A 125,460-nucleotide genomic window follows, 5' to 3' on the forward strand; every position below is an offset into this window, starting at 1 on the left:
CTGTAAGATCGAATAGTTTATTGTTAATTAAAAATATTTAATTCAACCATTTGCCAACACATATCAATGAAATTCATAATTTTAAAATATCCATCAAAAAGTTCGTTCGTTTTACCAAAGAATATTGTGAAACTTATTGGACTAGAGGAGATTCTATTAGTCAATATCAAATATATAACAAGTAAATATTTTAAATCGTCAAATTCATATTCTGGTACCGAGCCATTTACATACAAATGCAAAAACCACCGCAGCATATGTATCTTGGTCCCATCACAAAAAAAATATAATGATCCCTGTTGGTATATTAGCCATTATTTCCATTCGAATGAATACCATTAAATTGAGATTAGTTTGATGGGTTAAAAATCGACGAAGAGAACGAACCATAAAGAGTGTGCGGAACGCAGACATCCTGATACTCTTGTTTTATTTACACTGCTCACCTCTCTTTAGCAAGACTACTGTAAAAATAATTGTCTTGTATGAATAATGGCCTTTGTTCATACGAGATTATAGCAGAGAACCGTCGGTGAACCAGCGGCGTACTATTGCTTCTAACATTTCTTTCAGGCATCACCAGTGGTTATATGTAATACATTGAAATTGTCATAATTATAGTTTAACAATAAGAACTGATTTACATAGATATTTATGGTGGATTTTTAAAAAATTAATTCTCTGTTATTAAATTTTCCAATTTTCCTGTTGGTATTTAGATTTCTCTGACAACATACATATTTCAGTAAACTGAACAGGACTGCTTACATTACTAAATAAAATCACATCATCAAGAACATTTTAACAATTAGTATTTGATTAACTTTACAATGTAAAATAAACATCATTATACATTTATAAACGAAATAAAATCAAAAAAACAGTAAATCTCATATACTTCAGATATAAATTTATTGTCGAGCCTGTAAATTAGCCTAGATTTACGACTTATCAAAGGGGCATTATGTGGTACCGTGATGGGTGGTCCAAAAATTAAGTGTCACGTTACCGTGTTATTTGGTATTATCCATTTTCGTTTTACACTAAATATATCAGTTTACAAGACACACTCTCAAATTGATGAATACAATTTATCTCCACGTTTGACAACTGTAAAAAGCACATTTGCAATTTTTTTTGGTTTGTGTGCAATATCCAATTACCACATCCTTTAAATCGACTTTCAAGATGTAATATTTTAAATTTTCTATATTCATTAATTATTAAATTGAATCAATATTAATTAATGATAGTTCAGTTTCTTCTTCTGTTAGGTACTTTCAATAAGAAGTTATAGTATCAACTGGACGGTTGAAAGTAGTTAGTCAATAAAGTGTAGTATCCTATAGTAGGATACTATTAATCCTACCTAATACATTTTATAAATCAGCCGCTAACAAAATAGAGTATTTCTATTTCAATAGACAGAACTGAATATACAATTGTTGTTATATGTTATATATTTGAACAATTATATAATGACGTTTTAATTAACTACTAAAACATACAATTAAAATTGTCTACTCTTTGCTGTCATCTCAGCAATTCATAGTAATAAATCTCGTGACGGCCGTACGTTATAAATTCAGATTTAAAGGTAAAAATAAACAAAAGCAACGCCATAAGAACAGGTGTACGGGTAACACAGGTAGCTGAATCTAATTTGGACTGGGTTCTACAACAATGTTTTCACTTTCTAAACAAATATTTTCTATTCAGATTACCGTGAAAGCATTTAAGACATTTAATAAAACAATTTCTCTAATAAAAACTGGTGATAAAATTTTAAATTGGAACGATTTTGATATGGGTTTTCCTAAAACTTCAGACATCTTTTCGGGAGATTATGATCGGATGGTGAAGATTATAATCTTTCTAAAAAATGTGGATTTATTTAATTTAAAATATTTTCAAGTTAATTGGTTTCAAATTGTAAACTTGCATTATTGTGGGAACTTGTAAATGTAGATTAGTTTTTAATCTTGATTAATCTGCAGGAAAAAGTAAAAAAAATATTCAACGGCTTATTGGTTATTGAGTCGATCTGATTTTGAAGTGCTTAAACCTACATTCAACAATGTACATAATAGGAAAAAGTACACCATAACAAGATTCTAGACACCAATCGGTCAGTTTATAAATGGTGCCGCTTTTGAACTGCGAACAGGTTTTTTGAAAACTGTTTTAATCTTAATAATTAATACACACTATAAACACAATAAAGTATTATCGCGTAGGAAAATGGTTAAATCAATAGGTACATTTCAGATACGTTGCAATATAATATGAGCATGTGTTTGAAATACCTGTAGTAATATTCTTTAGTATTGAGTTAATCATTACTCGAAGGAATGTTTGCGTCTTTGACATATCGTCAGACACGAATTATTATAGAAAATCATGAAATGGTATACATAATGAAACATTGAATTGCCATTTCAAATGAACAGCATACAATTTTCTTTTGAAATAACTGAATAATGTTTCTTAAGAGTAGAAAAATTGTTATCCCTTACACATCAATTATATTTCTGCAATTAAAATGTAAGAAAACATGTTTCAACACTGCACACATTGATCTACAGAATATAAATATTTATTTATTCTAAACAACGAAAATCGTATTAAATTAATCAATATCAAGTTTTCAATCTTTTTAAAGAAATAAAAATAAGGCATTCAGTAACTTAATTATTGTTTTACATGTGTATGTGGTTTTAAAAAAGTGAACACTTGTAATAAATTGTTGGAGCCACTGAATAAGAGATAAGTACAGTGTCATATTTTACAACAAGCAATTTATTATCTGCAAACCTATAATTTTGATCTTTATTATTAATCATAGCATATCATTTAAAGGCTTGTATAGGATAATAAATTATTTTATTAAGGTCACCTTTTTAACATAAATTATTACAAATAGGTAGGTGCATTTTAATTGCAGAATACTTTAATGCTTTTTATCCAGGTGGATATATTGCCTTTGTAAATTATTATTAAGTCGATGACATAAATAATTGTTTTATGTATTATCAAACCAGTTTTGAGGTAAATTAAACCTTATGTTTTGTTTCTCTGACAATGCAATGGTTCAAAATTTATGTACATTTTTCTTATTATAAATTTCTATTTTCCTTTAACTCCTTTATTTCTATAACTGATATTACAATAAGATTTACCATCATTAAAAATGACACAAAGAAAGGGTTGATAAAAAAATCAATTCAAAGAATTTTTTGTTATCGAATTGAAAAGAACATTTTATATGTGAAATTAGTTTTGGCATAGTTCGACATAGTGAATGCGTGCATTGTGTTATTCCGATGTGATTTCTTAATAGGTTTCGATACAGACAGTGTTAAGGCACTCCAGAAGAAAAGATGTTAATCTGATTTCTGTGCTACCACAAGAGCTACTGGTTGCCAAGTCACGGTACGTGTCATTTTTAATACATTTATTGAAAATTATAATTAGATTTTTAATAGTTGCCTTTATCTTTGTAATATTTTTGTACGGATGACTGGCAACTTAACATTTTTTATTTAGTGATTCTAGGCACATACTTAGAACTTTTTTTCAACAGATTTAATTGATTGGTCCCATTACCCTTACTATGTGAGCTAATGACTAATAATAAAAATCAAATCATTTGTACAAATTTGAAAATTGAAAATATCATTCTTTAGCAAATTCATATTAAAAACAGAAATGCCTGTATTGCAATTTATCTTAAATTTGATGAATTTTTATAGTTTAATTGATATCATATTTTAAGGTTTTCTGTCATTCTGTTATACTAACTGTTAAGTATGACATGTTTGAAAGAAGGAAGTCATGGCCAAAATATTTATCTTATTGCAGATTTATTTAAAACTTCTTTACAAGTTATTACTTATTATTATACAATCATTATGTATGAGTCACATGCATTACTTTATGCAAAATTCAAATTTATTTTATAGGTAATTGTAACGATTTTTATTAGTTTTCAACATTAATTTTGTGTAATAATAATGACCTAATACTTATGAAATATATAAATATAATATAAATATCATATTTATCATATTATACAGATATAGAAATTAGGATATAGATGAAACGGTCATTCATAAACGAATTTGCTTTTTTAAAAAATGCATATAATGCAATATTGGTTTTGATTATTTTTTTTATCTTATGGATAGGCGGTTTTAGAGTTTAGTTAGTAGGAAAAGTTACACGGTTTAGTGAATGTAATGTTGAATGTAATGGTGAATGAAATTTTTTATTGCAAAAACTATTTGTTATATTTTAAATTTGTTCAGTAGATTTTGTGGCATTTTATATAAGACTGTTTATTATAGTGTGAAGAAGAATTGGAGAAATTCTGGTAAGATTATTACTTTTTGTGGAAGTATATTTTATTTGTACAATAAATATTACGCTTTTAAATTATCATATTCAAATACTCCAATAAATATTATATTGGAATATATTGGTAAATCCCAGAGAAATGTTTTAATTGTGTGTTTTCTATATATTAAGACAGAAGTTTTATCAAGCATTTCTTAATGTATATAGTAAATGGTTTACCGAATTAAGCCCATCATCTAATCAAATAATTTAACTATTCGGCTGTATTTGGAAAACAAAGTTAAATTTTAAACAACTTACAAATTCAAATATTTCTTTGAAACTCCCTGCGTCACCTTTTCATGTTATGACAAACTAATCTCAAAAGTAATACAGGGAATTGTGAAGCTATAATGAGAACAAGAAATAGTTACCCTATTTACCGACATCAGTGGCCACCTGTCGGCGTAACATTTAACAAGTTAGTGACGCTTTCAGCGCCATATTGTGAAATACTGTAAACCCATGCAGCCTTTGTTTTTAGTTTACTAGTGTAGTGTTTTTTCAGACAAAACAATAACAAATGTCACAATAATCAGGGCAAGTGTTGTGGTTCCATGGAAAATGTTTTCATCTCTAAAAAAACAAAAACTGCCAAATAATACGCTGTATCCCATTGGTAATATTTTGGCAGGTAAGTTTGATGTTAAACATTAAACTGACGACAAATTAAATTGCACGATTTGATGTTTTAGCTGAAATTCAATCAGTTTTGATCAATTCAATTGGCAATTACAAATTGTACTTACGAAGGGTCAGAGTTTCAGCGACGGAAGTGATAACTGTTTGCAGAGGGGTAGAGCTGCATTGTTGGTAGAAGATTTTTTAAATGTGAGTATAATTCTGGTCAAATTAATGTGCCCCAATTATTGTGGGTTGTCAGTCACTAGTAAAAATTGTCATAAATTTTTGTCAAATACAATACTGATATTTTTACAGTTTGTTTTTGAATGTACTCTTCTCAAATAGATTAGGTATAAAGTATTGTTATTCAATTTGGAGGTCCCAAATTCTGACATTTAAATGTCTTAATTAAATGCTAAATATTTACATTTTAATTTTTTGACAAAATTGCAATATTATCAGATTCCAATTGGATTGCATTGAATACACTGTACTACAAGATAAGAGAAACTACTTTATAAATGTCAGCAATAAATTAAAATGATATTGAAACATCAAATGTTTTTAAAACTATTTTTAAAATTTTCAAAACAATTTCTATAGAAACGTTAATTTGGGATTGTAGTTGTCAATTTTGTTTTATAGTTACACTAGTTTTATGTATTGAAATAATATTAATAATTAAATTAAAATTTAGTTAGCAAAACTATTTATTTTAAAAATATGTTGTGTTTTTGATATATTTGGTCATATACATACATACATACATACATATATATATATATATATATATATATATATATATATATATATATATATATGTATGTATAAACTGTATGTATGGTTGCATATATTATAATAAATGTAAGTAATTGTAACATTCAATGTACTTTAATAGTAGTTTTGAATAATATGTTCTCTTTGTTATGATTAAACAAGTTTTATTAATAAACACAATTATATGTTAATTTCAATTTTGTATGTCATATAATCTTAATCAACTTAAAATTATTTCTATTTTATTTAAATATTCTTCATGATTATTGAATAATTTTTATTACTTCATAAAGTAAGCAAAGTTGATTTGCTTAAGTTATGCATTGAAATAAAATTTACATATTGTCTAACCATGTTTATTAAAATTAACTGTATAATATATATATCACAATAATAGTTACATAAATTAGACAGAACAGAGCAGATCTCTTATAAATTACAAACAAAATACAATACATAGATTGAAAATGTTGTCAAATTATAGCTTTAATAATTTTAAAAGTTTGTTTTTTTATTCTACCAATTAATATAATTGCTAGTATAGGATTATGACCATTAACTTGGTCAAATAATTTACCTATAATTTTACTAATATCACTAATTCTTTTATAAACAAACATACACAACTTTTGTAATTTTCATCTTAAAACTTTTAATTTGCGGCAAACATCACAATCCCGTAGTAATTTAATTTGAAAATCTGCCGTGCATCCGTCTAATTCCTGCATAAATTTAGTTTTCTTCGTCTATCGCATATCCTTTGACTCGCACGTCGATGGGCACGCACGTGCACTCTTTTTGATCGAACCTCGATCCCGTGGAGCACTGCAGTATCTCCCTACACACACAGGCGCACGACGTCGGGTCCCACAATTTGGTGGCGTTTTGTTTGTTACATTTCTTTTCTTCGTCCACGTTGGTGCAGGCACATCGGCATTCGTTCTCCCGATATTCCTGATATATGTTACAATCCTGAAAATCGCACATTTTACTCCCTTAACTTCTTACTGTAATAGTTACACTTACAGAGGGTTTTACTACACATTTACATTCGCATTCCGTGTGTTTGTCGATCTGAATCAATTTCTCGCTATTCTTCTTGAGTTTGCTGTTTACGTTCCTGAACGTCACTTTTGTCACCTAAAATACGTTAAGATAATTTCTTTAAATGATGGAAGCCACGTTGTATACCTTTAAGGTGATCGTCTCGATTTTTGTTGCCTGGCATGAGAGAAGTTTGTGTCGGCAGCAGCCTCCGCATCTTTCGATGCGGGTGCATGACGGAATGTAAAGCACTCCAGGTTCTGGGTTTTCTACGATCTTGATGGTTCTTACTTCTGGTATACAATTTGCGTTTCTGGCGGTTGCAACTGCGGCGTCTGAAATACGAAGTTAATTATTTGCGTATGGTGGTGGATGCGCAGGATACCATTAATTCAAACATTTAATTGTGGTACTTACGTCTTTCATGGGCGCCACCAAATCTATCTGTAACAAAAGATTCTGTTACCATAAGGTTTTAACTTACGTTGCAGATTTTTCAACATGGATTTTACTGAAGAGCAAATAAAGGATGCAAAAAAATTTGGACAGTTTTACTTTGACCTCGTTGAAAATCATAAAAACACTGTTAAGTATTATGTATCCAGTGATGTAACATTGGATTGGTTTGGACAAACTGTGAAAGGCGAAAAGAAAGTGAATCTCTTCCTCAAGTCGACATTATCGACAATAAAGCACTACTTCACTGATCCAGCACCAGTTGAAAAGATCGGTTTCCGAGAAACGCATGTGATAAAATTACATAGGTAAGAATTTTTGAAATAAGTATAAATGATAATAAAACTAAATGTGTATATATTTTCAGCGAACAAAAGAAAAAGTTGAACACATTGATGAGTCCACCAAGGACAACGTATTTCCTTAGAACTCCCACAAAACAAACGCAGCCATCCACAAGTTCAACACCAACAGGCGATAAAACAACCCCCAGGGTAAATTCAAATGAACACCTTCAAGTTTCGCCGGCAAAGAAATTCAAAGCGGCGCCTTCCGAGTGGTCTGATGCCGAAGAGACCATCGAGCCGGAAAGTGGAATATCGGTTAAATACATCACTTGCGATGGATCCGTCGAGTTTCATAAGCCTAGCAGTAAGAAACTGCAAGCAGAGACAAAGTGGAAGAGACCCTGCAAGCTCAGTGTGGGATATACATCTACAAACAAACAGGACTATACTATTCACTTAATTATTTACGAGGGTAATGTAAAGTGCAGACGAAACTTGATGAAAGACTTCAGTTCTGAGGATGAGGAAAATTAATCCGAAATTGTTGTTGCTCATTTTTGACCATTTTTAAAATCAGTGACACTTGTTTATGAAAGATCTGATTATTTGGTGATATAATTATTTTTATGTTTGAGACTTGATTTGGACAAGAAAAGGGAGTGATTAGTGGCAGTTTCGGCTTGTGTATTATAGACTTTGATTTATAATATTTAACACATTTTCTAGACTAGTGCAATTAGTTATAATTTCTCTTCAAGTTGAGAGTTTATTTGTTATGTACCTGTACAATACGTATTCACGTGGTACTTTAAGATTTTTATGAAAAATGTAATACATGATGATAGTATCTTTGTTGACAAAGGTAACTTGTTTTGTAATTAAGTGAGAAGTAACCTAATATGTGATTTACATTGTGCCACCTATCAAACATAGGGTCCAATTGTTTTATTATATTTGATATTGTTATGACAATAAAATCACTTTAAAGTAAAACTGCTTTTTTATTTATAATTTTTGTAAGGGCTAAATAAACGTAAATTATTATAAAGTTTTTCATAATGTTTGGAATAAAATGAAAAAGATATTAAAGAGAATATTTTAAATGCAAAAAGAGGCTTAAATAGGAGATATTTAGTAAAATAAAAGTTTTTAAGTCTCAAATAATACAAATTTGCTTAAAATGCAATATTTTTGAGTCACAAATTTATAACCAATTCTTATGGAGCTTTCTGTATAATAATGCTTAACTGTCTATTATAATAAATTATAAGAATTTTCCATGCCAATAAAATACTTACTAAAAATAGCAGGACTGTAACTTTCAGGATCCTCATCTTCATCTTCTACAAAGTTCAACAGCAAATCTGTTATATTGTACTGGTTTAGTTTTCGAATGTATTCCAAGGGTATCTGAAATAGAAAATAGGTTAAGTAGAATGAGTTCAAAATCGTATAATTATCGAATTAACGTCCCCCATCAGAGTTTTTTTAAGGTTTATTATTAATATAAACATGTAAAATGTAATGCACAATAATTTTTAAAATTCGTGAACGGTTTCATTCGATAATACTAATATTATTAGAGGTAGATCTGGCGAAGAAGACCCATTAATTTTATTATTAGAAATAATCAAACATTATGTAGTAAAATTGCGAACTTAAATCAATTATTATTGTTAAGTAATTTCCGTCAGATATTTGAAAAATTATAGTTTTATTTTACGCAGTAGCAACTTCAATGACGTTAATTAAAATGTTAAAAAATATAATATCATTAGAAGGGCAAATATTTACTAGTGTTTATATCGTCTAATACAACATTGTTGACCTAAACTTTTTATTACTTCAATTTGAATGTCATTTTAAATATTAAAAACAATTTAATTACATCATATTTAACTCATAATATATTTTAATTATAAAACGAGTATTTAAGTATTTAGGAAAATTCAAATAAAATTAAATTAGTTTCTATTTTCATATTTATACTGATTATGTTCTGTTTAAACTAATTGTAATTAGTTTTAACAAACAAGCGTTACATTTTGTTAAATTTTGAACGAAAATTTTCACTACGTTGGACAATTAAATTGCAAGTTTGGCTTATAATCACATATTTAAAAACACATTAACAATATTATCTTAACATGAAATGTTTACTATTGTGAATTTTCTTAGTGGTTCACCTTGACTTTGATAATTCAAAATTATGAAATTTAGCAACTAGAAACATAAAATAATATGCACATTTGTATATTTTATAATTCATGTACTATTGCGGTTACATATTAATAAAACACTTAGTAAGATATAAAGCAAATTACTTAAAATGTCGAGACAGATATAAGATGTATTTCCAAGATCCTCGCTTCTGATTTTTTGCAAGCAATTCTTAATCTGAACGGTTCCGTTTGACGCATCGACTTTCAAATATTTTTCAGAGAATTGTGTGATTCATACATTTTTAAAATTCGCAAAATCAATAACATCTATATCACTAATGACATTTCAATTACGATTATGGCAAAAAATGTTAGCATTAACCATTTATAACATCTATTGTTTCGTTAATTATCTGATTATTCGTATTGAAAAATTAGTCATTAAGTAATAAAAATATTTTAAGATATTTTTACCAGTTGTTGGTACATATGTACCAGTGTAAATTTAAGTGTATTCATAAATTAATTTATAATATTATGTATTTGGTATTTATTTGAATAATATATAACAAATTCCAATGAAATGGATTTTTTTAATTTGTGGGAATTTATATTGACAGGTTATTTTGCAAAACCAAGTAATTCTTTATAGAATTTTATAATTCTAAGGGAAATACCTACAACCTGTTTTAAATTATCGTTTTAAATATAATTTTTCAGAGAAAAGAGAAATCAATGATTTACCAGGAAATATATATAAATATATTTTTGTGATATTATTTCCAGATTTTTAAAACTAGTTTTTAATCAATATTCATAATAAAGATTTACCTATATTGAATACGTTGGGCCGCATAGATGACATGATTTCACACAAAATATTTTTACATACATAATTACAGTTATGTTAATAACATTCAACAACAGTATTGTTGTTATTTGTTTGAACAGTTAAATAAATAAATTTGAACGATATCAACTAAGTGTTTTTTTCACAAGATTTTGCAATGAAACGTCTACTTTATTAGTTCACATAATTCTTCATCAAAGTATGATGCTTCGACGTTATTTATCTATAACAACACCGTGTCGATCTAAAAATTTTCAAGGCTGAGATTGACCACAGACAACTCATATCTTGATGTGACTTTAAATCAAATCAAATGTGACCAAATTAATTTTATTGAATTCGAGGACACGTAAAATGAGTGAAATGAATATCAAACACATTTTACTTTAGAACATGTAATATGTAAATAAATCGAGAGCATTTCACAATATATTGGGAATTTTCAAAGAGTACATATGACCTTATATCTACACATGTTGTGTAATGGTTACTAAAACCACAAACCATTACAATTAAAGAACACAGTGGGTACTTTTACGGATTAAATATCACCTCAAATTAAAAAAAAATTGATTCAAGTGACTTTATTTTATCAACAACAGATATTTAAAGTGCTCTTATTAAATTTACTGTCTAAGTGTAATGAAGGGCAATTAAAGGGGTCAAATGAAAAACATAGGTCGAAATAATAATTCTACATATAAAAAAGCTATTTGGGATAACCCAGTGCGTTAAGTCATCCATCATTAATAAATTACCATCGTCGCAACATGATGTTCTTACTAAATGTACTCTGTGGCGATACCTTAAAACTATATTTACCTCGTTATCACAGTCACTACATTCAAAATCATCACTTCTTCTCTCAGAATGTTCTTCCTTTCTGTGGAACTCGGGGTCGTGTATAAAATCAGAAGTATACACCCCGGGATGTCGATGATGGTGATGTATGTTTAAATCACTTATTCTGGCATCGTCTGGATACGTTATTGGAATTTCCCGGCTCTTCTGTTTCGGTTTGTCATTTAGTGAGTAACACAATGTGAGGTCAAGAACCGCAGCCAAAAGAAGAAAATACACACAAGACATCGTTCACTGTTTTTACCTAACTGCGTATTGGAGAATGCTCTCCGACGAATGCCCACTACTGACTAGTTTGTGAGGTAAGGTGTGCGAGGCTTTTACTTTTTATTCGTTAGTAGTCTCGCTGGTATTGTATCACTGATAACGAGTTTGCATAGTTCGTAGGTAGGAGAGATGCATTTGTGTCACTGAAAATTTTGTGATCCTCTTTTCTTAGATATTTTGACAACTAATTGTAAATTTATTAAAATTTCTCTATAAATTGGACTTTACATTACTTTTTTTTTGATTTTCAGTATAACATAGTTTTAAGACTGAAAATCAAAAAAGCACTCTTTTCTTATTTACTCACCTCGTCTAAGTTTTATAGTATATTGGTAGTTTTAATGTGATTTTTGCATTGTATGGGAAGTATTATACATACCGAAAAGTATTTTTAAAATTTTATTAGCTTAAATGGCAGCGTATCATTTAATCAATTCGAATTGTTATATTTAAAACAATGACTCTTACAACAATAACGTTTTAAATTTATATACAGTGTTTTCAATTGAGTTTTCCCAGAAAAATGATTCTTGTAATTGTTAGGACATACAGTAGCAGTGCATCACTGAAGGTAAATAACTCATGGTTTTTAACTTGACATAATGTTGAGTAATTGTTATTATTGACCAGAGAACGCAACTTTAGAAAGTCCTTTCGTACTGATAAATTGTTGAAATGTACATCTAACCACAATTGATGTTTATTTCAATCAATTGTATTAGTCACTAGTGAGTAAGTTTTTTTATTAATATATCCTGTACTATTTATAAATCAAAATAAAAATTAATTAGTTTGTTATGTCATAGATAATATGTGATAGAAAATCATGGCCCTTTACTCACATCCTGTAATTGTAGATTTCGTACTTCCTTCTTGTGTTTTAGATTATTAATTTTTTAATAGTTTTCCCTATCAGTTAAATCAGCAACTTTGATTTGTACTTAATTAATTAATCTGAGATGCCCAGTACACTAAATAAATTATTTTTTGTCAAGTGTATTTTGAGGTTACTAAAACATCCTATATCTTTAATGTACATATGTAAGTACTTATTGTCTTCTTTTGTTATTGAATATGTCCAACCTGTTTAAATATGTATTAATATGTTAATTTTAAATTAAAATTTTTAATTGCGTGAACGAAACAAGAAAACAAAAGGGAATTGTATCAAACTGGACTTTATTTTATAAATTAAGGTAAGATCATCAGTTAATTGTATTGGCCTTTTAACTTTTATCTAAAATATATACATCAGAACAATTACAATCAATCAGAACTACAAATGTATAACTTAAACAAATTACTGTGGTGGTATACCATATGTGTACCACATGTGTAAGAAAAGGATGATATGTTAAATTCTTAGTAAAAAATGATCCAACTGAATACATAATTAGTCAGAAAATCAGTTTTTCCAATTTACTTATGCGATATAAAAAGGTTGATGCTAATATTTTTCACAACAAATGTTGAAACATACCGTTATATTTATTTATTGGCGATAAAAAGTGTCTAGACTCATGTGCTTCATCATAGACGACGCCTCGTAGTCAATTCACATAATTGCTTTGATTCGCCAGTTAACAAGATTTGGCATTTAATTAAAAGCTTAAAAGTTAAAATGTTTAAGTTTTTATTAAGCCACACATCTCTCATATGACATTGCATTTATTTTGGCACTTACATTGGTTGGTTTAATTTAGTAATGTTGATAAAAATAACGATAATTTTTTGTTGATGATCCAGAACATGTACAAGTTTCCTCATTTAAGTCAGTGCCGGTGGTGCACGAAATATCACATTTGCACATGCAATTTTCCTGATCTAAAACTTTTTTGCCTTTACACCTTATTTTACACACACATTCGTCATTTTGATTTGGTAATTTCCCTTCTTCGCATCGTTGTTCTGACCATTCACATTTTTCATGATCGTGGTAAACAATTTTTACGAAAGTGTCGCCACTTTTCCTAATCTGAAAAAAATTATCCTAATTATATAGTTTGGAAAGGATTAAGTACTCATTTTAGCAATTAATCCTTACTCAACATCTTCGTTAAGTTTATTTGGTGAAGTTCAAGATTAATTCACCTCTAATTTACCTTAATGGTTTTCTTTCTAATCTTTGTGGGTATACAAAGTTTGTTATCAATTTTGCCTTCAATGCATCTTTTAGCAGTTATAAAATTTGTCTGAAGATTTTCGTATTTCTTTACAAACATGTCTTTGTTTAAAAAAATATCTCTTCTTTTGGAAGGACATGGTGGGTTATCTGAAATAATTTCAAGTTTAATGAATTAACAATTGTTTTTAAATATTTCTATATTCCATGTTTCGGAAACAGTAACATTTGTTTCTTATGGAAAAAAATAATAATTACTTACTATAGCGAATCTGGCTACTAGCGTGGTATTCCTAGAAAATATTCAAAGATAAATGAAGTCCGATTTTTAATTTAATTTTAATCACTCTTCTAAGTGATAAATATGGATCACACTTTTATAAAGATTTTTTTTTTAATCTTAAATAAAATTAATTACCTGATAATCATCATTTGTCCTGTCACGATAATTATCATCAACATAATAGTATTTTTCTTTTTGTTTTGGACTGTTATATTCATAATCGAAATCATAAAAATTCCTTCCTAATGATATTTCAAAAATGCTAATAATGAGAATTAAATATATAAAGAACATGTTGACTGTTTAAATAACAAGCACCGACTATTTCGTATATTAAAGTGAGTTCACCTTTTATCTAATATTCTGATATCCTGATTGTGGTTGCACGCAGGAAATTATTGGAAAACATGAAAATATATTACAATATTTCCTTAAGTAATAAACTAAATGGAATACAAGTTTGCTCATTAATATCAAATATTTTCTTTGAATCATTTTTCATTATTAAATAGTCTGAAAATCTATATAGTTCCCCCAAGAAATCAAAAGAAAGAAGTCATCCTTGCGAATTAAGGCAAACTCAATATTTTTTAAATAATTCTAAAATTTAACTACCAGTAATAACCATACATTAGCGTTTGCCATCACAAAATCTCGTGCAATGTCAATGTTGTGATTGTCGAGTGCACTTCCCCATGACAATGCCCACCTAGAACAAAATACACACGCCTGCGCCCGATCACAGGCCGTTTGATCAATTCACGGAAGAACAGGTGAACCATGGGTGAGATTCCAAACAACGTAATTCGTGTTGTTTTGGTGTTGGCGATTCACGTGTGGATGTACTATCTGTCTGGTTTCGGACACGAGTGTTTAACCTGGCCAGGAAACGAACGTAATCGGGATGCGATGGATGATTTGGATGTTGGCATGGAGTTTGGGATCTAATGCTAATGAGGATGATGACAAATTCAAAGCCATCGATATACAAGAGCTCTCTTCCAGTATTTATGGAACAGGTATTTATTTGTGAATTAAAATTTCTATTTGCTATTTGTTTTTCATTGCTTTTATTTTATTACAAAAATAGTTTTTTCATTTCTCCACTAATATGTGTATCGTATATTGGAAAATGAAATAATTATGAACGCATTTCTTCTAACCTTGTTTATTTATTTATTCATTGTAATTTTTTGGGAAGGGAATTCAACCTTGCATTGTATCAACCCACCCATGTACTATAACTTGTAGTGGAATATTCAATACTTGCAAAGTACATAAAAAATAAACACTAGTATTAGTAAATTGAATAAAATATTTACCGAACCATAGTAATATTTAATTTATAATTGTCATACAAATTCTTTAAACAGATTTGCAAGAATGAAATCATTAATTTGTTTGCAATTTGTTAACTAATAACGTCAATAATGACGGCAAGAACTTTTAACATCTTGCTTAATTAATTTCCTTATCCTGTTTAATCATCAGTAGGAGTTTCCCCTCTATTTGAACGTATGTATAAAAAACTGTTACTAATTGTTATCGCTTACATTAATACGTACGCGTATTATTAACATTATTTTTTACATAAATCTGTAATTTTCATAAATTGTAAAATCATTTTATATCGTCAATGTGGTCAGCGGTGTGTTGACCGCTTGCCACAAATTTGGTTTTATACCAGTGGCTAATTAGTTAAATATCATTGTGAACCAGTATCATAATTAATGTGACTCATGTTAAGTATGAATAAAAAATATTTCTATATCAATTTAGCACCTTTCGTCGTTGCCTAGGAAGTGGGCTACAATCTATTAATTCTTTATTTTCGTAGCGATTCCTGTACCTTGCACGGAAGCACTAAAAGTTCATCTACCTGAAATGTTCAATTCTGAACAATCGTCAGAATACTATTTATAGATTTACCAGTTATACCCTTATGTATTTATAAATGATGAACTTGTTAACACTAAACTAATCAATTTAATTATTATTTTATTTAGAGTTGTACATTTTGGACAATGCCTATCGGGAGCAAAGTAATTACAAATTTGAAGATTTCTTTTGGACTGGATCAGGAGATGGATACGACACTAATGAGAACACGTTGTCGGTAGAAAATCCAACAACTATATATAAAACAAAAACCGTCTTCACGACAGTTATAGCAGAAAATATTCACAATGAGGTAATCGATTTACTCCAAATTTAGTATTAAACATTAAATTTTGGTTTGGTAATCACATCATTATCATTAATACAAGTTTATTGAATAGTTACAATAAAATAACTACAAAACGTGATATTTATAGAGTACAACCACACTTTCCACAAATTGTATTGTGGACTGTCCTACAACCAAAAGCATGGTAGATATTAAGCCCACGCCAACATATATTCCTGAACAAAATCAAGATGATGATTTTTTCGATGCTGACAGACAATTCTGGCTACTAACAGTATTAAAAAGTGATGGCAAAGATCCTGTGATAATAGATCTCAAAAATAGTTTAGCGAAATTATATAAAACAGCGTTTCAAAGGTTAGAAAAATTAACTAGTAAAAAACAAATGTAAAATAACATTTTTAGACAACAAGAAAAACATTTAGGCATCAACAATCGTATAAAACGTGAAACTAATAATAAACCCGTTAAAGTGTACATTCATAATGTGGATAAATCCAAATTGAATGGAGACGAGAAGATAACTGTATTATATCACGTGTCTGTAGATGGAAAACCAGTACCTGCAATAACAGCAGCCGATGATATGTCATTGGTCAGTGATGAAGAGGTCAAAAGACAATTGGGATTTCCATTCTTAGTTAAAGCAGAACGTAATGAGCCTTATTGTTATACATCCTTCCTGTTTCGTAAAATAATAATTTTTGTAGCGTATATTAAACAAGCAAGTGACCCTCAAGCTGTAACCAAAGCGAAAAACACTTGGTTAGTCATTGGGATTTCCATTATAGCACTCCTCGTCTTCTTATTGTTTCTGGCATTCTGTACTCTGGCCTTTGCAAAAAGGAAACGTCCCCCATCAAATGTTGGTACGGAAAATAGGCAGCATGTATTTGAAAGGGGTGTAGGTCATGACAATAAGGGATTTATACCCGATTGCCAAAGAAAACAGTCACCTACATACATCGATTTCAGAAAGCACAGGAGTAAATCAGGAAAAATCGAAAGCAGATCAGAGAGTTCGTTGAGTTCTTCCAGGTAATAATAAGCATTACTGAGTTTGTTTGTTGTATAAAAGTTCTTTAGTTCAAGTTTGAATATATCACCACTATTGGGAAAACAAACGCCCCCAAAGAAACCTCCGAGACCCAAAGCTGCCGTCAATAAAACAGTACCAATGAATATGAAACGTATTCCGCCGGAAGTGTTTGACTCCGATAGCAGTTGCAGCCGGAAAGATTCGCCGGATGAGGTCTTTCTCGGCAACTACGATCCGGGAGTAGTCAGTCCAAAGTCGTATCTTTCAATGCCTTCAGTTAAATCGTTTCCCCGGTATATTTTCATACTATTTTGTTTAATTCTAAAATTCTATAATTTATTATTTCAGATGTAATATTCCTGAACCATTGAACAAAGTACTTGAGCCGGTTAGTGTGTTACACCTAGACATGCCTGACGATGAAGAATTTCAACCTGAATTGTATAAACCGCATTTGATAAGACACGGTAGCCTTGGTACGAACGAAGATCCAGGAATTATAGGTCCTGTTGTATGGAATCTCCATCGACAAAGGTTACAACATGGTAAAGTTTAAAATGCTCTATAAAACTGTTTAAATAACAGCAAAATAATTTTAGGAGTTAGCGTAGATGAAGGGATTGACGAGATGAAAGTTGGAGGAAATGTCACTAAAATGAGAAAGCGATTTCATGAATTATTGGATGACACCTTTAGTTTATTTGGAAGTAGGAGAGAAAGTCCTGTTGACAATTTAAAACCAGCAACTATAGAAGTTAAAAGTCATTCAGCCGCAAATGCAAGGTATTGATAACTCGTATACATTGAACGAATGTATTTCATGGAAGAGAAAATTTGTTTTCTTTAAAACGTTTCAGACCAAGTGAAGAACTAATACCAGTTCCCCGGCAGAGACCAAAGACTACAGATTTAAGGAAAGTTGTGGAGACGCCAGGTAATAAAAGCCCAAAGGGGGCTTGGTCCAGTCAAGCTCCTTCACCATTGGTTAGGCCGTTGAGTGCTGGAATAATTAGTCATCCCAAAATTAATGTGGCGCAAGTTCTAGCAGAAGGAAAATTTAAGCAAAATGATCCAGCAGTTCCACTAATTGAAGCTATAAAAACTGAAATTGGGAAATGCTCCTTACCGGGAAGTACAGCAGATTTAAGAGAATAATTTATAAGCGTTAATAATATATTTACTTATTATATTCACATTTAAAACATAAAAACATTTTTCGTAAGATAAGTTAGTATGTATTCATATCTAATATTATATGAATTTTGGTACAAATTGCATATAATAGCAACATAAACTGAAAAAGATTGGTTTTTATTAAATTTATTTCACTTTTATGACTTAAAATAACAGTTGTTTCATAGATTTTTGAAGGTTGATTCTATAAATACTTGCAATAAAATTATTTGGTGATCAATGTTTTCAATTTATGAATAATTTCTCTTTCAATTATTACATGTTAGATTCCTCAACAATTATTAATATTAATTAGTATTAAAAATATAGTTAAAATATTTGTTAATGTATTTCTAAAGAAGTCTAATTTATTTGTTAAATGAAAGCATTAATGCAATTGTAACTTTTGCTGTTAAGTTTGTTATTCAATATGTAATTAATTTCATTAATTGATTTACTTAAAACATTATGACATACTTCATTTATTGTTATTTTATTATTACAATACACTACATTTAAAAAAATAAATGCAACTGTAACTTTTGCTGTTAAGTTTGTTATTCAATATGTAATTAATTTCATTAATTGATTTACTTAAAACATTATGTCATACTTCATTTATTGTTATTTTATTATTACAATACACTACATTTAAAAAAATAAAGGTAATTAATTGTAAATTTGTTTGTACATTTCTTTTTTTATTTATTTAAAATTCCGTAGTTTGTTTATAGAAACTTTACGTTATTCAGTTTATAAATGATTATAAAAAGAATTAGCGGAGCTACTAAAAACAAATATGGTAAACTAAAAATAATTCAGTAAATAAATTTTATGGTGAACATTTCTGGGACTTTTGTTCCTTTGAAGATCCTTTATCACGGCCTTCAAGATCTTCCTCTCCCTCTTCATCATCGTCATCGTCCTCTTCTTCTGTAAAGTCATCCTCGTCAACACAATCACCGGTATAATAGAGCACAGCCCTGGGTATAATGCGTTCTATAATATATTGACCGATTTCTATATCATTATTAAGTAAATTTTTCTGAATTTCATCCAAATCTTCTATTTTACTTGAATTTTCGGGTATCATTGGCGGGGAAAAGAAATTAAAAAACGAATCCTTTTGCACGACCTCGGTGATAACGCGAACTGGACCACGTCCCTTGTGCTTTTGTTTCTTTCGTACAGTCTTGGATGTTATGTCTTTGCCATCGATCCAATTAATTGTGCAGCCGATGCATTTATAGACTTCTATACCCTCAAAATCGAATGGATCATCATTATCCACTTCGCATTTCATTAGATACTCTTTGGAAAGAATTTCATTGGTGAAATAATCATTGGGACCGAAGTGAAATTCAAGAAGAAAGCTCTGAAAAGTATTGAACAAGTTATTAAGTATTAAAAAACTAAATTTTACCAACAATTGGATCGTTACTGGTGATAAGTTTAACGTCTTTTAAATGCTTTAAAATTGGTTCGTCGTATGGTTGAATCATTTCCCTTAATATTCTCACATTCTTGAAGATGATTAGCCAGAAATCAGGTATCCCCTGAACATCTTTAAGCTCATCCATTTTACTTTTATTCTTAGGATCTGGATCTGCTTCATCTTCATCTACAGAATGCCATTCAGATTCGTCATCAGTGGGCTCATAAACTCCCTGCACAATGGTAGCACGTTTCTCAAACATGGGGACTTGTAAATTGTGATACTTGTAGTCGAGTGCATGGATTTCTTTGAAGAACTCAACTTCCAGTTTAGTGAGATCGTATTGAATCTTTTTTAGGGCCTTAACGCGTTTGTTTACAACTTCCGGCAAATCGATGTCGTCCTCATCAACGTGACTCTCTTTGGTACTAATTTTGGATTCTTTAGCGTTTGACATTTTCAATCTGAACTACCCAAATGATCTGGAATGACAATTAGGATGATATTATATGTCAAAATATTTTTACGTGTACACAGATTATCTGTGAATTTCTGTGCTATCTTGCAATTACAAACTTGGCTGTTTTATTTTTAACAATTTATGTGTTAAATAATCATTTGATAATTCACAACTCTCAAAGATAGTAAAATAAAAATTTCCGCCTATGAATAAAGTTTCGAGAAAAATGTATTTCCAGCTACACTACATATTAATAGCTCATTATGTAGACATTTTATTAACTGGGTTCTGATTGAAGAATATATGTCATATAAGGTAATTTTAATTTTTCCCACTCCTCATATATGAGTAAGTTAAAAATTCTTGTATAATATAATATATATATTTATAAATATTAAATTACCGCGATTTCCTGCGGTAGAAATAGAGGAATTAAACTTGATTCATTCATAATAGAATGTTTACAATTATTTTCAAGAGCAATGAATTAATGAATTAAAAATAAATTAACATTTACGGTTAGTTAGGTTTAATATTGTAGTAGAATTTCTACTCTTAGAAATAATCAATTTGGTTAAGTATGTACTATTTTTTCAAAATTTTGAAATATGTATATTTATCACCACAACAATTTATATTTATTAATGAATTAATAATAAAATATAATACATTAATTTTGTAATAAATAAATATATCATTTGTAAAAACTATACTAAAAGTTAATTGTTGTGTAATTTGGAATAAGGTAAGGAAATATTGAATATAAATAGGCATGTATTATAATGAGAATATTTTTATATCAATTTGTATGTAAAACTTCTCTGAGTTACGCACTTCATAATCTACTTATATAAAAGGGATTGAAAATATCAGCTCATCCTTATTGGTAACTGATTTTTATTAATTGTGAACATTGATGAAAAAAATATTTTGACATAATATTTAAATAAAACTTTTGGGATTGTTTAAACATTACAAGTATACCTATGTAAACAAAAGAAAACAAAATCATATGATTCATGAAAAAATGTATTAAATAAATAAATAAATAAATACGAAAGAATGATTATGTACATATCATAATGTGTGATTTTTAGACTAGCATAAAATGTATATACATAAAAGAATGTTTATTACAGTCAAATTTCAAATTAATATTTTGGTTGAACGTGATGGTGATTCCACATCCTTCCCCTGTGTTTTGGATGACACTCACATGTGTTCTTATCTGATACCATATTTGTACTACATGTTATACATTTACAGGTGCAATCATCATTGTCTAAATATCTATTCTCTTCACAGTTTTTAATCTTGCATACACATTCGCCAGATTTATTTAGTTTTTTGGTTTCAGGACAGGACTTAGGGAAACATTTACATTCGAGGTGTTCTTCGACCTCTATTATTTCTTCTTTACCATTTCTTTTAACCTATAACAACGAAATTACAAGGTACGTTAATATTGTACAAAGAAATATATATTTCAGTACTGGTCAACAATCGAAAAACCTTACAGAATTAATAAATTATAAAATATAAAACTTACGGGTATTTGTTTTGTTTCATTTTTTGAAGGTTTACAAGCTTCATCAGGGCGGGAACAACATCCCCCACATTGTTTAATTATCATAAAAGGTGGATCAATATTGTCAGACTTAAATTTATGTAATTTAACCTTTGTCATAACAATGGTGCATTTTTGGTCTCTATAGATTTTATCTGCAAATAAAATCTTTGATAAAAATTTGTAATTTTATTATTAGATAATAATTATCTTTTTTTCAAAATACTTACAGTTATTGGAAATCGGTGGGGAGTTTTCGAATAACTGAAAAAGTAATTCTTTAATCAGTAAAAAGTTACGTATTTATAAAAATGTAATAATTCTTACTTGGTTAGGGCCATCAACATTCATATCTTTAGATAATTCCAGATTAGTTTTCGTGTAGTCTATTTTAGAATATTGATGATAATTATGGTGTTTACCAAAAACTAAATGCAACATAGTTACAAAAGTGACAATAAAACGTACACTGCACATGTTTGCTGAAGTGTATGAGTTGTTAAGTCGAAGAGTGAGTGTGAACTAATTAGAATATAAAACGCTCGTAGTATTTAACACATTCTTATCCATTGTGGTCAGTGAATACACAAAAGTTTACCAACATATATAGGTAAATTAATATACTATCTTTGTTTAATCAGCTATACACACATCATATACATGAGTAATTTAAAACGCTTGTACAAAATAATATTTATAGATATAAAATCACCTCTCTTTCCTGTTAAAATTGAATTGTGGTACTATACCACATCAACTTGAATTTAACCATTCATAATATAATATGATAGTATAATTTTTTATATTAAGATGCAACCTAAGGATAAAGTCGTTTTTGTCTTTTTTATATGCGGTTTTTTTTTCAATATTGTTATTTTTATATATTTTATTTCCAAAATAAAATATATTTATTTTATACACACATCATATACATGAGTAATTTAAAACGCTTGTACAAAATAATATTTATAGATATAAAATCACCTCTCTTTCCTGTTAAAATTGAATTGTGGTACTATACCACATCAACTTGAATTTAACCATTCATAATATAATATGATAGTATAATTTTTTATATTAAGATGCAACCTAAGGATAAAGTCGTTTTTGTCTTTTTTATATGCGGTTTTTTTTTCAATATTGTTATTTTTATATATTTTATTTCCAAAATAAAATATATTTTGGTATTTTTAAGTAATGTAAAAGGTTTAATGCTTTGATATATCATACCAGAATGGTTAAGGAAGCAATTGAGATTCATAAACACAAATAATTTTAATATAAAAGAAGAAATATTAAAACATGATCAAATACGGACAGATGGTCACTGTACAGAATAAAATTTCTCAAATATCAATTGTCTAAGTTGCCATTCTGTTATCAATTAAATTTCAAAGAGGCACGAACCAGATAAGACCTCTGAAGATGCTAGACATTCATGCTAGCGAAACCTCAGGAAATAATTATAAATATAGATACATTTTTGAATACTTTTATATAAAAATAGAATTATTACTCATCTGTTGTTAATTGGAATAATATATAAAGTAACCATTTATATGATAACTAATTGACGTATAAATCCAATTTGTAGTTCCCGTATAGTATTATATGACGTTGTTGGGCAAACCATAACATATTATACATTTATCAGAATTACCTATTTATGTATTGTATTTGTATCTATTTTAATCTGTCAGATTATATTTATTTTCAAATATCTGTCGAGTATAAGTATGGATGAGACCAAGGATATTAAAAAATCGAAATGCATCTTAGACGGGTCATCTGTTTGGAGTTGGTAGTATTAAAGGCTATTTTTCAGAAACAACTGGTCCATATAGTTTAAGAGGTATGGTACAAGACAGATTTATAGGCAAGACGATTGGCTGATTAAATTGGCAATTTTCATATAGTTACTAGGTTGCTTAATTCAATTATATAGAATTGTAAGCTGTGTTGCTACTGTTATGTATGGTAACAATGTTTATTCCTTATTATTCACATTCCATTGGTTGTCATTAATTTATTTATGTAAAATATGGTAAACCTGTTGTTTTTATATTAATAAATGTAATATTTATTTTTAAATTAATATTTTTTCTCCAATTAATATGTAAATTAAATTTTCAACATTTTCAAATGAATTGTAAAAGGTATTAACGCAACTTAACTTGGTTTTGATTCTGAAGTGTGTATTTTTCCTGTTTACTTGTTTTCCTGGATACAAAATAATAAGATTAATAAATATTTTACCTTATTTCGTATATAATGCATAAGTAATTCTAAAAGTTTTATATATACTCTTTATTTTTGACATGTTCTACATACAATATTTTACTGTAATTTGTTTATATTTCTGCAGAATCTTTTTATTTTGTATTTGGTTATGCTTAACAAATGTACTATTTATATAAAATACGTAAATTATAACAATTATTTTATTAACTGTGATTCTTTATTAAAGGAAAAAACTATTTCGATATATTAAATGTTGTGTAGATATCACAATAGTAACCATAACACTACAATTAATTACAATATGTAATGCAATCAAACTTCATATAAATTCATATTTCCTTAAACAAATAAAAATAATGAGTTTGTTAACGAATAAATTTAATTTAGTTACTAATAATTTATCAGTTATTTTATGATTATAATTAAAAAGTTTTATATTAAGAGTAGTTTTGAGTAGGCTGAAACTGGCAAATGAAAAAAAAAAAATCCTTAATGTTTATTGACTAATTCTTAACTTTAATATATTTTAACCCTGATTTAATCCAATTTATGAATCTTGATAAATCTTATTTGTACTTACATTGTTTTCTTGTATGATATAAGTTATGATACAATATTATAAATTATAATATATAATTATAATTTATAGTAGTAGTAATACTAACTATATTTACAAAATAAAAATATACATTGTGTATAATAAGTACAATTTATCTTTAACTTAATATATGTGGTTCCTTTTACATCAATTTATTAATAAGCAGATCTATCTGTTGATTATTATATTATCTTTTGTGTGTATTACTACATAAATAATAATTGGTTTATCACATATGCATTATCAGAAAATCATTTTATTATCAGGAAATTGTTAATATAGTGTATAACCAATTGTATTAGTCCACGTGGTGATATTTAAAAATCCCGCTTCTTAAACGTCAAATAGTGTTCGTCCTCGTACGTGTTTATGATGTTCATATATTGATATATCCAATCAGAATAAAACACAACTTCTTTAAAAGCTAGTGCCATTGCTGTGATGGTCATTTAAGTCGATTCTTCTTCATTCATTCGCATACAATAAAACCGTCATGTCAGTTGCAACTTTAACCGAGATAATTTCTCCAAATTTTACTGAAAATGTTGTTATTGTTATGCTCGAAAGATTTAGCGGTTTTAAAAACGTTCAGATTAAAAATGTTGACATTGGAAATTCCTCAAAAAAGGGTGATTCCTATTTAAGTACTTTGTGTCGCTTTAGTTTACAAGCAGATGGAATCACAAATGGGTAAGTTATCATTACAATTAAACCTTGATAATTCGAATCGTAATAATCTGAACGTCCGCTAATCTGAACGGCCTGAATTTCAGGGTGCTCGTTAATTCGCATGATCTGATTTTCAGCGTGATCGTAAATCCGAATTATTTTCGGTACTGTTCGGAATTTTATAGTTACACTCTGTATTTTTAATTTGTGTTATTATCATATGTTTATGTTTGAACATTGATAAAATTTCTTTATCGATTATAATTGATAGGCAACCCTGTTTTCAACGTCATAATATTATTGCCTATAGAAGAGCGACGCTCAGATATTTTATAAAATAATTTAAAGATTTATCAAATTATTTCATTGTAAAATTTTCTGTACTATAATTGTTCTTCAATGATTATTATAGAGGACTTCAACAATCTATTTTTTTACCTGTGATTGTTAAAGCAATACCTAAAAACGTTGCACGTAGGAAAACGTTTAGATCATCAGATTTTTTTGCAACTGAAATTTATTTTTATGAAAAGGTATAATCATGTCTCCATATTCTAGTCAGTAGTTAAATTAAATTTGTTTAAGGTATGGCCTTTAATGGAATCTTTCAAGACCAACAAAAAGGTTTTGGATTTAGATCTCGAAGTACCAAGGTAAAATATAAAAATTATCACTTACATTCATCATTATCATAAATATTTTACATTTAGGCTTTTATCGTCATTTTCTGATGGCGAGCACGATTTTATTGCTCTTGAAGATTTGAGTTACAAAGGGTATAAAACTGCTGAGAGGGAAGGATCTGTTAATTTTGACCAGACCAAATTGGGATTGATATTAATGGCAAAATTTCACGCATTATCAATTGCTTTAAGGGATCAGAAACCGGAGTTTGACAACGTTGCATCTGATATACAAGTTAGTTTGAATATGTTTTATTATGGTATTAAGTTTATAAGATAATACATTAGAAATTTTACTATTTATTCCACCTTTTGAGTCATTAATATATTTTATTTACAGTATCAATAACAAGATCGAAATGCTTGAAAATTCGTCCATCAGTTTCAATGCATCAAAGTGTTGGAATAAATAAATTTTTAAAGTATTAAAAAGGTGTATGAAGTTCATTCTAATATGAGCTGAAATTTTTTTGTCCAAGAAAGGGCTTTATACAACATAAAAAAGTCGCTTACAAAGTTTAATGTAATTTTAAGTCGATCAACAAGATAAAAAATGAGTTCCGTGTTGTTCCATGTGAAGGTTTTAGAAAAACTTTGATTTATTGAACTGTCGAATAAAACAGGAGTTTGATTTGTGATGTGTCAAAGATATGGAATTTGTAAAGAAGGTACCTTCAGATTAATTATAATTAAAAGGGCATATATTTAAATATCATACAAATAATAATTTTTATATATTAAAAAAAAATAAGAAATAATATGTACTTTTAGGAAAGTTACTTTTCCGAAAAGTTTAGGCCCTGGTACACTGGTTTTCTGGAAGAAAAATTAAAGAAAATTATAAGAAATGCTGTAACTACGGAACTTCCGGAATATTATTTAGAAAAGATTAACAAATTGTTTGAAACTGATTTATATGGGTAAATACCGCATTAAGAAAAAAATCTTTTAAAATATAAAATATATTGCCAATTTTTTAGTGTTGCCTGTAGTTATACGTCTGTAAGAAATAAATGTACTGCGGTTACCCAAGGTGACGCTTGGATCCCAAATTTCTTGTTCAAATACGATGATAAGGGTAACGCTATAAATGCAGTGATGATCGATTTTCAACTTGCGAGGTAAGTTTGTATTTTTAACTAAATTAATTTTGGATTAATTACTTGTTGTTCTAGATACACTACATTATCAAACGACGTGTCATTTTTCCTCTACGTTTGCATGTCCGAAGACATGTTAGAAACTCATTGGGATGAACTGATAGAAATATATTATAAGGAACTCTCTAAACGAATTGAAGAGCTGGGTTCTGAAAAAAATCTTATTACCTTTGATGAACTTAAAGAGGATTTAAGTAAGCATGCTATATTCGGTTTTATTATGGGTATGGAGGCAAAAACTATGAGTTTCTTGGAAGAAAATGAAGTTGCTGATTTGGATGAGATACAGGTCTGTCTAATTATAACATTGCCATTTAATTTATATCCGTTTCGCATTTAATTTTGCTTATGTAGTTCTCCATTCATATAATTATTATTTTAGGGAGAAGAAGCTGTTCCATTACATTCTATTTGGGATATTCCTCCTTTTAAGGATATTACCCGAAATAAAAGACTGGCCAAAATGGTTAAACATTTTATAGATAAAGGATATATAAATGATTACATAAACTAAAATATTATATAAAAATTAAATATATTTATTCTTTTAATACTTTTTGTTTTATTATATTTGGCTAAAATCACACACTTATTTCTAAGCATGTACTTCCAAGAAGAAAATGTAATAAAAGTAACTGATTGATGAAATTGACCTATCACGATCCCATGTTAAATTCGATTAAATTATGAGGGGGACCGGTAATAAAATTGTGTAACATATGTGGTATAAAATTTGAATTCCGGGCTTCTTTTCTGTTTTATATGCAATAAAAGTGGGATTCCTTCTCATCTGGTTGTCAAAAGAAAAGGCTATGTATCCCGTGTTGATATACAGCGTTTACATGTTTTGTATGGATGAAATAAATCTTTAATATTAAAAATCAAAAGTAAGGCTTGAATTGAATTATAGATTTTGTACAAAATATTTGTGGGTGATACTGATATAAGTAATTGTGTGAAGGAGAATAAATTGTTTTTTTGACAATCTGTATTTTATTTAATTTTATTTTTCAAATTAAAACACATTTTTTATATTATTCATATATTAAACTAAAATAATATATAAAATTTTAATCGAAATGTTCATTTATTCAATAATACATAATTTTTATTTTAAGAAACACAACTTTACTCAACTTGATCAACTAAAGTAACAAATATTTGTTCTGAACTATAACGACTGCAATTTTATATCGTATAAACTGTTTTCAAGAGTACAGAGAACGACACAATTGACATTAAGGACAAAACAAATCATTTAAACATAATTAACTGCGTCTGCAGGAAATTGACTTAGCTTGTTAATACATGATTTATCACTTTCAGTATTGTCACCTCTTAAACTCCCTACAAAATATGTGATGTAAGTTTGGGAAACAATTTAATTAAACAGCCATTTATCATGAGGTCGAAATCGTTTTTTCATTTTGACGGAGCTGGCAAATCTTTTATCTTTCTAAATAATTTGTGTTTTAATTAAGTTTTTTTTGCCTTTCTTTGTTAAACACTGGCGCAAACTTTTCCGGCCTTATGTTGTCAAGAACATAATTAAGTTGCCAAAGTGCATTGCAGTGATTTAATGTGGGTGAGGAATTTCCTGCAATGAAGTGTAAAAATAAGTCATGCCTTCGAAACAGATGAAATTACACAATATTTTCTACAGTTAAGCTCAAAGACTTATTTGATATTTTTTATACATTTACGATTTTATTGAATAAGTATGTGAATGAACGTATTCATGTAGACAAGTACTATATCTGAGCATCAGAGCAAATGTTAAATCGATACAAAAGTCTTCCCAGGAAATTGACAAGAGCTCTAAAGCCAAAGCTTTATTTTCTCTTAAGTGTTCCATAAATCTACTTGTATTGACAATTTAGAAATTATTGTATTTCAGAGTATATCCCCGGATATAGTATTTCGTAAGGAAACTTACAAGTCTAGTTTACTGAAAGCAGACAAAAACGACAAAATCGAATGAACACTTTCAGCGACTACTTGTACTGAAATCTTATATTAAAAGCCTTTCTGTGTCAAGAATATTCGCAGTGTTATATTTAAAAACATACTCGGGCGAAAAATCCTTGTCACGTGGTATATTTATTTTACCCGTATAAAATTTGTTGCCATCGTAATTATTATCTTACGTCCAGTTCAAACTTAAAAATGATCATTTGATATTTTGTTTACTATGTAAAAACGTAAATTCCGTGTTTATGAAATGTTATCGTTATTAATTAGTTAACTGTAAATAATTCAAGAATCAATTTTAATTTGTTGATTAAGGTGAATAGAGTGTAGTAAATGTTAAAAAGTTTTCACAAACATACAAAAATATGGATGATGATCAGTATCATTTTTTACGATAATAATTAATTGAACTTCCACGAGGACCCATACATTCATTGATTGGTCTTGGCATTGATTCAATGAGGTGGTCAATTTTTTTATGAGAAATCTTATATTCCATGCCCCCTATACTTGGTACTGAAAGTCCGCCAAAGTTTGTGGAGTGCACACGTGTGCAATCGGTGCTAAGTCAAATCTTACAGTAACAAATTTACATTGGAATCAATTTTGGTTCAATACATGAGCACGTATACCAAATTTTTTAAAATTTAATTTACATTTTTAAAGAAATGTGCCACATACAAATTAGTATGTATGACACAAGAACAAATTTTATAATTTTTTAAATCATCAACTCTAATTGCAAACAAAAATTATGGTAAAACTGAACAAATTTTTCGTAATTTAATCAAATTAAATAAATTTTTAATCGCCAAAACTTAATTTATTTTTCCTTGATTGTTTAACATTTATTAATTAACGAATTTCGTAATTCAGATTCGCCTGTGGCAATTTATTATGAAAAGATCCTGTTTCAAAAGTTGTATAATTACAGGAGTTGTACGCTGGCCCTTTTGTAACGGAAACATATTGAATTATTTACAATGAATGTTATTTAATTAACGGACTCGTCTTTGTAAAATTATTATCAATAGATCCTGTTGCAGAGGTTGTGTTTACGGTCGTTCAGACGTGCGCTGAAAGTCGACACTCGCTCTCGGGGGTGGAAAACACGCCGTGAAAACTATTTGGCGGGAGTTTGCTTTCGACGTGGCGGTCGGTTAGACGGTTTCATCCCGAACGCGCGTTCCTGAACACGTAAAACGCTCAGCGATATCTTCTGTCGAATCAAAAAAATTAACATATTTAATTTTGAGACGAAATTGTGAAGTTTGGAGGCTGCTCAAATCATGTAAGTTAACACAATTTTTTGGCAAGAGTCTGCTGAAAATATAATCAAAAATTACATTCACTTGTTATTTAACTAATTTTATTTACGTGTTAGCATAATTTACATATTATGTCCGCAATTATTTTTCTTCATCTTGTCGTGGGATCCTGTCAGTGAAATATACAACATATGCTCTTAGTTTACTTTCAATTTTTATTATAAATATTTCATAAAATAAAAAAATTACAAATATATAAAAATTACAAAAATAATTAATTTATAGAATTTTAATTAATTTTGTAATTTTAGTGTTAAGTATAACAAAAACATTTTTAACATAAATAATTAAAGGAAAATATTTTATTTAAATTATATATACTATAAATTCTTAAACAAATTTAGTATAAAAAATAAAGTAAAACTGAAACACAAAATATAGAGATACACATAATTTATAATATAAATAAATAATAAATTTATAACACATTTATTATTTATTTATGTTACTTAGAGTAAACATATTTATTTTAAATAAAGGAAATATATTAAATATTCATAATTTATTTTATTTATTTATTAACATATTTGACTAATGCACATTTTTAAAACATAAAATAAATAAAACCATTTCTTTCATATAAAATATTTAAAGTAATATTATATATAGACAAAGATACGATATTCTATTAATTAAAGATGTATAAGATCCTCTTTTTGTAATTAAATGAAGTAATAAACAAAAAATTTATCTGATAGACTATTATTATTATTATTATTATTATTATTATTATTATTATTATTATTATTAATATTTTATAAATAATATAAAAAATGTTCTGCTTAGAATTTTGAATTATACATAAAGAAAATTAACATAGGAAGGGAATAACAATGGAAACTTTTCTAAGTAATCAGGTTTTTAGACGTACCAATTTTTCCATATCTTTTTTCGCAGATGGAACAAGCAGTTGTTCATTTAAACGTCACTTATATGAGATTTACATAAAAATTATACTTGTATTTATCTTTAACAAACCAGTCTGTAAATTTCTTGAACGTTTTTAATGCGAAACTTTAATTTATGTCTATATATTCAGAAAATTTTAGTGAACTTCTTAAGTTGCCGATTTGTTCTTACCCATATTTGCCTTAGAATTGTCCCGATGTTACAATTCCCTCTAGTTTATTGATTTACTTGTTTTGTTGCACTGATATTTTTTAAACATATATTGATTTATTACAAATTATTGGTTTTGCATTTAGTTTAAAAAATGTGAGGTTTAGGGCACATTATAAAAATGAATAGGTAAATATAATATTAAATTAGTTTGTATAAAATATAAAGGATTTTATGGTGTAATATATTGGTAATTTCAATTTAATTCAAATATTAACATGATCTTGAAATATTAAAGAAAGATTGCCTCCTGAACTTTTTCTAAGCTGAAAATTCTAGTAATGAATAGCAAATAAATAGTTAAAAACAAAAAACTCCTTAACTTATTGCTCTAATTATGTCTAAATATTTCAATATATATATTTGATGTTTTAATGATAACTTAAAAACTAGGTCGACAATAAAATTATACTTTTGAATCTTTGATATTACTTATAATTTCATATTAATGATGACAGAACAGACTAAATACCAAGTAAGTCTGCTATTGTTAGCAGCCTGTATCTACCTAAACGTAGGTTGAGCAGACGTAGGGCCCACCTTCGTGATTATGTATGATCAAACTAAACATCCCTCGTCTGAGCCTTTCTTTTCGAAATAATTTTCACGACACATTCTAGTATAATATAGCCTAGCAGGTCCTAATCTGTAGACTGCTCGCAAACTATAATACTTGGCATAAGTGCCTCACAAGGTTAACTAATTTACATAAGAAACAGCAGCCCGCTTAAGGACTCACTTGGAAACTTCAATTCCTGTCCTGTAATCGAGACGAATCGTGAGCGAAAATTAATTAACAGCACGACATTGAAAATGTAACGTTAAGCTTTTATCATTTTCACTGTACACAACTTTCCCGTATTCTGTCAGGTGATTTTTCAAGGTGTTTGAACGGCTTAAAACTTCGACGCTTGTGTATAGGCTGGTATGAATTTTAAAGAGGCTCTTTTGTATGCAGTTTTTTAATAGTATAAAGCGTGGCAATTAATTCAGGTTTGGTCGAATAAATTATATAAGGAATAGCCGATTGTTTTTATTGTTATCAATTATTTTTATTAGTTTGATGGATTATAACAATAAACTTAAGTGCTATTAAATCATTATGAAATTAATATGTTGCAATTATCTTGATTGGGTTATTTTTAGTGCACATCTGTTTTTAACAGATGGTTTATTGATCATTAATCATGTATATTTACTAAAATCAAAGAATATCTTCCGAAATAAATTAATGGGCTGCTTTTGTCATAAAAATATGTTAGGGCATTCATTTATATTAGATATTTTATGGTCCTTCAAAAGCAAATTCACAAAAGTTAAATGATATTTATGAAACTTTATTCTCATATTTTTTGGACAATATAACATAACATTTTGGAATACTAATTTTATAAATTAAGATATTTAATGATCTTCAATATAAATTATAAATTGGGAGTAAATATTTTGATGTTCATGATAAATTTAATAAACCCCCATTTACTATTTGTTTGTTCATTAATCAAGCAAATTAGTAAAAATAGAACAGTCAAGAAGCAGATAATTTAAATTTCTACGTTTATGCTTGTCTAGAAATCAAAATAAAGGAAAACGCAAAATTTTTCTTTGTTTTTCCATGATACAGGAACGTCAACGGTTCTTGAAAATGAATGAATGATTCATATAAAAAAGAAATATCACAGACATCCAGACGTAGGTCCTGTTCTACACATAAATTGGAATTCTTTAAATTCTTTAAGAAAACATGCACGGTCCATCTTATATTAATTTGTTTTGTCCTGTATACGAATACACTACCTTGCATATAAATTGACTAAAATAAACTAAAATATTTTTTATATTATTAATTTTAATGGCACAAAAAGGAAATAAATCAAACTCACGATGGATACAAAAAAAAATAATTTAATTATTAGTGTAACATGGTAAAATTAATAAAAACAACTAATTAACAAGATGAACTTTCAATAATCTTCTTTAGATCGATCATTGTAGGCATATTCCTTGCCGTTTTCATTTCCTTGCTTATGTTTGTACTGAGAATAATCCTTTTGATAGGCCTCTTTGCCATTCCTACCTTTGTATCCCTCTGATGCCTCTTCTTCCGTTCCTTTATCCGAAAATCCTTCTTTTCCGTGATTTGTTTCTGAAAAACATAATCCCGCAGACATATTTATAACAGGACGATATTACTTGAAGGTGTTTTATTAAATATTAATAAGAATAAGCCGATAAATTTATATATTTATTTAAAAAAGCATATAAAAAAATGGTTCATAACTGTGTTTCAATTCCACTTGACTTTCTAAATATTTTAAATAATTTATACCGATCCGATATCGAATACCTATTAACCTTACATTACCGTCATTGATGCAAGGTTAAAATATTTTTATAATTTTAGATTCTAGTGTAATTTTCGTAAAAAATTTAAAGGTAAAGCATAATAAAATAGAGATAAAATCACCCATTTTCGAAGTATTTTAGAGACAGTTTTAAGTACTAAAAATAAAATATAAGTTTAACATTTTATCTGGTAGTGAAAAGACAATGACGAAGTAAATAAGTTACTTATTATCATATTACAAGACACAAAGAAAAGATAATAACAACTTACCTTTAAAGCCTGAATTCCGCAACCCTCCCTTCTTAAAGCTGCCCTCGTTACTGGCGTGTCCACCTTTGTAGCTTCCATATTTGTTGAAGTGTCCGCTCTTGTCAGCCTCGTCATAAAAACTGTGATCCTTTTTGTATTCATCTTTATGATAAACATTGTGGAAGCCCGTAGTTTTCGAGCCTTTCTTGTGGCCCTTGGCTTGTTTAAATGATTCCCCCCTGTTTCCTTTGCCCGACTCGTGTTTACTTCCAAACTTGCTTGCTACATCGTAATGGCCCGCTTTATTGCCGCCTTCTTGATTGTAATGTCCCTTAAAGCCTTCCTTTTCGTATCTGCCCTTTGTCCCTAACAAATCAATGGCTGGTGTTAAGTCTAATTTGATTAACCCTTTGATCATTACGAATGGCCACACAAAAAGATTGTTTTACAAAAATATGATCTTTTTGAGTTAATTAATAAATAAGTAATGTTTGGTCTACTTCATATACAACATTTGCCAAAAGCAAACAAATCTTCACGATACATTTGGAGTGCCCTTGGGAAGATGAATATAATGTGTAATTTCAATGTGCAATTTCAAGTTTGTATATAATATATGATATTTACATTACCTTTTTCGTATTCATCAAAGTTTTTATAACCGCTTTCGCTTTTCTCACCTTGGGCGGTGTTGTGGTCTGATTTATAACTCTTACCGTTTCCCACCTCATATTTGCTATTATCATCATCCAGGCCGTAATTACCAGTCAGAACTGGTACATTGCTGGAAGGTAAACAAAGTAAACCTTGAAACTTTTTTACATATTTGTAGAGGGATAATTAATACATCAAAATTTAGTATTTCAATTAATTAACATTGTTGACTAGAAAAAGAAGATAGAGGAATGTGGTTTCGATTTTATATTTATATGTCTTTAAATTATAATTTTTTTTCTGTCAACGATAATTTTATATTCTGAGAATATATCAACTCATTTTGCCAACATATATAAGAATTTATAAATAATTTTTTGAGTAATTGTTGAAGCTTTGGAGTAAAAGGGTAGTTTATTACATACATTTTAAAATGGTCTGGCCCAATTTCGTTAGTTTTTAATAAAACTGAGCTCGAACAAAATATAAATGGAAAAAATCGATTTATTCTCTAAATACGAAAAGCCAAGCCAGCGCAATTTTTTGTAAGCCGAATAAAATACATGTGTAATAAAGGAAATTAGGTTAATATTTTTTATTTTCTTTCGTGTATACTTTCTTAAATTTTAATATTAAACAGCATTGAATATAATACAAAATTATGTAGAGGTAAATTAATTTTTGAGAATCAAATATTTACATTTTTATCTCTTCATTTGCTACGACTTGAAATTAAAAAAAAAAAATATGTATAAACTTAAACAGAAACTGAACACAATTGCCTTCTCTTTTGCAACGTTATAAAGTCAACACATTATGTTGACATGGTTAATCTATTGTGTTATTACAAAAGCAACCGTCTTTTTAGGTTTTTTTCTTCAGTGAAACAAACTCTGTTGATTTTCCGGCCAATTTCGTTTAAGAGACCGCACTTCCGGCGAGAAAGTTTGCATAGACTGAAATGGAAAATTATTTAAATCGTTTAAAAGAGACGACACTCCTCCGTAGTGTGTTTGAATTGCCTAAAATTGTAAGCAATAAACGAAATAAGACTCTCCATGAAAAGAACGGAGAACTGTAATAAATTCGAGCAAAATTAAATTAATACTGCACACAGCAATTTTTCGTTTCTCTCTTCTTTGGTGTCTCTAATCACAGTTAATTAAAATCTAAAGAGGGCTTTTTCAAATAACATAAATGATTGATTCAAATTTTATTACAATGGCCATTTTATTGAAAATGTATTTTAATTGTTCTTAATAAATACAAGAGTTTAACTTACATTGTTTCAATTTATTGATAATAATATTTTAATTTTGGGTACAACAAATCAACAAAATAATAAATTTAATAATAATAAATAAACAATATAATATAAATCATTATTGTTATGTTTAACAAAGGACGTTGATTAAAAAAATACTTTTTTAATTTAATTACTTTCGGTCTCCTGTTCTGAAAAGATGTTTAAGCACACGTATATTAAACGTAGCTTTAACACAGGCAAGTAATTATAAGCATGGCAGGAAATTTTTTTAAAACTTTCATTTTACACAAAAGTTATTTTATGTTGTCGGCAAAAATTCACGATAAAGGAGTTGACACATACTGGCGTGGAACATGAAATTTACATAAACATACAGGAACTCTTTGTCAGATAATTAAAAAGGTTAATTTGGAATTTTAACGAGGGAAAACTGTTTTTTATTGTATTGTTTAAATTTTGTTTTGGCAAGTCTGCTTTTTGATGAACCTTTGATATTTTTCTCAAATTGGATTGTTATTCTATTATTTTACATCAAATCAAATATTATTAATTAATTATTTAATTTTCGGTACTCACTCAAAGTCTTGGTAACTACTATATTCAGGAAATGCGTAAGATTTATAACTGACAGGTTTTCCATAAGAATCCACCAATCCATAATCAGGTAAATTAGGATAATAATTTTTTAAATCCAGATAATGCGGCTCGTCATTTATTGAAAACTTGCCCAATGTCACTGGCGGATAACCAAACTGCGGTAGCTTTCCTATATCTGTGTCCTCCGATGAAAATGCCGTAAAGACTGACGGATTTCCGGAGTGCACTTGATAAGAATATCCACTTTCAGAACTTTCTTGATCATCTAATATGGATCGTTTCATGTAGTAGGTTTCCATAGAGGAGCACAAATTAATTATGCACCACAACAATGAACACTTTACCAGAAACATTTTGTTGTATCTGACCTGGGTTAAACTAGTGAAGTTTATATATAGTTGACAAAAGGATAAATGCAACAATATTGGGAAACATATTAAGGTATAAAGGCCAAAACATTAAGCAAGTCTTCATCTATGTCTTAACGTTATTTGTCATTAGAACTACGGTTGATTAGGCACCGGAAATTTAGCGGAAAACCGCAGAATTATTGTAATCAAATCATCAATCAAAAAACACTTCTGGGAGGTGTATCACATTTAATAGAATAATTTCCATTTCACCCCTTATTTTTCGTAATTAGTATGCAGGTAGGTCTAGACACTTCGAAAAATATTCCTAGAGAAATATCATTTAAATTCTGCACAAGTGTTAATTAGAATTGTTTGTGGGGCGATAAATTTTCTCAGAGAAAACGCAATTATACTTAAAGCGAAGGAAAATTGTGTCCGATCGTTAAAACCTTATGTCACAATCAGGAGTTACAAACACGAATGAATGTGTTTTTATTCTTTGCTAAACAATTTAAAATTTTTAACATCAACTACTAATGACCAGCCAAATATTTATTTGAAGATATAAATGTGGGTTTCTGGCCGGATACGCCCGGCATCTGTCATTCGGTTATGATTGAATATTTTGTAAATTATCTCTTTTGTTCAACTTTCGCCAGTAAAAACCAAATCCCGGTGAAACTGCAGATAAATACGTTATACGGTGTTAAACTGAACAAAATCCACTAGTGTGAACTGTCTAACATTTATCACTGCCACAAAAACGGGTGACAGAGATCTTGATGTTTCCCGGGACAAGTATATATTTCTCATAGATGACAGCTGTAATACAGAGACCTTACGAAGGCTAAAGCTCAAATAGACGTGACCGCTTAGGGTATTCAGCTTAAAGTTTTAATAACGAGTTATAGTTGTGAAAGTTACAAAGATTAAATAATGCTGTCTCGTGGCATATTTCTTGGGGTTTGAAATTAGTTCGCAGTTTCATCGTGTGGTGAAAATGTTAAACATTTATCAAATGGTTTAACTCACATTTCAATTATTTAACATATATTCGTCTACAGAAATAGAATCTCTTAGGATATACATAACGTTCGCATAAAGTTGTGGTAAGAAAAGAGATTATTCGTCTTGCATTTCCAAAATCATGTTTAATTGACAATATTATTGCATAAATTGATGGAGGAAAATGATTTTATTTTAAGTTTTTGTTTGAAACAGCTTAAATATTATTAGAGGATTTATAAAGGTGAAGGGTATTCATCAAAATGTCACCATACATATCTTATTTGCCTTCTGGATTTTCTTGTAAGTTTACTTGAAGACATATTATGTAAACAATGTAAAATGTGCTTATAAATTTAGGGTCTCCAATCATAGAACCTGCCTAATAAATCTTCTCTTTTAAACAGGATTCGTGAAACCCTATTATAGTTTTTTCAGTATCAAGAATGAAACGGAGCAGAATTTGAAACCCTTTAGGGAAATAGAACCGTATATTAATAATTGTGGAGGAATTTTCCTAATTTATACCTGTAAGTGCATGGAAATGTGGTAAGCAACTGTAGAAAATCGCTTGCATGATTTTACGAACGGCGTATTATGCCGTATTAGGGCCATAAATATTCACAACATTCAAAATAAACCGCAGGTGATCCCCTCTATTCGTTGAGGCTAAGCGCATAAACGTGAACGTGGAGAATCTTACTCCCGAACCCCAAATTGAATTCGGGCTTGTTTTGGGTAGGCGGTTGCCGGATTTCGTCAGGGCAACCGAGAAGTTTTGTAGTTTCTAAGGATCCGACAACTATTCCATTAAGACCAATCACCGCGACTTTGCGGTCACATTCACCGACAACCATTCATTCGATAATGCTACCTGGAAGACGCTTTTCAAAGTCGATTTTGCTTCCACCAAAGGACACAAAGGTATTTTAAGGCAATCCTTGGAAGCAGCACTATAAATATTTAAGTGTGGCATATTCCGTTTTATATGAATATGAGTATGAAAATATTTAGTTCTAAACTTATTTAGTTCTTTTATTTGACCTTGCCACATATTTTATTATTAGAAATTATTATTCTGGTATTTCCTTGAAGTTTTATGTAGACGTAAAATAGGACACTAACGTGAAAAACTTTTACACATTCATATAAAAATTTTATGGGAAATTTGATGAAATATTGCTCAATATTATGTATTCTTATTTATTTTCCGGCTTTCAAAATTCAAGTAAATTATTAATAAAGTTTGGACACATAAAATTTAACTATTTTTTATGTTTAATGACTTATTAAGTACTTTCATTTATCTGTTTTTTTTTTATTTATATCAGATGAAATTGGATCTATGTACTTAGCTAGAACGAGAACAGATGAAAATTTATTTCGGCAAAAGTAATTATCTTTCATTACTTTTTTCTCGTTTCATTTTAAATTAAAATTTATTAGAAACGTACGTAAATGAATTATTACTTTTAATATAAACTGAGATAGAGATGGAAGGAAAAATAAATATATATTTCCTTTTTGACTTCACATCGTTCAGAATTTTTAATGATCAAATAAAACGAATGTAACATACATGAAAGAACATTTAACTAGTGACTCAATATAATACCTTGGAGAATGAAAACTTTACAATTGTGTTAATCCATTTACGTACATGCCACACCGTTAACGTCATATTAAACCGGAAATAGTCGTGTTTTAGTTGCTTTAATATGATTTGCCTATGTGCAGCTTAAAGTTTAATTATGCTTTAATGCACTGCTTATACAGAGTTTAATTATCGCCTGTTTTAATTATATTTTAATACAATGATTTGAAATGTTGCGTTAAATAACATTATTCCTGTCCAACGTAGGTAATCTTATAAGACTGTAAATCCCAGAAAACGGTTTGGACGACCTCGAGGGGGAAAGCATGTTTATTAATCAGAGTTTGTGGTGAAATTACCAGTACCGCAGAAGAATTATGAAAAAGTCAGACATGGCTGTTGCCCATTAGTGCCAAGATCAGAGCCAGTACGGGTTCACTGTTATTTCTAACGAGACAATTTATTTTGTAATTTATCCGCGCCATGTAAATTCCAATTACATGCTGTATTTTGGTTTCGGTGAAAAAATGAGGAACTGCGACGGACAGTTCTGTTTTAATTTTTTACAACTTGTTGGTTAACGCAGGATTTGTAAAGAGAAGATTTTTTATCAAATTATATTTTTCCTCAATTTGTATAATATTTATAAGTATAGTATAAGTAAAAAAGGTAATTAACACTATAAATTACAATTAATTACAATTAAATATACTAGAATTATATTGATTTATTAATTTGTAATTAATAAAATTAAAGGCAAACGTTAATTTGTAGAAACCGTAAATTATTATTCTGAAGTGGCAATTTAATTTGTTTCGTTTTCCTATTGGTATTATTCTCAATGGAATCCTAATGACATGCTATTACTGCAAATGTATGTAAATTAAAGATAAATTAAGACTTGGAATAATTAATGGATTTAAATTTAATTAATTCGAACCGACCACTGATTTATTTATCACGAGGAAGGAAACTTCAAATATTGATAGACGAGTAAAACAAATATTTAACAAGTTAATTGAAAACATACACTATACATTTAAATTTTACTTACAATGTTATTATAAAATTACATTAATAAAAATTAAGTCTGTATTAATTGGTCTTATGAGGTTGACTTATTATCTCTAGATTGCTAAATCTAAATAAATAAGAATATTGGTCAATAAACACGAAAGTTTATTCTAATATAAAAACCACTATAGGCATTAACTAAACTATTAAAATTTTTAAAGTGTTTAAAATGATTTATTAACTTTCTTCTAGAACTAGATAAATTCATGTCCACCATTTAAGTAAAAAATCTAAACTTCTCAGCGGTTTCCAAAGATTGTGAACTATCCTTCTGAACAGACCATTCTTTTAGTTAAATTATAGTATGATATGGTATGGCTCTTTACATACACTTAAAAGTAGAGTTTTAAATTTTACATTTTTACAATGACATTAGTCTTAGACAACTTAACCTCTATTCTAGCTGGAAGACATACCTACAAAGCAAACTTGATATTACTAAATACTTTTTCATGATTCAATCTAAAGATCTACTCTTTCGAAAGTCTATCCATCTCTTCCGACAAAAGTATATTTTTTTCAATAATTAAAAATATTTTACCACTCGAATCCCCGTTATTGTTAATTTATGAATAAGGTTAAAATTAACTAACATCAAAATTCATTAAAGAAAGTAGTATTTTCGTTTCTGAAATGTCTAACCTTAAAAATGTTTTTAAAACATTTTTCCTACAAGCAACGGTGTTTTTGATAGTATAATGCGCTATTTAATAAAAAGAAGAAGGTTAATATTATATATTTTCAATGATTGCATTGGTGTCATAAAAACCGTTTGAAAAGCCCGAACTACAAGTATTGGTCTAATTAGTGAAGCGTCTCTTTACCGTTTAAGCTTATTAAGTTTTAAGGGACGTTCCGTGGGAAGACGCCTTTGACATAGGCTCGACCTCGCCCGTTAAACCATCATCGCAACTTATTAAAGTTTCCAATTCGTCGGGACCGTGTTTATATATAAATTCGTTGACTGGCTTGATAAATCAGTTAATGAAAGTTTTGCGAAAATTTAAATAGAGGTAGTTAAGTTTTTGAACCCTTGCTTTTATGTGACCTCGACAACTCGAAGATAGCAAAAAGTATTCTCGTACGCAAAAGACGGGATAAAGTTTGGCAAGGTAACGAAACATATTTTACCAAGTTATCACATGTAAACTAAATAATGCGATATTATTTTGTAAAATTGTTACATTTAGAATTTATGTCATCATTAACTCGAATAATGTATTCCTCTAACATTAAAGCCTTTTCCTCCACAAATTTTAAAAATTTTCGTCATCTATTACTAAAAATCAATATCCAATAAAGGATTTTACGGCGCGAAGTCTCAAGAGAGCTCGGTGTATTTTAACAGAGCTAGTCACTTTCGTTTTTGAACGGAAGACGTAAATTAGAACGAAACTGCTATATTGAACTAGCGACCATCGATTATGCCCTAAAGGGATATAGAGGAAAATACATTAGAAAAACGAAATAGGAATCCTGGCCTCAAAGGTTTCGTAAATATCGGTCTCGAAATGAGAATAGAAATCATTTCAAAGCTGTAATATAGGAAATCGTACTCAGAATTTACACTTCCATTTATTATTATTACAATTCAGATGATATCCAATTCACCAACATCGCATCGCCATGTTTTTAATTAACACTAGTGATGGATTTGTGTAATATTTTTAATAATTATTAAACATTTACAAGACTAAAATGTGATGTATAATTTTATTTCACGCTACTGAAGTAATTATGAATAATGAAATACACGTTTATTGTATGAATTTAAATAATCAAATTAATTAATTAATTTGTATTCATATTATGAACAATCGAATGATGCTCTCGAATAGATAATCCCTAATGAATGACTGCTTTTATTGAATTACTTTCAACTCTAAATTTATTTCAATGGCTTTATTCCATTTTATTTCAAAAGAATATTAAACGGATTGAAGAATTAATACAGTTTACAAGAACGAAAATTCATTAAATTAGAAAAAATAGTAAAAAATGAAAAACAAATTTATTAATTACATTTATTAAATTTTGTGTATGTTAAACAATTTGAACAACTTCATATAATTTAATCACACTTGCTTGAATTTGTAAACTGTATCCGAATGAAGAGAACTTGAATTAAATACATATCACATTAGCGAACGGTGGATACTAAAAGTTCGAACTCGAACTGCAACTGTTGCGGCAACTGCATTCAGTAAATGATGCCTTTTAACCATTATAACTTTTGTAACTGCACTCAAAATAACAATAGAAATCACAATATGAAAATGTACCTTGGATATCAATGTTGGAGTTTACTGAATATGATTCTTTGATAACCGCACTGCAAAGCCCACACGATTTTGAAACATTCACTTGTCAACGTCACGAAATATTTCGATTACATCTCAGTGGTTTATTGTAAATAAATTCGATCAATTGTAGACAACAAATACGTCGTACTTTGTAAGAACGTGCTCAGCCTCGAATGGTTTTGTTAAAATTTCAAATTCGGAGTCGCATTTTACGGTGTCTGAACGATAAATTTTATTGATTCCTTATGTACATACACGCAATTCAGTTTTGCCGCAATGTCAGTTTTGGAGTTTGTCATGAAATTTGGTTCGAATGACATGTGCGTAATTTGTAACGAATTGATGTGGTGCAAACTTGCGAATGTTTATTAATAATTTACGTGTTTTTTTTTTGAACGAGAACCTGAATTGAAAATTGTCCTTTTGGGACATTTTGGACTCATGTTTCATTTGTGTTTACATGCGACCATATTATCAAGAATCGTTGTATGTTAAAATTAAAATAATTAAATAACATTTCTAATGTCAAAGTTAATAAATGTTGTTTAATATTAACTGTTTGTTTAATTATTATATGATTAATATTTTACAAAAATAAAGAATAGATACATAATTATAAAAAATTAAATAATTTTATAATTTATTTCTTACAAAAACATTTTTTTATTTCCCTTGAATAATGATTATTTTATTTTATATTATTTTTTATTATTTTATTCGATATAAATTTATGATTATCAAGCAAATAAAGACAATGGAGTCGTCACATTCCATTTAATCAATTATTTTGATAATAATTAAATTCCTTTAAATAAATTTATTGTTTATCTTTCTTTATATCGAAACAAAAATTTAATTATTTCTAAATAATATATCGTGACATTAATTTAGAAACATCTCTTTAGTACATTATGATGGCATTGTTTAGATGTATTTATGTGACTAAATCATATTTAATCAAGCAGAATGCTGTAATGGAGAAATTCCTAGAATTTCCACTTGAATACGCCTTGGAAGTATAATGTCATGGACAGAATATAATTTCGTGGTTATTTATTGCTTATCTGGTTCCTGCCAAAACTATTATGACCAATTGTGCTTAATGTGCAATTCCCGTGAGCAATATGTTCTTATCAACCATACTTCTTGACATTTTTATGACTATAGGAAGAGTGACCGTATAAAACACTCATCATATCAAAAATAAGAATCACTTTATTATTAAAACTCTTCGAATCAGATTATGGTATATCGACGTGTTCTTTAAGCGAATCTCACACATCAAATATTGGTTGAAAATTTAAATTCAACCACAGAACCGACCCTGCAATTCGAGGCACGGGCGTTAAGAGGAATGAATTTTTTCACGGTTCATTTAAATGAATATCGAACGGGCCCCTTATTGATACCATTCTGTTGCTTTTATTTTCTAAATGGGACCATAGATCCTAATAAATCAACGACTGCGTATTTCCAATTTGTGGTGTGTAAATTTGAAATTACAATCCGATGCGTTCAGCACTTGTCGTCAATATTTAATAAAATATTCGCAGTGTGATTCTCTCTTTGTCTCTCCCCATACAATTAGGTACAGGAAACTAACAGGAAAAATTGTGTAATCAAAATTTTATTAGATTTATTCACAGAAATTGTTAAAAATTATAATTGCGGAGCTAAGAACTTTCTGTATTTCTTTTTCTATTTGATATCGATCGGACACCTTGAGGCATATTCTCGTCTTATTTATTTTGGGAATCTTGTTTTACTTTACAAGAGTCAACACCAAGTCATCGCCAAGAGGCAATCTGTATGCTATGATTACATCAGCATGTCTTCTCCCTGTCTTATTTAATTAAATAGTGACCCGGAGCATATCTTTTGGTGCTGCCAGAGAATCGAATTGAACAAAAAAATGCAAAAGAAAAATAAAAAGAATGTTGTCGCAGACAGATCTTATATCATTACATCAAGAACAAAATTGAGTGTTTTAATTATATATAGTTCTAATAAGAAACACTATCCATTCTATAAAAAATCATAAGAAAGAAGGCAAACTAATATATCCTGGAGGATGCAATAAATTTGTTCTCAGTAATACTTTCTCCGATAAAAAATAATTTCCAATATTTCTAGTGAACGTAAAAATGATTTATATGCTGATATTCTCTCAACTTTTGTCGACTAAGCTTGTGAGGCCCTCGAAAATCGTTCTTACGACGGTACACATTTTTTCATTTAATTTCTCGCTTAGTTATAATCAAATTTGATTTGTTGCATTAATTTTAAAGGATTCTGTAGTAGATGTGAAAAGGACTGGCAAAATTGTCATTTCGTACATTTTAATTAAGCAAGATAATAAGGATCTTTGGTTAATTGTACCAAAAAAATTACTTAAGGCTTATTGTTAAACGGATTATGCGGCAGAGAACCGGGATTATGTAGAAGTGCGTTTAATTTAAGAAATTCGGAGAAAGTTTCGTGCAATTTCGAAGTCAGGAAGATGGAAGTAATGCTAATTATCTCGATTTTGAATATTCATTATTTTTTGTGTGGTGTCCATTTATCAATGCTATGAATTTCATGAGGTTTTATTAAAACTTCAATTTTTAATGGGAAAACGTTTTAATTTCAATTAAACGCATATGAAAAATCTTATTTCTTAAACTGTCATGAATAATTCACAATAGAAAAATTATAGACCTTTATATTATTAAATAATTTCGGCACATCTGTTAATATTAAATATTTAATTAAAAATTAAAATCAATGTAAACATAAAGATACAATGTGTAAATTAGGCAGAATGTTTTTACAGTTATTGTTCACTGTAGAGGCACTATTGTCGTTAGGTCCCAAATTTACAGCTTAATTGTTTCAAGTTTGATTTTCACATACCCCCTAATTCGATTTAGTTTCCATTTACACACATATTGCTTTAATATGTCAGTCGCTAATAAAACATAATTAATATGTGTTGAAAATGTTGAATTTGCATATGTATCCGGAATAATTACACATTTATTAACCCTATTATCCTTATATTATGACAAATTCATACTGTATCCTTTTTCAAGATTAATTAGTTTTAGGATTAGTTCCCGTATAATCCACTGGCAATCTATACTAATTTTGATTCCTCCATGCACAATAATCTTGTAACCGTACCCTCTGAAATTACATTTGTGAAAGTATAATTTAATTATCTTACATTTTAAATATTAATTAATTTAACAAAAGATATTGGTTTTTCTACGTTACAAGTTAAAAATACAATCGGATAAATAAAGCTAAAATAAGGATTTGTTTGAAAGTTAAGACTTTGGTGAATTTATATCAGAAATCAATTTCGTTGTTTCATAAATATTTCCCCCCTTCGAAACAAACGATTCGCTTACGTTTAACGCGAATGTAAACACGAAGTTTTTGGAAAGTATTGATGAAGCTGTTATTATTTACTTTACTTTTCTTTGACGCACATTTTCTGTCAATTTATTTTAGGCTACAGCTACGCGTGGCAAAGAATTCGTCAAACATGTGAAATAATAATAACAAATAAATAATTAAGACAAATAAATTATATACAAAATCTAATATAGCACTTGATTTAATGACATTTTATTCGATTGGCAGAAAAATGGGAAATTGCAAAAAGTGTGAAGCAGCATTGAAACGTGATGTAGCGCTCAAATTGTTCTTTATCAATGACGATCATCGGATATAATAGAGACAGAGTGGAATTGAGGAAATCTCAATTATTTGTCTTTTGTGGTCTCAATCTTTATTTGTTTCGGAGCAATATTACATCCACCCAAGAAATGTGTTCTTTTTTTAATATTGGATATGAATTAAAACCACTTCAAAATATTTGCCTAATTTAGCAAAATGTTAAAGCGAAATTAAATTTACACAGATCATGTAAGAAACAACGCCTAAATCATTAATTAACTTGCACAATATTTGCTTAGCGAATGTTATACGCTAATTGAACGGAATTTAATCAAATGGAAATTGTGATTTGTGTCTTGTAAAAAGAAAAAAGTATTATATTTCTCATCTTTGTAATATTAAAACCTTATACAAAATTAAAAATCAGACTTGTTTAATTAAAATTACTTCGCCACTTTAATGTTTTGTCACTGTTGTTAATTTTTTTACGGCTTCAAATTAAAAGCACTCGCCACAGGAAAGAAAATTAATTTGGAATTCTTCAGACTTGGTGGTTATAAAAAACATTTCAACGTTGTGTAAATGTTATTAAAATTCAATTAAGCCTTGTAACAATGTAGATAACATTTTTACGTTTAAATTGAATAAAATGTAATTGTAAAAATTTTTTTATCAATGTTTCTTTTGTATTGGATTTAATGATATAGTGTTAATATTCTTTTATTTCGGATTACTATTTAATAAACCATTATTGTGTTCAGTATAAAGTACCAATTATTCACAGACATACATAGTCAATTCCACAACATTATCATCCCCAAAAGGCAAACTACTATTACACCCAATCAATTGTTTGTTGTTAAGGTAAATAACATGCCTATGAAATTAATAGGAAATACATAGTTCAATCGAAAAGCTCTGTATTTCTGGAATAAGCTTAGAATAAATTACTGTTCGAAATTGCATAACTACAAAATGAATATTTATGACATACATAATAAAATAGTAATTTATCTAATAAAATCCTTATCAAATTTTACTCGAGGCAACGAAGCATCGTATTGTTTTCCTTTAATTCAGATAAACAAACAGCCATATTATTCTCCCTTAAAACATTGCTTTCTTTTGTGACCCTGCCGACTCGGGGATTGTTTATCCAATAATAAATGGTATCATTTATTTAATTCGGGTACGGCATCACAATTCGCTTATCGAATAAATTGAATCTTCGTTCAGATACAATACTTTACCTCTGTCACCGTCGTCGAGTCGTATTTTAGATAAAGAACCGAAATGTATTTAGGGTTGGGATGCACGTGGATTTTGTCCAATCCATTTATCCTCCACATAATTGCAAATAACGTATTTCCTGATTAAGAATAAATTTTCACTATTCGCTCTTAGATAAATCCTTGAACTTATTTGTATTCCGAAGTTCATTGATGTAAAAAAATTCAATTTTGATCATGAACAACTTGTTGGACTTAAAAATTTCCCATATCGTAGTTAGTTAAGCGAAAACACTTTTGTTTAGATAACCCCGAACAGTATGGCCTATAAAAATATCGTAGGATATAATCGATTGCGTCAACAAAGGCTTTAGTCTTGTGTCTACATCTTACATCAGTAGGTTAGGAGATAACATTCCCGGCCTTGAATTTAACATTATAAATTATGTACCCTTTTACTATTCGTTCTCCTGGTAATGCTCATTTGTAATTCAGATCGCAGATGAATGATTGTCCGTATATTGAAAACGGAAAGAAGGTCTGGTAAAACACTTAAACTAGAACAGAGAATAAAAGTAAATTTCGGATTTATTACGACTGCACCAGCTAGTATTTGTGGAATCAATTACAGATATCTGTAATTTTTTTATCTTTTGTACCATCAATATAACGTGTAACCAACAGTTGGTACTGATATTTGATACATTTCAATTTAATTATGATTATTTTAAGTTAGGACTAATTAACAAAAATTGAGACAATTAGATGCGAACACTAAATCTAATTTTTGTACCTATATAAGGAAACCGACTTTCGTTTTTTTTGTGCTGAAAAAGGTGCGTTAATTTGCCCCAATTTCTTTCTACTAACAGCTTTTCCGTGTCAAAGCACTTGTGCTCTCATAAAGTGTTAATGCTGCAGACTAAGAAAATCCGTTAAAAACGCCTGGCCTCACACATACCCACTTCATTTCATTAAGTTGCCCCCGAAATCAGTCTGTAGATGAAAAAGGTGAAAATAAATTTAAATCTTATTCGCCTTTTTTACTTTTACTGTAATCGAAATTCTTAATTGACAAAATCTCAGATTAATCTGCACAATTTGATTTATTGTCTACAAGAGATTGAAAGATCACAAAAAAAATGTATAAAAACCTAATTATATATTGCCTCGATTTAACGACATTAAACGATGTTAAGTAATTCGTTCATTAACACGTGAATAGGAATTATGTATATTTTAAAGTTTACCTACTAAAATTTGAGGAACGCTCTTTATGGCCAATGTTATGTAAAATATCGTAAAATAAACTGGTATAACTGGTAGGTTAATTAATTAGAACATCGTTTCCAATACTTAACAAGCTGTTTATAATAAATTTACATGTATTAAATAATTATTCACTAGAGCAAATTTCATTTTCCAAAATGTTAGACGTACCACGAATGAAGTAGTTGATATTTAAACGTAGTCATTAATGTTACATTAAAAATTATATCGGAGTTTAATATTAATTTTTCAGAATTAAACTTAAAACTTTTACATTCAAATAGTAGTAAAGAATATAAGTAATTTTAATTTAATATTTTAATATTTAGTGTGCACACATTTAAAATTTATAAATGGATTTGGAAGCTCTTTGTGATTAAAGAATTGAAGGTGTACAGAATATGAATTTTTTCACTAATTCCATGCTATTGTAAAGCTTTGTTTTGCTGGCATGTAACTGTATAGAGTAATATAGTTTTTTTTCATTTCACATTAATAAAAGTCTATCATCAGTACAATTTTTGTGTCAACATATGACTGCAGTTTTCTGAACTACCATATTTCATAGTTACTGATGTTGGAGCTTTACTCTGCACTGTGTGATTGAATAAAATAAATCAGAAATAATTGTTTTCAGTTCGACATTAATATTATATATGTGCACCGGAAATCTGCACATTGTTTTGACAATGAACCGTCTGTTAGTAATGAGCGGAAACTCTGTCTGAAGATTAATAATTAAACCTAGAATAATTACCATATTCAATGGAATTGGCTGGTAGTGAATTTAATTAAATACTGGTCTACTGAAAATAATTCTATTATATTGTGTTAATTTCAGGAATTAATAATTCCGTGGTATGTTCATATCTATCTAATAAAAGTTTCATGAATATGTATAAACAGAATGATTTCGCAATTAGCATCATTTCGTTATTTGAAATGCTAAATTATTCAGAAATTTGGCACGGAATTCCTTAATTAAGCTGAACTTAACATAATTTTAATTTACAGCCTTAAATACGTTCCATTCAGAACAAAAGATTATAAAAAGGAGTAAAACAGATTTAGGTTCCAGCTTGATTTATCATTTCATACTAATAATTTATTCTGACTCTTTTGCTGTTTTAAAGTCAGAATTTTTGTAATTTTGGTAACCAATTTTTTTTATTTTAATTATTTTCATTTTTAAAGTTGTTTTAATGTTTTTTATTAATGTTAATAAAAATTCAGTAAGTATATTTTGTTTAATTAAATAAACAATCCTGCTCTATATATATATATATATATATATATATATATATATAGGTTTAAGTTTAATTGGAATGTTATAAAATAGTCAGTAATAATGTTCCCACACATACTATGTAAACAAGAATAAAAATTCGTACTCTATTATTTGTTTGTCATGTTTGTATTTGAAATTTTGTACATCGGATTTGTACGGACAGTAATAACAATCACATTTTAACTTTTGAACATGACGTAAAATAATTGGTTTAAAAAGACCAAATTTGTTTTAAATTGTAGCTGTTTGTATCTATATTCTGACATTGAGTTATTTATATTCACATAAACACGACAAGTTTTCATTAATTTATTAAAGTAGACATTTGTCTGTGTAGTAGATACATTTAATTCTGGGAACAAATTGTACTCACTTGAGTTTAATGGTCGTCCAACTTTACTGAAGGGATTTATGTCGTTGTATTTCAATAAATCTTACAAAATACTTTAATTATAATCTTAATAAACATACACACAATAAATATAAGTGTCCTTTACCTATTTATTTAACTATTTAAATTAAATTTTGTAATCTTCTTAATTATATCCTTATCTACTGAGTTAAACACACAAAACTGTATTAATATTAACTCAACTTATTTTGTTTAAAAACACACATTTGCATTTTTGAAAGTCATAGAAGAACTTCATTCCATGTATTCACACAAGTTACGTTCATACATAAAAGTGAAATATCACGTACTCGTTTAAGTTTAGATTTGTTTGTGTCTATCTTAATTTAATAAGTTTTGTGGAAGTCTTAAGTTCTTAAGTTAAATAATAAGTAAATTTATATCAAAAACTAATAAAAATCCAGCTGGCATATTTTGTTTAAATAAAAATCATTACATAAACAACCACGCAATGAACATGTTTAATACGACTTTTTATTTCAATTGAGGTTGAAGTTTAAATTGGAATATTGCAAAATTGCCGGCAATAATTTTCCTGACAAACTATGTAAACAAAAAATAAAAACTCATTCCAATATTGCTGCGTTATTTATTCGTCATGTTTGCTTATTGTAATAACAACCTTTTAACTTTTGAACGTAACGTAAAAAAATATTTTAAAAAGGCCAATTCAAAAATAAATTTATTAAATCATGTTCATTAAATAACATTTAAATGTGGTTAGTTGAATTTTTATTGAAAGAATAATTTTTCATTGACATTTGTCTATGTAATACATACATTTAATTCTTATAAATTGTACTCACTTAAATTTAATGGTCGTTCAACTGTCCTGAGGGAATTTACATCGTCGTACCTTGATAAATCTTTATAAAATATTTTAATTAGAATACTAATAAATATATGCATAAAAATTTATCGTAGCCTGTTTATTTAAGTGTTTTGATTAATTTTTATGTTTATATATTTTAATATTAATTTTATTATTAACTGAAACTGAATTAATTTCTTTTGAAAACGTATTTGCATATTTCATGAACAAAGAGCAAGTCGAATCTTTTTGTTCACTCATGAAAGAACATAAAACTCAAATGTCACGTACTGGTGTAATTTTACGGTTGTCTGTTTGTATCATATATTTTAGAAAATTTCTAGAAAGTTTTCTTTTCGTTTTACTACTAATTTATGAATCAATATAACCAATTTTATTACTGATTCTTAATATGATTAAGTACCATTAAGTCGCAAAAAATAACCAATAATTTTTATGGTAAAGGAAACTCCAGACTGGTGGTAAAAAAATTTTTATCAACTATTTTCATCATAATTTGATTACCTGATGTATTTCACTTTGTCTAGTTGCACGATACACAACTAGATTTTAATAAAGATAATGATTACAAAACTTGCGTGTCAAAAAGCTCAATCAAATTGTACTTATTGTTAGACTGAAATGAAAATGTATTGTTTGACATGAACCTATTGATTTGGTTGCATGTCAACATAACGTTTAGATTATTAATTCCGATATGACAATATCCAATAAAGTTATAAGTTGATAATTATGTCACAATTATGATTAGCTATTTAAAAAATATGTATATTCTCTCAAGATTTTATTTAATAATTTGAATCTTTTAGAAATCACAACAATTATTACAAAACATATATACATGATTTCATTTAGAACAAACTTAAAAGCTTAAAAACACATTGAATATATGTAATAATTTTCTTAATTTTTTAATTACTTAATTTTATATAAATTATGACTTTTGGTTAGAAGATTGTGTATATATTGGACTGGTTGCACGTTCACCATTTTTAACAACAGTTGTAAAAATGGTGGATGCGAGATAAAAAAAATTAATTAAAATATTCAAATGAATTAGTATAAGATATTTGAAAACATAAAAATAATTGCCTTTTGGATGTAGTTGTAATTATACTATTTGTTTGCGCATTCACGATGTTTAAACATTTATTAAACATCAAAATCTTATTTTTTATAGTATTTTAAAGGTTACTTTACTGATTAATTAAAAAAAATTAAATAGTACCTGCTAAAAATGGATCTAACAGTGGATAAAATAAATTACTTTTAATATAATCAACTTATACTTAGAATTTGTTTAATAGTAATTAGTTATTGGATTGGTGGCGCATTCGCTATTTTTAATAACAGTTGTAAAAATGGTGGATGTGAAACAAAAAACTTAATTAAAATATTCAAATGAATTAGGATAAGATATTTGAAAACATACAATTAAGTTGTTAAAAAAATTTAAATGGTACCTGCTAAAAATGGATCTAACAGTGGATAAAATAAATTACTTTTAATATAGTCAACTTATTCTTAGAATTTGTTTAATAGTAACTATACTAATACTAGTAGTACTTAAAATTATTTATGTACCTGAAAAAACATTAAACACATATTGCAGGGTGTTAATGGATAAACTGCGGTTATAATCAACTGTAATTGTGTTAACAGAATTTCTATAACAGCAACCTGCGTAACGACAAACTTCGAACGTCAGCTAAATTTCCTGGTGCAGATTACTAAGTAAATTATTGTAATTAAGCTTAGATAAGCGCTAACGTAAATGCTAATCACTTTACCACCAAATTATTATTCATTAACTTTATGGCAATATAAAAAATGCATTTGTTTAATCATGTTTTTGAATTATAGACACGCAAGATGCCAAAGAAAACGATTTGGATATTGCGTTTTTTATTTTTTTCCAAATAAATTATCATATATCAAAGTAATTATATCGAACTATATCTTATTTTATAAACGACATTTAAAATTATAATTAATTCTAATCTGAAAAATTTGATTTATTTGTGATTTTATGCCATAAGAAAATAATTTATATATATAAATATTTATTTTTTGTTTCAGAACCAATTATGTTTATTATTTTTAAAACTAATTATTATTTTTATTATATTAAAAATATATGTGGTAAATATTTGCAACTATGATTTTTGTAAAACTTCTAATATAATATAAAATGTGTTTACATACATTTATTTTATATCTATATATAACAGAACAAGTTGAAATTAGGTCATAAAATCATCAAAAATTTAATCCGTGATTGATAAATTTATATATCTACGAAACTGAAGAGCTGACATCACTGGATATAAATCTATTCCAGCTATTTCTTTTTACATAAGTACATATATATTTTACAGCTTGTCAAAAAGAAATTATATCAGAATTCGTTGCTGTTTTAGTCAATCAATGCTATCGTATTTCGACACATATGCTACGGATTCGGTGCTCTCGAATGGGATATGTTTTATGCTGATCGCGATTCAACAATCAGCATCAGATGTGGAATTAAGCTTTGTCACAGAAATCCACCCACACTGTTGGCCAGAATAACTACGCAGCTGAAATTTTCATAATAATGCAAAGAAAAATGTAAATAATGAGGGAATGGAATCGCTGAAAATGAACTATTAATTTTATAAAAAAAATGTAATTGCTGTAATATTTAATTTATAATTCTGGACATTTAATTAATGTTAATGTTGGCATTCATCATTTGTAAATATGATATGGTTGGGCGCATCCACCATTTATTTAACTACGACAGTGTGCGGACTCACCATATTTAACTTGAATGCGACAGTGCGCATTCACCATATATTTAACTGTATATTGAAACCATCATTGATCTAGAGATAAGATTTCATGAATTTTTAGTGTTATGTTATAGAAAGAAATATTCATGGTTATAATATCTAATAGTGTTATAGACACTCATTTACTCATTTTGGCACTGATACAATGAGGTTGTTAATTTTGACATGAGTTACCTCAATTCTTGTCACTTCTACTTGATCCTGAGGTCTGCCAAACTCTGTGGAGCTGAATGATATTCCACAGTTGTTGAAAGGTAATTTACATCGGAATGGTGGAATCAATTCAAAGTATCCCTCAAAATATCAGGTTGAATATTATGCTATTAGAAAAAAAGATTATGAAACCTCATTAATCCATTTTATATCCCAAGGCAGAAGATACCAAGGAAAGATACAGTTCTTGGTATCTTCATGAGTTTTATTTCCTATGTCAAACAATAAATTTAATATATTTTGAATATTATAACGTTTGTCTTTAAACAAAATTAAGCAATTTAGATTTTATAATGGCCACAGAAACAATTTCCTGTTTTTCGCTTTAACGGACAAGCGATATTAACTTGAATATTACCCCTGGAGCCATATTCCCAGCAGGTGCAAATTAAGCCAGTCCAATATCGACTGACTAGTTAATTTGCTAGCTAACACTGTTCGACGATAGTGTCTTTTGTTCGCATAACTGATCGAACACGCCGAAACTACTTGATCGGAATGTGAAGTTCGGCTAGGCAAAACAATGTCGACCCCGCCGAACACTTAAGTGACAGTTTCTGACAGTGCTTTAGGGCGCATATAATAGGCGTCTGCGATAAGCCGAAATGCAAACGGAATATCCGAAGATGGAAATTCGATTAAACACGTCAATACCATGATTGATAATCCAGTTTTTCTTTGTTCCAGACCGAACTTCTACGGAAATCTACTTCTGGAGTTTATTAACGGTATGAGTCTAGACCTATTAGTGAAATTATAATATATATTTTTTACACTTAAAGATGAGAAAAATTAATTATAACACTATTATGAGAAAACCACGAGTTAAATTGCTATCAGCTTCCTTCAAATTTCATAAAATATTGCATATATTGCAAAATATGTGAAACATACGACATTAAAAATCACATTTTTTAATAAAATTATACTTCCTGATCAACTCTTAATTGAATCACATTGTATGAACAAATATATTTAATACCCATATATAATTACAATTTTAAGTGTAATTTAAGTAACAAAGTTTCTTATTAAGTTAAATAACAAACTTTCTAACTAAATTATAGCTTTGTAAATCTTTAACGCAACTTACTATAATTTATCTTAACTTAATTAACTTAAAATGTAGTTCTTTAGATTTTAAAACTCCCCAAAATTTAAAATAGCTTATTTCAAAAAATAAATAAATTAGATGGTTTTTGTTGCTGTCAAACTATTTTAATTTATTATTAATTCTTTTCCTGAGTTAATTCGAATATTTTCAAAAGTTTCGAACCTTATTCATCACCTAATTGAGCATCAGTGTGTTACTCAGAAACAACGTTCCTTTCAAAGTGGTAACAAGACAGAAGCAACAACGAGCTTCGTTTTTGATACAGTCAGCAAAGAATACGTTCTTTGTCAGTGTAAATTAATCTGTTACAAACTTAATTGAATTGTGAAACTCATTAAACTCCATTGTGGCATGTATTCCTGATCATTAAGACTCGCTCTCTATATAAATATGTCAATAATTATCCTTTGAAAATGTTTTAATTGAAATTTTATTACTTTCAGAGGAATGTAAACTAATTACTAACTAATACTAAAAGCTTTTTGTGCAGTTTAATGAATAATTTGTGGTTAAAATTGTTATTGATTTAATATAGAAACCATTTCCTATTTATAATGTAATTTCATAAGAAAATTGTTTCGTATAATAAATCCATAAACTATATGAGCACAAAATCACTAACATATAAATGTATATTTATAATAATTATAATTTTTATTTTAATATCATCAATATATAATAGAAGCTGAAAATTCTACAATAATATATTAAGATATTGTCAATATTATAGTAACATAGTTATTTACAAATAACAAATCGTATTAGATTGTTAATAGTTTATTAATAAACAATAAATAGAAAAAGGAACGGTAAGTTTCAAGTTAAAAATATTAAATCAGTTAAACTTTGAAAAACAATATTAAAAATTATACGATATTAATATTTGTTAATAAGAAAAGCTTTTTCATACATCAACAGATACAAGAGTACAAATTTATATTTACTGATATTGGATGTTCAACTGTATTATCAAACAAATTTGCCTTATTAATAATTAATAATAAGTAAACGATTAAATATCAAATTTTGTGTCCTTAAATTTTTATACTATTTTTAACGCTTATGGTAAATGGTCAAAAGTTTTCCAGTTTTTGATATGTAAAATAAAAATAACAAAAATTAAATCTGCACACGAAATTTTGTAATTAAATTTTAAGAGAATTTTTTGTTTCATCCTATAATGATTTTAGCAAGAATTATTATTAAAACTAATAACTACTACCAATAGAATTACACATTGCACATTTTGTATATCAAATAATTTTGTTAGCTGAAAAAATATTTGATATTTATTTTAATGTTTTCAATTCGCAGTACAATAACTAAAAAAATATAAGTAATTGAATCTATTTTAATATGAATATCTGTTATGTTATGTAAGGAATGTTCTTTAAGGGTACACCTTTCCTGGGGTGGTTAGTCATTCCTTAAATGTCCGTCTACAATACCCTTCAGGGACTACTGTTTCACTAAAAACCATTTATTAAATACCAGACAAATATTTTCATAGGGTTTGTTAATATGAACTAAATGCATCTAGTGACTATAAATTTAGAATTTTACGAATGAATTAAATTCAAATAACCCATTAAACTTTCGTACAAGTTATATTTTGGATTTTCATAACAAAACCCCATTATCTAATTCACGCTTAACATTTAAATCTCGTCGTTTGTCGTTTAATAATCCCTTAAGTGAGGTCCAATTTCTAAAATGACTAAAGTTTAAGTGCGAAATTGGATCGGCCTTTGTAGGTTTCATTCGCAGTTGGCAAAAGACTATATAAAAATTAATGAAAGCCGGGGAATATCTTGATGGCTAGATTATGCTTCTCATAATCGTAAAGTACGTAATCTAATGCTAAATGGATCCGGCAGACCTTTTGTGTGTTCCATTGTGTTTCGCTTTTATGTACCGAGGAATCCTTTTATGGACAACCTGTAGATTAAATCTACTTCATTTAGCCTACTACCATCGATGAAAGCTGCGGTTATTAGACACTCTATCTACACGATTAAAAAATATATGTTTGTGTTTAGAACAAATATAAAAAAATTGTTTTTATTATTTACAAATACAAATATTTATTAATGTTTTAATTAATATTTTACTATATGAATATATAGCAACCACTTTGCCTTTTAATTCTTTGTGAAGTAGTTAATAAGGATTTATAGTTTTAAACTATATTAACGTTTAGTTCTGAAGAACATATTAAGAATTAAAATTTATAAATTTATAGTTAAACTTATGGATAATTATGAAAGAAATTATGCAATCCATTTTCTGTTGGAACTCCATTCTTGATTGTAATTAAGTCCCACATATTATACCAAGATATTATAAACTACCTAAAACTTCCAAAGTTTCTGAAGGTTTAAAAGAGACTTTATATAAAACAAATTAATGAGCTTTGTAATTTATAATTATTTAAAGTAATTTAAAGTAAGATGCATTAATTATTTTTTTACTTAAACATACTTTTAATTCGATGTAATTAATGTGTGCATAGAATAATGGATTTTTAGATTTTTAATTCAATTTTTAAAACAATTTAACTTTAATTTTTATTATTTATACTGTTTCTTATTATCTATTTATTTTATATAATTAATGGGTTTAAACCTATCTGACAGTATATTATAAATACCGAAAAGGTAATTTTCATTACTTTTAACATATATGTGTGTATTGATTCAAAATCTAAATAAATTTTTCTATTAATTTGTAATTGTAATATGAAATAATTTAGTCCGTGGCCAAATTATACCATCTAACTGAATATTTATGTTAAACAAACCCTTTTTCTATATTTTTAGCCATTTGGATTCGGAATGTGTTCAGATGTTCGTGTGAGTTTTTCTTATCATACAGCATGCATTTTAATGGAGGTAGGTAGGAGGATGGAATAAAGGAAAAAAGCAATTTTCGCTTCTTGTCGTTACACAAACGTCCAGCTATCCGCATACTAATAATAAGATTTAAATATTTTCACTTTTCCAAATTTACCCTCTTCTGAACCTACATTAACCTGACTGATGTTCTTAAATTGAAAACAACAAACCATTTCAACACTAACAAAAAATTTCAGGGTTGGTCAAAATTGGAAGACAAATTGGATGTTACGAGATTTTATTGATATTTGTTTGATATAATATTTTTTAAGATTTACCAAATGTACAATTTTTTATATTTATTGTTATTATTATTGGTAATCATTGATATCAACGAAAGGCATAAATATACATATTAGGTACATTTCCTTTAAATTTACATTAAATAGTTTTAACTAACGATTATTGATTTTAAACTATAAAAAATTATAATATTAAAGCAAATAAATGATTTATATGAATTACGAATCTATCACTAATGTCAGTGACACTCCATAGTAAACTTTTAAGTCATTATTTATTCTTTGAAAAACAACCTTAAGAAGACGGAAATAAGTACGAGGCGAAGCCATCAATCATGCCTTGGATATTTTAAAAACTTCTAATTTTTTGTTTATAAAAGGAGAAAACCAGTGAACTAAAAATTACAAAAATGTAGTCTAAAACTTTAATTTATTTGATTTTTACGTAAAGGTTTAAGGTTTAAAGAAAAGAAATTAAGAGAAGTTTTAACTTAATTGTATTTAGGGGAGATAACATTAATTATTAGTATTTATATCGATTTATCTGTTGTAATAAAATTTGTAATTATAAACAGATTTAAAAAGCATTTGATACGTTAATAATGTTGATAGAAGCTTTCCAATTAATCTAATGTGATTAATTCAATCAAATTAATGTAAATTTTGCCAATGTAATTACCACATCAATATGAAATGTTGTAATCAAATATGTATTTTTTTTTTCATTAATTTTGAAATACTAAATGGTCTCATTTCATCATATAATTATTCTTATGTTACAATATTATAAAAAAGTGACTTAAATAAATCTAAATCTTAAATTTAAAAAAAAAAAAACAAAAATTACTTTGTTTTCAAAAGTGGAAATTTTACGTTAAATGAAGCAATACATGAATAAAAACGTATACTAAACTAATTATTTTGATTCATATATGTATGTTAGTTTAAGCCAAACTATATCTTTTCATCATATTTATCCTAGACTATTTAAAAGTGTTTAATCATATTAAACTTTTCTTTTGAATGAACAAATTCTAAAGTTAAATTGATCATATATTATATATTTATTAGTTGACTCTTATTTAATACCAGTTAAAACTTAACATTAACTTTAGAAATTGATTTGTTCTGAAATATTTTTCTGAAACTTAATTCCTAATTCACGTTAATGATTATAACATTAAAATTTACCGTTGCCGGTTTATGGAACGCAAAATTTCCCATTTGTGGAAACTTACGCAATTATTATAAACCGGAAACAAGTCAAGCGAATTAACAAATTATGGTGTGCTTAATCGTTCCAGACTTCACAAAGATTTAGGATAGCCCACATCAAAGCGCAGCTATTCTAAATCTTACTTGGCTTCAGCAAGTCTATTTTTAGTTAAACAAGTTTCATTAGAATTTCCGATTCGTTCGACTTGTTCAATTGCCTTCATTGGACAAGTTGGCAATTTAAAAAATACTGTTTGGCTCCGAAATTTATTTGGACAACAAAAATTATTAGGTTACCACAATCGAAGTTTTCCGCGTCAACTGAAACGGGAAAGCAAATAATCTCGTGTCTCAAGCAAATTACTTCGATTTGAATTGAGCCAAACTATTGACTCGGACAATTTATTACATCCTGCTTCAAAAGACATGGGCTGCTGCTGTGTTTGGGAGAATGTTTGTTTGGGGGGAAAATCAATTTTATCTCATCGCTAAATTTAATTACACATTAAGGTTGATTACAAATAATTCTAGTTTAAGCTGAAACTGTGTCTCTTGTGTCCGGTAATCACATGACAGTACTATTTTTAAAATAGATCTGTGCAAAATTTCTTAAATAGTCTTTAGTACAAGGTTAAAATGAAAATAAATTTAAATAGTTGCAACTAGTAGCTGAATAAAATAAACATAACTTGGGAACATACATATAAAGATATGTGTTTATAACGTAAATAAAAATAATTAAGGATTAGATCCGAAAGAATTCTTAAAGACAAAAAAGTAATACATTTTTAAAAATATTTTTAATAATAAAATTTTACAGTAAATTTAAATATGATTTTATAAATATTTTACTTTATTAATTTCCTAAATTATATATGACAAGTAAAAAGGCTTGCTGAAAAGAGATCAATTCAAATACAAAATTAATAAGAAGAAATTCGATATTAATCTAATCTGAATGTGAAAAGGTCAATTGAAACTTGACAAAATGAATTTTAATTAAATAACTTTCAGTACAATTTTCTGTTGTAAAATATAGAATGCTGCGACTGGAAGAAAATTCAATTTCGGTAGTAAATTCACTTGAGGCTATTTTACAATTAAATTGAATAAACCCGCGGGGTTAAATATTGCATCAGATCGATAAGCATTCGATATTAAATAAAATTTCTTTCCTTTTTTCTTTCTAATTAAAACAAGCAATATCAAATAAAAAGAAACCGCAGTCAACTCATTAAACATTAAATAAATGTACTAATTAGAGTTTTAATTAGCGATGAATTTTGGTACTTTTTCTCAAAACTACCTTAATTGACGAATATGATAGTCTCTAATAATTGTTAGACAATTAGGGTAGTAATCAACTACGATAGTTAGAATTTATGACTTAATTGTTGATAAATTTGTGTTTATAACATCTTGATTACTGACGTGTAAACATATTTCTCTTAATTGTATCTAGATTTGAAAGGTAATTACAATAAAAGTTGTTAAAATTTTTAGTTTAATATATCCAAATTTAACTTTTAATACTTTTGAAATAAATTAGAATTTTTTTTCCTTTAACATTTGTTAGAAGTCGTCTTTGTCAAGTTTATGAGATCTGTCTCTTAGATATTGTTTATTTAGAAGATAACATAATAAACCATCAATTACTGTGCATCTGACAAAAGAAGCAATGGCTTTGTTGCCATTTCTGGTTAACGAGTTGCAGGCGGGTGTCCCTAATGACTTGGCCTTTTGTTTTCAACAATATATATTGTTATTGATGTTTGTTTAGACCACGAAAACTTTTATGAAAAAACTTACATCGTTTTTTTACACCCGACATCATTTATTTAGTTTAATGGGTAACATGATTAAAAAAGTTTAACGTTTTATGTCAAGAAGGTTTCCCTCTAGCTTTTGTGATAAGATATTACATATTGTTTTATGCTTTAACTAAGAACACTCCCTTAATATCAATTAGTTTTTACAGATACAAGCCACTTTAGATAAAAATGCTTTTCCTATCCCTCCATTTTCCTTTTCTGTGTTTTGTAACTCATCTATAATTAACTTCAAAAAATAAGATAAAAATATATCTGTTAGCATTTTTTAAATTCACCGGAGTAACAAAAATGTATATCCTTTTAATTTAAATATAATCCTAAGCTTTGTGCACATTTTACTCCGCACTGAATGTGAACTGAATTAATATGAAACTAAATGAAATTTATACTGATCAATGGTAAAATTTATTTTGTATTTGAAATATTATGCATGTTTAATATCCTTTTTAAAAGACAAATTAATCTGGATTGTATATACGACAGAGTTGAAAATATTTTTTCATCTTTCCAGTATTTTTTCTATGTTACTCATTCATTGAAATTACATAACATAAATCTCCCAAAATGTTTATACTGTATGAATAGTAGCACATTCGAATCTGGAATAACAGAAGCGGACGAATATGAAAACTAAATGGAGTTTATAACGGTCAATGGTAAAGTTTGTGTATAAGCTGATCGGGATATTTTTCGTAAAGCGCGGTGCTTGTGAATGATTAGGTCTTTATAAAAGCTGGTTTGAGCGTCGCTCTTTAGATTATCCCACTTAGAGTTTATTGCCGGCCAAAATGTGTTTTGATTGGGAGCTCTCTTATTTGCTGTTCGTTTTTATCCCAAGAAATTTAGACAGCATAAAAAGTATTTCGTGCAACACGAAAGTTAGTATAGTACAGTATAGTTGCTTAATTGCACTTAAAATGTGTCAAAAAGCTCATAATATCATATAAATCTTTGTTAAAACTTCTTACAATATATGTGTTGTAATATTTCTGTGCATGGAGAGCAGAAAATTTTAACCACTCTAATAATCCATTCAAATATATAATATATAACATTTTCTGCAATTTAAAATGAAAATAAACAGCAGCGAAATCATTAAAGAGTAAATAAATATATTAATTAAAGTTTTAATTAATGATGAATTTTGTGGTTGCTTGTATAAGTGCTATTTGTTTACTTCGTTGGTGGTTTCAAAATTACGTTAATTGGGACTCGAGCATATGGTAGACAGTAATAATTGTGATTTACACACATTTTATGGTAGTAATCAACCAGGATGGGTGAAACAGTTTATTACTTTATTTATGTTTAAAAATTAACTTCATAAGGTATAAACATTTTTCTTTTAATTATGTCAATTTAATACGTAAAATTTATCGTAATACATTATCAATGATTAGGTCTTTATAAAAGCTAGTTTAAGCCTTGCTCTGTAGAATATCCCACTTAAAGTTTATTGCTGAACAAAATGTATTTTGATTGGAAGTTTTTCTATTTTGCTGTTCTCCTTTACACCAAGAAAATTAGATGACATAAATAGTATACAGTATAACACGGGAACTGATATTACCTTAAACAAGATATTATGTTTATTTTCAATTAATCATTGAATTTATGCTACACAAAAAAAATATATTTTCCTTATTTATTACTTGAGCTTTTTGTAACATAAGTTTTTCTTTCACCAAAAACAATAAAAGCAAAAACTAAACTGTAATAAAAACAAAACAAAATATCTCAATATAAATTTACAACCTTTCGACCTTTTATTTGTTAATTATCTTCATATAAAATTTATTAAAAATTTCGTAATAAATAAATAAATAAGTGTTTTAAACAATAATTTGTTTAATCATCAACAACATTTACATCAATTTAAAAAAACAGTACTTACACAATAATAAGGACTATTAGGTAAAGCTTTAATTAACGATAAATTTTGAGCTTGCTAAGTCTTATTTGCTTATTTCCAAAACTGTCTTAATTGAGATTTTGGTATAGTAATTACCAAAGGTTCATGAAATATTTGAACATTATGTCTTAATTGTCATAAATTTATATTTATGTCAGCCTTCAATTCTTTTAATTTAATATAATTTGTACATAATTTTTAGAAAATTATGTTTGATATTTAGATTATTTCAAGAGTACTTTGTTTTTAAACGGAATATTTAATGAATATTTGTATATATTTTTGTTGGAAAAAGGTATTTATGATTGTTTCATTTATTACTTGACCTTTCAATGATATTTTATCAATCATCCCAACAACACAAACAACAAACGTAAAAATAATTAATCTTTAATAGAGACAATATGTCGATATTTACTATTCATTCAATATAAATTAATTACTTTATCAATAAGAAAAGTCTAACATACAAGTTGTTTCTTTTTTATTTGTTACTTAATTGCACTTGAAATGTATCGAAAAGCTCGGAGTAAATAAATCTTTGCTAAAACGAGCTACACTATACTAATGAATATAAATTTTATGTGCATAGAAAGCAGAGTGTTTTAACTTCTTTAATAATTCATAGAACAGGGGACGTAACGTAAGGATTCAAAGAATTAATGCCAGGCTGGAACTTGATTGTTTCTAGATGTACGAGAGAAAGTTCTATATAAGTTACAAGCTGGCAATTTCTTATGTATATTACATTTCTGTCTCTAATTAAAATGTGATGAAATTGATTTCAGGTACTGAGAGGACACAAAATCTCATTAAACACATAAATGGAGGAATGAATGTGTTTTGATTAAAGATGAGAAATTAACACACATTTAATTGAAGTTTTGATTATCTTTATTTAATTGTATCTTTTGAAACATAATGTGTAATATAATTTAATCTCTGAGTATGCAGTTTACTATATAACAAGAACCGAATCAATGGAAATTCTGCGTCCCTTGACAATCTGAAATTACCATACAAATAACATCGGAACCAGTATTATTTTACTCGTTATACGGTCAAATTGGAATTTTAACTTTCAGTAAGATTCGATCCTCGTCCGTCGAGTGCAATTCTTTCAGTTTCTCGAACGCCAGCCACATATTCTGGATCCAACGGCATCTAGCCCGGTTCAACTTAATATCAATTGGATTTCTTTGTCCCCGCCATTGTATTGTGAACTTCTGAGTAACAACAACAGTAAACAAAAAAGATCTTTTTTCAAAACGTGATCAACGGGTAAGTAGTTTTTAATTAAAAACCCAATTACCCTGAAAAACGCAAACGCTGCTAAAAACACCCCGAGGTGTATTCTACGTACTAATTGAAGCAAAAAACCTCCCTACAATAGACCGCGACTGGATTGAAAAGTGTGACATTGATCGAGACCCTTCACTGAAAACACCACCTTTATCTGTGTATCTCCGATTTCGTTTCAGACACAAGCCAACGTGCCCTCTAATTTATCGTTGTTCTTATTAATTTCGTTTTTCCTTCTTGTAATTTTAAATTGAAGATTATTTGAATATATTTATTTTATATCACTCCTAACCTATAATTTATGTGTATAATTTTAATTTAAAAATTATCATTAAAAAATTGAACACGTTTAACTAAAATTATATATTGGGGCGAAATAAATTTTAGAAATATTGATACTACTCAGTAATTGAATAATACAATAAGATTAAAAAAATAAGTTCAATAAAAAAATTGTGAATATCCTTTTATTTGTATCGAGATAAATTTGTTGTAGTTTTTATTACTATTATTATTATATAATATTATAATTGAATTTTTTAAATAAAATTAAATTTTTTCATAGATTTGAAATTTTCAGTAAATTAATGTATTTACTGAGTAACTTTAAAAATAATTTAAATATATTGCTCTTTTCTTGTATATAATTTTATATGTATAATTTTCATTTCAGCTTTTTAAACTCGACTATGTCGAAACAAAATTTCTAATTAAACAATGTTAGATTAGGCATAATAATAAACCATAATAAATTAATTGGTATATAGATTACTACTAAAAAACTATAATTCTAATTAGAATAGAATAATTAGAATAAAAATAAAATAAATTTATTTTAAAAATAAAAGTTAAATTTTTATAATAAAAAATGTTCATATTTATCTTTCATAATTTTAATAATTTACAAATTAAGTAAACATTTTTTAAATTTATCATTTTCGATAAAAATTGGAATTATATTATTTAATTATCATCTTTATAGACATCACAATCACGTAATTTATTTACAATAATATAGCTAATGCATATGTTATGTATCTACTCAAATGTTTTACACATGTAGTCCATTATACATTAACACAAAATTACTGCCCTACTTTGGGACAGATATTTTTAATGCAGGACAATATATTTTCACAAATCTGTTCAGCACATCTGCCTGTACTAAATGAACGAACATTATGATAAACAAGCAGAAACACATGTATGTAATAAACACCTCCAACACTTAAAAAATATATGCATAACACGTTAAATTCACAAACCCCACGTTTTCAATTTACCACGGGACAGGTATAATAATTCTTTGTTATGGCAGGCGTGCGATTTTTTTGTCACACAGGAAAAAAAAGCAAGTTGCATTATCTCGCACAGTTAGGGAATGGGATTTATATATTTTCACGCATATTTGCATCACGGCACATGGAATGAATGAATGACAAAGAAACGTACATCAGAGCGAATATGTTTGCCGGATATGAAGCGCCGACGATAGAATATCACATTAGTTTATCAAAAACTCAATTTATATCTAGAAATTGAATCCGCACACGGAGACAAAATGCTTTTGCCGCCCGCCATCGCGGTGTCGTCAATGAAGCTTTTGTGGAGAGAAATGTCACGGAAGCATGAAGTCCATTAAAGCCGAAAATGTTGATTAGTAAAAATATGTGTATCCGAATGAATATCGACACGTGGAAAGGATTTGGTTTGGACTATTTTTATTGGTGCTCTTTCTATAAAATAAATTTAATTAACTAATTAAAATTACTAATTTAAAAATAAAAGAAAAGTTTGATATTAATTACTTTTTTTAATAATTGAAGTATCTAATAGCTAATATATAACTCCTTCTTCTTCTTCCATAGAAGAAATAGGATAATATAAATTTTATTATGCACAGTAAGTACCGAACACCAAGGATGTGTGGGACTAAGCTATCCACATAAACATTGGCCCTTTGTTTTTAACAAATAATTCCCAGCTGACTAAAACTTAACATTAACATGCTGGGAACAGTATGTAGTGGCTTAAAGTTTGCACATTTACTTGATTTACTAGGAAGGTAATTTCAGGAAAACAATTTGTCAAGTAATTTGTTTCATCTCAAATTATATTTTACACGAAATAATTATTTTTACTCAGTTTCACAAATAATTGTGTTCTACAAGCTCAAGTCTATGAATTAGTCCTGTTTAAATTTGTTGTGTTCCTGAACTTTGAAAGTTTCTCAGAACATTTCGTTGCTAATGGATATTACTGGTATTTGTTATAACGTATTCATGTTACTACGTATGCATATGTAATTTGAATATTTATTAACTATTTTGTTTGTCAGTATTTTCTTTTGTACACTAGTTTGCAGATATGGAACTTTCCTAGTTAATTTTGTCATATGAAAAATAATGTCGAATTGTAAGTTAGATAAGGTTTGGCAAGTTACTTCGCTTTTGCCTTTGAAGTTCCTTGTAAATAATACAAATAGAATGTTCACTCACGTACTTAATCAAAAGTTCTTATTGTTTCTTAAAACTTTGTATTTACTTGGAAAACTAATAGATTACGGCATGTTTTTGTGAATTTATGGGGGTGAAATTAAAAAAGGAACAATATATTTTAAACATAATTGAATATTCTCTGATATTTTTACATTAATTATTTTTTATTACATTGTTTGTGACAAATGTGGCATTTCTGCTTGAATTGTAGTAATCGAAATTATTGAGTGTAAATATTATCATTTATTCGCATGATTTAATCATTTTATTTTTATTTCCAGATAAAATATTTGTATACGTGTAAATTAATAGGCTGTTCCATACGTATTAATTAAAAGTATTATGGTTTATTCTGTAGAATAAATTAATTGGTCGTATATTTCAACGATTAAAAATATTAATATTAGTAATATGTTAATATTTTTGATTTACAATATTTTAATATTTTTAATGTATTATATTATTATTTTTATTTATTAAATACACAATATGTACAAGATATGGCAACAATATACATTAGATACATTTTATTTTTATGATTTTCTTAACTAAGGGTTAGAAAATATAATCTGAAACAAACAAAAAAATTTAAGTTTATTTTCACATATATAATATACTTGTTAACAAAAAAAAACGGTCATTAGCCGACATATACTTACATGTGCTACTAATGACTGCTAATTGGCACCTTTTTGTAACAGGAATAGGATCTTTAACAAAGAGTAAGTTGACGAGAAGAAAAATATTGTATTACACAGAAAATCCTAATAATACAGAGTTCTGAATAATAAAATATATACTGCATGTAATACCTCGATATAATTGATTTCTTACAGAATAATAATTGATTAAAATATTAAACAACAATCTTAAAGCATAAATTGTCAGAAGCTAATAATGGGCCGGACCTCCTCTTTGATAATGACGCGTCGTAGCATCGATCTAATGAGATTATCGACATTTTCTTGTGGTATCTAATCCAAGGCGGACTGAATCTGAAATCTTATGCCATTAAGAGTCTGTGGAGGGCGCTGTAGATTTGTTAAGTGTCGCCCCATCTTATCCTAGACATTGTCGATTGGGGAAAGGTCTGAACATCTGGGTGATCATGGCAGTAAATTCACCTGGGAGACTTCTAGGAAGTTAATATAATGTACTCCTGGCAATATGTGGGTGGGCATTATCTTATTGAAAAGTTAATCTGAGATTTCTTCTTATATAGGGATGAAAATAAGACACCAAAACGTCATTTACACATCGCTTAAACGTGATATTGCCACTAAGGAAAGCTGAATATGACCTGCTACCATAAGTTATAGCACCCCATACCATTAAAGTGTTACGAATATCAAAAACCGACAATATATTTTCTGATTGACTTCAAATTTTAATATTTTTTTATTTATTCTTCTTATGAATGCGTTTTTAACGTTTTTTACAAATAGTATGTTTTAATTTCGTCTTGGATGAAGCTAGGAGTTCAATATTTTTCTAAAAAAGATATTTTGATTACATTTTTTGAAAATACTGAAAAAATGTCTTAAGCCAGTTAAATTTTCTATTTCTATTTAAATAGAGAGCTTAATTCCGCCACATATTTTACTTTCCGAAGTTAAGGGATCTAGGTTGCGTGCTACTTAAAGTTTACGATGTGGATAATATTCATAGACCGGGTTCATTATTAAAACAAGCAAGTAATTTAAGTTAAAATGACAATTTAGTGCCTTTTTGGTGTTCCGAAATAATTAAGGGAATGTTCAAACATGAACCGGCTGTGTAAACCACGAGGGAGGCGGCGAATGGCAGTGGGCCCATAATAACCCGTGGAAACTTCTCTCCTAAGACAACTAAAATAACTCACCCACCAAAAAGGAACTTCACAATAAAACTGGGATTTTTATACTTTTCTGTGCAATTTTTTGTCATTCACTTCGACAGAAATTGTTTCCATAATTGGATTTTATTTTCGCATCAAGATTTTTGACTTACTTTCTTCTTTGTTCCTTATTTTGCCGGCTAATGAAAAGTTTAGGATAAAAAACAAAAGATGTACATTAAGTATTAAAATTTTATTATATTACCCCATTTTAGTATTTATATTACGTTATTGTTTTGGGGAAAAGCGCTTGGATTAATGATGCAATTTTCGTTTCAGATTCCGTTATGTTGTAGTCCATAATGAAGGCCACACTCCTTTACCCTTATGATAACCTAACGCATCGGGGATGTTGCCGCTTATTAAATCCAAGACAGGCTGCTGTTACTGCTGCTGTATATACTTTAGTAAGTATATTTAATAAAATAAGTGTTAAAACTGATTTTTGCTTAGAAACCTTATTAAAATATGAAACAATGAACTTCAAAATTAATGGAAACTCATTAAAATATATGGAGTAAAGTCTCTACTTAGGTTCACTTTCAAAGTTAATTTCGAAACGGGATTAAATCCTATGAATGATCCGGGACTCCTAGTATTAAATTTTAAATAAAATTACGTCAATCTTCAAGGTTTAGTTCGTTCCAAATTTTTCTGGATAACATATTCCAACAATAATTTTTATTAATAATTTTTTTCATATTTGGATGGTCGAATCCCTTTTTCTCTAAATATTTATTAGAGATTTGTTTATAATCCTAGCATAAAAATATCTGAAAATATTTGTTAATTAAAAAAATCGTAATCTTATTTTGTACATACAAACCATCATTAAAGGTTTTAGGAGACGTGTCGGGATTTTTATATAATAGGTACATTTCAACCACTCGGAACAGTTTCGAAGAAAGTTGTTGATTCAGCGTTCGCTTCTTTCCGACCTGAAAGAGCAATTGGGAATGATATCATACAAGACGGCGGGGCACCATTTTTACGAAATTGATTCAATTTTACTTTCTGCTCTGACTTCGACAATCAGAAAAATATTTTTAAACTTCTCCGCATATAAAGGGGAAGTTTACGTTGCATTACAATGGTTTTCACTTAGGGTTTGAAAGCACATGGACAACTTTTTGAACAGCACCACAGTGTTATTCAGTCTTAGATAAATCTGTTGACTATTGGTCAGTTCATATATATAATATTATTACAAGTTACTATTTGTACTTTATAATAAAAAAACATTAGAAACAATTTTAACAAAACTGTTGCAGGTCATTTTCCCTTCTATTATTTCTAGTCAGTGTTTATATAAAAAGTGAGAAATATATAATACGTTAAAATAAAACATTTCTAAATTAAGTTTTTACACCCCTTTTGACCTAAAAGAAAAATATTATAGAGCTCGTTTGTGTATCTCCAGATAAAAAAACCCTTTAATTATTTTTTCCTTCTCTTCCACAGGTTTTTATCCACATAACTTACCGATGTTTTCATAGCAAACAAGTCTCCTGAGAGGCAGAAACCTAAAAATCTTTTTAGTAATGTTTCCCAAGACGATCGTGTCCGGTAACAGTTACTTTTCCTATCTACGAACGTCCACGGACAAGAAAATAATTCCCTACGAAATATATGTAAATTGCTGCATATTGTGAAAGTAAATCGAATATAGATAGGTTTACCGTAGGAATCCGCAAAGCAAACATTTAAATTCACACATTGCTTGGTGCCGCGGATAATAGAAGAAAACTGAATTTTACTCATGATAAGGCTCAGTGTTTATCGTATAAATACACTTCGCACTCATTTCACGTAATAAAATCTTGTATTTGTATTGTATTTCTCCGGGCAATAATAACACAAAATGCCGACAATGTAGCTAGATTGTATTAATATCTTCCACAACGTGATAAGCTTCGACTGTAGAACCGTTTTAGAGTTTTAAGATTGTATCTTCGTGCAGTGATCTTATTCCTTTTATAAAGTGTCATATTTTATACACAATATAGAGAAATTTGTGGTTTATTGAATCACATATCTGTTCAATAAATACGATTCTATGAATAGTAATGAGTCGTGTTCAATTCATTCATATGAAATTCTATTAAATATAATATGATTTAAAATAAATTAATACTTGCAAGATGTAAATTCGAACATGCAAAATAGTTTGATTTCCTTATGGTTACATCTAACATTACGGAAGTTTGTTTACAGTTAACCCTTTAAAATAATATAATATTCATTTCACATCAAAGAGACTGGGAAAGGTTTACATTTGAGGCATCAACGGTTGTGTGTCTTTCACCTTGTGTCAAATTATCAATTTATAACTGCTCAGTAGTTCAAAGTTGGTTAATAGTTTGTAATAGTTTGTTGTACTGAATGACAGAGATTCAATGGTCAGATTTCATTAATTTTTGGTGTTTAGTTTGGAGTAAATGTTTAAAAAGTTTACGATACTCATTGACACTCTTTCGTATTGATCTAATGAGATGCCAAATTTTTACTGGAGTCTTTAATTACCGTATTGGTCACGTTAACAAATGCACATTAAAATGTTGGTAGCACACCAAATTATCACTAGCAATGTGTTGGCATTATTATGTCAGGAAACTGGATTTTCATGGGTCCCAAAATATGGTAACAGTTTTACAATTTTATTTGTCTTCAACAAATATGTAATGAATACTAAATATCATATTAATTTAAAAGAATTCAAACTCAACAAATAACCGTCAAAATGTTTTTTTTGCCTTAATATAGACGAATGGATACATCAAGTTTTGTTATAATTGGAGCATATTATAGAATGTCTCAAAAATCCATAATTTGATAAATTGACTTAGAAAGAACTAATAAGCAAGATTGTTGGCTGTTTGATGTTATATTTAAGCCAATTATTATTTATTCACGGCTTGTAGCATCTAAATATCTAGAAATAATGTACTTTAAACATTTTTCCTAATTTGTTAAGTCAAATTCCTTTAAATCGTACAATTTTTATGTTTGAAGGGAATATTAAGTCTCTCTTGAGGAAAACATTACATTATCTACTTCATTTAATATTTAATATTTTAATTAAGTATTTAATATTTTATCTTTTTAGGCAACGTCAAATACATTTAACAATTGAAGCAGATTTTAATAACTTAACTATAATAAACATTGCCTTTCATGTCAAATACAATAACCAAAAGAAAAACACTTTCTTACCTTAACAATAAAAACTAAAAGTTTAAGCCTAATTAATACCAAAGAATATTGTTTTGTATGTGTAATAGTTTCTGCTCGAAGGACCAATGTTTTGTATGTGCTGGACTAGTAAAACTGCCAAGTTTGTGATTTTTCTGTTTATTTTGCTCGGAGCATCTGAACGTTGTGTGTTGCTCTCGAGCTGACTTAAAAGTAAGTAACTTAAAGCTAATTCACCCTAACTAACTACGGGGAGGGGGTTGCGCATTAGACGTTGCCAATGTTGACAAATGCTCTAACATGCCGCCCGCCTTGAAAATACAATTTTCAATAGACAAATAAATATAATTAATACATTGGAAATCAGAATAGGAGTCATAATAGAAAAGTCAATCACAAGGTAGCGCACACACTTTCGAAATTGCTCGTTTTAGCACACCGGTTGTGCTTTTTACACTCACTACACGCACTTCTCCATCTTCACCAGGATGTAACTCAAGAATGCGTCCCATACGCCACTGTAGAGGGGGCAGTTGATCGTCCTTAATGATGACTAGATGTCCTGGTTTGAGGATGTGTTGACCCGCTTGTTTCCATTTCAACCTGGCTTGGAGTTCGGACACGTACTCTTTTTGCCAACGTTGCCAAAAGTGGTGTTTCAGTTGATCCAGTCGCTGATAATTATTGAGTCGGTTGACAGGAATGTGGGAAAGGACAGGTTCAGGAATTGAAGTTAAACATTTGCCAATTAGAAAATGACCCGGCGTTAACGGAGATAAATCATCTGGATTTGTTGATAATGGACTTATTGGACGCGAGTTTAAAACTGCTTCAATCTGTGACATTACCGTATAAAACTCTTCAAACGTAAACTTATCATTGCCTAATATTCGCCTCAAGTGATGTTTAAAGCTTTTAACACCAGCTTCCCATATACCTCCAAAATTAGGTGATCGCGCAGGAATGAAATGCCACGTAATACCTTCTTTATTCAAAAATTGATTAATATTATCTACGTTAGTGTCAACAAACAGAAATGCTTCTTTCAATGCGGAGTCTGCACCAACAAAGGTGGTGGCATTGTCGGAATATATGTTGGAGGGCAAACCTCGTCTAGCGATGAACCTTTTTAACATTTGTAAAAATGCCTCTGTGCTCAAATTAGTTAATAATTCTAAATGGATAGCCTTTGAAGCCATGCAAACGAAGACACAGACATAAGCCTTTATGATTTTAGCACCTCTTGTTATTCTATCTTTCAACAAAAATGGTCCTGCGTAATCCAAACCAACGTTTGTGAAAGGATTGAACTGATTAACGCGGCATTCAGGCAGATTTCCCATCAAATATTCCATATTCGTTGGCTTAGCCTTAAAACATCGAATACATTTCCGAATTATTCCTCGACATACGGTGCGACCTGAGATTGGCCAATAATTATCCCGTACGGAATATAATAATTGTTGAGGTCCGCAATGTAACAGTCTGACATGCTCATTTCTGAGGACCAATTCTGTTAAAACATGACTCTTTGGTAAGATGACAGGATGTTTTTTGTTAAAATTATAATCACCGTTAACTAATCGACCACCCACACGTATTAAATTGTCGTTATCAATAAACGGATTTAAAGACAATAGTCTGCTTTTTTTATTAATTGGCCTTTTATTTACCAAATCATTATACTCAGTAACAAATGTTGTTTGTTGCATTACACGTAGCAAAACTACCATAGAATTTTTTAATTCGGTACAGCTCAGAGGGCCAGATAGTTTTTTTTCCTTACAATTTGAAATAAATCTTAACATGTATGCAACAACGCGCTTTAATTTTGTTATCGACGAATATCGTATGAAGATGGATTCGTCTGTAATGGTTGTTTGCAAACAAACAGTTTTTTGCTCTGGAATTATATTCGGTTCAGATTCCGTAAATTCTGGCCATTCTGACTTATCTTTAATGAGCCACTGTGGGCCATTTGACCAAAACGTGGAGGTTTTTAAAGCATCTGCATTCGTACCTCGTGATAATAAATCTGCAGGATTTGACTGAGACCTTACATGATTCCATTGTTCTTGTTTTGTAAGTGATTGAATCACACCCACGCGATTTGCAACAAAGGTTTTCCAACGCGATGGACAACCTCGTATCCAACAAAGAACAATCGTGGAATCTGACCAAAATAATTGTGCTTGAATGTTGAGTCTGATTGATCGTCGTACCTTGTCTGTTAATTTTGCGAGTAATGTTGCAGCGCATAATTCAAGCCTTGGCAATGATACCTGTTTAATTGGTGCAACCTTTGATTTGGAACAAAGCATTTGAACAAAGTACTGATTTTTAACCTTACATCGTAGGTAAATACAGGCACCGTAAGCCGCTTCAGACGCGTCTGCAAAACCGTGGAGCTCACATTCCTCGTACTCTGGCTTCAACACAAACCGATCAATTTTCAAGTTATTCAAATTTTGAATATTATTTACAAACTCTGACCATAGAATGGATAAATGACCAGATATGGGATCATCCCAATCTAGTTTTTGTAACCACAATTTTTGAATAAGGATTTTTCCCAAAATTGTGACAGGTGCAATCAATCCCAAAGGATCAAATATTTGACCTATTGTTGACAAAATGAAACGTTTGGTTGGAAGTTGTTGAGAACATTTAAGTTGACTTGTTTCAAATTGAATAATATCGTTACAAGCATTCCATAGTATACCAAGCGTCTTATTATTGTCATTTGGTCCCAAATGAATTAATCCAACATTTAAATTGTTATTTACTTGAAATTTAGATAACAATTCTGAATCATTACACAACCATTTGCGCAGTTCGAACTTGCCCCGTTGTAAGATGTTTGACAGTTCTCGCTGAATGCGCAGTAACTCCGCCTTTGAATTAGCACCCGTAATCACATCGTCTACATAGAAATCATTCTCAATGATCCTGCTAATTTCAGGAAACTCTGTTGAATGATCCATAGCTAATTGTTTCAAACATCTAACACTTAAGAATGGTGCTGATGCTGTGCCGTAAGTTACGGTTGCCAGCTCATAGGTTTGTATTGCTTCATTTTTGTTGAACCTCCAAAATATTCTTTGCATGCATCGTTCATCAGGATGAACCAGAACTTGACGATACATTTTTGATATATCTCCTGTGAGAACATATTGATTAATTCGGAATCTCAATAGTATGGAAAACAACTCATTTTGTATGGTCGGGCCGCTGCATTGAACATCATTTAGCGAAAGACCGCTACTTGTCTTGGCCGACGCATCAAATACAACACGTATTTTTGTTGTCAAACTTGATTCTTTTAAAACCGCATGATGAGGTAAATAATAATGAGTACCAATCTTCTCATCACCTACATCCTCGACTTGTTTCATGTGTCCTAGGTCGATATATTCTTGCATGAATTCATCGTAACTTTGTTTTAAATGGGTATTTTTCGCCAATTTTCTTTCTAGCGACTGAAATCTATTTAATGCTCCTTGCCTTGATTCGCCTAGCTGACCCTTTTTGTCGTTAAACGGAATTCGTACAATGAATCTGCCAGACGAGTCGCGCTCATAATGATCTTTAAAATGATTCTCGCAAAACTGTTCCCTTTCATTAAATATTTGATACGAATCACCTATTTCCTCTATTTCCCAAAAACGCTTCACGATTTCATCAGTTTTGTTTACGACTAAACAATTGACTGAATGCCTCTGATTCCCTTTACTCCAACCTCCTATAACGATCCACCCAAAGGACGTATTTTGCAGCATAGGATTATGTTTTCCCAGTGAAACACGCTCAGGCAGTAGAACCTTCCAAAATATGTCGGCACCCAATAGGATGTCGATATCATTGCATATATTGAAGGTTGGATCTGCCAAAGTAATACGACTTGGAAGTGTAAAGTTATATTTTGGCATTGTAGTAGAAGGTATGGGTTCTGTGATCTTATTCATAATGAAACATGAAACGCATGTTTTGAATGAACCTTGAACAGAAGAAATGTCGAGTATTGTTTGATATTGAATCTCCGATATAGTTTGACCAACACCAGAAATTTTAAATTGGGTTTTGTGTTTATCTAAATTTAACATTTTAACAGCCCTTTCAGTCACAAATGAACTTTGGGACCCGTTGTCAAGTAGTGCACGTAGAACTTGATTGTTGCCTTGTGCATCTGTTACATGAATTAAGACCGTTGACAAGTAGACTTGCTTTTGTTCATTTGCCACCGAGTGACTGACAATGGTAACTGGCACTTCAGGGTCAGTGACAATTTCACTTGCAACATGTGTCTCAATATGTAGTAAGGTATTATGCCTTTTGCCACATTTTCGACAACTAAATGAATGGCATGTTTTTGTGTTATGTCCCTGTCTTAAACAGTTTAGACACAGCTTGAGCCTTTTAGTTTCTGAGATACGGTCATTTATTGAGAGCCCTTTAAATTTATTACAGTTGTAAATTGCGTGATCCTTTTTACAATAATAACAACTGACCTTGACAGACACAGTGGTGGCATATGCGCTTGATTTGAATGGTTTGTTCTTTGGCTTTTTAGACCTTTCATGTTCGAGTTTCTCTAAAAGCTCACAACGCCCTTTTAGAAATTTATACATATCCGCCATGTTTGGAATTTGTGAGTTGTTGTTGACGATCTCCCATTCGCGTCGGGTAATATCGTCCATTTTGGTTGCGATTATGTAAATTATAAGAGTATCCCACGTATCTGTAGGCTCGCCCAAAGATTTTAGAGCACGCAAGTTTTTTGTCACAGAGTCGTAGAGATCTCGCAATTGAACATGTGATTCCTTTGTAACATTTGGATGATCGAAAATGGCTTTAACATGATTGTGAATTATTAGGGACTTGTTCTCGAACCTATCTTCCAACAATTGCCAAGTAATATTATAATTATATGCAGTAATTTCAATGGATTCGATTATACGAGCAGCATCCCCTTGAAGACACGAGCGCAAATAATAAAGTTTTTGAACGTCGGACAAAGATTCATTTGCATGTATCAATGACTTAAATGCATCGCGAAATTCTAGCCAACCGTCATAGTGGCCCTTAAAACAAGGTAGATTTATTGTAGGCAATTTTATACCTGTAATTGGATTGCTCGCGACTGTATCTGATGATGACGTATTCGATTGTGTTTGATTATTTATGGGATAATCGTTGATTAATCTAGTAATTTTTGTTGTAACGTCATAGAATGAATCTTCAAACTCCGCCAATTCAGAACTATCCTCATTATCTTCTAGGTAGTCTATTTCTGTACAAATGGTAGAAAATTCATCTAATATACACGAATGTTTTTCCAAACGAATTCTTAATTGTGCTATTAATTCGTCATTAATGTTTGCGGTGTCTATAGAGTTTACGTAATTTTGCAACCTGGTCAGCTTGCCTTTGATTGTACGACGTTTACATTGTAATTTCTTAATGCTTTCAGTAGACATTGTGATCGTTTTGTTTTTCAAATGTAAAGGATTTTTTAAATTGGCAAATGTGCATGCAGGTAGTAGATGGGAAACAAACTTACCGACTCAAGTGGTTGTAGACACGTGTTACGCAGGCCTTTCGACTTGAAACCAATGGTTGTGGACACGTGCAATGCAGGCCCTTTTGACTTGAAACCCTGGTATGTTCTTGAAATGACCTTGATGTTGCTATGATTGTTGATTAGACTTCCCTTTGCTGGAATTCTTCTGGAATCGATGCCAAATCCAAACTTGACTTGCCTGCACTGGTTATTTCAACTGGAACCGTTGCCAATTGAACACTAATTGCTGTTTTCGGTACGACGGAACTTATCGCCACGTATTCTTCTGTGTGTTGAACAGGTGTTTTCCGTTCGCCCTTGCTTCTTGTTGATCTTGTACACGTAATCCGGCTCGAAGGACCAATGTTTTGTATGTGTAATAGTTTCTGCTCGAAGGACCAATGTTTTGTATGTGCTGGACTAGTAAAACTGCCAAGTTTGTGATTTTTCTGTTTATTTTGCTCGGAGCATCTGAACGTTGTGTGTTGCTCTCGAGCTGACTTAAAAGTAAGTAACTTAAAGCTAATTCACCCTAACTAACTACGGGGAGGGGGTTGCGCATTAGACGTTGCCAATGTTGACAAATGCTCTAACAAATATTTTATGTCTTCAATTTCACATATTGTATAAACATATGCAAATATTCCAAGTGCCTTAGACTAAATTTCGCGTTCCACATTAATATATTCACTTACATATTATTATAAATTCATGAGATTGCGATAAGTGGATAATTTTCTAGTGAGCAATAAATTCTTAAGTAGTTTGACATGGAGGGCAAATTGGTGCAGTAATAAATGCTCGTAATGCCTTTCAAGATTTAGTCTAGAGCCTTATTCATGACGTAAATTGCTTGTTTAAAATCTTGCACGAGAACAAAATTATATGCCTTGTGCACCAACATCACTTTATAACAAGTATTCAAAACAAAGGTTCCTTTTGGGTTAATAAGTTTTGCGTATATGACAAAGTTGCCATATGATGGTTATTAAATTGCGTCGCAGCAACCACAAAGAACCTTAAGACATTTTGCCACCCTGAACGTTATTTACATGTTTACACGTGGCAGAGATTCCTCATTGGTTTTTATATGCGTAATTGAATTTCCTATTTTATGTTTCCTTCAGCCTATCATTCAGAAAGTTTAGGAATAAGGTGCTTTCCATTCAAAACTTTTCGTTGCGGAAGTTTTCCATAAAGTTTTGCAAACTATCAAAACTCATTGCTCAAACTTTCCTTATTGGGCAATTGAAATGCCTTTTTAAGCTTTTAATTTATTTTTGTCACATTAATTTTAAAGTTTTTACATTGCCGAGAACTTTGCACATAAGCGTTTAACTAAGGCAACAATTCGGATAAGATTATTTGACAGCAAAACCATTAAAAGTAGAATTTAATCGTGCAGCTTGGAATATAAGAAGATAGAAATAATTTTAATTTAAATAAACAAAATTATTTTATACGCAATTTTGAATGACTAATGAATAATGCATACTAAAATACATTAATCACGCAATGTAAAAGGGAATGAACCCTGAAATAGTAACTAGATAAATGCGTGATAAGAAGCTTAAATTTCAATTTACATTAGCAATATACGTTTCATAAAGTGGAATCGCCTGTTTACATTGCATAGAATTTAAATCTAACGAAATTGCAGTTATAATAAATCCTTTGTCAAACTTACACTAATTCTGGAACTAGTACCTAAACCATTATGTATATTGCTTCTCTGATCTTTCCTGCATGCAGGAACAATTTATACATTTGTTTTGGCAAGTAGTGCAGCCTGAACTCACCTATTTACCATATTTCCTACAATTGCAAACATATCAGCGATTCCGTAATTTCATTTGAATATTGTATGCAGATTAGCAAGCAATCAAACGGCCAACTTGGAATACGGACAAGCACTTTAGTCAGTGACTCGTTAACATATAGATAAACTTATGCTAATTTCATATTTACTAGCCAGATGTCTTATTAAATATATAATAACCAAGAAAATATGAGATTAGGGAGGAAAGAAAGATCAATCTTATTTATAATTCCATTTCAACTATTGTTAAATAATATGTATTAAGTATATATAAAGAAATTTTGTCTATGTTTAAAATTATGTTTTCTTTTTCAGAATGTATCCATTTTTGTCGTCCTGTTGTATAGTTGGAGAATAAATGTCAACGTAAATAAGTTCACATCACTAGAAGATGTATATTATGGTAAATATGTAAATTAATGTATATAATTATTATATTTTTTTTACTAATTAATTATAATTAATAATAACCTTGGTTTCTCGATGACAAAAATCAATATGTTTATGCTTGTGTATTTTCTTTTAACTTTTGTTTAGCTTGCAGTTTTATTATCACTGAGAAATCTATTAAATTATGCAATGTTCTAATAAATTTTAATAATAAGTTTATATATAGTAAAATTAAATAATTTGTTTATTAATTGAATGATTCAATTCAGTTAAAATTACTTTATTGATTATATGCTGCATGTAATAATTATTATTTTTGAAATTAATAATTAATTAATTTAATCAACCTTAAATTAGTATGTTAATAAAATAACAAACTCAAACTTAATTAAAATAATTAATAAAATTTAAATTGTAATTGGTACTAAAGCAAAATTAAAAATTAAACAAAAACAAACTTATCAAATAATCATCACAATTATGTGTACACAAAGCTTCATTTAGAATTTTTAAAATAGAGAACGTGAGAGACATTGCTATTAAAATCACACAATTAAATTTAATAGAATCCCCGGGGTTATTATTTCAAAAGTACCGTGGAATCCACGATTATTTAATTCCGCCTAGTTAACAAAATTTTAAAAAATACCTTTTTGTTATTTATTTTTATTAACAAATATTTTTGTATCAACCGTGACATTCTGCTTCAATTGTATGTCTGTTTTTATAAATAAATACAAAAATCTACATTAATCTTTTATTTAATATTTTATTATTTATTACTCCATTGTATGCATGCAATTTTAGTCATTGTTATTGTTTATTGCATAATTTAATGCTACTACTTAATCATTCATTAAATTTTGATTTGATATTGTTATTTTATAAGCAACAACAAAAATAATCAATAATATATAAATAAATTATTAAATATTTATATTATTTTCAGGTGTACAAATAGCATATTTTGCTATTATAGGAACACAATTATTCATGGTAGTGCTTAGTGTAGTTCTCCTAATTGGAATATACAAGGTAAGATTTAATTCAATTTCATTCTGGTATAAAAAAATAACTTAAATCCCCGTCATGACACATTGACATGAAATATGACGAAACATTTTTTCATCTCTTACATGGAAAATGATAAGGTGAAAAAATACGACAAACTTAGCTCCGAACCACGAAAAGCCATAAATAAAAATTACTCAGACAGATCATTACGCCACGGCCTGAAAAAATATTTCATTGTTTCACATAGGTTATTCAGCGTTGTTAATGAAAACGATGCATCATGAAATAAAATATATGTTACAGACTATTTTTTGTAAAATTATCGCCGGAGTAAACTTCACAAACTTAAGATTTACGAGGTTTATTAAGAGCGAATTTACGTAAGCTTATCCAGGCAAAGATTATTGTAGTCGGGAGAGAATTTATGTTAATTAACCATTTATTATTTAGAAGTGACAATAAATATTATTAATTGCAACTACAGTTACAAGATAAGACAGTTACAATAGTGACTTATTGCGCGTACAAAGTATAGATGAGACGAAATTGCTTTTGTGCATTTAAAAATGTTCAAATTAAAAGTGCTCCTGTCAATTTTAATCAGTTTTATGTGTGGGATTATTCAAGTCACATGTACGGCGATTTTGCATTTTCAGTTGCAATTATTGTTGACTGAAACTGAATACTGAAAATCAAAGTACTTCGGCGAATTTCAGATTTATAACTGTGAAATTTTATTCGCATTCGTTATTCATAATTTAATCTGTTACCAATTTACAGTATTTGGAATTATGGTTATATATTTAAATTAATTTTGCGGCCATCAGTCATAACTTAATTACAATTTAGCTGGAAAAAGCTTTCATATTTGTGTTTGTACCAATTATTTCTACTAATCAGTATTAGTATGTTTTCATGAATTAAAGCTATATTTTACATTTGTGGAATCTGTTCTCTTTAATAACAAGAAACTTTTTCAAATATTAAACAGAAGTAACAGGATATTTATTTGAAACACAATATGTATTGTTTTTACTTTTTTTTATTCAAAGCTTTTCTTTTGCAGGTTTAAATATATTATTTAAAATCGTTGTAATAATATAAAATTGATTTATTATAAAGATATATTTGCAAAAATTGTACGAGATTTTCTACTTTGATATCTACGTATCCATTTGAAATATTTCTTCTTATATTTTGTATTTTAATTTTATCCATTTTTCATTTACAATATTAACTTAGAGCTTTTGGTTCTCAAGCAGATTGAATTTAATACGTAATTTTATTTTATGACAATTCTGTGAAATAAAATTTCGTACCAAATAAAACTTTCTGAGTATACAGAACAACAATTTAATACACTTATTACAATGAACATTATAAAGATTAAAGGAAAACTTTTGTTTTATGTTTGTAGTCTCTGGCTGATATTAGACCCATAAGCTTTTTATCTTGGAAAGTTTCGCCCACTTGGGATTCAAAAGTTTGCGAAAAATTCCAGATAATTATTCTCTTAAACATTATTATTGTGGTATTTGAGCTGTTTATTAAAAACAAGAGCCTTTTATCAGAACACACAAAGAAGATTTCACTCTTTTGTTTAAAAAATGGAGGAAATTTATCTGTTATTGTTTAGAATGACATTGTAATCGCTTTATTATGTATTTTTCAACAAAAGTTTTGGTGATTCAAGAAAATTTACATATCAATCCAAAGTCTTTATTTTTATGTTTTAATACATTTTAATCGAAGGAGATTTGTGTGTATATGTATAAATATATATGGTGTTACCCGTATAGTTTACAACTAAAATATGTAACCGTTTTTTACAAATTTGAGGGTAATTTGGACGTGCTAAATACAAATTATATTTGTACCTAAACTAATTTCCTTAGTGGAGAACAATCCTAATAGAAATGAGTTATTTCATTAGAAAGAAAATGCAATTACGTGTCTAACGATGCCAATTTGTTTCGATATAATAAAAAATTGCTGATTTATAGACTGATGAAATATCAAGTCCCATTCAATTGTCATATTTAAATTTGGAAATTGATTTGGCACAGCCCCTCGTACATATTTATTCTCAATTCCTACTTTTATACAGGATTCCTGAACAAAAAAATGTGTGTTATTACATTTTTACATAGGTAAAATAAAGTTTTTAGGCTCGAACGAAACACTTGTGTCAGTGGTAGACAACACAATCTTATTGAAAATTGCGAATGTGTGGCCCCTGATCCGACAAAGTCATTCCTTTTTTTTCGTAAACAACGAATAAAAAAATTTTTATCCAGACAAAGGCATCGGGAATATTTTTTCGCACATGATTGCGCCGACTGTGACTCTTTCACAATTTGATTTGATAAGATTACTCGATGCCGACATGTTTGACAGTCAAGCGCGTGATCAAAATAAAAATGAACGCGTCCCAATAAATATCGCATGGCGTATAACTCATCGCGGTCTCCGGTTATATCATTCCGTAGACGGAAACTTATAAGATACGTTAAATTGACAGCAAACCGTGTATCCGGTAACAACTGAATACGTAAACATCAAAGGACTCGCTGAACTGTGTAAAACTTCAATTTTGTGACTGCTGGCAAAAAACCTACTACCTTTCTACTCCTTCCATTTTAAGAATACAGAAGACGTTATTATGAAGTTAGCTTCCTTGCATTTTAACTTGGTTTTAATATCTATTTCTTACCTACTTAAAATCAACTTTGGACAGACAAGTGAAGTTTATAGAGAACTTTAATTAACCGAATATTTTGAAAAGGTTGAACATCAAAATAAATTTCAGAAAAGAATGGAACCCTTAATTAAACCCAAAAGTACAATCCAGATATTTAATTACATCCTCACTTTGATTCCATAAAACTCAATAAATGTCAGGGTGTCGCTCGTTCCGATTTGCATTTATAACCGAGTTAAATACACATTCCGCGCCTCCGATCCCCAAAACATTTTCAGCTTTCTATTAAAATAAAAATAAAGGAACTGATTAAGTTGGCAGAAATTTTATGATGATGCCGCCACTTCACTGTAATCGAAAGGATCTGCTGAATGATCTCTTTATTCAAACGTTCTTTGTTACAAAAACGGTCTCTTTTCGCACAAGAGAACCTTAAATCTGCTTTATACTGTTCACAGTTCTTCTATATACAGAAATCCCACCGTTGTAAATCTAGAATTCAGCCTTTATCAGTCGATGCCGCGTAATTTTATTCGGCTTTTAAATTCAGGGTGGCATGTTTACAACACAAAAACTACATCGGGGATCGTTTACACTCTAATAGGATCATAAACCTCAATGTCTTTCCTTGATTTATAGGCTTCTCCTTTGTTGATTCATTCGTATGTTGATTAATAGTATGACCACTATTATTGAACTTCAATAAATGTCTATTAATTTATTTCTTGCTACGCCCATATTCTGGAAACGTTTTATAAATTTGTTTCTGACGGATGATAATGAAATGTTTAGACTATCCTCTAACTTTTAATTATTTCCCTTCTTAGCAGTTATGTGCAAGAATATGTTATATTAAATAATAATTTCAGACTATGTATCATATTTTTAAGAATTTATAGAAAAACACAATCATATTTTCAATAAATTGAAATAAAATAGACAGATATACAGCACATCGTGAAATAATAACGGAAATATAAGGGAAAGTTTTGTATTTATTTCCTAATATTCGTTCGTATTATAATGGAATTTGGGATTTGAGAATATACGTGATAAATTTATATTTCGAGGTGGCATAAATTATATTGCTTTCGGGGATATAAATTCTATAGTGATGCTCTACCAACACAATGTTATGTTTAATGTTGTTTTACAGACGTGGCAGCGGCTGTTTCGTTTCGATACATTAACCACGTAATCGAATAAAAAATAAAAGAACTTTTATTTATTTGGGGTATACTATACAACTATTTAAAAATAATTTTCAGTAACTACCTTTTATTTGTTATACAAATTATTTAAAATGTAAAATGTATTGTTATTAATTTATTATTAATATTATTATTAATATATTATCATATATAACTTAATAAATATTAGCATTGATCTGTTTATTAGTTGTAAAACCTCTTAAATTTGAAGTAATGTTTAAAATTTATATAAATGTTTTGTAAAAATATTTTGACGTTCATACTATAATACATATAAACTAAATATTTTATGTTCTAAATTAATAAATAAATAAAGTGGTATATTACTTATCGAAAAAATAATTTAATTATTTAATTAGTTAATATTTTGATTTTAAAATATATACTATTGGTCATTTTATTAAGGAAATTAAAATCTATGGAGATAAAAAATAAGTAACTATTAAGTATAATCATCAATAAAACACATATGGATAATATAATTTATATTTTTCTTTTTGAAGATAAATAACATACTTACTATTTGTCTTAAATCATTTTAATCAGAAGGAAGGACAGGAAATAGCTAACAGGACGAAACATTGTCTTTCTCCGACATATTTGACATTGTACTCTAAAATACATACAAATTTTTGTTAATAAAGGAGGAAAATAAAATGTATATTTAGTAACATAAAAAATGCTTTCAGTATTAATAATTGATTATTGTTTGGTATCATTTTTATTACAGATTAAATAATTTTATTGATTCTGCATATAAAATGACTGCACTGTATAACATAAAGTATGAATTGTTACGATGTGACAGTTTGAACCTACAAACCAAAAATATTTGTAAACTAACTAAATTAAATGTTTAAATCAATAATGCAATACGAATTAATTTCCGCGATGAAATTATCACAAATGTTAAATATATGTGTGTGTGTGTCTGAATGTTAATTTCAAGAGTGTAATTTAAAAAATAAAAAGTTACTATTTATCGAAGGCACGACTCATTTTGAAAAGCATTGACAATGATAAATTTAATGCATTCCTGTTTTATTTTCCTGGATTTGTAATTGAATTTCGGATAAAATTTAATTAAAACTTGGATCATTAACTTTTAGATAAATTGATTGAAGTTTACTTGTTATCAACTGTGAAATTTTAAATTTAATACTTCATAGTCTCCGAGAATTAGTGTTTTCTTAAACACCCGATTATTGTTAATTACATATTAGAAAGTTATCCATTAATTTTTGTTTAACATGAAGTAAAACTTGTTTGAAGGTTCAATTTTTAATATATTTTGACTTTTAGGATTATTATTTATTAAGTATAATATGTCAGGAATTTTCTTATTATATATTCACTCTTTTTAATTTCAGAATCACATATCTTGCTGCAATTCCAGTTTAAATATTAAATAACATATTAAAATATTATTATTAAAAAATTAATTTTTTAAATTTCTAAATCAAATGTTGAACATAAATATAGTTTAGGTTCTTAAAGTTGTTATACTTCTTTATATTTTAGTCTATTTGGAAAACTAATTTTTTTAGAAAATATATTTATAAAGCATTTATAAGTATTAGAAAATATAAATATATATAAACAAAAAATTAAAATAAAAAATGGTTCTCTAGTTTCACTTAATTAATTTTTAACAATGTACGACTAGGATTTATAAATAAAGCCGAATCAACTCATTTCAAGTTAATTATATTTACGCTCAGGCAACTTTCCAGGTGAGCATACGAGTTATTTTATCAGTCTTGAAATTTTGCCAGGACGATAAGTTCCTCGCGACGTTGCATAATTTCGGTGGAGTTCAGCCACACGTATGTTGAAAAGTTAATTTATTTAAGTGCATTCCGCATAGATATCCATTTAAAATGGTTGTAATCTAGTGGTGTTCGCGTTTATGAAAATGTACTTACATAACCCGGATTGCTGGAGGAAACTTCAAGGGTTAAGTGCCGCACTTACATAATTACGTTGGCTCATTGTTTTAAATCATTAGATTTAGATGAAAGGAAAAATTTCCTTTATTAACAAATCTTTTTTCGTTTTTTCTGTAATAGAAATGTTTCACATTTTTATTTCACTCTTTGAGTACATTATACAGGGTGGTTGCAAAATATTCACTCCCTCTAATATTTTTTGAATGGAACAGAACTCAGTCATAGACTTATTTTTGATATTTCAAATCAAGATCGCTGGGACTGTAGGTTAGAGCAGGAAGTTGCATTTAGGTAATCCTAACAAAATATGTTGTCCCAGTAAAATATAAGGGACAAAGATTCTGAAAACCATTATTCTTACTAGCTTAAAATAAATATTTTTGAATTTAGTATATTGGATATTCTTCTTATTTCTTTTTTATATACGTACTAAGTTATTAAATTCAGTTTTAAGTCAACTGTAATTCTTAACTCTTAAAATACTTATATCCTATTTCCATTTTTCTTCTAGTTTCAATGTTCTCATATATTCCTCCTTGCTAGGAAATAAAAAGAATTAAGTAGATATCTATATTTATTGTTCCTGCTAAGAGGTAATATCCTTAGATCTTGATAAAAACACAGTTTTATCGAAGGAACATGGACACAAGACACCTCCATTGTACTTAAATGTTAAATTATGGAGCTGCAAAGTATGGGAGAGTCTACCGAGGAGAAACATCTGGTTAGCGTCCCCGTTACAAATTCAACGCCTAGAAAACATTTCAGGTATAAACCAGATGTTGAAAACGAATTTAGGGAAAAGAAAAGTCCCTTTTAGCACATAACGGTGACGCAAATAAATATAATATGAACTGAGGATATGATATTTTCTTGTTCCTAAGGTTAGATACATCCTTTGATGTTGGATTTTAATAATGTATGGCTGTGAGTGCGGAACGTCATCCAGTTGCACGTTGCATCTTTGTTTGTAACGCGTGCTTTGAATCGTTTATCACCAATTGAATCGAATGCTTAATATTTAATTAAAAAAAAATTTTATTATGAAAAGTAAAAACGTATACGCAGGAATGGGACAGGAAAAATAAAATTGTCGCTTGCGAAATGAGATTTTTCCGCCGATGATAGCAGAACGCCATTTATTTCCCTCATGTATGACACTCCATTATATTTTTAGAAAGGCTTTTTCCACTTCAATGAAACATATCATTAATATTTGCCGGTGTTTCGAATGCTCTTCATAAATCGCAAACACTCACACACAAAACTAATGTTTCAAGTGTCGTAAACTATTTATAACATTAATGGCTACGCTTTGAAACAAAATGATTATGAAAATGTTGCGACGATACAAATTGTTTTCGAGGAATTACGGCGAGCATTTTTAACGAAAGCACTTATTGTTGTTGGAGAGTCGAAGTTCGAGAGATATTCGATATAAATATGAAAAGTCTTTCTGAATACGTGCGACTTTACTTTTTATTTCGCCACTTCTCGAGCACATTTCGAAAATTCTCCCCATTGGAAAAAGAAATATGCGCCCGATATTAAAATTTAACACTTGAACGGTCGCATTGAATACGATGGGGTGTTGAGGATTGCTTGGCATAAAACGTCGAATCCTCCGATAATATAACATAATTTTAGATTTAAGGGATAACACATATATAACACAGCCGATAAGTGGGTGATAAAAATAAATGTGCTTTGAGGTTATCTTTGGAAGGTCTGTCTGATAGACCGTAAAATATCTCATCGATTTTTCCTTCTCTTCTGCGTGAGGTATTTTATTAATATCTGACAATTTTGCATAGGAAATTCACATATGAAAATGGGAAAGTATTATCGGGGGTTGTAACTGTTAGTTCACAATATTATTAAACATTGTGAAAGCTTCTTCAGATTAATGAGGTAATTTCGCATATTATAAATGTAGTTGTAAAACCAAATGGGATAGGTATAATGTTTCATTTTAATTACTGCACTAAAATTACCTGCAATGACGTCAATTTAAAATAAACAAAATCAAACAATCTTAATATATGTACATAATTTATGATGTTGGTTAGCTGTTTTAAACGAATGACATCATGCCCTATAAGAAAATTCAGCAAAAACATCAAGTAATTAATGTGATGTACGATTTTAAATGATTGAAACAATGTCCTATAAAACACTTTTTACTAAGAATTATAGACTACGTAATGTAGATTTCTATTATACACAAACTCGAACCTCAAAATATCTACATAATTTATAATTTAAGTTGAGTGACGTTTTTAAGGAAACAATCTGAAGGAACAAAATTGCCAGTACTTAATGTTAATTGAATGTAAATTTTTATTGTTTAGAAGTCATTAAGCTTAATCCCAAATAAACCCAAAATGTCTGCACAATTTAGAATTTATGCTGATGAATGTGATTTTAAATGAATGTAAGAAAATTAAGTTGATAATTTTGACTAATATGATGTTCGTTCCATTTTACATAACTTTAACTTCAATGTTACAAAATTGTTATTATATAATGTTGATTGAATGTAAACTTTTATTGTTTGGAAATCAATAATCGTTTAACTGGAAAGTTGATCGTGTTCAGCTGATAACAGCAATAGGATAAGTGCCCATTCAGTTAACTAAGTATGATAGACAAAGCTAATCGATGATTTCAATTCAGCTTTTGCTGCCGAGTCCTTAAGAGCGTGCAATACAATTAGGATATTACGTGATCTACATTCTATAGCTCAACTATTCGGTAATTACATCGCCTTTGTGTGGATCGTGGAATAAAAACGAATGACTGGTCCGTGGAGTGTAGAAATTGTCCCGGATACTGTAGCTGGTTTCTTTGCGAAGGTTAAACAGAATTTTATATGTTCGAAACAGTGCCGAACTGTACTCCTGGTGAATTCATAAAGATTGGATAGTCCAGTTACGAGGTCAGTTTTAAAGGATACCTTATTTGAATGAATGGAGAAACCATGTTGTAGGATAAATTTTATAATGAAAATTATTTAATTATATTAAAATAAAATACTTGGAAGACTATTAATGAATGTACCAGTACTATTTAATGAAATTTGGATATTACTGTAATTATAATTTATATTTGTTGTTGTTTTTTACACTACTGTTTAAGGGTAATAAATCATCTGAATTTAATATTACAATTTATATCTGTATATTGTAAAACATTTTGTTTAATTTTCAATGGTTTCTATATCCGTTAATAAAAAAATATGTCGGAAAATTCTGACCAATTTATTTGATTTTTTTTACATAGCAAAAACTTTTTATATTTAATAATTTGTTATGAAAATAATTTGATGTTAAATATTATCAAGATATATAATTGTTCAATTTAAAACTATTTTAAAGTGATAAATGAAAAGTCTGGTTATAAGTAATTTTGTTATATATTATTACTCAATTATTTATCAATAAACGTTAATATACAATTATAAATATTGCTAAATAAAAAAATAAAAGTGACTTTTCACTGCTATTCAGTTACTTTTAATTTTAAAAACAGTAAAAAAGATATTTTTCAATATTATTTGTTCCTTTAATCTTTGATACTTTGATTGCTTTCTAAAATATGTTGCTAAATTATTCAAATATTGACTATAAAACTAATTTACAAAAATGTAACAAAATGATTAAATAAATAAATAAATAAAGAGTACTGTAATAAAAATAAATAAATACGTATAGTAATAACACATATTATTAATAATGAAAAGATTAATTTTTATTACAATTATTGGTATCCGCACTGAAAACTTATCTGCAAAAAACAATTTCACATAAAAGTGACAAAAACAATCCATTTCGAATTCTCGCAATATTAACATAAAACAGAGTTTCGCATATTAAACTAAAACTTTTAATACGTAATTGATTGTTCAATTTTTGTTTCGTCAGTTTGAAGCTGGCCTTATTTTGAAAGCATTAACTTTTTTCCATGGGAAATTTATGTTTACTTTTTACTCGTGTGACTGCCCGTAGCCGAACGGAAGCTCATTTATTTCCTGTTCGCAAAATTCCAACTTCGTTTCCATCAACCGTTCGATAACCGTTCATCTTTTCAACTTTTTATTTGCGAATTGATACCGAGTTTAAGTGATACCGATTTTTTCACTTTTTATTGGTGCCTAAAATGTTTTTTTATTAGTACACATAATCCATTACGGGCCTAACAGTTTTAGTGATAAATTTTCAAAGTTTTCGACTTTTATCTCATAATATCGTTCATCCATTTATATTTTAGATTTATGAGACTACTTGTGAAAATTTATAATTAAAACTAAATTGAAAAACTTATAAAAAGGGAAAATATTTTATGAAACTATTATATTGGAAATATTTACGATGAGTTTGATATTAAAATGGTGTATTATAAAACTCATTATTCTTCTGCGTTGTAAATTAAAAGCAGCAATATTGCCCCCTAATTTATATTCTTTTGTCTTTATGCTTTATAATGAAATTTACATCATTAAATATTTCTCAACACATTTAAATTTTAACATAACAATACAACAAAAATTTTTCTTATCGTTATTAATTATAATTTTGTTTTCTTCATTGCGAAGAACTTGTTTAATCCGAGGATAAAATATCTGCTGAGTGGGCTCCTTTCAAGAGGATTAATTCACAACTTTTAAAAGACTCCAGGAATGTATCATAAATGTATTCATTCGAGCATATTCAGCTTAGAATATCAAAGTGCATCATGACATTGCAACGTACAGGACACGTCCATTAAAAATATAGTTCAAACGCATGTAGACGAGCTGAAATGAATTTTTAAAGCCGGGTTGGGAAACCTCAATTTCAGCTTTAACCTTTTATAATGTTGCCGCAATTGTAACGTGATTAGGACTTCTCATTAATGTCCCGTATGTGTTTTAGGTCATTTTAATGTTTGTGTTGTTAAATTAGCGGTCATAGTGGATACGCACTGTCGTTTAATTTATTTTGATATTAGCTGAGGTTGATTGCGACACATTTAGTATATAACAGGGAAGTTTGTTTAAAATAAAAACTAAAATAAACATTAATAGAAAAATATATTTATTATAGAATTAATTTAATTTACATCGTGTTTTTAGTTTATTAAAATACTAATTTAAAGCAAATGAATAATATTTAATTGCTATTACACTTGATTCAAATTGATTGATGTTATTTTATGCATTTAATAATTATTTTATTCATTACCATAATAATTTTATTTACAAAGTAACATTTGTTTGTTATTTTACAATTTGTAAATATATTTTCAAATTTATTGTTTCACCGATGTAATATTTAGTAATTAAATTGCTGCAAAATGTATTTTCAATTGGTCAATTATAAACAATTGAATGAACATATAGTATAGAGCATAAAATAGATCTCAAATACTATATACAGCTTAATAGAAAAATGTTAAAATATAATAATCTGCTTCAAAAATGAAGTTATTATAACAATATATAAAATAATTACTTAAAATTATAATTCATAAATCTTCATAAAAGATCAAAATTCAGATAAAAGTGATAATTAAATTTAATCAAAATCAATAGCTAATTAAAGTTTCAATTAAAATATATAGACATTATTAACCACTTTATTAATTTACTTAACAACAACTTGACATAATATCATGATTCTATAAAATTGAATTATATCTTCCAATTAGCTGACTCACAATGTACTATTTCAAAAATAAATTTTAAATAATAGCTGCATTAAAAAAAAAGTAGAAACACTGTACTTCACATTTATTTCAGATTTCATAATTGTTAATAGTAATGGAAATACACTACATAATCTATTATACCTTGTCAAACAGATACTGCATGGAATATTTGCGTCAAACTATTAGCCACAAATGTTTCCGAAACAAAGAGCAGGTATGGGCAATATGGTTAATCATCCATATATTATGGAACTAGTTGTTAATTAGCTGATATGTTTTCATAATTACTAGCAAAGTAAACTGATGTTGTTTTAATTAATCACATTTTATGGAAACAAACTGGCCTTTCCAGTGAGAAATTGTATTATTATTATTATGTTATGTTAATAACAGTATAAAACTACTTTTAATTCATATTTGTCAGTAACTAAATTTTAAATTCTAAACCAATTTTGACATCCTCAGAAATGTATTATGCAAAATGATCATCCTCTGAAGTGTCTAATATTACTAACAATAAGATTGACACATTTGTATTCCCCCCTTGTAACCCGTATATATTTGTTGCAGGAAAACGTTTCCTTTGTGATACCCTGGGTCGTTGGATTTATAACGTTTATGGCCCTGGAGGCTGTGTCTATGGTTTACTCTAATGTCCTACGAGACCATGTAAATAAAGTAAGTATGAAGATGTTTACGCTTTTGATGGAGTCGAGTGGTGCGAAATAAATTTTTATCTTGGATGTGTCAAACGGAAAAAAGGGATGTGTGTAATAAATAATACAGTTACAATATGTGGGTAGACGTAAGCTTTTTTGTAACGTATCATTTTTTCGCTTGAGGACACAATAATAATTGCTCAATTATACAATAATAGAGTACTCGACTTCCATCATAATGTGTAGAATTTAGTCCACTAATAGTGCACATAATTGTTTCAGGAATTCGATGCCCTGTGTAAAGCTGAAGCGGCATTTTTTATAGCGAGAACTTTTTTAAATGTAAGTACAACTCTTATACAATTCGGGAAGTGGAATCAGAACCATGCCTGACGTTTTGACGTCACATAATACAGTACTGGATCTTTTTATATTAACCTATTAAATTAAATTCATTGTAGACACGGCAATCCTTATATTTCGCTTAAAATTAGGTTATGCAACAACGTAATGAAAAATGTCTTTTCCAGATTTTCGCCATCAGCGGCGTAATGAAATTCTGCAACATGATCAGGGCCGGAATCACGTGGAGGGGTCCGGAGGTGATAGAGCTATGATCCAGGAATTCCAGGGGTTTTTTGGACGTGGAAGAAGACGACGATTTGAATTACAACAGCGATGACAGCGATTGTTCACTGTTGGTGAGGGTTTCTTCTGGTAGTTCCGTTAGTAATTCGGATTACGTTTGACAAACGCGTTGCTCAAGAGGTTGAATTTGTTTTGTAACAAAAAAATGGAGGGTATTTTTTTGTGAGTTGTCACTTAGTTTGTTGTGAAATAATGGAATGATTTAAACGAACCATTAAAGGAGAACATATTCGCTTTAATGTTGGATAATTGCCAGGAAAAATTAATTTAATTTTAAATTTGCAGAAAACTTCAAATGTTCCCGAGTACACGAAAACTTAATAAAATTTCAATTGTGCATTTCACTAATTGGCTACTTAAATTATACATTAATTTTACTCCTGGAAGTACGAAAAGAGATTTAAAAAATTTAAATGGACAATTAAATTTTAATTGCAATTTTATACATATATAAAACAAAATAAACTTTATTACAGGAGTATACATATATTTATTTATTTCTTGTCCTTATTCTTATTTCTTTTTTGATGACAAATTCACCTCTTGTGGCAAATTAAATGGAACTACGCAATTTATATGCAAATGTACGCCATTGGACTTTCAATAGATATAGATATACGTAAAAACTAAATTTAATATTGTACAAAGGGAATAAAGAGCTTTCATTTATTGAATTGATAAAAATAACTATAAGAATCGATATTATAAATGTGCCAAATTAGAAATATTATTTTTATACAAAAATCTATGCAATTATTGTGGTAAATCAGTGCTATAAATAATAAATGTAGACATTTTGAATATATTAATTAATTTGATTCAAGAACAGTCATAATTAACTTATCAATTTTCAAAGTAGGATAAAAACAGTTGCTGTAGTATAAGTATAAAATTTTCAATTACTATTTAATAATTACTTCATTTTTTCTACTAAAAAATAAAAAAGTATAAATGTAATAAATTATACTTTCCGGAATAATTTTATAATAATTATTATTGTCACAAGAATTTAATTTTAATAATTCGTTTTTCATTATAAATATTTGATTCCGTTCACATATTTATATTTTCATTAATGTTTAATTTTTATTTTTTTTAACTGACCTTCTTGACATTTTCGAACATATTTTTATAGAGTTAAGCGCTTCTAGACAATAAATAATTTAGCGGAAATATACATATTGCTGAATATCTATTAAATGTTTCATATCAATGGTTGTAAATAGGGTGCTGAAAAATATTCATTTCATAAATTTAAAAACTACAGTTTCAAGTTGAGTCGTCACTTGAACAATCCGAATTTTTCGCCTAATACCCATTGGATTTTGGTACCACTTGTAGAGATCGCAGCGTTCGTGAATGTTTATAAACAATAGTGAAATTGTTTCCAGTAGCTAAAAACGATAATGTTCATTTTGATGCAAGTGATTTTTTAACTGTTTCTGGGTAACTTTTGGCTGCGGAATCGAGTATAACATTAAAATTTCCTGAGGTATACTTTGTGAGAGATTAATATATCTTAGACGTTGAGGCTTCTTTTCCATTTTCTGGAATTACATGGACACACTGAAGGAGTCTTGCTTTTGACTGTTTTCTTTCAAAGTCTATTTTCTGCGCAATGACAGCCATAAAATTTGTATAACTAACACAGTTACGCCTACTTAAAGATGCCATTGTCTTAATTCAGTTCAAATTTCTGCTACATTATCTTTTAATAATTAAACATGCTAATTAAACAAAGTATAAATATTTGGTATAATTTGTTATTTAATAACAATTTTACAATTGTTGAACCTCTATAAATTTCACATGTGTTTCTTAGAGTTTTTTTGTCACTTTTTAGTAATTTTTATACATTAAAAAACATACCAACGTATCCATTTCTCATTTATTTGAACAAGGGGAGATACAACAAGCACCGTGAATTGGGTGAATACCATGAACGAAACGAACTTTTACAGGACATGTTTATTCGTACACGCTCTGCTCGTTCTGTTCATTCGGGTAAAAACTGTTCAAGTGAGGACGCAACTTAATGTACAGTTCTAAGTGTAGGTGTATAAATTATTTTCGTTGAAAATTGAATTCGTTTATGTGACGTGAACTTTTTTCATGAAGCATCCTATAAAATATCAAATGTAACGATTTTGTACAGAAAATATTTATATACATAACATATTACTGTTTATCACTGAAAGAATTGAAAATTGGAAAAAATTCTTTAAATTGAAAGTTGATTTTTTCTAAATTTCTATTTCTCAAAGACTATTTGGAAGATAAATGTAAATTTCTATGTTTGTGTTAAAAATAAAAAATTAAAAATGAAAACTGTTTTTTGTAACGTAATTAAAGTTGTTAATAACTAGGTGAGTATGTAAAACAGATTTTAACAGTGAAGGAATTTTTTACTGTATACATAAAAATAAATATAAAAACACTTTTTCTTTAATTAAATCATAAAAAACATGAATATTACTTACGAAAATTATTTAATATATATATATATATATATATATATATATATATATATTAATTATTTATATATTTAACAATATTAATATTTGAATTTTTTTAAAATAAAGAATCAGATACTAATAAAGTCCAACAATTTCATAAATCGTGATTAGTATATAAAATTAAATTACTATTTGTCAATTATTTTTAAAATCTTTCCCTAATAATTACTTTGTTAAGGTTTATTATATATATTTATTAACTTAAAATTAAAATAAAAGTGTGAATAGTATATTATTATTAGCATTAAATATTATATATTTTTTAGAAAATATTATTTTATATAATTAAGTTGTAAATAGTAATTTGAAAATTTAACTTCCATATAAATAAACTTTAATGTTCATTTAATGTAATAAAAGAATAATTTAGAATTTCAAAAAATACTTTCTCTGCTTCGAATTTGAAAGAGTTAATTAAAAATTATATATTAAAGGAGTTAAAAATTACTTTTTTAAACGTCTAAGTAATAATTATTCCCCCATAAGGAAATGCATTTCAAAGAAATTGCTAATGGGTTCATTAGAAGGAAGTGGTAGAACTCTCCGAAACGTTTACGGCGAGAACATTTCGCACAGCGATTTCCAAAGCACAAACACTGGAGTATTAACAATAGCGTGAGCTGACGGCCGTAAGCGAATATCTCGTGTTGGCTCCACTGAACTTTTTTATCTTGAGGATATCACTCTCGAGAACAAAACATACATCTCCCGTGACATTTACAACAATGATTCCCTGAATGCACCGAGTAAATTTCCTGTTCGAGGTTTCGGTGCATCGCTCCCATTATCTTCCAGCCAATTATTCTATTAATTTATCGCCTGAATTACTCGCTTCAAAAGATTTTGCAATATGCTCGATCTAAATATTTGAAATTTAATTTCATCAGGTACGTTACACCTAGAGAATGGGATTTTATTAAATTCGTTGGATCAAATATTTCGATGAACAAGTTTCAAGGATCGAGAAAGATGCAAAAAGGGAGGAAATTAATCCATCGATAGTCACTGAACTCGATTCTAAAAACTAGGCATTCATTCAATTAATTAACAAACTTGAGTACGAGTGGAAAATAATGTTTAACAAAATATGGAATTTTTATTCATACTTTTTGACTCCACAATGTTCCAGGAAACTCCGATTTCAAGCACTGTGATGAAGGTCAAGTCTCTGAAAGTCACACATCAAAGGAATTTAGCTTGTGAAGTTTATCTGAGCTTGAGGGTTGGCATGCCGGCATTTCATATCTATTTTGACTGCGAAGTTCATTTCAAGTACTCGAAATTCCAATAAATTAACCCTTTGTCCCATTAAATTAACCCAATTTTAAATTGTTTGACTTTCAGTTAATTTAACTTTAGTAGTTGTCTTAATGAACTACTTTTTTAATTTAATTAACGTTTATTAATATATGTTTTTCTTATGTTTCTTTTTTTAATAGTAAGTAACAATATAATATTTTTTGATAAAATGAGAAAATATAATAGAATTTTAATGGTTAAAATTAAAAAATAGTTTAACTTACACTTAAAGTATATTTTTAGAATTACCTAAATACGGAAACTTAAATATTATTTGAGCTTCTTTTATTTGAATATTTATATATTCATATTACACCGGAGTTAAAATATTTTACCATTAAATTAACAAATATTTAAAATTAAAAGAAATGAAACAGTATATATTAAATTCACTGAAATGCAATTTCATTGAAATTTTCACACAATCTATATTTCGCTTTAGCATTTACCGTAAAATTTTCAACATAGCCATTCATTTAAAAGAACAAGTTACTGTGACAACTTAATTTACAAAAGCGTACATTACAATGTGTCATTTAAATTTAATAGTTAATTGAAAAATGTTCAAATGTGGTACTTTAATAACATGTATATTATTTACTGTATAATTATACAAATAACATAAATTGAATAAATAAACAGAAGTTTTAATTACTACCACATTTTACAATGAAAATAAATTTGTAAAAGTGTATAGGTTTATGGTCTGAGGAATTCTTATGCCAATCTACGAATGCTATTCGTAGATTGGCGATCAAACCCTCTTCAAAAATGTCACCCTTGATTAAGTCACATCTATCTAAAGTATTATATTTTATAGTTTTCTTCAAGTCTGCTTCATAAAGCTTTATGGTTTCAAGGATTCACTTTAAGAATTCATAAAAGTTGTGTTCTCCTCACGGACACGAATGAATTATTAAAACTTTAATTTGTTGGTAAGTTTTATGTTTCTAAAATAGGTTTTTGAATATTGCAACGCTCTGTCTTTATGTTTTATTTATGTGGAGGAAAATGGTGTTTTTGTTTTATTATTAATTTTTTAATAAACTAAAAAGCCAAAATAAAATATAAGTCCATTCATTTTTTATAAAAATTAAAATGTTTACTGTTCTATACTTGAAATTGGAGAAATATGTTTTACTAATGTTAGTTTTATATTATATTAAAGTATATTAGATAAATTATTTTATTTTATATTTTTCTTTATAATAACAGTGACACCACGTGATTAAAAAATTTTAAATTAATAAATTATTTAAAAAGTTGTTTTCCATTAACATCAATTTTAAATTACATTTAACACGAACAAATTATTTAGTATCTACTATGTGGTTAAAAATGATTGACGATGATCCTACCTTGAAAAAAGATGGCAATAAAAATGGGTTGGCTTTTTAAGCAGTTTGAGCAAAACTATATTACACTATTTTCAAAATAAGTTTTGTGTACATAAATGCAATAAACATTTAAGAATTATTTTTGTAATTTAAGTGCCAAATCAAATTTACATACCTAACATGTTATTGTGGGATATAAACAAGGCTTTGAATCGAAAAAGAGGAGTAAAAGAGGCGCAACAACTTGAAGCGTTGAAACATCAGACTGTTGTATCATTTACCATGTGCATTTAGAGTGGTAAAACTTCGTGGCAAGTTTTCATAATACACTAATGGATTTTAAATCGAATGGTGGGCGTGTTTCGTAAACGGTGCAACCGTTTTAATGCAACCAAAACTAGGAGCCGTGAGAAATATTCCTCGTTCGCATCAACACCGAAAGATATTTGTAAAAATGTTCGCACGTAAAAGCGGAATTGTAGCTGTGAGAAATGTTCAAGGAGATTTTTTTGTGTCGTGCAACGACGACGGAACGAAATTCCAACCGAAAGTATCACAGTACATTAAGACCTATGCATTTGAATTCCGAACAGGAAATTCGTAAATTTCAGTCGTCGCTGTTTGCAGCAGTCCGCCCCGCAACATTTTCACGCTTTTGCTCTTTTTTTATTTTGCCTGGTCCAAGTCGCGATATTGCAGCGATTTCGTTTCGTGACCGACCATGCGGTCACTAAAATTGGACACATTTCAGATGTTTATGGAGCATTAATAATTGAATAAAAAATTGGGGACGGCACGTTTAACGAATAATTTTATTTATCTGTTTATTTTTAAGTAATTGAGTTGCATAATTAAATTGGTTATTTAATAAGTTTTTATTGATGTGATATTAATAAAACATATTTCACTTAGAATTATTTCTCACAATTAATAATAAGAGTAAGATAAATAATAAATATAATAAAAAAATAAAATTGACATGGTAAGTTCATAACATTAATAACTGCTTAAAATATATTGACGTGTGCTGCTGTTCATTATCCTGTTGAAAATAATGTTTTAGTGGCATATCTGAATATGGTACCATGTTGTTCCTCAATATTTCTTTATACATAAAACGATGATACCCTTTATTCAAAGGAGAGAACCCATTCCAAACCCATAGTTTTCTGATTTGTAACTAACAGAATTATTTTTAATACAAGAAATATTCATGTTTGTATACAGTGTGTTCGTAATTGGTATAAATTATATTAGATTTGCATATACACTACAGAAGCAATTTATATATTTTTAAAGTTGCTATACTATCTGCCAATACTGTATCTTAAGAATATTTATTTAAAATTACTTCTCCCATTTTCAATAACAATAAAATATTATTTGTTATAAAGAATAAATTGTTATTTATTTATTTATTTTGTTTTATTTAAATTTGGCATAAATTTTGATAAAATACTACTTTCAGGCAAATATATATTAACGTCTAATATATAAAAATTAATTATAATCAATTTGGTTATTTAAGAGAATCCATTTACAATATTGATTAAAGTTATGATATTTTTTTATATTAATTGCTTTATTTATATTTATTTAAATTATGTCTATCTTTTGATAAAACATTAACTTCAAATAAAAATAATTATTAAATAATAAATAAAAGGAAATTAAAGAATATTAAGAAAAATAAACGATATTTACATTTAAAATACATTTATATATAAAACAAATTTAATTAATCAATCTGAATGTGCACCACGACTTGTGGGCATTTTGGACAGTTTATTGCAAAATAAATATACGAAATTGATTAATGTATTTGGGAACAAAAAAGGAATAATTTAATCACCTTCTCCGGATAAAAACCTAATTGCAGCTTCAGTCATTAGCTGATGATACTACGGGTACCTTTTTTTGGGTTAGACCGTTTTGCCATTCTCATTGCAGACGGACTCATACAGATCGATTAAGTGTTAGTTGTGGGAGCCTCCACGTAGTATAATTAAATCATGCAATTAACTATTTCTAAACTTCTCACGTACTACGGTTAATCCCCTTTATCGCGATCTTTTAATTACTCCTGAGTGAATTGTATTAAATTCACAACAATAACGATGTTAATTATTTTAAATGTAATTATAGATTAGAAGTGAATTATCGAAAACTGCAAAGTTTCATTAATGAATAAAAAACAGTTTACAAACAAAATTAAAATTTAAAGATGAAGCTTTCATTTTATTTAATGGTAATAAATATATAAAATTACTTGTTAAATTAAAGCGTTAAAATGTTCTACAATTTTTTACAGCAAATAATAACTATCAATTAAAACATTTTTTCATTTTAATGTGATTGTTTTTCTTTATTTATGTTTTAATTTTAGTTGCAAATAATTTTATGAATATTTTGATAACAAAAGTAACATTGTATATATTTTATTTTCAACTATTGTATAGATATGTGTATAATAGTTACCGAACGAAAAGTGTTTACAATATAAATTTAAATTTAACCAATTTTTCGTTTAGATGACGTTTTCGTTATACGGATACGATTTTATTGCTTCATAAAATGCCGTCGTAAAAATGATGGAAATATAAATATTAAACATAAAATCAAACGGTAAATATGTTTTCAAAAATAAACTCTTCTATTTTGTGGAAACAATGTGCAAGTTTCACCGAACTTCTAGCCGGATTACATTACCACAACTCAATAATACTGTTCGAATTGTAGGTCTAAAATTTATTGGAAATTTAATTTCATATTTATTGCCTGTAGAATCATTGGGGAATTAAACTTTATTTTCCGGAAATAGCATTGTAAATTAACGTTTTATTAAATAGCTTCATTATTATGTTTAAATAAAATTTATGGAACATGTGAAATAACTATTCAATAATGAATCAAAATTACGTTAAATAATAAGCTAAATTTTAAACCAATTTGTAAAATATAATATTTGTTTCGTTTTAAGTCTTTATAACTCATTTATTGTCTTTTGCATAATTCCAGTTCAATTTATGTCCTGTTGTGTAGTCTATCGATTGATTGATTTTCAATTCATATTCAGAAAAGTTACTTTGTAATCCATGGAAAGCAACATATATAATTACAATATCCGTTACTAATTAAACAAACGTTTAAAGTACATACAGGTGTTCATGAAAAGAGAAACCAATAAAAAGTTTGTTAATTTAGGTTTAAATTATAAATTAAATCAGCTTTGTCACTGCAGTTGAAAGTAAGTAAAATTATCGATTAAGATTTATTAAAACTGTTCAAGCGCACTCTTTACAAATACGTAAGTTTATTTGACTGTAATTTTTTCAGGATATATAGACCAATTGCTTGAATTGCCTGTCTAAAAATTAATTAACGTTTTTTATTAACGTGGTTCTTATTGTGCATTCTTTTGTATTTATACTGAACTATCTATTTTTTAGCTGACAAATGTCTAAATTTTAAATAATTATTTAAACATAATAATAAATTAGAGATGTTCTGAATAATCAACTATATTTTAAAATAAAGTAATATAATTAACATTTAGAGGGAAGTACACCAAATATTTGTATATGTGCTTTAAATGCTGATTTCGAAATTTACCCTTTTGTTCTTGTTTGTTATTACTCTGTTTTGTTTGTTGGACGTGCTAGTCCCTTTTATTTCTACCTTACATTTCTCCATTTTTCTCTCTATTGTCATAAGCTATTAGGGGTATTAGTATTATCAACCAAAGAAATTACAACTTTTATTTTAAAACATTTTTTTATTTTCTTTATTTTTACTTTATTCGAGAAATTTAATTCTAGAAATAGGATGTAATCTGATGAGATGTTAGAGTCTAATTATTTTTTTCTAAGAAATATTAAAAGGAATCCGAAATTTATGTTTACAAAGGAAATAGAAACATAAAATTATCTAAAAAAATATTATTAGATTACAATTTCAAAAAATTATATATATTTTTAAATAATTAAATTGTATGGATGTATGAAATCATGTATTTTATTAATGTTTAATAGTTTAATGCATAATTATAATTTAATATTAATATTTTGTTGTTGAAGAAGTCATAATTATTCACTGGAATAACAAAGGCATAATCAATGATTAAGTTTAATAATGTAAATTTAAGCATAACTCATTCGAAACTCAGACAGCTAAAATTAGAAAAATTTATATGGCCAACCTAAATTTGTCAACTGCTGCGCAATACTGCGGGGACATGTTCTCGTCATATCCATAAATTTCCTCTCAAAATGTGGCAAAGTTACCGTTACTAATTATATAAAACCACAAACGGCAGTTCTGTTGTAACACCAGGTTTAATTAAACGCGACGCTCAATTTTCTCAGTTCCAATACTTGCCTAAATCGATGCTAATGACCACACTTGTGACTTTCACTCCTGTTTTTGGGGGGAGTTATGAAACACATTTTCAGCGACATGAATATTCTTCCAATGAAATATAGGTAGGTACACGTGCGAGGGAATTTCATTAGGAATTTTATCTGCTGGCATTTCATTAATTCTGGGTAATTTGGGGGTGGTAAATATCATTAGCGTTAATAAATTTTTATTTTTTAATTTATATTATTTAAAAAAAAAATAATATCTGTCATTATTCTCATTATCTTACTATTATTATAATATATAATAATAAAAACACTATATTACATCCAACTAAATCAGTTTTTGTTTTTGATAATATAAAAATATAATATTGTAATATTAATTTTTATATTATTAAAATAAATTGAGCTAATAATCCAATAAATATATTTGATATAATATGTAATATTGAAGGTTAATTAATTAATTAATTATGATTTAAAATACTAAATATATTTAATTTTAGATAATATAATTTTCATTCATTAATTTTGGATAATTTGGGGGTAGTAAATATCATTAGCGTTAACATTAGACACATTCTCCATTATTTTCAATTTGTCCATCAAATTTTACGGTGTCATAAAAATAAATTTTTATTTTTTAATTTAGTTTATTTTATTAAGATTTTAAAATTAATTAAGTAATACTGTTAGATTAATTTTTTGAGACCTAAACAATATTAACAAGAACAGGAAAAAGTAATTTACGTTATCAAAGTTTAACTAAATAACATAACTTTCTTTAAATTAATTTATTCAAAAAAATAAATAAATAATCAACTCTATGATAGGCTAAAGAAATAATGAATAAAAAAAGAGTTAGGTTGGAAATGCTCAAATAATATATTGATATTTATTCAAATAGATCAAGTCCCAAATAAAAAAGTAAATTACTTAAAATCAGATAACTCCTATTAAAACTTTGTTACATATTAACATCAATCGCATTAGATGGGAAGTTAAATTACCACCATTAATAATGTCCAAGTTTTTTACAGATTTGTTTAGGTTGAAACTGGCAGTTGGAGAACCTATGGATAATGGATAAGAAAACAGACGTTCCTGTGATTCGCTTTAAGTCCCCAGGAGATGGATGTAGTTCAAAGTGAGCGCGACGACGTTATGTAGTTTTTGATTAGACTGGAAAGTTGGCGCCTATAAATTCATCAGAGATAAATCTAGAGCTGTCTGAAAAAGCTGTCATCCATCCACTCATAAATCACTGTTTGTTCCCTTGACAGTCTTAAACTCCGGGCCTTTATTCATTAAAGGGAAGAACTGGTCCGAACAAGTGTTTGTTTTCGTGTGCGAATGCGAATGGTGGTTTTGTTGCGTCTTTCTCGTCCCTAATCGAACTCGACCCAGTTACACTATTTCACTCAATGTCATCCGTCATCGTTTATTTACGAGACGACTGCTCACACGGTCATGTCGTTGACATACAAATGCTCGAGATAAAAATTCTCGGTGACGGTTCTATACCTTTTCGATTTCCTTCAACTAAAGTGAAAGTCAAAGTAAAGATTTTACACGTGGCTTTATTTCATGTGTACAAAATTTAATTACTGTATTATTTTAAATGATTATTTCCCTAGTAAGAAATTAAGCTTTTCTAAAAATGGTGAATGCGCATTACTGTACATATTGTTTAAAAAATGGTGGATGTGCCACATTCTTCAAAATAGTAAATTATTTTTTAATTTTCAGAATTTTTAAAAATCTATAATTTACGCACTTTTTATGATGTAACATGTAACTGTTTGTCTATAATTATTATTACTATTATTATTTATTTTAAAATTAATGGGTTATATGTCATTATTCTAATAATCTTACTGTTATTATAATGCATAATAATAGAAATACTTTATTACATCCAACTAAATCACTTTTTGTTTTTGATAATATAAAAATATAATATTGAATTATTAATTTTTATATTATTTAATAGTTTTAACAAAAATAAATAAACTTCTAGCTTGAAATTCATAAATATTAACAGAAAAATGAGACCTTCCCATTCATTAAATCGAGCCAATAATCCAATAAATGTATTTGATATATTATATGCATAAGTATTTTCAGTAAATTAATTATGATTTAAAATGCTAAATATATTTAATTTTAGATAATATAATAACATTCGGATAACTACGGATTTATTTAATATTATTTAAACAAATTATATTTTAGTACAAAACCAGAATTTGTTTGTTTAGATTTACACGTATGTGCTATCGGATTTCCTACTTCACTCAGTTTGTTAATCGTGCTTTATGTCACACTGCCTTAAATTAAACAAAATAAACGGCGTCATTATTCATTTTCATTTAACTAATAAATATTTTATAATAACCATTTTAAAAGAATAAAATTTATATGCGTTATTAACATTTTTATTTTTTCCTTTTGTTGTTTGTGCTCATTAATGTTGATTGTGTTTGTTTACAATTTACACATTTCATTAAATTATTCTGAAGTGAAATCATATTTACATTAGAATCGATATAATAATTGATACTATTTTAATATTTTGTTCTTTGTTTTAAATTAACAGTAAATTACCAATTTTACCATGAGTAACGTAACATTTGAAATTATATGAATGTTCTTTTATTTTTTAATTAATGATTATATGTTATTCTATATCCACATCGGAAAAATTTCCATTTAAGTTTTTTGCGTCAATATTTCATAAAAAACGTTATCAATCAATGCATAATTAAAATAAAACAAGTTTAGCCTTGAACCGTTATGAAATCAAAGATTTCCCTAAAGACGCTATCAATTTTTCTTTGATGTAGTTGGTGTAATCAATATTATATAAAAAACGATGTCTTAAATCATGTTTTTTTTTATTTTCAAGTGACAAACCAGAGAATTATTTATCTTAAATTTAAACATTTATAAAGTTTCATAAAAAATCTCTATTTTATAAAAAATTATAGGGTCAATATTAATGGTATATGTTTAGTGGTTTTATAATTTGTAACAACAATTATATCAACATTTACATAATATAAATTCAATTTGCACCTAGTTAATTATTTATTTTGCACTTGAACTTCACATAACTCCAGTTACATAAATATACGCACGAGTTGTCGGATTTAACGCTGGTCTAAATTAACAATAAATATTTACCTAAGCTAATCAGTATGTGTACAATTCACTTCATTGTCAGGCCGTTTTCAGATCGTGACTAATAACAATAAGCCCATTTCAAGTCATGTCTTTTGTAATAAAACTTGCGTATTATTTATATCCGTAGTTTACATTAAGCGTGAACTTTTCGCCGGTATAAAAGCCCCATAGGCACACGTATACTTAGACAATGAATGTAAAAAGGAGTAACGGGTAGATAGGAACAAAAGCTGCTTGTAACAAAAGTAAAGCGAACAAAATGTAATTACATAGCTTAGAAGTTTGACGACAACTTCCATCGCCAGCTCGTACAAACAAAATGTGACAAAAAATCGTTATAAGTTTCTTAAGAAGTTCTTATTGAAAGGCTAAGCGTGTCAAGTGAGGTCAGGTTGGCAAAAAGGTTTTTATACACTTGTGTACTCGTGCACGTTTATACTGGTCATTTTAAAGCTTTCAACAACTCCAAACTTCCTTTTAAGGGGTTTTTATGTTCAATGAAATAGTGTCACGGTAATGTTGGTGTAATATAAAAGAGTTTTGTGTAAATTAAGTTATCATATTGATGATGGTTACTTTATGTTACAAAGGAATCAAATTGAATTATTAACAAGAGTATGTTGCATCGTAGTTTTGTGTTAGGAACTAAGTAATTATTACTGGTTCTGGAATTATTAACTTCTCCGTAGACAGTATGTTATAATCTATCCGCCGTAATAACTAATGTTGGTCATTAAGCTATAATCCTCTCAAATAATCAATAGTGGTTAAATTGATACAACACTGTTATAAGGGCTAGCAGTTTGGTTGCGTAAATTATTAAGCGATTGTTCTTGATTATGATTTCACCATTGCATTCAATTCCAGTCGGTACCTATCATAGTCATTAAATAATTTTGCTTGTATACAATCTTTAAGTATTAAAGTTATGATTTTTATTGATTTATTGATATACTCTTTCTGATTCTGAAATAATTACAGTAAAAAGAGTATATTGTGTATATAGTGTATATATAAAAAACAATTGTATAAAACAAGTACTGAATAATTACTTATTCCCAGTAATACTGCCGAAATGGCCTTTGGCATGTTAATTAGCGTCAACTATTACTATCACAATGTAGAACAAAGCTCTCCTCCCTTGCAGCATCGTCATTCAATTTAACAGGGACGATTTATTTAAATAGACGCATTGCATTCTATATTACTTCATCAATCTCAGTTTCCAAACATGCACACCATTTAATTTCTATTGCCTATTTATTGAATTATTATTCAAAGAAGTCTGTTACAGGATTGTTTTCATTTCAAAAACTAAAAAAATAAATAAAACTCTAATATAGACTTAAAACAGACAGAAAAATTTAATTTTAATAAACATTCAATTGACGTCATTCAGTATCTTCACTTGGAAAATAATTATGAGAATGTTAAACATTAAGTTTGACGGAAACAAGTAGAGTCGGACTACCTAATAAATCACTTGCAATATTACTTCGAAAAAACAAATAATTTGCCGGGAGAAAAGTAATAAAACCTATATTACTTTTTATTAAAATGCCCCAAGCATCTAACGATTGATGGTACGATAGTGGATCGATTCGTTGTGTATTTAAAAATTTAATAAATGTCACTGGAAATGGCATTAACATCGAACTGTTTGCGGAATTCGCCAATGTAACGTAATTGCTGTTTCGGCAATCAGAGCTTTATTTTAAATTCTGATGGTCCGTGTACTTTAATTTTATTGGAAATTAAACGCACAATCGTTGAAAATTAAAATTAAATTGGAGGGCTATTGTGACCAAAAATTGAGCTGATAAATTCCATTAATAATGAATTTGTCATTTAGTTCGTTAAATTTGCTAATAAAAAAAGAACTCAAACGGGTCTATAGAACCAAAAACTATTTTATTCAGAGGCAATATGGTTCAGAATTATGATACTATGATAAACATGTTGATGAGATGAAGGCACATCCTGTTTCAAGATTATTTCTGTTGTGTTTATTGTGTAAACGTGTCGTCTGATATTTTATGTTTCGCCTATCTGATTTGTGTGATTTTAACCCTGGATTTTTTGCAATTTGTCAAAGGTCCAATTGGAACTGTTTTTAAACACAACATAGTTGTTATTACCACACGTACACAGTTTTCGTGAGTTTATTTTATAAACATCATAATACATCTAATCATTTCTAGATTAAATGTTTACTTTTATGTTTAATAAAGATTAGCATCATCTAACAAATTAGGGTTCAATTTGAAATTGTAGAATATATTAGTAACACAAATTGATTTGGCTCATTAGTTAACTACAATTGATTCTGATACAAAACCATAAAGCAGATCTACAATCTGTTGCAGAACTTATTGATTTATACTTATTAATTAATAAATGGGACCATTACGTATTCCATCTAAATGAAATCTAGTGTAATTTATCAATATTAATTGGTTAATTTACTACAGCTGCACTTGTATTTTATGAATAAACCTAGGATTTATGTGCATTTAATTTTATTAATATACACTAGGTACATTTAAACATTCTGTAAAAGTTAACTATTAATAATAAGTAATATAATATTGTTTATTTATGTCAGCATTAATATTTATAAATAATAACTTTGTAATATAATAACTAAAATAAATAACAATTTGTCGTTATTGTCGAAAGTGATTTCAAGATAATTCTTGATCCACCATAATACTGCCGATTTTGCCTTTGGTATGTCAATTAGCAATAACTACCATGAACTAAATATAAAACAAAGCTCTTCTCCGTTGAGACATCATCATTCAGAAACTTCAGCGGTTTATTTAGATACGTTAACTGCACCCTATTTATTAATGTACATCATAGATACATTGAAACCAAATTTAAACAAGTAGGTAATAAAATAAAACATAAATAAAAGAATGTTTTAGCAGAATAATATATATACATGATTAATTAGTAAAGTTTATTAGTATTCAATATTGTTCATGTATTACAAATCTAATTTATCTAATATACAAATAAATATTAGTAATAATTTTTTTTTTCAAACAATCAATCGATTTATAACAAAATCTTCACCTTGTAACTATTTTTAAGTTGTCAGTACTAGATACTTTGAGTTCACCATTCATTTTCAGAAAAAATTGGTTAAGAAAGTTTACTTTCAAACTCTCCTACTTCACTCTTTAAATGACCCGAGCTCAGATTTGAGAGACGTAACCGCTCCGACACAAAACTGCCGTAATTACATCAAACCGAACAATACGTTTTCAATTAAAGGTCCTACATTTCATCGACTTCCCATACAAATTAGAGAAACCATCCATCAGCCACATATGCGACAATCGGCGTTGCGATAATGGCGAAAAGAAAAACTTTAATTCTTTACTGAGGACTCGATTCATTTTTCATTACGTTTTTTTTTTAACTGACAGAACGTTTTCCTTTGTGCTGATAACTTACGAACGACGGCTTTTGTGTGGCTCCTTCCTCTGATAACAATGACCCGGTTGGTTGAAGGCAATACACGTTTTTGGGGGTACGTTTTGTCAAATCCCAAAATAAATTTGTCCGTTTGCTTGATATTAAATCCAATTGAAAAATAATGTTTCGTGCAAACTCTTTTATTACAGACATATGTTGATGACATTTAAATGCGTATATTGAAATGCAAAAAAGAACTTTTAAACAGTAACTCGTATTCACAAAAATTATGCATGAAGTTCTCGAAGTATTGTAAAATATAATTTAGATCCCCATTGTGTTTTATTGGATTATTCAACTCCATGTGGATTATTCAGCCGTCCCGATTGGCTAATAAATTTAATTCAGAAAGTTTGAAGTTCAATTCTTAAATTGGTAATCATATTCATGGAGGACGGTTTTGTAAAGTTTTTCAAGGAAGTTTGATAATAAGCTTGAGTGATTTCAACATTTGTTAAAAAAGTTATTAATACGCTGTTTAAATATTAATACTATTTTACACTTAAAGTGTACGAGGAAGAAACAAATAAATATAGATAGAAACATTATTATGGATTTATTTTTACTTACATTATATTTATCTATAATTTCGTTACATAAAATATATAATTAAAGCAATAAAAATATATTTATTATATATAGTATTTGGTATATAATTTTGAACTATGGATATTTTTTTTCATTTCTGTTTTATGTGTTCTTATAATTGTGATTTACGAGTAATTTTCTGCTCTGGACTCCACAATAAATAATGTTTTGTTATTCAAACCCTCTGTTTTACACTCGTTAATTTACTGGCCAATTTTGATACCTTTAAATTTATTGCCTCGGTTAATAAGGAAATAGGCATATTTATTGTTCAATTTTTAATTTGCCAGTAAATACTGAAAGATCAAAAAATATAATATAAAATATAATGTTGGTTTACAAATATAATGTTACATATGCAAAAAACGTAAATAAAAAATTTAAATGTTGTCACCCTTTGCCAATAATTGGTGGAGGTAATATACAAATTGTTACCAATAAATTAATGTGTATAAGATCGGAAAAAATATCTCCAGACCATAACATCACCGTGATTCAAAGTGAAGCCTTATAATTCAATATTCTCGCACATCTAAACCAACTATCAAATTTCCGACATATACACTGTGTTTAATTAAAATAATAGCTTTGAGCTTGATACGCAAAATGTAAGAGGATTGATTTAATATAAAAAATGTCATTCTCGTCTAACTGTCTATTGATTTTTATTACGGTTCTTAGACTTCACAAACACTAACATGTTTGCATGACAGGTTCAATTTATTCCAATTATGGATACATTTTGGTATAGAATAAAATGCAAACTTTATTTCTAATACATTTATTGTTGTTTAGTTTATTATTAGTTATAAAATTTAGCCAATCCTTCCACATGAATTGCGATGGCGTGGAAGATATAATATTCTAGCACGTAGATTAGTGTTTTAATAAATGTCAAATAATATACGACTCAAAATACTTGCTCCACTCATCACAAAGAACGTGTCCGCATTTTTATCATATGTCCCCAGTGCAATCCGTCCTTGACAAACTAAACCATTTTTATTTAAATATAGATCCGATGGACGTAAAATATGCGAATAAGGCCAGGACTTTTTAACTTGTAACTGTGTCTCTTCGTTTGAAAAAGTATTATATTGATCTAATTTAATTAAAAGTAAGAATGCGTTTTCCATTTGTTCTTTCGTTAATGATTCAAACTTTCTCCTTCATTCCTGAGAATATTATGCTTGAACTCTAAACACCATGCCATTATTTTCACAAAATGACCACAGTTATAATCCTATTATAAAAATGCACATGTCCCAAATATCTATCTTAGAATTTAGTTCAACAATCATTTTACGTTTTTTGTTCAGGTTATCAACAAGTTCATGTATCTGATAACTTTCGACAGTCAGAGACAGTTTGACATTCATGTTCAAGTTTTAATTTTCTTTGCATCATTTCGGACAAGTGTATCTCCATTGTACAAAAGAATGTTATTATGTAAAAGTTCTTCACATATACGTATCCAAGTAGGGAAGTGAAATTATGATTTAGAATTAAAATAGTTACCTTCAATAATTATTCAAAAGCCTTGACCCGCATTGATGAAATCGGAACCCTATAATGGAAAAATTAAAATATTTCCTAGAATGTTGATTTTAAATATCAGTTTAATCAACATCTCAACCAATGACTTACAAGTTCTAAAAATAAATGAGTAACATTCAAACAAATATACTTTATTTGCATGCATATTGAGTAGTGTTAACATTTTTATATTGTGTGTTTATGTCTTATAAATTTAATAAAAGAAGTTTAAGTTTAATAATTAATTGCTGCCCAATCGATTGTACTAGACCAATTAGAAGAAATATATTCCATCACTATTATAAATATAAAAAAATCTAATAGTCAGAGTATATCTGGAGATTTTTATGTTTATTTAGATAAAAAACTGGAGAAAAGTTTTCAGGAGTGTGTTGAATATACATTAAAAACTTAGTTCGATACTGTTTCAACGAAATTTATCAATTTTGTTAGTCAGGGACCTTTTCCATGGAAGCAACTAAATCCACTCTAGTTAGTTCTTATCGATTATTTACTACGAAACGCCAAAGATGAAAATTCAATTAGGCACAATCAATGTGAATTTTAAAGCAACTCTCCGCCTTAGCCGAAAGCGACTGGATATGTAGATTGCCGCAAACAGCATTTAAGTAATCGAAAAAAGAAAAAGAAATGTAAGCGGGTGAAATTACGTTTGAATCCAATTACAAGCTGAAGGGAAATGCTTCGAGCATAAAGTATACGGGAACCGTTGGATGTTGACAAATTCGATGCAATTTTATGTACATTACTTGCAGATCAATCAACAATAAAGAAAAACTGTATTGTGAATATAAGAAATTGACAATCTTGAATTTCTAGGACAAATATCATCTGGAACAATAAATAATATCACAAACTAAATGAAAACACATAATAGAAATTGAATTGGCCCTTTTAAATTGATGTTTAATTATCTAATAGTGGAATAGTATTAACTGTAATTAGATTTCAAATAAATCAATGAAATTAATTTCATTATTTATATCATTCAAGAGTCTTTGTGTTCGTTAGAAATGATGTTTACTTCATCTAATATACTGTCGAACTAAATATGCAGCGCAGTTGAATAGGGAACCATCTTTAATTAATTGAGACTAATTGGCGTGAATTAACACAACTAATTATAACTTTGATTATTCGACTGCACCCGCTAAATTTACTGTTTGTGATGAAATTGATCTGTAACCTGTAATCAAAACGATACTGTTCGCTTCATGGTTAGTTTGAACGATATTTAATGATCCCTGTAATGTAAATATTTCATGCGGAACACATAATACCTAGAAAAAGAAACAATAATATAATCAATAAAATATTTCGTGTTAGGTCTAAAATTATTTGTATAGATTTCCATATCAAATGTTAAACATGTAAATGTAAGTACACGAGCAGCAGTATATTCATGTTAATTTAATAAAATGAAACAAGCTCATACATTAAACACAATATTAAATTACCAGTTTGTATCCGGAGATAAATATAAATAATTGTAGTAACTTCCAAAACTAATTTCCTTTGAGGCCTCGCCCGGGTTCACCGTATGGTGGTACTAAGGGACAGCATATTTAAATCTAAGGTAGCTATTATAAAAGCTATTATGATTAAAGAATTAAATTATATTGAAATTATTTCTTGGACAGAATTTAATTAGTAATTTAAGTTTATTAATTTTACTCACAAAACTTTTCTTCGTTAACAAACAAAAAGGCACTTGATTTTTTTATATTCCAAAGTTAAAGAATAAGTAATTTGATGAAATTTAATTATTTAATTAAACAAAAACTGTTTATTTTATATTTGTGATAAACTCTTGAGGTTTTACTTAGAATTTAATAAAAGTTTAGAACATTAAGGAATTTAGTATAATCATATATTGTTAATATAATTTTATAATGTAAATTATTTTATACACAAAATTTTTAATTTTATTAAGTATTACAATTTAAAATTGAATATAATGATCATATTAATAGTAAATATAGTCTATTTTATTGTTTGATAGTTAATCATTGAAGGAAGGTCAATAATCCAATAAAATCAAAACTCCTCTCTTTGAGAATGATATTTTGCTGAACGTGGATATTTTCAGTGACGGTGTGACATTTCGATAACAACGTCCGGTAAAGGAAGTAAAACGAAAAAAAAGAATAGCCTGAAAGGGTATAACTGAAGGCAACAAGACATTTTACAAAAGGGATTTCGAACTATTAACGAAATACTTTGCGCGTGAATCCTCCGTCCGAACGTCTATTGATGCGAGGAAGGCCCCGTTAATCCCCACCGGATTTATATCGAAGTCAATCTTTGTCGAATTTCAAAATTTAATCGCACATACATAATTTGGTTAAACGGCTCAACCGAAACGGGTCGCAAGAATATCAGCATTTCAAATTATTGATCTGGATTGAAGAAATTTTGTCTGGAGGCAAATCATTACTGTCAGGTCAAGATCAATTATTCCATGATGGATTATAAAAGCAATATAGAATTGTAAATTCGAACAGAAAATTTAATTTAGAGATAAATATAAATAATCAAATTAAGATAGTTTAAAAAGAGTAAGTGTAAGATACATCTGTAGATATTCAGATATGTTTTTAGTAGAACAATCACTTTTATTAAAATGAGTTTTTGGTTTTTACTGTTGGTTCCTAACAAATTGTACACACAACTGTGGATCTATGTACAAATCCCTTTGTCATGCCTAAATCAATTTGTTTTGTGTAATGTGCCTCATGTTAGTGATATTTGTTTGAAATTTCGATCACTCGAAACAGGAAGGCAATTACTTGGCAATTTCCTTTGAAATATCTAAAAACAATTTCGGAATCGAACGAATTCGCTAAAAGCTTTTTAACTGTAACTAATTGGGATAAAATACAGATAGACACGGTGACGAATGGAACACACACGCTCACGAACAACGTTCCTAAAGCTTTTTGTGAAATTGTCAAAAACACAGGATTAAAAATATAAAATCGGACATACAGTTTTCAACTCTGACAGACAATCGTTTTCATTGTACAAATTGGAAGTGCATAAAATAGATAAGAACGAGTTGGAATTTTACGAGCCAAGCAATAAAATCGTTATTGAATTTCTTGAATCTAATAACGATAATTCTTTAACCACTTTATATGATTCTATATTAAAAATTCTTCACAATTACATGAGCAAAATAACATTAAATTAATTGCTCTCCGTATTTTTATCTAGTCATGTGAAAATATTTATTATTTAAACATACAATATAAATTTTTTAAAAATGGGTCAATCTTCATATTTCAATTTTATTATCCACTTTTTCAGATACTTTTAAAATCGGATTATAAATTTTAAAAAATATTTTTTCTTTTTTATCCAATATTTGAATATGTTGTAATAAAAATTAAACAAATTTCAATTTAAAAAATATAAAAATTGTAGCAACTAAATTGGAATATTAAATTAATCAAAAACATAGCTTCAAATTTATGAGTACTTCTTATATGATGTGATTATTTCGAAGTACAGTAAAACGTTATTAAGATATATAGTGCCTTATAGGTTTATTGCCATTTATAGTGAGAAAATAGCTTCTGGCTAGTAGAGAAAAGCATAAGCACGGTTTATGGTTCATAAAATGACGATAAATTATCTAATGCACCAATCAATATACAATGGAGTCAAAAGTCATAAATTAATAAAGATCGTTAAAATATGACACCAATTTTTAAAAAATATCCCCCGGTAAAATGTCCAGCTATTTGTCATAATTAAGCTCTGTAAAATATTACATGGTACAATATATTTTGAATTTTTTATTTTAATCATTTTAAAAACGTGATATTTATATTGGAACTTTTGCACACGTACATTTAATCATTATTTTCATTGAACGAATGTAGCATAAGAACACATTTGCCACGTAAAGAAATTAAATCAACATGGTTGAGCATGCATGTATTACTGTGTTGTGGGTTTATTGATCTTACAAACCAATCATAACATTTTTAAAACCGACATGAAATGCCCTTTCCTACTTGATACATTTGAACCAAAGTGGTATTTCTCCGGCTGACATATCCGTCATGCGTGTCAGACCACATCCGTTAATCTCTTCGCATCATGAATTAATCATTTGGATGTATTATCAGTGCCACAGAAGGATTTGGTAATTTCCCCGAAACATATAATTGCAACTATAATTCAATAATTGACAAGTTGCGGATTGAGACAAATTCTCATTTTTTGTAGATAAATCAAAAAAAATAATAATGGATAATAGTTTTCGTTTTCCATCATCAGCAAAAATAATTAATTCAGATAGAAAACATTATCACTTCCAAAACCAACTAAAAACCGGATTTCCCAAGCTTATTGAACTGAATATTGATTCCTCTATTCACTAGAAATCTATAGGTATATGGTATACTCGTATAATGCAGCGTCAACATAGATGAAATGAATGAGTGCCGTGTATGCATATGTGTTTTATAATATATTAAAAACCGCTTTTAATAGTTAAACAAAATTTTCCCATTTCCCTTAAACCAACATTGCTTTCTGCTTTATGTTTATGGTCCGATAAAAATTTAATTAACTAAAAATTCATTCCACATTCAAGTTACATATATCATTTGCTTAATTCATTAAATTTATGTAGAACATTTTTATATTTATGTTATTTTTAGATACTTTCTGGACTTTTTAGAATGATGTAATTAGAATAAATTCATTTATTTCAAACTTGTTTCACGAAAAATGAAGAGCAATTACAATACTTATTGCTAGTTATAAGTGAATACAGAAAAAAGTTGCCAAATTGTAGTAAAAGTCTGTTAGTGTAACGATATATACTACTTCGATTATAATAAACAATCAATTTTTTTAGTAAAAATCTATTTATTTAAATAAAATGCTTAATTTTAAGCAGTAAAATAACATTTGTTTAATAAAATTTTTATTATGATCTGTAAAAAATATCAAAAACTTTTTTGGTGATAAATTATAGGAAATTGAATTCTCTGCAAAAAATGTCATATAAAATTTTCCCATAAAGTTGATGGTTGGGTCAGAAATTGAGAAAAATGTCAAAATTTTAAATCAAACCAACTTTAATGTTAAATAACTTTTGAAAAAATGAATATATCAAAAAACTGTAAGAGATATTTTTTGTAGAGCGTTAAATTTTCTATAAAAATCTGTTTTGATCATTTTGAAATATTATCTATAACGAGAGTTAAAAAATTTCAAAATCCAAGGGAACACCGTTCACGTATTTAAACGGGAAATTTACGATGCGGCACCTCTTAATATTAATATTAAGAGCTGTAACTTCCACAGTATTTTTTTACCATTTCCAACAAGATTTTCGATATAAATAAGAAAAAAAATATTTGTCGATTTTTTTTAAACAGTCTAATATATATATATATATATATATATATATATATATATATATATATATATATATATATATATTTATCCAACAGGCGTTGTTGAACCCGACATATCTAGCAGACAACCTCAGACCCAGCATTTCTAATGGAAATTTTTGTGTATAAATACTAAAACCATAAACAAAGTAAAAATAACTTTTATGGGGAAAAAAGAGGGGAAAGAAAAAATCTTTTATACTAATTTTATATATTAAATAATCGATACCAGACCCAGACAAGTAAACATACTTTTGAAGCCCGTTGTATAAAACCTAGGTACTCAACCGACGCTACCAATCCCGACAACGTTGCCACTTGTTGCATTTTAAAATTATTACTTTTAAATGTCTAACAGTCTTATAGTGAATTTAAACATGAATGTTTAAATTTTTACAATAAACAAGTTAGCGAAAAATTAAAAAGTAATTTGAACTTAAAAAATTCTGAGATGAATGTTGAAACTGAGATTGATACTGAAACTAGAACATCTGACTCCTGCTCTTACTCATCTTCAAATATTCTAAAAAGTGCTGATGAATAGGTACCATCAGATACTTCAAACGACTCAGAAATCAAATATAAAAATGAAGAAACCTTGAAAAATATCTTATATGAAAGTTGAGCATTTTTCAAGACATTTATTTATATTGTATAAAGAAGAAGAAATTGTGCAGAAAATTTTAAACATGCCCGTCAACAGTCAAGATATAAGATTGGCTATAATTTCATTAAGAAAAAAGGGAAATTTTATTTGGAAATAAGAAAAATATGAAGAAGTTAGAAGTAAATAATTAATTTACACAAAATATAAATGAAAATTATTCTGAAAATGAATATTATCCCTGTTTAACCTGTCTTGGTTGTTTTAAATGTCATATTTATGGAGACACAGAAAAAAATGTAATTCTGGAATTAGAGATAATACAATTTTACAATAGCATCTTACCAAAGGGATTATTAGAAAATTATTTAAATAAAAGTCGTCTTAAAGAAGAAGTATTTGGTATTGTGATGCCAGATGCCATAAGCATGACTCTTTTATTTGTCCTTTTGCTGAATCCTACTTAAACAAACACAAGAGAAAACAGATGAACGTTGTAGTTTCTAACAAAATGCGAGAATTTGCAAGGTTAAAATTAGCGTTAAAATTAAAAGAAAACGAAAGTATATGCTACAATTATAAAATACTAGCAGAACGTACTTCGTGCATGGTTCTAGTATTTAATAGAAAACGTATTGTTGAAGTTCAAATTTTGGATATATTAACTTATGAAAGTTGAAGTTTATTTCAAAAACATAGCAAACTTATGTTTTATTTGTCTTGAAAACAAATACTACTACCATTATTTTGTTTTCTACGTAATATTTATTAAATATGAAATTACTTAATTTCCACAATTCCTCAAAAAAATTATCTCAAGTAAAGTATTTTATAAAAACATTTGCTCTTATAGAAAAAAAATCTTAATTTAATTTGATATATTTTAAATGATAGTTTCAATTTAAATATTTGTAACGATTTTAAATTGATTATTTTAAATTAATTTTCGACATATATACGGGTTTTATTGTCACCACTTGCACAAATATTTGTAACGGCGAGAAAATCTGTTCTTCGTATCCACAAGATACATGCTTCATCAGTTCCTTATTTTTTAGTTTTGTTGATATAGTAACAATAGTATTAAATACCTGGGGCAAACCTAAAAGGTGTTGATACAACTTATAGCAAGTTGCGATTTATTACCGCCTGGATATATCTACTAATATTTAACAATCATCTAAAGTAAAATTGTTTCAAATTTCTTGGAGACGCATTTGTTAAAATCAAATTATTCTATCAAACAGACAATTTAAATCTAAACATATCTGAAAATATTTAAAAAGTAATCTAATAACAAGTAGATAGACCAACAATCGCATTGGTGAATGATGAGACTAACTTCACTAAAAGAGAGCTCGTAGTATTTCAAACATTGTTTTTGTTCAAATGACTTTTGTCATTACAAATGTTTATAATATTTTGTTATGTTGTGGACTACATATTTTAATAAATAAATTTATAATAAATAATAAATAACAATAATAATAAAATTTAATAATTAAAAATATTGTTAAAGATACAAATTCGGGTATTTTAAATAAAGGAGATGTCTAAACAGAAAATTAGTAGCTAGACATGCCTATACATAGTTGTCAAATTTAGGGTCTGTTAACGTTGATTTCAAAGTCTGGGTCTAATAGCGTATTCGTAAAAAATTTTATACAAATTTTGCGCCCTCTACCCTATTCGTCATTCAACTAAATTCGTATAAGTGTGGTTATACAGCCGCTTTTCCAGACCCAATCGAAAATTTGCCCTGACACCCCTTAGACGGGTCTGTTAGCGTCAAATTTGGTCTGATAACGTTAATACAACATGTCGAAATGGGTCTGTATAGGCGGTTAAATAAATATATATATATATATATATATATATATATATATATAGTAACATAATGGAGTCGATTTAAAATTGATGCTAAGATATTGAAAAATTCCAGCAAGTAAAAAATGACTGTAATATGCTAGTTGGTTGTTTATGTAGCTAAGGCAATAAAGAGTTAATAGACTGAAAATACAATGTAGAAAGTGATATAAATCACATGCTTACACTGATCAATTTATTCGCCTTTGTGTTATATCTACGTGAAAAATCGCTGACGCTAAATTAATTGAGCATAATTTGAATAAATTATTCTTTTAGATTTAGATTTAGATTTTTAAAATATTATTATTATGTAAAATAATATAGTAAGCACCATAAAAATTATTCTATAGTTTATTTTTTAAAAACACAACTCTATTCAACAATTATTCTGTAAGCAAATTAACGCCAGGAGAAAAAATTGTGTTTTTCAAAATGAAAAAAAGATAAATCTTAATTTTAATCTCCTTTTCAAAATTGAATCTTCATTTCTTAAAAAATTGGACCATGACAAGAATAACTTATCAACAGTCAAAAAATACTTTAAATGCCATCGGAAAAAAAATAAATAACATAGTCACAAAGAGCATAAAAAAGCTTTCAAAAATTTAATAAAAAATGTTATATATAAACAAATTTTAATTTTTCCAGAGCCTGATATTTTAAAATTAACAGATCGATGATGTAACATTCATATTCATTAATCAAACTGTCATTATTATTTAATTCTCTATAATAAAATTTACAATAAATATATGAAATATGAATATATGATACGTAAAATTTATATATATTTTTGTTTAAAAATATAACCGGGCGTCGCACAAATACATACCGTAATGACAAATTTGAAAATAATGTCCAGAGACTTTATTTCACAAAAACATGGTTCCACAATAAATTTAGTTATAAAATGGGATATTCACAAACTCCATTTCAGCTGGCACTGCAAACCTATTGGACCGTATTTTAATTCCCTCGCTTATGTTCCCACCACACCACGTATCTACAGATGATGCTGCATCAGTCGGGGTGTAATAAATGTATGTCGTCGGAAATATGTTGTGTTGCAGTAAAGCCAGATATCTAACGGTATTGGACACAATAAAATATTTTATTTGGTATTGAAAATATTGAATTAAATGAATAACGAGCGAAACAAAGAAACATTTTTACAACGTTCCTACAAGTTTTTCTAATAGTTGATAATATACTTACCTTACCAATAAAATAATACAACAGATTTTTATCACTTGAGAGAAAATATGAGTAAAGCTAAAATTATAAATAAGAAGGCACTTTACGGCTTCAAGTTTGACATGTTTTATTTCATAAAACTTTTAACCGTCATTAACTTGCTTTGAAGGCTCGTGGTTTAGATAAACTCCGTGTCAGACGTGACAAACGCCCAGCTAGAATAAAAGAACCAAAAGGAATTAAAAGCTTAGAGTTGAGGACAAGTTTTAGCAAACTTTAAATTGCTAACAAACTACAGAAAAATAAAAAATACACTACGGACGACTAGGATCGAAAGTGAGCACGTGTTGCAGATTACATACCGGTTCAAATGAAATGAATAAAAGAACAAAAGCTTCCTTAGTTTATAAAATATGTATGTTGTGCTTTAAGCATTGTTTGGCTAACCCAGAAACGATGAAATTATATAAATTAAATAAAGCGTACAAAACAAACCTAATAACCAATATTATTACAAAGTACAATTGGTGATTTATACAATTTAGAAAAATAAAAATACCATATTATTAGTTTTGTTAATGGTTTTTAATTATTATCTGAAGCAATGATAATTTCCATCACTTGAACTAAAGTTGTTATTATAAGTATCATAAACTGATTACATTAATATTTTACTTTTCATCAAAGAGTTCAAATAAATGGAAATCACAAGATTTAAAAATGAATTATACATATACATAGTTTTGATACATTTTAATTACTATATTGAAAAATTATTGTTAAAATTTCCAAATTTATTTATAATACAATATTATTAATACCTTGTACAATTTAGCAGTATAATAAATTTGTTTGTCCAGCATAGTTACTTTGCCTCGAACACAATTACAATTTCTAATTCGTAATTGTTTTCTAAATCAATATTGACACAACATTTTTTAAAGTACCCTGATTACTAGATACAAGTGAATATTACAAATGGTTTATTATGGTGTACAATATATGTGAAATAAACATGAAATTTCTCCTTAGTGATATCGAAATAATTCAGTACTTTATTAAAACGGGACTAGTTCTTGGTTTAACAACCTACTTCGAAAAGACAATAAAATTATGGCAAACATTTATATTGATCATTTGCAGTGTTTATTACAGTTACGTAGCAATCTGGTTTATATATTACTGTGTGAAAATAACGTCAGAATATTCTGCTCCATCAGGAAAAGTACTTACATGGTTATACAGTATCACTTTTAAAGCATATCCAATTGTGTTTGTAATCAATATGCATATTCAAAGAAAGAACATCAAAAAATTGTACTCTCATTTCAATATTATAGAAAGGGAACTCAATAAACGAAATGTAAAACAAAATGGTTTACAAAGAAAAATACTTTTGTGGTTATGCATAAATATTTTTTATGTTTTATGGGAATTTCAATTTAATTTAACTGATGCCGTTAGAGACATATATTTAATTAATATAATGCAGTATTGTATAATGTTTTGTATTCTCTTTATGTATGTCATTTTTGCCTACGTGAAATGTAAATTTTTGTGTTTAAACAGTTACATTTTATCACTTTTAACAATGGATTATTACTCTTTGATTTCACACATAAAAGCAGTGGAAAACTTGTCAAGAATAATATGCACAGTGATAAAATTGTTAAATCAAATTTTCGGTCTGCATATTATAAATCTTTTTTTGTTTATAATAGTAACAGTGCTTACTATGGCAAATTTAGCAATATTGTCCCCTGAGACAGTTGATGGCATAAGATTCGGACTGATAAGACTATTGTTTTTAGTAAGTATTAAAATTAAATACAACTACTAGAATTAAAATTATTATAAAAAATTGAATTTAACATCTTTAAATGTTTCTGTCAATCGAGATAAGACTATTCATTCAATTAAAGTAAAACGTTTTATTCTTCTACTAGATTTCCTATAAAGGATTGTGAATTTTTATATAAACATAAAAAAATAAATACAAATATACAAATATTAATTTAAATAAATTATAATTATAATATACAAATAATTTATTTTATAGTATCAATAATTTATATATTTTACAATTTTTTATAGTGATATTTATAACTAATTATAATTTATTTTATATTTGTGATTTTTTATATTTACTGTTCTAACTATATAAGAAGTTTTAGAGGATCAGTTATAACGTCATTTCATTTAAAATTTATGTTAATGTTACAGAATATGTTAATATAAAGGATAAATTTGCATTTATAATTTTCGGGAAAAATTATTACAGTCCCAAATTACCCATTAAATGGAAGAAGTAGATCTCAGTCACCAAGTGCCTTTTCAATTAGAAATATTTTCGTTACATATAAAATTCAGATATTTTATTATAATTATTTTAAAATCTACCGTTCTACAAAAATTATTTTACTTTTATTTTATTAATAATTAGAAATTGTAAAATTGAACTCTACAAAGTACTTACGCACAAGTTATTGTTTGTATCTTGAATCTAACTATCAAAAACTAAATTATTTTACTTTATTATTATTTATACAATATACAAGAACAAAGATTTTGTTAAGCATATGTTTTGCCATGAAATGTAAATAAACACTTAACACAATTTCGAATTTCCTACACGTAATAGTTTTCTAAATAAATATTGACACAACTCTTTTTCTTTAAACTGTTTCAGTCACTATAGCCTAGTGAACATTACAAATCATTTAATATATTTTGTTGAATCAATATATTAGAAGCCAGTATGAAATTTCTTTCACTTACCGATATCGAAATAATACAGTGCTTTATTAAAATTGGCTCAGTCATAGGTTTGACAACCTACTTCGAAGTGACAATAAAATTGTGGCAAAAAATTATGTTGATTATTTGCAGTACGTATTACACTTATGTGGTAATCTACTTCATAAATTTCAGTATAGAAGTAATGATGTCTGATGATTTTGTTCCAACAGAAAGAGTGCTTATTTTGTTCTACAGTATTACATTCAAAACATTTCTAATTGTGGTGGTGATCAATATGTTTATTCAAAAGAAGAACATTAAAAAATTATGTGCTTATCTTAATCTTATAGAAAAAGAATTCAATAAAAGAAATGTACAACAAACAGATTTGAAGAAAAATATATTATTGTGGCTGTGCGTAAACATTTTTTATATATCATGGGAAATTTATTATGATATAAAAGAAGATATTATTGAAGTATATACAATTAAAATAATTCAATATTGTATTATGTTTTGCATCCTCTTTATTTTTGTTATTTTCGCCTATGTGAAATCCAAAAGTATTTGCTTAAATAACTACATTTTATCACTTTTATCAATGGAATATTATTCCTTAATTTCACATATAAAAGCAGTAGAAAAT

At 28.2% G+C, this 125,460-nt stretch overlaps 8 protein-coding genes and 1 long non-coding RNA gene across 12 annotated transcripts; 4 read left to right on the forward strand and 5 right to left on the reverse strand.

The window, feature by feature from the left end:
* Positions 1-4,834: 4,834 nt before the first annotated feature.
* Positions 4,835-8,576, forward strand: LOC109594541 (uncharacterized). Its single transcript, XM_020009760.2, has 4 exons — positions 4,835-5,029; positions 5,091-5,226; positions 7,332-7,604; positions 7,664-8,576. Exons 3-4 carry the CDS (start codon positions 7,342-7,344, stop codon positions 8,115-8,117), a joined length of 717 nt encoding a protein of 238 aa, XP_019865319.1. The 5' UTR covers positions 4,835-5,029; positions 5,091-5,226; positions 7,332-7,341; the 3' UTR covers positions 8,118-8,576.
* On the reverse strand, positions 6,139-11,739 carry LOC109594529 (uncharacterized). Its single transcript, XM_049970106.1, has 6 exons — positions 11,418-11,739; positions 8,882-8,993; positions 7,258-7,284; positions 6,988-7,175; positions 6,823-6,936; positions 6,139-6,768 (listed from the first exon to the last, which is right to left on the reverse strand). Exons 1-6 carry the CDS (start codon positions 11,682-11,684, stop codon positions 6,529-6,531), a joined length of 948 nt encoding a protein of 315 aa, XP_049826063.1. The 5' UTR covers positions 11,685-11,739; the 3' UTR covers positions 6,139-6,528.
* A 1,704-nt stretch (positions 11,740-13,443) lies between these two features.
* LOC126266306 (uncharacterized) lies at positions 13,444-14,402 on the reverse strand. Its single transcript, XR_007548722.1, has 4 exons — positions 14,264-14,402; positions 14,108-14,138; positions 13,826-13,995; positions 13,444-13,698 (listed from the first exon to the last, which is right to left on the reverse strand). It is a non-coding gene; the product is annotated as an uncharacterized LOC126266306 (long non-coding RNA).
* Positions 14,403-14,812: 410 nt separating this feature from the next.
* On the forward strand, positions 14,813-18,649 carry LOC109594562 (uncharacterized). The gene is made up of 9 exons (XM_020009780.2): positions 14,813-15,147; positions 16,135-16,319; positions 16,444-16,673; positions 16,722-16,969; positions 17,027-17,354; positions 17,403-17,648; positions 17,704-17,900; positions 17,955-18,138; positions 18,213-18,649. Exons 1-9 carry the CDS (start codon positions 15,033-15,035, stop codon positions 18,508-18,510), a joined length of 2,031 nt encoding a protein of 676 aa, XP_019865339.2. The 5' UTR covers positions 14,813-15,032; the 3' UTR covers positions 18,511-18,649.
* A 481-nt stretch (positions 18,650-19,130) lies between these two features.
* On the reverse strand, positions 19,131-20,420 carry LOC109594528 (nucleosome assembly protein 1-like 1). Its single transcript, XM_020009745.2, has 2 exons — positions 19,956-20,420; positions 19,131-19,903 (listed from the first exon to the last, which is right to left on the reverse strand). Exons 1-2 carry the CDS (start codon positions 20,418-20,420, stop codon positions 19,361-19,363), a joined length of 1,008 nt encoding a protein of 335 aa, XP_019865304.2. The 3' UTR covers positions 19,131-19,360.
* Positions 20,421-21,475: 1,055 nt separating this feature from the next.
* LOC126266304 (balbiani ring protein 3-like) lies at positions 21,476-24,886 on the reverse strand. 2 transcript variants are annotated; one of them, XM_049970115.1, is made up of 5 exons: positions 24,812-24,886; positions 22,318-22,418; positions 22,221-22,254; positions 21,973-22,145; positions 21,476-21,856 (listed from the first exon to the last, which is right to left on the reverse strand). In XM_049970115.1, the coding sequence occupies exons 2-5, from the start codon at positions 22,339-22,341 to the stop codon at positions 21,575-21,577; spliced, it is 513 nt and encodes a 170-aa protein (XP_049826072.1). In that variant the 5' UTR covers positions 22,342-22,418; positions 24,812-24,886; the 3' UTR covers positions 21,476-21,574. The 2 variants fall into 2 exon arrangements, with proteins under 2 accessions (XP_049826072.1, XP_049826071.1); XM_049970114.1 differs by lacking the exon at positions 24,812-24,886 and having other exon boundaries at positions 22,318-22,522.
* A 354-nt stretch (positions 24,887-25,240) lies between these two features.
* On the forward strand, positions 25,241-27,892 carry LOC109594553 (uncharacterized). Of its 2 annotated transcripts, none has more exons than XM_020009772.2 (8): positions 25,241-25,519; positions 25,911-26,031; positions 26,084-26,151; positions 26,209-26,416; positions 26,953-27,101; positions 27,162-27,302; positions 27,357-27,630; positions 27,724-27,892. In XM_020009772.2, exons 1-8 carry the CDS (start codon positions 25,323-25,325, stop codon positions 27,853-27,855), a joined length of 1,290 nt encoding a protein of 429 aa, XP_019865331.1. In that variant the 5' UTR covers positions 25,241-25,322; the 3' UTR covers positions 27,856-27,892. The 2 variants fall into 2 exon arrangements, with proteins under 2 accessions (XP_019865331.1, XP_049826062.1); XM_049970105.1 differs by having other exon boundaries at positions 25,385-25,519; positions 25,952-26,031.
* A 2,591-nt stretch (positions 27,893-30,483) lies between these two features.
* Positions 30,484-95,053, forward strand: LOC109606031 (uncharacterized). 2 transcript variants are annotated; one of them, XM_049970117.1, is made up of 8 exons: positions 30,484-30,603; positions 55,633-55,673; positions 70,110-70,237; positions 80,717-80,804; positions 81,741-81,826; positions 93,925-94,032; positions 94,296-94,355; positions 94,544-95,053. In XM_049970117.1, the coding sequence occupies exons 3-8, from the start codon at positions 70,133-70,135 to the stop codon at positions 94,628-94,630; spliced, it is 534 nt and encodes a 177-aa protein (XP_049826074.1). In that variant the 5' UTR covers positions 30,484-30,603; positions 55,633-55,673; positions 70,110-70,132; the 3' UTR covers positions 94,631-95,053. The 2 variants fall into 2 exon arrangements, with proteins under 2 accessions (XP_049826074.1, XP_049826073.1); XM_049970116.1 differs by lacking the exon at positions 55,633-55,673.
* On the reverse strand, positions 33,651-37,172 carry LOC109594527 (anti-sigma-I factor RsgI). The gene is made up of 4 exons (XM_049969954.1): positions 36,853-37,172; positions 34,988-35,139; positions 34,377-34,721; positions 33,651-33,905 (listed from the first exon to the last, which is right to left on the reverse strand). The coding sequence occupies exons 1-4, from the start codon at positions 37,170-37,172 to the stop codon at positions 33,724-33,726; spliced, it is 999 nt and encodes a 332-aa protein (XP_049825911.1). The 3' UTR covers positions 33,651-33,723.
* Positions 95,054-125,460: the final 30,407 nt, after the last annotated feature.

This window comes from Aethina tumida, chromosome 7 (assembly GCF_024364675.1).
Source record: "Aethina tumida isolate Nest 87 chromosome 7, icAetTumi1.1, whole genome shotgun sequence".
NCBI classification, from domain to species: domain Eukaryota; kingdom Metazoa; phylum Arthropoda; class Insecta; order Coleoptera; family Nitidulidae; genus Aethina; species Aethina tumida.

Bases quoted from the DNA above. Each gene is read 5' to 3' on its own strand.
- LOC109594541 (XM_020009760.2), top strand. From the start codon at position 7,342: ATGGATTTTACTGAAGAGCAAATAAAGGATGCAAAAAAATTTGGACAG. The intron at 7,605-7,663 runs GTAAGAATTTTT...ATATATTTTCAG, and splicing joins CATGTGATAAAATTACATAG to CGAACAAAAGAAAAAGTTGA.
- LOC109594529 (XM_049970106.1), bottom strand. From the start codon at position 11,684: ATGTCTTGTGTGTATTTTCTTCTTTTGGCTGCGGTTCTTGACCTCACA. The intron at 8,994-11,417 runs GTAAATATAGTT...TTTCTATTTCAG, and splicing joins GTAGTGACTGTGATAACGAG to ATACCCTTGGAATACATTCG. The intron at 7,285-8,881 runs GTAAGTATTTTA...CTTTTGTTACAG, and splicing joins TTACAGTCCTGCTATTTTTA to ATAGATTTGGTGGCGCCCAT.
- LOC109594562 (XM_020009780.2), top strand. From the start codon at position 15,033: ATGCGATGGATGATTTGGATGTTGGCATGGAGTTTGGGATCTAATGCT. The intron at 16,320-16,443 runs GTAATCGATTTA...TGATATTTATAG, and splicing joins CAGAAAATATTCACAATGAG to AGTACAACCACACTTTCCAC. The intron at 17,901-17,954 runs GTAAAGTTTAAA...AAATAATTTTAG, and splicing joins TCGACAAAGGTTACAACATG to GAGTTAGCGTAGATGAAGGG.
- LOC109594528 (XM_020009745.2), bottom strand. From the start codon at position 20,420: ATGTCAAACGCTAAAGAATCCAAAATTAGTACCAAAGAGAGTCACGTT. The intron at 19,904-19,955 runs GTTGGTAAAATT...AATACTTTTCAG, and splicing joins TCACCAGTAACGATCCAATT to AGCTTTCTTCTTGAATTTCA.
- LOC126266304 (XM_049970114.1), bottom strand. From the start codon at position 22,467: ATGTGCAGTGTACGTTTTATTGTCACTTTTGTAACTATGTTGCATTTA. The intron at 22,255-22,317 runs GTAAGAATTATT...TTACTTTTTCAG, and splicing joins ATGTTGATGGCCCTAACCAA to TTATTCGAAAACTCCCCACC. The intron at 22,146-22,220 runs GTAAGTATTTTG...TTTTATTTGCAG, and splicing joins CCCACCGATTTCCAATAACT to ATAAAATCTATAGAGACCAA.
- LOC109594553 (XM_020009772.2), top strand. From the start codon at position 25,323: ATGTCAGTTGCAACTTTAACCGAGATAATTTCTCCAAATTTTACTGAA. The intron at 26,032-26,083 runs GTATAATCATGT...AATTTGTTTAAG, and splicing joins AAATTTATTTTTATGAAAAG to GTATGGCCTTTAATGGAATC. The intron at 26,417-26,952 runs GTTAGTTTGAAT...ATGTACTTTTAG, and splicing joins ACGTTGCATCTGATATACAA to GAAAGTTACTTTTCCGAAAA.
- LOC109594527 (XM_049969954.1), bottom strand. From the start codon at position 37,172: ATGGAAACCTACTACATGAAACGATCCATATTAGATGATCAAGAAAGT. The intron at 34,722-34,987 runs GTAATGTAAATA...TTGATTTGTTAG, and splicing joins CTTTGATGAATACGAAAAAG to GGACAAAGGGCAGATACGAA. The intron at 33,906-34,376 runs GTAAGTTGTTAT...TATGTTTTTCAG, and splicing joins GCGGAATTCAGGCTTTAAAG to AAACAAATCACGGAAAAGAA.
- LOC109606031 (XM_049970117.1), top strand. From the start codon at position 70,133: ATGAAGGCCACACTCCTTTACCCTTATGATAACCTAACGCATCGGGGA. The intron at 70,238-80,716 runs GTAAGTATATTT...TTTCTTTTTCAG, and splicing joins CTGCTGCTGTATATACTTTA to AATGTATCCATTTTTGTCGT. The intron at 81,827-93,924 runs GTAAGATTTAAT...TATTTGTTGCAG, and splicing joins TCCTAATTGGAATATACAAG to GAAAACGTTTCCTTTGTGAT.